Source organism: Hemitrygon akajei, chromosome 12, assembly GCF_048418815.1.
Source record: "Hemitrygon akajei chromosome 12, sHemAka1.3, whole genome shotgun sequence".
NCBI lineage: Eukaryota > Metazoa > Chordata > Chondrichthyes > Myliobatiformes > Dasyatidae > Hemitrygon > Hemitrygon akajei.
The window spans coordinates 105070682-105199537 of record NC_133135.1 but is presented as its reverse complement, the minus strand read 5'-3'; the positions used below and the strand labels follow the sequence as shown (position 1 = coordinate 105199537).

Sequence of the window (128856 nt, the reverse complement as noted above, 5' to 3'; positions counted from 1 at the left end):
GTCTCTCTCCCCCCGTGTGTGTCTCTCCCCCCCGTGTGTGGTCTCTCTCCCCCCCCGGGGTTGTGTGGTCTCTCTCCCCCCCCCGTGTGTGTCTCTCTCCCCCCCCCCGTGTGTGTCTCTCTCCCCCCCGTGTGTGGGTCTCCCCCCCCCGTGTGTGTGTCTCTCCCCCCCCGTGTGTGTGTCTCTCCCACCCCCGTGTGTGTGTCTCTCCCCCCCCCGTTGGTGTGTCTCTCTCCCCCCCGGTGTGTGTGTCTCTCCCCCCCGTGTGTGTCTCTCCCCCCCGTGTGTGTGTCTCTCCCCCCCCGTGTGTGTGTCTCTCCCCCCCCGTGTGTGTGTCTCTCCCCCCCCCGTGTGTGTGTCTCTCTCTCCCCCTTGTGTGTGTCTCTCTCCCCCCCGTGTGTGTGTCTCTCTCCCCCCCGTGTGTGTGTGTGTCTCTCTCCCCCCCCCGTGTGTGTGTGTGTCTCTCTCCCCCCCCGTGTGTGTGTGTGTCTCTCTCCCCCCCCCGTGTGTGTGTGTGTCTCTCCCCCCCGTGTGTGTGTGTGTCTCTCCCCCCCGTGTGTGTGTGTGCCTCTCTCCCCCCCCGTGTGTGTGTGTCTCTCTCTCTCCTCCCCGTGTGTGTGTCTCTCTCTCTCCCCCCGTGTGTGTCTCTCTCCTCTCCCCGTGTGTGTCTCTCTCTCTCCCCCGTGTGTGTGTCTCTCTCTCCCCGTGTGTGTCTCTCTCTCCCCCGTGTGTGTCTCTCTCTCTCCCCGTGTGTGTCTCTCTCTCTCCCCGTGTGTGTGTGTCTCTCTCCCCCCGTGTGTGTGTCTCTCTCCCCCCGTGTGTGTCTCTCTCTCTCTCCCCCGTGTGTGTCTCTCTCTCTCCCGTGTGTGTGTCTCTCTCTCCCCCGTGTGTGTCTCTCTCTCTCCCCGTGTGTGTCTCTCTCTCTCCCCGTGTGTGTGTCTCTCTCTCCCCGTGTGTGTCTCTCTCTCCCCCGTGTGTGTCTCTCTCTCCCCCGTGTGTGTCTCTCTCTCCCCCGTGTGTGTCTCTTCTCTCTCCCCGTGTGTGTCTCTCTCTCTCCCCCGTGTGTGTCTCTCTCTCTCCCCCGTGTGTGTCTCTCTCTCTCCCCGTGTGTGTGCTCTCTCTACCCCCCGTGTGTGTCTCTCTCTCTCCCCGTGTGTGTCTCTCTCCCTCCCCGTGTGTGTCTCTCTCCCTCCCCGTGTGTGTCTCTCTCCCTCCCCGTGTGTGTGTCTCTCTCTCCCCCGTGTGTGTCTCTCTCTCCCCCGTGTGTGTGTCTCTCTCCCCCCCGTGTGTGTGTCTCTCTCCCCCCCGTGTGTGTGTGTCTCTCTCCCCCCCGTGTGTGTGTCTCTCTCCCCCCCGTGTGTGTGTCTCTCTCCCCCCCGTGTGTGTCTCTCCCCCCCCCGTGTGTGTGTCTCTCCCCCCCCGGTTGGTGTGTGTCTCTCCCCCCCCGTGTGTGTGTCTCTCCCCCCCGTGTGTGTGTCTCTCCCCCCCGTGTGTGTGTCTCTCCCCCCCGTGTGTGTGTCTCTCTCCCCCCCGTGTGTGTCTCTCTCCCCCCCGTGTGTGTGTCTCTCTCCCCCCCGTGTGTGTGTCTCTCTCCCCCCCGTGTGTGTGTGTCTCTCTCCCCCCCCCGTGTGTGTGTCTCTTCTCCCCCCCCGTGTGTGTGTCTCTCTCCCCCCCCGTGTGTGTGTGTCGTCCTCTCCCCCCCGTGTGTGTGTCTCTCTCCCCCCCCGTGTGTGTGTCTCTCTCCCCTCCCGGTGTGTGTGTCTCTCTCCCCCCCCGTGTGTGTGTCTCTCTCTCCCCCCCCCGTGTGTGTGTCTCTCTCCCCCCCCGTGTGTGTGTCTCTCCCCCCCGTGTGTGTGTCTCTCCCCCCCCGTGTGTGTGTCTCTCCCCCCCCCCGTGTGTGTGTCTCTCCCCGCCCCCCGTGTGTGTGTCTCTCCCCCCCGTGTGTGTGTCTCTCCCCCCCGTGTGTGTGTCTCTCCCCCCCCGTGTGTGTGTCTCTCTCTCCCCCCCGTGTGTGTGTCTCTCCCCCCCGTGGTGTGTGTCCTCTCCCCCCCGTGTGTGTGTCTCTCTCTCCCCCCCGTGTGTGTGTCTCTCCCCCCCGTGTGTGTGTCTCTCCCCCCCGTGTGTGTGTCTCTCCCCCCCCGTGTGTGTGTCTCTCCCCCCCGTGTGTGTGTCTCTCCCCCCCGTGTGTGTGTCTCTCCCCCCCGTGTGTGTGTCTCTCCCCCCCCGTGGTGTGTGTCTCTCTCTCCCCGTGTGTGTGTCTCTCTCCCCCCCCCGTGTGTGTGTCTCTCCCCCCCGTGTGTGTGTCTCTCTCCCCCCCCCGTGTGTGTGTCTCTCCCCCCCGTGTGTGTGTCTCTCCCCCCCGTGTGTGTCTCTCCCCCCCCGTGTGTGTGTCTCTCCCCCCCCGTGTGTGTGTCTCTCCCCCCCGTGTGTGTGTCTCTCCCCCCGTGTGTGTCTCTCTCCCCCGTGTGTGTGTCTCTCTCCCCCCCCGTGTGTGTGTCTCTCCCCCCCCGTGTGTGTGTCTCTCTCCCCCCCGTGTGTGTGTCTCTCTCCCCCCCGTGTGTGTGTCTCTCCCCCCCCGTGTGTGTGTCTCTCCCCCCCCGTGTGTGTGTCTCTCCCCCCCGTGTGTGTGTCTCTCTCTCCCCGTGTGTGTGTGTCTCTTCCCCCCCCGTGTGTGTGTCTCTCCCCCCCCGTGTGTGTGTCTCTCTCCCCCCCCGTGTGTGTGTCTCTCCCCCCCCGTGTGTGTGTCTCTCCCCCCCCCGTGTGTGTGTCTCTCTCCCCCCGTGTGTGTGTCTCTCTCCCCCCCCGTGTGTGTGTCTCTCCCCCCCGTGTGTGTGTCTCTCCCCCCCGTGTGTGTGTCTCTCCCCCCCCGTGTGTGTGTCTCTCCCCCCCGTGTGTGTGTCTCTCCCCCCCGTGTGTGTGTCTCTCCCCCCCGTGTGTGTGTCTCTCTCCTCCCCGTGTGTGTGTCTCTCTCTCCCCCGTGTGTGTGTCTCTCTCTCTCCCCGTGTGTGTGTCTCTCTCTCTCCCCCGTGTGTGTGTCTCTCTCTCCCCCGTGTGTGTGTCTCTCCCCCCCCGTGTGTGTGTCTCTCTCTCTCCCCCGTGTGTGTGTCTCTCTCCCCCCCGTGTGTGTGTCTCTCTCCCCCCGTGTGTGTCTCTCCTCCCCCCCGTGTGTGTCTCTCTCCCCCCCGTGTGTGTGTCTCTCTCCCCCCGTGTGTGTGTCTCTCTCCCCCCCGTGTGTGTGTGTCTCTCTCCCCCCCGTGTGTGTGTGTCTCTCTCCCCCCCCGTGTGTGTCTCTCTCCTCCCCGTGTGTGTGTCTCTCCCCCCCCGTGTGTGTGTCTCTCTCTCCCCCGTGTGTGTGTCTCTCTCCCCCCGTGTGTGTGTCTCTCCCCCCCGTGTGTGTGTCTCTCCCCCCCGTGTGTGTGTCTCTCTCTCCTCCCCCGTGTGTGTGTCTCTCTCCCCCCCCGTGTGTGTCTCTCTCCCCCCCCGTGTGTGTGTGTCTCTCTCCCCCCGTGTGTGTCTCTCTCTCCCCCGTGTGTGTGTGTGTCTCTCTCTCCTCCCCGTGTGTGTGTCTCTCCCCCCCCGTGTGTGTGTCTTCCTCCCCCCTTCCCTCTCCCCTCCCCTCTCCCCTCTCCCTCCCCTCTCTCCCCCTCTCCTCCCTCTCCCCCTCCCCTCTCCCCCTCCCCTCTCCCCCTCCCCTCTCCCCCTCCCTCTCCCCCCTCCCCTCTCCCCCTCCCCTCTCCCCCTCCCCTCTCCCCCTCCCCTCTCCCCCTTCCCCTGCCCTCTCTCTTTCCCCTCTGTGTGTGTCTCTCCCCTGTGTGTGTGTCTCTCTCTCCCCCCGTGTGTGTGTCTCTCTCTCCCCCCGTGTGTGTGTCTCTCTCTCCCCCCGTGTGTGTGTCTCTCTCTCCCCCCCGTGTGTGTGTCTCTCTCTCCCCCCCGTGTGTGTGTCTCTCTCTCCCCCCCCGTGTGTGTGTCTCTCTCTCCCCCCCCGTGTGTGTGTCTCTCCCCCCTCCCGTGTGTGTGTCTCTCCCCCCTCCCGTGTGTGTGTCTCTCTCTCCCCCCCGTGTGTGTGTCTCTCTCTCCCCCCCCGTGTGTGTGTCTCTCTCCCCCCCGTGTGTGTGTCTCTCTCCCCCCCGTGTGTGTGTCTCTCTCCCCCCCGTGTGTGTGTCTCTCTCCCCCCCCGTGTGTGTGTGTCTCTCCCCCCCCGTGTGTGTGTCTCTCTCCCCCCCCCGTGTGTGTGTCTCTCTCCCCCCCCGTGTGTGTGTCTCTCTCCCCTCCCGTGTGTGTGTCTCTCTCCCCTCCCGTGTGTGTGTCTCTCTCCCCCCCCGTGTGTGTGTCTCTCTCTCCCCCCCCGTGTGTGTGTCTCTCTCTCCCCGTGTGTGTGTGTCTCTCTCCCCCCCGTGTGTGTGTGTCTCTCTCCCCCCGTGTGTGTGTCTCTCTCCCCCCCGTGTGTGTGTCTCTCTCCCCCCCCGTGTGTGTGTCTCTCTCTCTCCCCCCGTGTGTGTGTCTCTCCCCCCCCGTGTGTGTCTCTCCCCCCCCGTGTGTGTGTCTCTCCCCCCCCGTGTGTGTGTCTCTCCCCCCCGTGTGTGTGTCTCTCTCCCCCCCGTGTGTGTCTCTCTCCCCCCCGTGTGTGTCTCTCTCCCCCCCGTGTGTGTGTCTCTCTCCCCCCCGTGTGTGTGTCTCTCTCCCCCCCCGTGTGTGTGTCCTCTCTCCCCCCCCGTGTGTGTGTCTCTCTCCCCCCCCGTGTGTGTGTCTCTCTCCCCCCCCGTGTGTGTGTGTCTGTCTCTCCCCCCCGTGTGTGTGTCTCTCCCCCCCCGTGTGTGTGTCTCTCTCCCCTCCCGTGTGTGTGTCTCTCTCCCCCCCCGTGTGTGTGTCTCTCTCTCCCCCCCCCGTGTGTGTGTCTCTCTCCCCCCCCGTGTGTGTGTCTCTCCCCCCCGTGTGTGTGTCTCTCCCCCCCCGTGTGTGTGTCTCTCCCCCCCCGTGTGTGTGTCTCTCCCCCCCCCCCGTGTGTGTGTCTCTCCCCCCCCGTGTGTGTGTCTCTCCCCCCCCGTGTGTGTGTCTCTCCCCCCCCGTGTGTGTGTCTCTCCCCCCCCGTGTGTGTGTCTCTCTCTCCCCCGTGTGTGTGTCTCTCTCTCCCCGTGTGTGTGTCTCTCTCTCCCCCCGTGTGTGTGTCTCTCCCCCCCCGTGTGTGTGTCTCTCTCTCCCCCCCCGTGTGTGTGTCTCTCTCCCCCCCGTGTGTGTCTCTCTCCCCCCCGTGTGTGTCTCTCTCCCCCCCCGTGTGTGTGTCTCTCTCCCCCCCCGTGTGTGTGTCTCTCTCCCCCCCGTGTGTGTGTGTCTCTCTCCCCCCCGTGTGTGTGTGTCTCTCTCCCCCCCCGTGTGTGTCTCTCTCCTCCCCCGTGTGTGTGTCTCTCTCCCCCCGTGTGTGTGTCCTCTCTCTCTCCCCGTGTGTGTGTCTCTCTCCCCCCCGTGTGTGTGTCTCTCCCCCCCGTGTGTGTGTCTCTCCCCCCCGTGTGTGTGTCTCTCTCTCTCCCCCCGTGTGTGTGTCTCTCTCTCTCCCCCCGTGTGTGTGTCTCTCTCTCCCCCGTGTGTGTGTGTCCTCTCTCCCCCCAGTGTGTGTCTCTCTCTCCCCCGTGTGTGTGTGTGTCTCTCTCTCCTCCCGTGTGTGTGTCTCTCCCCCCCCGTGTGTGTGTCTTCCTCCCCCTTCCCTCTCCCTCCCCTCTCCCTTCCCCTCTCTCCCCTCTCCCCCTCCCCTCTCCCCCTCCCCCTCTCCCCTCCCCTCTCCCCCTCCCCTCTCCCCCTCCCTCTCCCCCTTCCCCCTCTCTCTTTTCCCCTCTGTGTGTGTCTCTCCCCCCCCCCGTGTGTGTGTCTCTCCCTCCCCCCGTGTGTGTGTCTCTCCCTCCCCCCGTGTGGTGTGTCTCTCTCTCCCCCCGTGTGTGTGTCTCTCTCTCCCCCCGTGTGTGTGTCTCTCTCTCCCCCCCCGTGTGTGTGTCTCTCTCTCCCCCCCCGTGTGTGTGTCTCTCCCCCCTCCCGTGTGTGTGTCTCTCCCCCCTCCCGTGTGTGTGTCTCTCTCTCCCCCCCGTGTGTGTGTCTCTCTCTCCCCCCCCCGTGTGTGTGTCTCTCTCCCCCCCGTGTGTGTGTCTCTCTCCCCCCCGTGTGTGTTGTCTCTCTCCCCCCCGTGTGTGTGTCTCTCTCCCCCCCGTGTGTGTGTCTCTCTCCCCCCCCGTGTGTGTGTCTCTCCCCCCCCGTGTGTGTGTCTCTCTCCCCCCCCCCGTGTGTGTGTCTCTCTCCCTCCCGTGTGTGTGTCTCTCTCCCCTCCCGTGTGTGTGTCTCTCTCTCCCCTCCGTGTGTGTGTCTCTCTCTCCCCCCCCGTGTGTGTGTCTCTCTCTCCCCCCCCGTGTGTGTGTCTCTCTCTCCCCCCCCGTGTGTGTGTCTCTCTCCCCCCCGTGTGTGTGTGTCTCTCTCCCCCCCGTGTGTGTGTGTCTCTCTCCCCCCGTGTGTGTGTCTCTCTCCCCTCCCGTGTGTGTGTGTCTCTCTCTCCCCCCGTGTGTGTGTGTGTGTCTCTCTCCCCCCCGTGTGTGTGTGTGTCTCTCCCCCTCCCGTGTGTGTGTCTCTCCTCCCCTCCCGTGTGTGTGTCTCTCTCCCCTCCCCGCGTGTGTGTCTCTCTCTCCCCGTGTGTGTGTCTCTCTCCCCTCCCGTGTGTGTGTCTCTCTCCCCTCCGTGTGTGTGTCTCTCTCTCCCCACCCGTGTGTATGTCTCTCTCTCCCCCCCGTGTGTGTGTCTCTCTCCCCCCCGTGTGTGTGTCTCTCTCTCCCCGCGTGTGTGTCTCTCTCCCCTCCCGTGTGTGTGTCTCTCTCCCCTCCCGTGTGTGTGTCTCTCTCTCCCCACCCGTGTGTGTGTGTCTCTCTCCCCCCGTGTGTGTGTCTCTCTCCCCCCCTTGTGTGTGTGTCTCTCCCCCCCCCGTGTGTGTGTGTGTCTCTCCCCCCCGTGTGTGTGTGTGTCTCTCCCCCCCCCCGTGTGTGTGTGTCTCTCCCCCCCGTGTGTGTGTGTGTGTCTCTCCCCCCCCGTGTGTGTGTGTGTGTCTCTCTCCCCCCCGTGTGTGTGTGTGTCTCTCTCCCCCCCCCGTGTGTGTGTGTGTCTCTCTCTCCCCCCCCGTGTGTGTGTGGGTCTCTCTCCCCCCCCCCGTGTGTTGTGTGTGTCTCTCCCCCCCGTGTGTGTGTGTGTCTCTCCCCCCCGTGTGTGTGTGTGCCTCTCTCCCCCCGTGTGTGTGTGTCTCTCTCTCTCCCCCCGTGTGTGTGTGCCTCTCTCTCCACCCCGTGTGTGTGTGTGTCTCTCTCTCTCCACCCCGTGTGTGTGTGTCTCTCTCCCCCCCCGTGTGTGTGTGTGTCTCTCTCTCCCCCCCGTGTGTGTGTCTCTCTCTCTCCACCCCGTGTGTGTGTCTCTCTCTCTCCCCCGTGTGTGTGTGTGTCTGTCTCTCCCCCCCCGTGTGTGTGTCTCTCTCCCCCCCGTGTGTGTGTCTCTCTCCCCCCCCCCGTGTGTGTGTCTCTCTCCCCCCCGTGTGTGTGCCTCTCTCCCCCCGTGTGTGTGTCTCTCTCCCCCGTGTGTGTGTGTGTCTGTCTCTCCCCCCCCCCCCCCCCCAGTGTGTGTGTGTCTTCCTCTCTCTCTGTTCAGCATTGTGCCATGAAATGGGAATACAGAGGGGGGACCAGTTCCAAGTACAGACCCCCACCCCCTTTGTCTTAAGATGCCCTGCTTGTCAAACAGTGGGGGCACATTTTTGCCCCCCTCCCCTCCGTGTGCCCTCCTCCCCTTTTTTTTGAATCTTTTCCTTCTCTGCCAACTTGCCTTGGCTGTTTGTTAACCTTGGACCCCTTCCCCCTCCCCCCGAAAATTCCCTCGCACATCCAACACAATCTGTTGGATTGTGCCTTCAATGCGATCGGTGTACCCTGGCTGAGTTTCTCACAATGGCTCACCAGCCCCAAGCAGGGACTTCTCCCTCTGTATGCAGCCCCTCGGTGCTTCTGAATCGGTTCAGCTTCTCAGTGGAGGAGTACCTTCCACCTGTATACAGTGCTGTGTGGGTGATGGTAACCAGCCTTGGCCGGCTGGTTTGGAAGGCAGCTGAGCCAGTCTCCTCCCTTCTGTCGCTGACGGTCTGTCACTCTGTCATACAGTGCCAGCGGAGAGTGGTTTGGCCGTGCACTTGAATGCCTTTTGCCTCCGAGCCCTCGATGGCTTCTTCATGGTGCTGACGGAAGAAGGCGACATCGTGTACCTGTCGGAGAACGTGAACAGATATCTCGGGCTGACCCAAGGTGATCAAAGGGTTAATGTGTGGCAGGGGCCCAAGTTATGTAATTTAGATTCAGATTTGTTTGTTTATCACATGTATAATCGAAGCATACGGTGGAGTATGTCCGTTGCATCAACAATGGACGTGCAAATGTTGCCACACATTCTGGCGCCATCAGACCTACTGCCCGTTACGCTGTTTCTGACAGCTCACTTCCATGCTGAATGCTAGTTGCTTGCTTTTATTGTTTGCACAATTCGGTTTTTTTCTCTCTCTCACTCTCTGGGTGTTTGTAATTTTTTATGGGTTTGTTTGGGTTTCTTGTTTTATGGCTGGTTGTAAAGAGACGAATCTCAAGGTTGGATAAAGTATACATACTTTGATAATAAATAAACTTTGAACTTCAAACTATTCAGCCCATTGATCCTGCTCTGTCGTTCCATCACGGCTGATTTATTATCCCCCTCAACCCCATTCTCCTGCCTTTCTCCTTTGATGCCCTCACTAATCAAGAACCAGTCAACCTCCACTTTAAATATACCGAATGACTTTTGTTACGCACCCCATAATTGGGTCATATTTACAGAGTCTAATATGGTAAAATATGATCCCTAGGGGTACATAACACTTGGCTTCCACAGCCGTCTGCAGCACTGAATTCCATAGACCATTTTTTCAACTTCTAAACAGGGGTTCCCAACCTGAGCTCCACGGGCCCCTCAGTTATCAGTATTGGCCCACGGCGTAAAAACTGTTGGGGCTCCTGTTCCAGACAAAATCAAATGGATGTCCATAAATACAGAACTTGTCTGTTACCCAGTTTTGGTCTGTACGAGAGCTGGATGTCTTTTATTGGTTAAGCAGTTTGAGACTTACGGTTTCCCACCCTGTACTCCCACAGCTTGCTCTGATCGGCCACAGCATCTTTGAGTTCATCCACCCGTGCGATGAGGAGGAAGTGAAGGACCTACTGATGACACGCCAAGGTGAGGGTCCCTCCATTGACGCGGGGAGGGTGCATGGGGGGGAGTAGAGGGTTCAGAGGGGAGTAGGGTACCAGAACGATGTAGAGAACAAAATGCACAACGTGGTTCTGCAGGGGAGATCCTTTTATTCTCTGTTGCTATTTTGGGTGATTTTGAATCAAGGCGGCCTGCAGATAACGAAATCTGAGCTGAACGGAATATGCCTGGACTCTTTTGACTTTGTGTTTTATATCATGTCTTTTTCACTGGTGGATATCTTTGTTGCTGTTGGCAATGATTTGTACGTGGGGGAGGGGTTTGATGGTTTTCTTTGTTCGGTGGCTGAGTGTGGAAGATGGATCCCAGGGTTGTATACTGTGTGTAATAGTAAATGTACGTCAAATCTTTGAGCAAAATTGGTGGTGGGGTGGCAGTTTGTAGTTAGGCAGCGCAGCAGTTAGCGTAATGCTGTTGCAACACCAACGAACTGAGTTCAAATCCCACTGCTGCCTGTGAGGAGTTTGTACGTTTTCCCTGTGACCACGTGGGTTTCCTCCGGCTTCCTCCCACATCCCTAAGACATACAGGTTAGTTATGGGCACGCTATGCTGGGGCTGACACTTGCGGGCTGCCCCCAGCACATCCTCGGACTGTGATGGTGGTTGATGCAAATGACGCATTTCACTGTGTGTTTTGATGCGCACCTGATTACTTCCTTAATGGTTCTGTCAAGGGTTGAGGTGCTCTGCTCCTGAACCGGGGAGAAGACTTCATGGAGTGTGTTGTCCGTTGGGAATGTGGGGGGGATCAGCCACGCATGTGAATATTTAGGGGCTGATCACTGTAATCAGGGTGGAAATATGCCATGGTTCCTTTAAGGTTATAGTCAGGAGGAGGTAGCTCCCACTACCTATCAAATGCCAATGCCGTGCGTCTCAAATAGCCTCTGACAACCAAGTCCAGCTCCTGGCCTTCACGTGTGGCTTAGCTACTAAGCCCGGTGGAAACCGTTTCTACTGACAGGGGAAGGAGTAAAAGTGGGTTATTGGTGCCTTAAAACCAGTTGCTTTGTGCAGATGGGGCTTGTCTGTCAGCCGTGGTCAGCAGTTCATCTATGAGAAGGAAAACTCTGATCTCCACACCTCCACTACCCACTCGTGGGGCGGGCTTTGGCAGTAAACCCCGAGGGGAAAATCCAGAGCTGGAGTCCCTAAGACTCACTGGCAGCTCCTGCGATGCCGCTGTTGACGTACTGTATCGGTGTCAGCTGTTCTTTCAGATTCATCAGCCCTACGGAGAGGGGGAGGCTGCGGCATGGGCAACAGCCCCGGCAGTGTCACTTAGACAGCTGGGAGGCAACGTCTGTGGTCGGCCCAGAACAATGGAGGACCTCAGTATTGCCACCCAGAGTTGTGATGGTGGGAACTGTAATGTCGATGGGGAGCTCGTGCGCTGGAGTATTGAAGGGCCTTTGAGTACTAATCTCGGAGGGGAGTATTAATACTAGTGTAACATGGAGGTCTCAGGATATCAAGGTGGTGATACTGGGGGAGTGATTAAGTTAGTCAGTTTAATCAAAGCGGACTAATTGACTCATTGACAAAATCAGCTGTCCAACCCCCATCTATTGTTTAATAAACTGTTTCACCGATTTATCACCTAACTCGCTGATTTGTTCCTTCCTGTGGATTCGTCAATGCAAGGCCTCACGGCGAAGCAGGAGGCCCAGGCCCAGAGGGACTTCTTCATGAGGATGAAATCTACGCTGGTGAACGGGAAACGGACCGTCGCCATCAAATCGGCAACGTGGAGAGTGAGTAACACGCCCGTGCAGTCTGAATCTTGTGGTTGCACCAAGCAGCGCCACTAAACCAGCCGTAGCTGCCATGGGACTCAGCAGGTCAGGCAGCATCTATGGAAGTGAATAAACTGGGCTGAGACCCTTCATCAGGACTGGAAAGGAAGGGGAAAGATACCAGAATAAAGAGGTGGGGAGAGGAGAAGGAGGTCAAGATAATAGGTGATAGGTAAAGCTGGGTGGGTGGGAAAGATAAAGGACAGGAGAGTAAGGAATCTGATAGGAGAGGAGAGTGTTCCATAGGAGGAGGGGAACCAGGGAGGGGTGATAGGCAGGTGAGGAGTGGCTAGAGTGGGGAATAGAAGAGGAAGAAGGAATTTCTTTTTACCGGAAAGAGAATTTGATATTCGTGCCATCAGGTAGAATATGAGGTTCTGCTCCCCTATCCTGAGGGTGGCCTCATCTTGGCACAAGCTGCCTTCCCAGCTCTCAACACTGACTTGTGCAGGGATAGCTGACCTTGAACTTCCTGCTCCCTGGTGAAGTCGCTCCCGCAGTCGAGGAGGAGATGAGGAGAAACTGCTTTTCCCAGAGCAGTGAATCTGCGGAATTCACTGCCCAGGGAAGCAGTAGAGGCTACCTCATTAAATCCATTTAAAACAGATTTTTTTTATATGTAGCAGGGAAATTATGGCTGTCGGGGAAAAGACAGGTAGTCAGCGCTGAGTCCACAGCCAGATCAGATGGCCGACTCCTGCTCCTAGTTCTTATCTTCTTACAGTGATGTTCCTTGGACCCTGTTGTCTTTCTCCTTCCTGGGTGAAGTGGCAGGTTCGGGACAAGGTCTTGGGAGCTTCTTGGCAATTAACGACAGAGCAGTTGTAGGTGGTCCAGGATATAGACACGGTTCATGGAACACCAACCCCACAATGGGATACAAGTGACCGGCTTTCTGTTCTCTCATCCTGGGTGGAGATGCCCAGTGAATGGAGGGTCCCAGGGGTTGAATGAACTGATCCCCTTCATAGCATCATACAAGCCCTAAGACTCATCGAGTGGTGCTGAACTGTTATTCTGCCTGGTCCCATTGACCTACACGTAGACCGTAGCCCTCCATAACTCTCTCATCCAAACTTGCATGCACCACTAGCGCTGGCAGCTCACCCCACACTCACCACCCTCTAAGTGAAGAAGTTTCCCCTCAGGTTCCCCTTAAACATTTCACCTTTCACCTTTCACCTTACACCTGTGACCCCTAGTCCCACAACTTGAGGGGAACGTCTCTGCATTCACCCGATCTAAACTCCTCATAACTTTGTATACGTCTGTCAGATCTTCCCTCATTCTCCTAGACTCCAGGGAATAACGTACTAGCCTATTCAGCCTTTCCCTATAACCCAGCTCCTCAAGACCTGACAACGGCCTTTGTAAATTTTCTCTGCAAACTTTCAATCTCACGTGGCCAGAATGGTAGAGTTCATTGGCAGTGTGTCTGAGCAGCAATTTCGGGGTGGCGACTACCGAGAGAAGTGGAGTCAGGCAGGGCAGCGGTTCCCAGCACCTCATAGCAGTTCTCTATCTCCCCCCCCCCGGTCAGTCATCATTCCCGCCTCATCCAGTGCCTCCATCTACCCGCTGCCACAACCCTCACTGGTGCCTCTGTAACCCCAGGCTTATCGATCTCACCCCCCGCCCAATCAGCCCGACAGGTTGGTGTTTGCCCCCATTTACCCTTCACCCCCACGCTCTCTGACCCACTGAGTGCCGTGATTCTGACCACGCTTTCTCTGCCTAGGTGCTGCACTGCACGGGACACGTACAACGGTGCGAGGTGGAGCCCAAATCTCCTTCAGGCCAGGCCGCCCAGGAGTCTCCGATGGCCTACCTGCTGATGATCTGTGAGCCCGTCCCTGACCCCACCAGCGTTGAGGTTCTGCTGGACAGCAAGTCCTTCCTGAGCCGGCACGGCATGGACATGAAGTTCACCTACTGCGATGCACGGTAGGCAGGCAGGGTGAGGCTTGAGAGACTCTCACCACTCGCTGAGCTGATTTTTGTGGTGTAGGCAGTGGGAGTGAGAGTGCTGTCCCGGTGAATGGGTTATTTAGGAAGTGAATGCCGGTTGCTTTGCCTCTGGCTAACAGTGGTGAGGTTTCACAGCTGCAGTGACCCCGCTCCAATCTTGACCTTTCTTTGTCTGCCGTCTGCACGAGCAGACGTCCCCGGGTATAAATGCCACGTGGGTTCCCCCTGCACCTGGGGTTACAGTTTCTTCCCACATCCCATCAAAGCCACAGCTTTTTTGGGATGTCTGGACTGACTACTGTAAGTGGTGGAATCTGGAGGAAGTTGGTAGGAACACTGAGGCAATGGTTTACTGGAACCGCTGACGACCAACACTGGCGTACCTCAGGGATGTGTGCTTAGTCCACTGCTCTACTCTCTCTATACCCATGACTGTGTGACTAGGCATAGCTCAAGTACCGTCTATAAATTTGTGGACGATACAACCATTGTTGGTAGAATCTCAGGTGGTGACGAGAGGGCGTACAGGAGTGAGATATGCCAACTAGTGGAGTGGTGCCACAGCAACAACCTGGCACTCAACGTCAGTAAGACGAAAGAGCTGATTGTGGACTTAAGGAAGGGTAAGACGAAGGAACACATACCAATCCTCATAGAGGGATCAGAAGTGAGCAGCTTCAAGTTCCTGGATGTCAAGATCTCTGCGGATCTAACCTGGTCCCAACATATCGATGCAGTTATAAAGAAGGCAAGACAGTGGCTATACTTCATTAGGAGTTTGAAGAGATTTGGCATGTCAACAGATACACTCACAAACTTCTATAGTTGTACCGTGGAGAGCATTCTGACAGGCTGCATCACTGTCTGGTATGGAGGGGCTACTGCACAGGACCAAAAGAAGCTGCAGAAGGTTGTAAATCTAGTCAGCTCCATCTTGGGCACTAGTCTGCAAAGTACTCAGGACATCTTCAAGGAATGGTGTCTCAGAAAGGCAGCGTCCTTTTTTAAGGGCCTCCACCCAGGGCATGCCCTTTCCTCACTGTTACCATCAGGTAGGAGGTACAGAAGCCTGAAGGCACCCACTCAGCGATTCAGGAACAGCTTCTTCCCCTCTGCCATCCGATTCGTAAATGGACATTGAATCTTTGGACACTACCTCACTTTTTTCTAAATATACTGTATTTCTGTTTTTGCGCGTTTTTTAAAATCTGTTCAATATATGCATTGAACTGCTGCTGCTAAGTTAACAAATTTCACATCACATGCTGGTGATAATGAAATTGTGAGTGAGAATGGGATTTCTCTCTGAGCTAGTATTGGCCGATGGGCCAAAACCACCTCCTCAAAATGAATGGTGGAAAGATGAGAAATTCCAAAAGCTTTATCTCCAATGCAGATCCTCCCCGTCGTGCTACAGGCTATGTGGTGGTCTGTTGGTGAACACGATCCCACAAACAGGAATGAACTAATGACAAGGAAGCAACACGGAAGAGCTGGGGGGGGGGGGGGGGGGGGGGGGAGTGCTCAGCAGGTCAGGCAGAATCTATGGAGATGAATAAACAGTTGACGTTTCATGCCGAGATCCTGCTGCTAGACTGACAAAGGAAGGGGGAAGATGCCAGAATAAAAAGGTCGGAGGAGAGGAACGAGGATAGCTAGAAGGAATCTGATAGGAGAGGTGAGTGGACCAGAGGAGAAAGGGCAGGGAGAGATGAGAAGAGGCCAGAGTGGGGATTAGAAGAAGATGGAAGGACTTTTTTTTTTCAGCTGGGACGAAGTCAATATTCATGCCATCGGGTTGGAGGCTACCCAGGCGGAATATATATCCTCCACCTTGAGTGTGGCCTCATCTTGGCACAAGAGGAGCCCATGGACTCCAATATTGGAATGGGAATTGGAATTTGAATTAAAATGTTTGGCCTCCGGGAAATTCTGCCTTTTTCAGATGGTGCGGAGGCGCTCGATCTGATTTATGACGGGCCTTACCAATGTAGAGGAGGCCACATCAGGAGCACCGGACATAGTAGACAACCCCAGCAGATTCGCAGGTGAAGTGTTGCCTCACCTGGAAGGATTGTTTGGGTCCCCAAATGACAAGGAAGTATTTTTTTTTAATGATTTGAAGCCCCCAAGATACCACTCCCAGAGATGAAAGCAAGCCTCTGTATGAAGCCCTGGGAGGGGTTGGGTGTGGTCACAGAGGCTGAGGGGGTAGGAAAGGGGCTGCAGTGATCGTATCGGTTTTCCTTCAGCTGAACGTGTCTAGGATACATGAAGAAAAGCAGGGAATGAGCCTGAGAGGTTAAATTCCTGACCGCTGCTGTTTTTGTACATCGGAATGTTTTGTACACTGGCAGGCTGCCAGCGTCAGGCTGAAAATAGAGCAACAGTGGGTTTGCTGTTTTTTATGGCTGCGCACTTTTGAAGAGCACTTGGTACTATGATGCTAGAGTGTGTTTTCAAGCAGTCTTTGGGGGTCTGGGACTGCTGAATCAGTGAGGTGTGTTGTTTGCATTAACAGCAAGCACTCCTGAGGATGTGCTGGGGGCAGCCCACAGGTGTCACCGTGCTTCCGGCGACAACTTACTAACCCGGACTTGTCCCCACGCCTCTGGGCTGCGGGTGGAAATCCACGCAGTCACGGGGAGAACGTACAAACTCCTTACGGGCAGTGGCGAGAATTGAACCCAGGTCGCTGGTGCTGTAGTAGCGACACGCTCCCCTGGCCACAATGCCCAGCAAAGCAACAGCACAGACACACCTGCGTGTCCTTGGCAGGCCAGTCCCCAGCACCGGATTCTCACACTTGCAGGCATCAGGATTCAGAATCAGAAATCAGGTTTAATAATTACGTATGGAGATAAAGCACGGAGTAGGCCCTTCCCGCTCTTCGAGCCACGACGCCCAGCAATCCCCTGAATTAACCCTAGCCTAATCACAGGACAATTTACAATCACTAATTAACTTACTCCATTTCACCGGCATATGTCATGAAGGTCGTCGTCGTAGCAGTACATTGCAATACATAATAATTTTAAAAATCTAACATTACAATAAGAAATGTATGTAAAAAATTAAAAAGCAGTGCAAAAAGAGCAAAAAAAATAACGAGCTAGCGTTCATGCGGACTGTGGGAACTGCAGACTCCGTCAAAAATGGGATGTGTGCGAACAGATGGTGGGCAGTGTGCCTTCCACGGGTTTGTGTCTGCCCCCCAGGATATGACCTCTGGAAGGGAATGTCGCTCCTGCTCCTTCCCCTTGGGTTGTGAAGACCTGGGAGTTGGTGGGAACATCCGCATTTCTCAAAGAGAACATCCTCGGATCTCTGCTCTGTCCGTGAGCCAGCTCTCAGTGTGTTCTGGGGATCTGGTCAGGAGAGCAACGTGACCTTTCCAGTGCATTTCACACTGGGTAATCCGTGCCTCGCTGCAGGGGCCCGGGTTATTGAGCCGGTACTGGGGGCTGTTCCAGCACACGTTGTCTTGTAGATATTATCCTTGGCGTTGTTACAACATAGACTGTGTGTGGCACCACTCCACAAAGTTTCAGTTTCAAAAGAAAAACAAACCAAAGACAAGGAAGCAGCTGCCCTCAGTAGCCTCTTGTGTGGATCCCAGTGTGGTCTTCTGCTGCTGTACTCCATCCATTCCAAAGTTTGACGTGTTGTGCATTCAGAGATGCTCTTCTGCACACCACTGCTGTAACGTATGGTTATTTGAGTTACTGTCACCTTCCTGTCCGCTTGAACTAATCTGTCCATTCTCCTCTGACCTCTCTCATTAACAGAGTGTTTTCACCCACACAGAACTACCACTCACTGGATGCTTTTTTGTACTTGGCACCACTCTCTGGTTCTGCATAAAGATCTCAGCAGGAGATCAGCAATTTCTGAGATACTCAAACCACCCCATCTGGCACCAGCAATCATTCCACAGTCATTTATTCCCCATTCTGACATTTGGTCTGAACAACAGCTGAACTTCTTGACCACGTCTACATGCTTTTATGCATTGAGTTGCTGTCACACGATTGGCTGATTAGATATTTGCATTCATGAGCAGGTGTCTCTAATAAAGTGGCCACACAGTGTATTTGCAACACTCTCAAAATACTGGAGGAACTCAGCAAGGTAGGAAGCATCTATGGAAGGGAATAAATAGTTGACATTTTGGGCTAAGACACTTCATCAGGACTGGAAAGGAAGAGCCAAGATAAAGTCTGAGGTGAGGGGAGGAGTTCAGGCTGGCGGGTGATAGGTGGGTAGGGTGGGAGGTGATAGGTGGAAGAGATAAAGGATTGAAGGAGGAGGAATTTGATAGAGGAGAGGAGGGTGAACTATGGGTGAAAGGGAAGGAAGAGAGGCACTAGAGGGAGGTGATAGCCAGGTGAGGAGAAGAGAAGGGGTGAAAGGGAAGCTAGACACAGGAGATTCTGTAGATGCTGGAAATCCAGAGCAACACACAGAATACTGAAGGAGCTCAGAGGTCAGGCAGCATCTATGGAGAGGAGTGAACAGTGTACTTTTCAGGTCGACCCTTCAGGACTGGAAAGGAAAGGGGAAGAAGCCAGAATAAGTTAGCTGGAGGGAGAGAACAGCTGGCAGGTGATAGCTGATGCCAGGTGAGAGGGAAGGTGGGTGGGTGGGAGAGGGGTAAAATACCTCATATTCCATTTGTGTGGCATCTAACCTGATGACATGAACACCAATTCCTCTAACCTACGATAATTTTCCACCCCTTCACTTTCTCTCTTTCATTCCACATTCTGGTTCTTTTCTCGCCCCTGTCTTCTCAGCTGCCATCTCTTCCCCTGGATCACCTCTTCCTTCCCTTTCTCCCATGGTCCACTTTCCCCTACTTTCTAATTCCTTCTTCTCCAGCCCGTTACCTTTTCCACCTGTCGCCTCCCAGCTTCTTACTTCATCCACACCTCCCCCAACAATCATTCCACAGTCCAAGTCACTTAGATCACATTTCTTCCCCATTCTGATGTTTGAGCTGAACCTCTTGACCGTGTCTGCATGCTTTTATGTGTTGACTGCTGCCATGTGATGGGCTGATTAGATGCTTGCGTTAGTGAGCAGATGTACCTAATAAAGTATCTACTGAGAGTGTGTGGCAAATAAGTGAAAACTGAGTGGGAATTGGCGGGAGTCCAGCTGACGAGGGGATTGGAATGGGCAAGCTTGGCATTAAGTGTTGTAGCGGCAGGTAGTTGAGGTGGGCTGGAGTTTGGGGTTGGAGGCAGCAGCGATCATTGACGGACTAGAGGGTGATCACTGACGGGGGAGAGAACGACGGCTGACGAGGTTGGGGGGGGGGGAGGAATGACTGCTGATGAGGTAGCGCCCAGCCTGATTCTGATTCTCTCTCTACAGAATCACCGAGCTCTGTGGTCACCGCCCGGACTTGCTGCTCGGACACACCGCCTATGAATTCTACCACTCGCTGGACTCTGACCACATGACCAAGACACACCAAATCTGTAGGTAGTTTCTGGTGGGACGTTAGCAATTGGGATGTTATATTGAAATTGTATATAACATTGATGAAACCTAATTTGGAGTATGGTGTGCAGTTCTGGGCACCTACCTACAGGAAAGGTGTCAAAATCATTGAAAGAGTGCAGAAGAAATTTACAAGAATGTTGTTGGATCTTGAGGGGCTGAGTTATAGGGAAGGGTTGAATACAGTGGAGAATGAGGGGAAAATTGAAGAGATAGTGAGTTTATGAGGGATTTAGATAGGGTGAATGCAGACGTTTCCCCCTCAGGTTGGGTGAGATGTCAACTAGAGGTCATGGGTTAGGGTGAAATGTTTAAGGGAAACATGAGGGTGAACAACTTCACCCAGAGGGTGGTGAGAGTGTGGAACGAGCTGTCAGTGGAAGTTGTGGATGTGGGTTCAACTGCAACATTTAAGAGTAGTTTGGATAAGCACGTGAATGGGAGGGGTATGGAGGGCTATGGTCCAGACACGGGTTGCTGGGACTTGGCAAAATACCAGTTCAGCATAGGGTAGATGGGCTGAAGGGCTTGTTTCTGTGCGGCGCTGTTCCATAGACACGAGCTACTGCAGACGCTAGAAATCCAGAGCAATACAGAGCGTGCTCAGCAGGTCGGACGGCATCTATGGATGGGAATAAATGAACAACGTTTCGAGCTGAGACCCTTCGTCTGCACTGTATCACTCTGGTTTCTGCTCTGTCACGGTCCACCAGAGAGAGCAGAGGAAGCTGAGCTGTGTCCCTGGCTGGCTGTGTGTGGGGAGCGCAGCTCGGTGTCTGTGTGCACTGATAGATAGTGCAAGAATCCCACCACCGGCCATCCCGTGTCTCACCAGAACGACAAGTTGTCACCTGATCCAGGATTAGACACTACTGGAAGTGACTGGGAGAGAAACTGGTCAAAGCAACTGGTTGGGGGTCAAGGTTAAAGAGCTTGACCACTAGACCCAGGTCAGCTCTTCACCGCACAACCTTATCACTTTGGAAACTTCAGTCAGTAGAGTCTTGTCTTCTCCTCCATGCCCACCCCACCCCGGGATATAATTCTGAAGTTAATTTGCCGGTTGAGTCAGTGGTAAGCAATTCACAAGCAATGTTAGCATTCATTTCCAGAGGACTAGAGTATAATAGACCATAAAATATAGGAACAGATTTAGGCCACTTGGCCCATCGAGTCTGCTCCACCATGGCTGATCCATTACCCTCTCCACCCCATTCTCCTGCCCTCTCCATGTATCCCTGACTAATCAAGAATCTATCAACCTCCATCTTAAATATACCCAATGGCCTGGCCTCCACCTGTGGCAACAAATTCCACAGATCCACTACCCCCTGGGTAAAGAAATTCTTCCTCATCTTTGTTCCAAGTGGACATCCTTCTGGTCTGAGGCTGTGTCCTCTGGTCCTAGACTCTTTCCCCACTATTGGAAACATCCACTCCACATCAGTCGAGACCTTTCAACATTTGATAGGTTTCAATGAGATCACCCCTTGTTCTTCTGAATTCCAGTGAGTATCCGGCCCAGAGAAATCAAACACTTCTCATACATTAACCCTTTCAATCCTGGAGTCATTTTCGTGAACCTCCTGAACTCTGCAGTATCAGCACACCCTTTCTCAGATGATTGTGATCAGTTTTGGGCCCCTTATCTGAGTGAGGCCTCAACAACGCCTTGTAAAGCCCCAGCATTACACCCTTGCTTTTATATTCTAGTCCTCGTGAAATGAATGCTAACCTCACATTTGCCTTCCTCACCAATGACTCAATCTGCAAGTTGACCTGCACAAGGACTCCCAAGTCTGTTTGCACCTCAGATTTTTGAATTTTCTCTCCATTTAGAAAATAGTCTACCCTTTTATTTCTTCTACCAAAGTGCATGACAGTACTCTTCCCAACACTGTATTCCATCTTTATCCATTCTCCTAATCTGTCCAAGTCCTTCTGCAGCCTCTCTACTTCCTCAACATTACCTATCTTCATATCGTATGCAAACTAGGCCACAAAACAGGATGTAATTAATGCTGAAGCTTTATAGGGCATTAGTCAGACCGCACTTGAAGTATTGTGAACAGTTTTGGGCCCCTTATCTAAGAAACGATACGTTAGAGAGGCTCCAGTGGAGGTTTATAAGAACGATCCTGGGATTGAACAGGATCGTGTATAAGGAACGTTTGATAGAAGAATAAGGGAAGGGGGGAATCTCATTGAAACCTATCGAATGTTGAAAGGCCTATATAGAGTGGATGTGGAGAGGATGTTTCCTATTGTGGGGGAGTCTAGGAGCAGAGAGCACAGCCTCAGTATGCAAGGACGTCCCTTTAGAACAGAGATGAGGAGGAATCTCTTTAGCCAGAGGGTGGTGAATCGGTGGAATTTGTTGCCTCAAAAACTGTGGAGGCCAAGCTGTTGAGTATATTTGAAGCAGAGATTGATAGGTCCGTGATTAGTAAAGTTGTCAAAGATTGCGGGGAGAAGACAGGAGAATGAAGTTGAAGGGGAAAATAAGTCAGCCATGATGGAACGGTGGAGCAGACTTGATGGGCCAAATGGCCCGATTCTACTCCTATGTCTTATTGGTCTACCTCTCCTCCTCCCTCCTACCTTTGCCCTTTCCCTCTCATTCAATGCTGTTCTCACTCCTGAGCTTGTTTTTTTTCATGTGGCAGACCAGATTATGATCTCCTCCTCTCTGTCCCAGGCTGTGGATGTTGGGAGGGGCTCCCCAGAACGTCTTGTTTTCCCTCTCACTAACCAAAGTGCATGTCAGCCACTGACTGCTGTGAAAACAAGTTTACTTTGGATGGTGTCCAGGGGCTGTATTCTGGGTACATTTCTTTAAAGGTATTCAGAGCTGTTGTTTATCGAGCACAGTGTTGAATGTCACCCCGTCCAAAGGTTGTCAGCACTCGGTGCCTGGTACAGTTCTGCAGGCAGCAGCACTGAATTTTCATTGGTATGGTGCCTTTTGAGCTGAGCTGCCTTACGGGAGTGTTATTGAACAAAATAAAAACATGGTACGCCAGTGCAGTAGTTCCCTTGACGATTTAGAGAGCCTGATCGGTGTTCAATTCCCACCGCTGTCTGAAGGAGTTCGTACATTCTTCCCGTGACTGCCCGGATTCCTCTGGGTGCTCCAGTTTCCTCCCACAGTCCAAATATATATGGGTTAGTGTTAGTTGTGGGTGTGCTGTGTTGGTGCCAGGAGTGTGCCAACGCTTGCGGGTTGTCCCCAGCACATCCTCTGACAGTTTTGTGGGAGAAGCCAGAGAGTGGTAGTAGAGGGTTGCCTCTCCGACTGGAGGTCTGTGACTAGTGGGGTGCCACAGGGATCGGTGCTGGGTCCGTTGTTTGTCATCTAGACCAACGATCTAGATGATGATGCGGTTAACTGTATCAGTAAATTTGTAGATGTCACCAAGATTGATGGTGTAGTGGATGGTAAGGAAGGCCACCATGGCTTGCAGCGGGATCTGGACCAGCTGGAAAAATGGGCTGAACAATGGCAGATGGAATTTAATGCAGACAAGTGTGAGTTGTAAGACCAAACAGGGTAGGTCTTACACGGTGAGTGGTAGGGCGCTGAGGAATGCGGTAGAACAAAGGGATCTGGGAACTCAGATCCATAATTCATTGAAGTGGTGGCAGAGGTGGATAGAGGCCTAAAGAAAGTTTTCGGCCCATTGGTCTTCATAGATCAAAGTATTGAGTACAGGAGATGGGATGTTATGCTGAAGTTGTAGAAGATGTTGGTGAGGCCTAATTTGGAGTATTGTTTCAGTTTTGGTCACCTACCTACAGGAAAGATGTAAATAAGGTTGAAAGAGTACAGAGAAAATTCACAAGGATGTTGCTGGGTCTGAAGGACCTGAGTTATAAGATCGAATAGGTTAGGACTTTATTCCTTGGCGCGTAGAAAAGGAGATTTAATAGAGGTATACAAAATTATGAAGGGTATAGACAGGGTAAATGCAAGCAGGCTTTTTTTTCCCATTGAGTTTGGGTGGTTCTACAACCAGAGTTCATGGTTAAGGGTGAAAGGTGAAAAGTTTAAGGGGAACATGAGGGGGATCTTTTTCATTCAGAGGGTGGTGAGAGTGTGGAACGAGCTGCCTACGTAAGTGGTGCATGCAAGCTTGATTTCAATGTTTAAAATTAGTTTGGATAGGTACATGGATGGTAGGGGTATGGAGGGTTATGGTCCCGGTGTGGGTCAGTGGGAGTGGGCAGTTTATATGGTTTGGCACAGACTAGATGGGCCAAAGAGCCTGTTTCTGTGCTGTACTTTTCTATAACTCAATGTCTATGACACTTGCAGGCTCCCCCAGTACATCCTCGGACTGTGTCGGTCACTGACGCGAGCAGCATCAAACTGTGTGTTTCAATGGTCATGTGACAAATAAAGCTAATCTTCAAACCGATGCCTAGCCACGTATTGAGGCATACAGGCAAGGAGGGATGAATTGAGCTGCCTGTTAAATGGAGGAGAAAGAGATGAGGAGGGTTCGGGAGTTCGAGGTGTGGACAGCTGAACACTTTCCATTGGTGCACTGATTAAAATTGGGAAAAGCTCGAGTGAGAATTGGAGGGTTTGGGGGAGGGGTGCAGTCATGAGGTTGGCAGAAGGGAGGCACTTGAAGGGATTTGAATTCAGCTAACCCATAAGGTCATGATGAGGTAGATTGAGATCAAGACTGCATCCCATTATTCTGGAGAACTATTGATCCTGATGGTAGATGCTTTCTGGCTTTTTTTTTTCTTCTGCCCGATGGGAGAGGGGGAAGAGAGAATGGATGGGGTCTTTTGATGATGCTGGTTGCTTTCCTAAGGCAGTCAGAGGTACAGACAGAGTCCTCGAAGGGGAGGCTTGTTTCTGTGCAGAGCTGTGTCCGCCAATAGCTAGACTGGACTGCCAACACAGATGCCTTGTGCAGGAAGGCACAGAGTCGACTGTACTTCCTAAGAAGGTTGGCGTCATTCAATGTCTGTAGTGAGATGCTGAAGATGTTCTATAGGTCAGTTGTGGAGAGCGCCCTCTTCTTTGTGGTGGCGTGTTGGGGAGGAAGCATTAAGAAGAGGGACACCTCACGTCTTAATAAGCTGGTAAGGAAGGCGGGCTCTGTCGTGGGCAAAGGACTGGAGAGTTTAACATCGGTAGCTGAGCGAAGGGCGCTGAGTAGGCTACGGTCAATTATGGATAACTCTGAACATCCTCTACATAGCACCATCCAGAGACAGAGAAGCAGTTTCAGCGACAGGTTACTATCGATGCAATGCTCCTCAGACAGGATGAAGAGGTCAATACTCCCCAATGCCATTAGGCTTTACAATTCTACCGCCAGGACTTAAGAACTTTTTAAAAGCTATTATTAATGCTTTTTGAGATAGTGATTTAGATGCATATCTTATTTTTTACTGAGTTAAGTATTGTATGTAATTAGTTTTGCTACAACAAGTGTATGGGACATTGGAAAAAAGTTGAATTTCCCCATGGGGATGAATAAAGTATCTATCTATCTATCTATCTATCTAACTCTCTGCAGTTTCTTGCAGTTAGGTGCAGAGCAGTTGGAGGTGGAGGTTCTAGTTGTGGCCTTCATGTGGTTGAGTGACATGTCTGCATGAGACTCTTCCTCAGCTATGACAGCTCGATGGGCTAACATTGCTTCAACGTGTGACCAGTTCTGCACAGGCCACTGCCTCCAGTATTGGAGTTGCCATATCTTGTGTTAAACAGTCTAAGAGTCACGTGGCATGGAAACTGTCCGTTCAGCCTAACCATTCCATCCTGACCAAAGTTCAGAGTAAATTTGTTACCAAAGTACATACATGTCACCATATACAACCCTGAGATTCATTTCCTTGCAGGCATACGCAGTAAACCCGAGAAGCACAATAGAATCGATGAAAGACCGCACCCAACAGGACAAACAATCAGTGTGCAAACGACGACAAACTATGCAAATACAAAGTGAGAATAAAAGCAATAAATTTTGAGAACATGAGATAAACACTCCTTGAAAGCGAGTCCTTAGGTTGTGGGAACAGTTCAGTGATGGGTTAGTGAAACTGAGTGGCTATCCTCTCTGATAGCTGAGGTGCAATAACTCTTCCTGAACCTGGTGGTGCAAGTCCAGAGGCTCTTGTACCTTCTGCCCGATGGCAGCAGTGAGAAGAGAGCATGGCCTGAGTGGTACTGAACTGTTGATTGTGGGAAGATTTCAATGATGGGATAACTTCAGTCAGCGTCACTTGCCCCGTCATTGAAATGTTCTCATAACCAACAGAGTCACTTTCTGGGACTCTTCATCTCATGTTCCCAATACTTATTACTATTTATTTATTATTATTTCTTTTTGTTGTCTCTGCACTCAGGTTGAACGCCCAAGTTGGGTGGTCTTTCATTGATTCTGTTATGGTTATTATTCTATAGATCTGTTGAGTATGCCCACAAGAAAATGAATTTACAGATTGTTTATGGTGACATATATGTAATTTGATAATAATTTACTTTGAACTTTGAAGTGAAGTTGAGTGAAGTCATCCCCTTTGGTTCAAGAGCTTAATGGTTGAGGGATAGATAGTAACTGTTTCTGAACCTGATGGTGAGAGACCTGAGGCTGCTGCACCTTCTTCCTGACGGCAGCAGCGAGAAGAGAGCATGTCCTGGATGGTGGGGGTCCCTGATGATGGATGCTGCTTTATGCAACTGTGCTCCTTTTAGATGTGCTCAGTGGTGGGGAGGGTTTTACCCACTGAAACTATAACTTAGTCCCTTAAAACTTGGCAATATTCTGCCTAGCCCCCGAGTTCCTCCAGTACTTTCTGTGCGTTGCTCCGGATTTCCAGAATCTCTTGTGTTGGTCAATTTTTTTATGCACTTTTGCTATACCATGGCTGAGTGGCGATCCGATAATTTTATGACAAACGGATCTGTAAGGTCACACCCTAAACCTCTGGGTTTTGCCATTTGTGGTGCAAGACATGCCGACAGGTGACTGGGTGTAACTGTCCTTTGTGTTTGCTTCCACAGTGCTGAGTAAGGGGCAGGTCAGCTCCGGTCAGTACCGCTTTCTGGCCAAGAGTGGAGGGTACGTTTGGTTGGAGACACAAGCCACTGTGATCTACAGTGGGGACAACTTGAAGCCTGAAAGCATCGTCTGCATTAACTACGTCCTCAGGTAAGTTCTCAGCAGAAACTGGAGATGTCTTGGAGAAAGGAGGTCCTGACATCGTGGGCAGTTTGAAGACTTGTAGGGTCAGGGCAAACTTTTAAAATTCCTCAGCCTAAAGTTTGTATCTCACCACTGTCTCATTTTACAAACATAAGATTCTGCAGATGCCAGAAATCCAGAGTGACACGCACAAAGTGCTCAAATCATCAGCTGTTATTCCTCTCCGTAGATGCTGCCTGACCTGCTGAGTTCCAACAACATTGTCTCTGCAAAACATGCCCACACTTACATGCACACCCCCACACCCCCCCACACCCCCCCACACCCCCCCACACCCCCCCACACCCCCACACACCCCCCACACCCCCACACACCCCCACACACACACACACACACACACACACACACACACACACACACACACACACACTCACCTCCAAACCCAAGACAGGCTGTGTCCGGTGTCCCTACCCCAGATGTCTGGTCACACCAGCCCATGAGCTTTGACCAGCCGATCATCAATGTTTGTGTCCGGTATCGACCCCAGGACTTTGAATTGGGTGCCTCACACTTGTACCGTAGCCTGTGTCCCTCCAACATTGGCCTGGCATCACCCTGAACTTCACCAGCACTGGCAGCAACCAAGTCTGTCCCTAATCTCTCTCTTTGCCTCCACATCTCAAACCTTTCTTCACCTTAAATCTACTCCTTGCTTACCTATCTTCAAAGTTTAATTTCTCCCAGAGATCCCCCGGAGAAGCACCGTGGAATATTTGGTTGCTCTTAAACTCCATGCTAATGTTAGTTAGTTTTCCGAACATCCTTTAAAATTTCAGACTACAGGGCAGGATTCGGAGTAGTGTGGAGGATCAGAGGGATCTTGAGGTCCATGTCCATTGGTCCCTCAAAGTTGCCACACAAGTTGATAGGGTAGTCAAGAAGGTGCAAGGTGTGTTGGTCTTCATTAGCTGGAGGATAGAGTCCAAGAGCCATGAGGTAATGTTGCAGCTCTATGAAACCCTGGTTAGACCGCACTTGGAATATTGTGTTCAGTTCTGGTCGTCTCATTACAGGAAGGATGTGGGAGCTTTAGAGAGCGTGTAGAGGAGATTTACCAGGATGCTGCCTGGGTTCAAGAGCGTGTCTTCTGAGGATAGGTTGAGTGAACTAGGGCTTTTCTCTCTGGAGTGAAGAAGGAGGAGGGGTGATATTTAATGACTGTCTTCCCCTGTCTCCCTACAGTGAGGTAGTAGATGACACACTCATCCTCTCCCTGGACCAGAACACAAGTCACCAGGAGCCCGCAGTCGATCCCGGGAAAACCCAGGAGCTGCTCGCCCAGAGGAAGGACAATCCCACTGGCGTGGATGAGCTGGCACAGAGCTGTGTCGATATCATCGTCTCCCTGGATTTAACAGGTACCGTGGGGCTTGGGGACCCTCCCAGTGAGACGCATCCATCAACACCCACGGGGTTCATGAGCCTCCTGCAACGCGAAGGGTGTCGCTGAGGTATTCAGAGACTTGCACCTGGAGAACTTGTAGACAGAGGCAGAAACTGTAAAGTTATTATTGGAAAGGTTTATTAGGCCACTCATCATCACTTTGTGCTGTGTCATATGACCTGGGCGGTCAAGGTCTCCTTGGCCAAGATTGTTCTTGGCAAATTTTTCTGCAGAAGTGGTTCCTTCTGGGCAGTGTCTTAACAAGACGGGTGGCCCCGGTCCCAATCAACACCCTTCAGAGATTGTTTGCCTGGTGTCAGTGGTCACAGAACCGCCAGCACCATTCTTAAGGAGTTCCTACATTCACCCCGTGACTGTGTAGATTTCCTCCAGGTGCCGCATTTTCCTCCCGTGGTCCGAAGGTGTACTGCGTAGGTTAATTGGTCATTGTAAATGGTTCCGTGGTCAGGTTAGGGTTAATTGAGTTTGTTGGTGATGCTGGGGTGGCATGGCTCAAAGGGCTGGAAGACCCTGCTCTGTGCAGTATTGCCAAATAAACATTTAAAAGTCTGGATGATATGTGAACCAAGATGAGCTTGAACTGAGTGTTGGTCAATGGGAGCGGGCTAGACAGGTATTTATGGGCTGAAGGGCCTGTTCCTGTGTTGAATTACGGATGAACTTGGACTAAAGGTGACCCCTGTCCCCCTTACCTACACCTTCCCTTTGTGTGTCCAGACCGGCTGGATTCAAGCGCGTTCCACTTTACCAGGAAGCTCTCAGAATGCGGCGAGGAGCCTTTGATGCCCGAGGAGTTCTGCAGCCCCGCACTCTGCAAATTACTCTCACCCATTTTCAACCACCGGCTGGAGCCGATACCCAGCAGTGGCCAAAGTACGGAGCCAGGGCCACGGGACGGATCCGCCCAGGCGGAGAGACAGGAGACTGTGGTCACCAGGTCAGGTGACACCACCAACTCGGTAAGTATCAGATTGGGGGGGGGGGGGGGAGTGGGTGGTTAGGTCATTACAGAGGATTAATTCCCAGGAGAGAGTTCTAGAGACTACAGCACAAAAACAGACCCTTCTGCCCATCTACCTTCACCTGGACCATAACCCTCCATACCCCTCCCATCCATGTATCTATACAACCTTCTCTTAAATGTTTCATTTGAACCTGCATCCATCACTTCACTGGCAGCTCGTTCCACACTCTCACTACCCTCTGAGTGAAGGAGTGGCCCCTCAGGTTCTCCTTAAATATTTCACCTTTCACCCTTAACCCATGATCCACCCAACCTCAGTGGTAAAGGTCTGTTTATGTTTACCCTAATCTATACCCTTCATAATTTTGTATACCCCTATCAAATCTCCTCTCAATCTTCTATTTTCTAAGGCAGGGGTTCCCAACCTTTTTTATGCCACTATTAACTGCAACCTGGACCCCCAGGTTGGAATGCCCTGTTCTAGGGAATAAAGTCCTAACCTATAACTCGGGTCCTCAAGTCCAGCAACATGCTTGTGAGCTCTTATGGCTGTTGAGATGGGATTATATTGACCATGGAAGGGCCTAAGACGATGATTACTGTTGAACACAGGGGTTCTCAATCTGGGGCCCACAGACCCTTCGCTTAACGGAATTGGTCCATGACCAATTGCGGCCAATACTGAGCCACTGTTAGACTTTTCCAAACCTTCTCTGGTCCTCTGGTCAGATACTGGCTCTCCACTAGGCCACAGCGCCAACGTGCATCTCACTCAAAATCCAGGATAGGACGGTGAGCAGAACCTTTCCAGGAAAAGGGTCAGTTGCAGTATTTTGGGTGGAAGGCTGCACTCTGGTTGAACGTCCAAGTTGGTGCGATTCTTTTATGGTGGTTATTCTATAGTTTTATTGATATGCCTGCGAGAAAATGAATCTCAGGGTTGTATATGGTAACATATGTGTACTTTAACAAAACATTTACTTTGAACTTTTATTTTTATTTGAAGATTCAGCACGGTAACAGGGCCTACTGACCAATGAGCCCAATTACACCCATTTGACCATTAAGTTTACTGACCTGTTATGTCTTATGGGAGAAAACCAGAGCACCTTGTGGAAGTCTACACTGACACGGGGAGAACATACAAACTGGTGGGAATCGAACCCGGGTTACTGACGCTATTATAGCATTGCACTAACTGCTGTACAACCGAACAACACAGCACAGGCACCCCCTACACCTCCCTTCTGGCCCATAAAGCCATGCCAACCCTCCAACTTTCCCCAAAATAAACCCAACTGTTTCCTTCCACACTGCCCGCCACTCCTTTCCCGTCCGTGTGCCCATCCAAGAATCGCCAGTGAATCCGCCGCTACCACCACCCCCGGCAGTAGACTCTATGCAGCCGCTACTCTCCATGGGAAAAAAAACACTATTGCTTGTAGGGTTCTTCGCCGAGCGTGGAGGTGAGGCTGCAAAAGTTTTGTCACCAGTTGTCGTCAGTGCACGATGGAGTGTTGTTTCTGGCGAGTGGTCACGTTCGTGTTGGTCCAATTCATTGTTCTGATTGGTCGACTGTCAAGCTGGCCACAAGTCTCCACTGGGTCCCGGCTGACCAGGACAGCTGGGTGATGTCTGCTGGCCGGTATCCCTGGTCGTTGGTCGTTCAGAGAGTTGGTTCCTTGAGTGTCCGCGGTTCACCGTCAGTCCTGGTCCTACAGGTTCGTCTCTCAGCCAGCAGAGACCAGAGGCCAGCCTGACAGCACCCAATCGATATTGGACCGATATAGACATGAGGCCTCGGCAGAAACAACACTCGGTATCACCTCGACTGATGATGAAACCTAGCCACCGGGCTCGGTGAACAACCCCACAAACGTGCAGCCAACCCGAGCTACCAGTGGAGAGGGGAGGGGACACAGGACAGCCCTTGCGTAGAAGATGACGCAGGGTCACACACTTGAGCTAGTATTCAACCGAAGATCGGCTTGCGTACGAGATCCAAGCAATGATAGATAGATACTTTATTCATCCCCATGGGGAAATTCAACTTTTTTTCCAATGTCCCATACACTTGTTGTAGCAAAGCTAATTACATACAATACTTAACTCAGTAAAAAATATGATATGCATCTAAATCACTATCTCAAAAAGAATTGATAATAGCTTTTAAAAAGTTCTTAAGTCCTGGCAGTAGAATTGTAAAGCCTAATGGCATTGGGGAGTATTGACGTCTTCATCCTGTCTGAGGAGCATTGCATTGATAGTAACCTGTCGCTGAAACTGCTTCTCTGTCTCTGGATGGTGCTATGTAGAGGATGTTCAGAGTTATCCATAATTGACCGTAGCCTACTCAGCGCCCTTCGCTCAGCTACCGATGTTAAACTCTCCAGTACTTTGCCCACGACAGAGCCCGCCTTCCTTACCAGCTTATTAAGACATGAGGCGTCCCTCTTCTTAATGCTTCCTCCCCAACACGCCACCACAAAGAAGAGGGCGCTCCCCACAACTGACCTATAGAACATCTTCAGCATCTCACTACAGACATTGAATGACGCCAACCTTCTTAGGAAGTACAGTCGACTCTGTGCCTTCCTGCACAAGGCATCTGTGTTGGCAGATAAATGGGATAAAGATTAGTTTTATTCATCATATAAACCAAGATTAGACCCCATGCTATTACAGGAAAAATATTGGGGTGGATAGAAGATTGGCTGATTGAATATCAAGAGGCAGAGTGAATATCAAAGCTGCCTGGAATACAACAGCAAGAATGTGATGCTAAGACTTTATACGATATTGGACAGACTGCACTTGGATGGTTTTGGGCCCCTTATCTAAGAAAGATTGTGCTGGCATTAGAGAAAGCCCAGAGGAGGCACGTGAGAGTGAAAGGGTTAACCTATGGGGAGCGTTTTATGGAGTTCAAGTAAGAGGGGGAATCTCATTGAAACCTATCCAATATTGAAAGGCCTGGAAAGAGTGGGTGCGGAAAGGATGTTTCCTATACTGGGGGAGTCGAGGACCAGAGGGCACCGACTCAAGAGTAGAAAGATGTCCCTTTAGAACAGAGATGAGGAATTTCTTTAGCCAGAGGATGGCTCTATTTTTTTTTAATAATCTGGTGTTTGGTGTTTGCAGAAGTTGCAGGACATGGACCTGGAGATGTTGGCACCATACATCTCCATGGAAGAAGACTTCCAGCTGAACAGCTTTGAGTCTTTGACAGAAGGAACAGAGGGTCTGGTCTGCCCTAATGATCACCCAGAGACAGAGTCCAACAAGAGTGCCAACAAACGGCAGGACAGTCGAGGTCTGGCCAAACTGCTGACCGACTGCAAGAGCACGCAACCTAAAGTGTTGAGCAGCTCGCAACCAGCGCAGCCTGAAGTCCTTGGTGCGGCAGGAGACCCCGTCGTCTCACAGCAGTGCAGCGTCAGCCCTAGTCAGGGCAAGATCCAGGCGTACGGCCCCAGCAACCAACCCCTTGTGTTCGGAGGGCCGGGATTTACTCCGACGGTGGAGAAAGCCCTCCGTGCGATATTCCAGCCCCAGGACACTGCCAGTCCTGTGGAGACGGGAGCCTCTGAGTCGCTCGGTACTGGGCAGGATGCAGCAACACCAAAGGCTGGAGTGGGGTTCGAGACCACTAACCAATTGGATGCTGGAGGCACAGAGAGTGAGAGCAGCCAGCGCTCGCCATCCAAGGACAGGTATGAGGCTTACTGGTAAATTGTCTTATTACTGTAACAGTTATGAGGATAGTTTCTGCTGAAAGGTCTGTTTGACACTAAAACCTTGCTGCTGGGACCTCAAAGGAGCTCTCCAGAAGATGGCCTTCGTCATTCAGGGGATTGAGTTCAAGAGCTGCAGGATAACGATGCAGCTCTATAAAACCCTGGTTAGACCACACCTGGAATATTGTATTCAGTTCTGGTCACCTTGTTACAGGAAGGATGTGGAAGCTTTAAAGAGGGTGCAGAGAGGATTTACTAGAATGCTGCCTGGATTAGAGAGCATGTCTTATGACAATGGTTGAATAAATTAGGGCTTTTCTCTTTGGAGTGAAGGAGGATGAGAGGTGACTTGATAGAGGTGTAGATCGACTAGACAGCCAGAGACTTTCTCCCAGTGTGAAAATGGCTAATACAAGGTTTGTTCATTCATTCTGTGCCGTGTCGTATGACGTGGGTGATCCTGGTCTTTCCATGACCATAATAGTTTTTAGCAAAATTTTCTACAGAAGTGGTTTTTAATTGCCTTCTTCTGGGCAGTGTCTTTACAAGACGGGTGACCCCCAGCCATTATCAATACTCTTCAGCGATTGTCTGCCTGGTGTCAGTGGTCACATAACCAGGACTTATGATGTGAACCAGCTGCTCATACGACCATCCACCACCTGCCCCCATGGCTTCACGTGGCCCTGCTCGGGGTGGGAGGGGCTTAGCAGGTGCTTCACCTCGCCCAAGGGTGACCTGCAGGCTAGCGGAGGGGTGGAGTGCTTTGATGTCTCTCCACCCCACCACCCATACAAGGGGGCACAATTTTAAGGTGATTGGAGGAATGTCTAGAGAGGATGCAAGATGTAAATGTTTTTACACAGAGAGTGATGGGTGTGTGGAATGCACTACTGGGGTGGTGCTAGCAGATGCATTAGGAACATTTAAGAAACTCCTAGATAGGCACATGGATAATAGAAAAATGGAGGGTTATGGAGGAGGAAAGGGTTAGATCGTTCCTGGTGTACATTAAAGAGTCAGCACGATATTGTGGGCCAAAGGGCCTGCACTGTTCTGTTGTAACTTATAGTAATATTTTTATCAGTTAATTTCTTAATTTTTGAATTGTACTACTGCTGCAAAACAACAAATTTCATTATGTATGCCAGTGATAATACAGGTGGTGGGGTGGAGATATGTCCCTACCAAAGGAGGTGTAAGGCACTCCTACCCTCTGCTGGCATGCAGGTCACCCTTGGGCAAGGAGTAGCACCTGCTTAGCCCCCGCTCAGGGTCACGTGAAGCCATGGGAGCAGGTGGTGGACGATTGTACGAACAGCCGGTGCAGATCACAAGTCCTGGTTATGTGACCACTGACACCAGGCAGACAATCTCTCTGACAATCTCATTGATAATGGATGGGGTCTTGTAAAGACACTGGCAAACCAATTCTGTAGAAAATTTTGCCAAGAACAGTCATGGTCATGGAAAGACCATGATTGCCCATTTCATATTCAAGGTACATAATGAATTATACCTCTCATAATTTTGTATACCTCTATCAAATCTCCCCTCTTTCTCCTACATTCCAGGGAATAGTCTTAACCTACTCAACCGTTCCCAATAACACAGGTCCTGGCAATATCCTTGTGCATTTTTTCTGCACTCTTTCAGTCTTATTGATATCCTTCCTGTAGGTAGGTGACCAAAACCGCACACCATACTCCAAATTAGCCCTCACCAATGTCTTACACAACTTCAAAATAATATCACAACTCCTAAAGTCCCTACAGAAACTTGATCTTGTGATCAACTTCAACATAACATCCCAACTTTGGTATTCATTACTTTCCTGTTAGTTAAATCTAGTTCCATCTGACCCGGCAGGGAACAGGTCACTTTATTGCTGATCAAGTCCAAGGGTATTTGCTGTTTGTGCAGGGGGAGTGAGTGCCCTTGAGGTTGTAAATGTGTCGATTGTTTCTCCACACAGCAGATCATTCAGTGAGAAGAGTTTCACAGGAGACCAGAAGCAGCAAGAACTCCAGAACTTCAGGTTCTGCAGCCTGAAACGCAAGCACAAGAATTCGCTGGTAGGGACTGCATTGGACTCTGAAGTTCCACGTTTTTGTTGCTACTTTGGGTGACTTTGAATCGGGGCAGCCTGCTGAACTGAAATACACCTGGACTCTTTCAATTTTGTGTTTTGAGCTAATTTTTTTTTTGCTGTTTTATGCAATTTGTGCTTGGTGTGGGGGGGGGGGTTGATGGTTTTTATTTGAATGGGTTCCATGGTGTTTCTTTGTTTTGAGGTTGTCTGTGGGAAGACAGATCTCAGGGTTGTAGACTGCATACGTACTTTGATAATAAATGTAGTTTGAATTATCAACACATCCCAGATCAGCTGGGTACCAAGCTACTTGGTTAGTTCGTTAGTGACTACGTGAGCAGTACATAATCGTGTGAATACCTGCAAGAAAATGAATCCCAGGGTAGTAAATGGTGACATATACAATAGGCACTTCGATAATAAATTTCCTTCGACTTTGACTGATTTTAATTGGCTAGTGAGGTGCCCAGTAGATTAACACACACGCAAACTGCCGGAGGAACTCAGCAGGTCAGGCAGCATCTATGGAAATGAATAAACAGTCGACATTTCGGGCCGGGACCCTACGTCAGCTGATGCGGGGAAAAACTCAGCAAGTGTCTGGAACAAGGAACAGCCTTGTTCAGGTCTCTGGTTCTACTTGGGATCCATCCGGTCAGCTCTGCAGGAGCGTCACAGACCAGAAACGTCGACCGTTTCTCTTTCCGCAGATGCTGCCGGCTTCTGCCACTTTGGCTGATGGTCTCCCGACGTAGCCGGTTGGAATGTCAGTTGATGGTGTTGCTCAGCTGCTTGTGGGTGGAACAGCACAGAATCAGGCCTTTTGGCCCATCTAGTCCATGCTGAACTGCTACTCTGCCTATCCCATCGACCTGCACCCTGACCATAGCCCTCCATACCCCTCCCATCCATGATCCTACTATTAAACGTTGGAATCTAACCTGCATCCACCACCTCTGCTGACAGCTCGTTCCACACCCTCACCACCATCTCAGTGCAACATATTTGGATCTGAAGCTCTACACGCACACACAATGCTGGAGGAACTCAGCAGGTCAGACAGTGTCTATGGACAGAGTAACACACACAATGCTGGAGGAACTCAGCAGGTCAGACAGTGTCTACGGACAGAGTAACACACACAAAATGCTGGAGGAACTCAGCAGGTCAGACAGTGTCTATGGACAGAGTAACACACACAAAATGCTGGAGGAACTCAGCAGGTCAGACAGTGTCTATGGTCAGAGTAACACACACAAAATGCTGGAGGAACTCAGCAGGTCAGACAGTGTCTATGGTCAGAGTAACACACACAAAATGCTGGAGGAACTCAGCAGGTCAGACAGTGTCTATGGACAGAGTAACACACACAACGCTGGAGGAACTCAGCAGGTCAGACAGTGTCTATGGACAGAGTAACACACACACAACGCTGGAGGAACTCAGCAGGTCAGACAGTGTCTATGGACAGAGTAACACACACAAAATGCTGGAGGAACTCAGCAGGTCAGACAGTGTCTATGGACAGAGTAACACACACAAAATGCTGGAGGAACTCAGCGGGTCGGGCAGCGTCTATGGACAGAGTAACACACACAAAATGCTGGAGGAACTCAGCGGGTCGGGCAGCGTCTATGGAAAGAGTAAACAGTTGACATTTCAGACGGAGACACTTCCTCAGGACTGGAAAGGAAGGGGGAGGATGCCAGAATAAAAAGGCGGGGGGAGGGAGAACGAGGATAGCTAGAAGGTGAGGCCAGCTGGGTGGGTAAGGTAAAGGGCTGGAGAGGAAGGAATCTGATAGGAGAGGAGAGTGGACCACTGGAGCTGGGGAAGGAGGAGGGGATCCAGGGAGGTGATAGGCAGATGAGAAGAGGTGAAAGGCCAGAGTGGGGAATAGAGGAAGAGGGAAGGAGAAATCGATATTCATGCCATCAGTTTGGAGGCTACCCAAACAGAATGTGACTCCTCCACCCTTGGGGTGGCCTCTTCATGGAGCAAGAGGAGGCCATGGACCAACATGTCAGATCAGGAATGAGAATTGGATTTAAAATGTTTGCTGACCAGGAAGTTTCACTTTTTGTTTCCTGACCTGCTGAGTTCCTCCAGCAATTTGTGCGGTGCTCTGGATTTCCAACATCTACAGAATCTCTTTCATTTACGCTTGGAGCCGATGTGTTTTGATTATAGCTTCCTCGCGTGATTGGTAGCTGGTTGGTAAATGGACGAATGGCTAAGTAGACTTAATTGTGATGTACTCGCATACATTGAAACATACATCATCTGTGCCAATGACCAACACAGTCTGAGGACGTCCTGGGGGCAGCCCATGGGTGTCGCCACACTTCTTGCGCCAACATAGCATGCCCACAACTTACTAACCGTAACCTGTAGCCTTTGGGAGGAAATTGGAGCCCCTGGAGGAAAGCTTTGCGGTCACAGAGGAGAATGTACAAACTTCTTACAGGCAGTGGGGAGCTGAATGCCGGATGCTGGTTCCCCCCGCTATCCGAAGGTAGAGCGTTCCTATGAAGCCGTTTGTAATCCGGAATGTCGTAAAGCGAAGAAGCAATTACCATTAATTTATATGGGAAAAACTTTTGAGCGTTCCCAGACCCAAAAAAATGACCTACCAAATCAAACCAAGTAACACATAAAACCTAAAATAACACGAACATATAGTGAAAGCAGGAATGATATGATAAATGTACAGCCTATATAAAGTAGAAATATTGTATGTACAGTGTAGTTTCACTTATCAAAATCAGGAAGACAGCGAGCCAAAATCGATTTGGAGAAAAAAAATCGGCACGTGCACCACACAACTGCCCGCACAAGTCTTTGTGGTCATGGTACTCTTTCTCAGGGTAAAGACACGTATAAAGCTGGCGTCTTTTTTCATAAAAGTGAAAATCCTCTTTGGTTAGCAAAAACAGGTAGTAATGCAGGTCTTTCGTAACAGCGAGCTGTCGTAAAGCAAACATTGGAGAAACGGGGGCCACATGTAGTGTTACATTGATCGCTACGTTAGCTTGCTGCCCTTAATGTAAATGTTTTTCTCTGCAGGTGATGGATATTTCAGGAGTTACAGATCGTCACAGTGTTGGAACAAAGCGAATGAGGAACATTGTAACCAGCGAGTCTGCCAACCCTTTCACTCCAACCCCACCAATGAGTAAGGCCACTCTCTAATTTTTGGATTCCTGTGTTTATTTTCTCCCTTAGTCAGAGCGAAGTGAGGCATTGTGATTACAGAGTACTGGCTGCATGGGCTAGAGATCTCTGTCCAAAATCAGAGTCAACTTTGTCCCATAGTCTTGTGTCAATGGATGCACAGGCCAAAGCTTTGTGTCCAGGCTCCAGAAGCTGTGTGTCCAACTTCATGATCACACGTGTAGGGATCTACGTCGACACTCGGGAGCCGAGTCCCGGTCACTGTACCGGATGCAGAGTACAGGGATCTACGGTCACAGTACAGGATGCACAGTGCGGTGATCTATGTCCACACTCGGGAGCCGAGTCCTGGTCACTGTACCGGATGCAGAGTACAGGCAGTCCCCGAGTTACGAACGTCCGACTTACGGACAACTCGTACTTACGAACCGAGGAAGGAGACGCCGTCCACCATTTTAAGTCTTTGCCGTTGACACTGTGTTGAGTGTTTAACTTTGTATCTGGCTTAAATTTTTCTTGGTAAGATTCACCCTGACTCCGTTCCGGTTGGATGGTAGCGCAGTGAGATCAGCGCCGGGCTCGAGAACGGAGGTTTGATCCAGTGACAGTCCGCTCCCGTGCCGGGTTGATGTCGATCCAGGGACTCCTGTACCATCCGTGCCAGGTTAATATCGAGCTCGCAACTCGACCTCATAAAAAAAAAACCACTGCTCCTCCAGTTTAAATACCCACGTGGAATATTGTGGAGGATCAAATACCCAAACCCAGCACAGCCCCCATTTGGCCTGTCTTAGTGCGGTGGTCCTTAGGACCCAGCGGACCTCGGGAGCCGGTGCAGCTTGGGACCCGCCACCCGTAGTGTTTCTGTTCCATTGACGGGAAGCGATCGTGATTGAAAATAAAGTGGAAATAATAAAGCGTTTGGAAAGAGGTGAAACACCATGGGGCATTGGAAAAGCGTTAGGCTACAGTCGGTCAACGATCGGAACAATTTTAAAGGATAACGGGTAAAGTGAGAATAATGGAGCATGTGAAATGCCCTGCCCCGATGAAAGCTACAATTAGTACTAAGCAACGCAGTGGTTTAATTCTTGGAATACATACGTTTCTTAAGTGTTTTATATGCATAGAAAGGTAAAATATGTACTATATACTAAGACAAACGTTTGACGAACTGACGCTAAATGATACTGGATGGACTTGTTCCGAATCCGACTTAAAGACGGACTCAGGAACGGAACTCGTACGTAACCCAGGGACTGCCTGTACAGGGATCTACGTCCGTACTCGGGAGCCGAGTTCCGGTCACAGTACAGGGTGCACACTGGTGATCTATGTTCACACTCCCGAGCCAAGTCATGAAACCAGTTTTAGCAAGGCTGTTTTGTGAAGAGGGAGACGTGGCCCAAAGTAAGGAACTAAACACCCCACAGCTGACTTAACTTTCTTCAGGATAATGACTGAAGGACAGCAAACTGCTGCCTGTGCCAGTCAACTTCCAAAGGAGCCCGAGCTGCCTTCGGTCAGCGAAGGAGGGTGAGAGGCGTACAAAGATGATAAGAGGGATAGATAGAGTGGGCAGCCAGAGGCTTCTCCCCAGGGCAGAAATGATCGATTCCATTTCTTGCCGATCTAATGCTGAGGAAGATTTGAAATCATTAAGGCGAGGGGATATTTACCAGCCTCTCACTCGCTGCTGCTGGAGGAAGTTTCCTGTGTGTGACAGTCTCTCACCCACGGCGGCCGGAGGATTGCGCCAGGGTTCTGGGTCCTGGGCGAGGTTTAATTGACACTCTTTGTGGATTGGACCCTTTAGTTCAATTTATGTGGTGTGTCTGGTTTCTGAGCTGAACAGATACGCCTGGAACTCTTTCAGTTTTGTACTTTATATTGTGTTGTTTGCTCCTCTTTGTTGGCATTTGCATGATATTTTTGCGCACGTGGGGGAGGGGGATTGATATTTTCTGTGGGTTCCAGGGTCTGTCTTTGTTTCGTGGCTTTCCGTAGGGAAGACGAACCTCAGGGTTGTATACTGCATACGTACTTTGATAATAAATGTTCTTTGAATCTTTGAAAAGGCAATAGAAGGGGAGGGGAGGAAAGTACGGGGGGAATGTCAGAGGTAGTGTTTTTTTTTTACACACCGCTGTAAGACCAGATACTTTACAGACATTCGACCTCATTGAAAGCTATCAAATGTTGAAAAGCCTCAATAGAGTGGACATGGAGAGGATGTTTCCTCTAGTGGGGGAGTCTAGGACTGGAGGGTGCAACCTCAGAATAGAGGGCTGTTCTTTTAGAAAGGAGACAAGTTCTTTCTTCAGCCAGAGAGTGGTGACTCTGTGGAGTTCGTTGCCACAGGCGGCTGTGGAGGCCAAGGTTCTTGAAAGCAGAGGGTTTTTTAGATTCTTGATTAATTAGTGTATGAAGGGATATGGGGAGAAGGCAAGAGATTGGGGCTGAGGGAAAATGGATCAGTCGTGTTGAAAAGGTGGAGCAGACTTGATGGGCCAAATGGCCTGATTCTGCTTCTATTTAAGAGTTACTTACACAGGTTCATGGATGATAGAAAAATGGAGGGCTATGTGGGAACGAAGGGTCAGATTGATCTTGGAGTAGGTTAAAAGGTCGGCATAATACTGTGGGCCGAAGGGCCTGGACTGCGTTGTACTGCATGATCCGATGTCCTTTTAGCAATGGTAGTCATGGTGAGGTGGAGGGGGGGGCAAAAAGCTGATATTCTGGCATCCGTGGAGCCAGGAAATGTTTTTGAGGGCTTGGTTTAACATCTCGCCCAATGTGTCTAACTGTTCTTTCAGAGCTGCACGGAGGTTTAAAACCAGAACGTTCTGGCATAGAGGCAACTATTTGGTTAAAGTGCTATTAGGGTGAGGGTTCAGCACTGTCTAACCTTGTGCTCTCGTTCCACAGAACTGACCATGCACCTGCTCCAGACAGAGACTCCTGAGCCCCCCCGAGCTGGCTGCTAACAGAACACCCCAGGGAGCAGAGTCATGAAATCTCCTTGGACCATGTCTCTCGAGGCCCTCGCTCCAACCACACAGAACCCCTTCTCTGGCAGACATCCCCACAGACTTCCGAGGCCGAGGCTTGGCTTGGCTCCTACGTCTAGCTCAGAGCCGAAGTTTCTCTCGGTACCACTACCCAGTCTTCGGATGGATTTAACGTGAAAACTGTGACCCATCGATGGGGGAACGCACAAGGCTCGTGTACCTTCACTGAAGGCAGTACACACCGTTCAATTTCAAGTTCGTTATCCTGTACAACCAAACGAAACAACTTTTCATTCCCTTGCCAGTTCGCTCCACAGCACTGTTCCTATATGTTCTCATTCATCCAGGATTTACCACACAGCTACCTCAGTCTAAGGACAAACCTGAAATAAAACCATAATCTACAGACAATACACAGCAGGCCAGTCAGCATCAGTGGAGAGAGAAATGTTTAACACTCGAAGCCAATGACTTTTGCTGGTAGCTCATATAAGACCATCAGACACAGGAGAAGGATTAGACCAGTCGGCCCATTGAGTCTGCTTTCCCATTCCATCATGGCTGATTTATGTTTCCCCTTCTCAGCCCCGTTCTCTTGCCTCCACAGCCGACTGTGGAAATGAATTCCACAGATTCACAAAGAAATTCCTCCTCGTAAAGACACAGAGTCTGGTGAAGTGAGGCAAAGCAGCATCATCTTCATGGACAGTGTACAGAGTACACAGGAGGAGATGCTTGCTATCCTGAGGCAAATTAGGGTGGATAAATCCCCTGACAGGGTGTTCCCTTAGACCCTGCGGGAGGCGAGTGCAGAAACTGCCGGGGCCCTAAATCATTCTTAGCAACAGGAAAGGCCACAGCAGACTGGAGGATAGCTAATGTTGTTCCACTGTGCGAGAAAGGTTCTAAACCAAGAAATTATAGTCCTGAGGTTGGGTGGGACTGCAACCAGAGGTCGTGGGTTACAGGTGAGATGCTTAAAGAGAACATAAGGGGAAACTTCTTCACTCAGTGGGTAGTGAGGGTGTGGAATGAGCTGCCAGTGGAAGTGGTGCATGTGAGTTCTATTTCAACATTTAAGAGAAGTTTGAATAGCTATATGGAGGGCTAGGTTCCCAGTGCAGGTCGATGGGTGTAGGCAGATCAAATGTATTTCCTATGATTATCTCTCTTCTAAAGGGAGGTCCTGGTATTCAGAGGCTGTGTCCTCTAGTCCTATTGGACACATCCACTGTATGGCCTTTCAATAGTCACTTAGCTCTTTTATTGTAGAGCTTAAATCTGTCCTTAACAGCAGTAGCTTGCATTTTGTCATTAATACAGTAAATATCCCAAAACAAGCTTAAGCACAGACAGCAGGGGTAATAAATATAGAAAGCTGATGAGCAAATCTGTGCTGCAGGTACTTTGCTGATTTGGCAGTGTCAATGGAGATGGAAGCAGGGGTTAATGTTTTCTGTCACTGACACAGACCTGGGAAAGTAAGAAAGCAAGTTCTAGAGTGGGAAGGGTTGAGGGAGAACAAGGTAAGTATCTGATACGCCAATGTTTGGCATGGGTGACCCTACCAAGAGCCAAAGCATAAAGCCCAGACTCCAGCCAACATAGCTGTGGGTCACTGGGGCACCCAAGCCTTCCGTCCCAACAACAAGGTTGTGATCCTCTTGGAGGACTGGGACTTGAGGTCATGAGTCATGAGGAAAGATTGAATCGATTGGAGCAAGGGGAACGAGGGGAGGCCTGCAACTGATGAGGGGTATAGATAGGTAAATGCAACCAGGCTTTCTTCACCGAGGTGGGGTGAGACTAGAACTAGAGGTTATGGGTTAATGGTTCAATGTCGTATAAAGCCTTAGCATTATATCCTTGGTTTTATATTCTGGTCCTCTCAAAGTGAATGCTAACACCACATTTGCCGCCTTCACCACAGACTCCAGCTGCAAGTTAACTTCAGAATTGCATCCCAGAGGGAGGGACCGGGAGGTCAAGGTCTCCATGGTGATGGAGAAGGAGCTTGGTGAAGGGTCAGCCAGCCCTCAGCTCCTTGACTTTAACCCCCACCAGATGCTTTGATGAGTTTCTCCCCATCCCCACCTGTCAATTCCTGGATCAGGTGACCACTCTAGAACTAGCGGTCATGGGTTAAGGGCGTAAAAGGCGAAATGTTTAAAGAGGAACTTCTTCACTCAGAGGGTGGTTAGAGTATGGAATGAGCTGCCCGTGAAAGTGGCGGAGCAAGTTCGATCTCGTCTCAAGAGAAGTTTGGATACGGACATGGATGGGAGGGGTATGGATTGCTGTGGTCCAGTTACAGATCGATGGGACTAGGCATTTGGATGCAGAGAAACGTTTACGAGGATGTTGTCGGGGCTTGAGGACCTCAGTTGTAGCAAACGTTTGAATAGGTCAGTGGACTAGGCCAGGGGTTACCAACCTTTTGTTCTCTGCTGTGGACCCAAAGTTGGGAAGCCCTAGACTGGACGGACTGGAGAGGTTGTCTCTGTGCTGTTGTGCCCTGTAACCCGAGCATGTACTTGAAGAAGTTAAAACGGGCAATGATACGTTATTAGAAATGAAATGCAAATGCATGTTACTGTAATGTGAATGGTCTGCAAGCTATTCAAAGGAAGGTAGAGCAGCAAGAGGCTAGAAACCAGGCCTTGTGAGAGCAGAGGAGACTTGTGAACCCTTTCCATCCCTCACTGAGACAGCTCCGAGCCAGTGCACAAGTGGACAGGCACAATGGGAGCAGAAGTTGGCATCAGACCCACTCAAATCTTTGTCACCCTGACTGTTTTTCAAATTCTACAGTGGTAGCCGCAACCCTGATAACAGAAACGTCTTCATATTTCCTGTAGAAGGTCTAACTGTTAACCACGTGTACCCAAGCTGCACATACAACACTGAGAAGAATTCAGCACAGAAAAAAGACCCATCTGCTATTCCTGTAGAAATATCCTTACTATGTCTCATGTAATGTAATATCCCATGGTGCTACAGATCTGGGTACCAACATTGCAGGAACGCCTCGACATTTCAAAGCGTTACACGTCAATCCCCAGAGAACAAAAACCAGGAGAAAATACCTTGAGGGCATTAAAACAAGTAATTTTTAATTTACTTTTGATTTTTTTTTTGTTTCCTGGATTTACATGTATTAGAGTTTTGAAAGTAGTGAAGAATTGTTCATTAGTTATTGAGGAGTTTTCACAATCTGATTGGTGCAGGTGACAGGCTGAGGCTTGATGGACATAAGAACCGTCCAATGTAAGGTGGCATGGCACAGGAAGGGGGTGGGATGAAAATGAAACCTCCAAAACGACCAATAGTGACGCACACAAAATGCTGGAGACGGATGAAGTGTCGATGTGTTGGGCCAAGGCCAAACTTGTTATCACAGGTTCTAAGTAAATAGAAAAGAATAAACGGTCGACGTTTCGGGCCGATGAAGGGTCTCGGCACAAAATGTCGATCGTTTATTCCTTTCTATTTACCCGCTGAGTTCTTCCAGTATTTTGTGTGTTGCTCTGGATTTCCAGCATCTGCAGAATCTCGCGACTATGCATTAATGAATGTCATGGACTGGAATAACTGTTACAATCTGCTGTGAACAGTAATTCCCTCTCACCATTCACCAGAACGAGAATGGAACTCCCTTACCCCACCAGCTGTCCTGTACAGGACAGGAGCTTCCTTTGCCTGGCCTACAGATTTCCAATTCAGTCTTGTTGAGTACAACAGCATAATTTCTCATCGTAGGGCTGTGTCCGGAATAATAACCTGTGGTGTCAAATGTTTTAAAGTATGTAATCTCAGTACTAAAGGAAATAAAATAAATGTAAATATTTTACAGAATCGTTCCTTTAATAACTTAGCAAAATTCACAAGGATGTTGCCGGGTCTGGAGGACCTGAGTTATAAGGAAAGATTAAACAGGTTAGGACTTTTCCTTGGAATGTAGAAAATTGAGAAGGGATCTGATAGAGGTATACAGAATTATGAGGGGCATAGGGAGGGTAAATGCAAGCCGGCTTTTCCCACTGAGGTTATGTGGGACTACAACCAGAGGTCATGGGTTAAGGGTGAAAGGTGAGAAGTTTGAGGGGAAGCTTCTTCACTCAGCCGATGGTGAGAGTGTGGAATGAGCTGCCAGCGCAAGTGATGCAGGCGAGGTTGATTTTGATATTTGAGAGACTTTCAGATAGATACATGGATGGTAGGGGTATGGTCCCGGTGAAGGTCAATGGGAGTAGGTGGTTTGAATGGCTCAGGCCAGACTAGATGGGCTGAAGGACCTACTTCTGGGCTGTACTTGTCTATGACACATCCCGCAATTCTTCCACTCACCCCGTGCAGTCGTTGCAGAAATACTAAACGTGCTGTCCTAAAGTTTCCTGATGGCAGTCCATGTGCTCTGCAAGGCCCCACCAACCTGACGCTGAGCTTGGATCAAGGATAAGGCAGCGAACACAGGACTACAAGCAGTCACCTAGCTTTTTGGACCTTTACACGTCCCCATTTGGGAGTGTCCAAATGCCCTTTCAAAGGAAAGTCATTCTAAGAGAAGTGCACAGAGCAACTGGGGGGACTTTGGGGTGGGGTGGGGGGGGACGCAGTCAGGCAGCATCTGGGGGATCAGGTCGAAACCCTTCATCTGGGGGTTCAGGTCGAAACCCTTCATCTGGGCTAGAATGACAGAACATCAACAGTGCTTTGACTTTGAGGAAAGAACGCCGTCTCTTACAGAGCCACAGTAATACCCTGGATTATCTAGAGCCTTAGAAAATCCTGTTTATTTATTGAGATAGAGTAAACCATTCCGACCCTTTGAGCAACGTTGCACAGCAATCCCTGATTAATTATCAGACAATTTACAATGACACGTTAACCTAACAACCTTTGGACTGTGGGAGGAGAGCGGAGCACCCAAAGGAAACACTCTACCGTGCAGCACAGAAACAGGCGTTCAACCATCCAGTCCACGCCAAACTGTTGTTCTGCGGAGTCCCATCGACCTGCATCCGGACCATGGCCCTCCATGCCTCTCCATCCACGTACCTATCCAGTGTCATAATCAAACTCACATTCACCACTTGAGCTGGCAGCTTGCTCCACACTCACACCACCCTCCGTTTCTCCTCAAGTCCCCTTAAATGTTTCACCTCTCACCCTTAACCTATGACCCTTGGTTCTTGTCTCAACCAACCTCAATGGAAAGGGCCTGCTTGCATTTACACTGTCATTCATTTGTTATTTACCGTGTCGTATGATGTGGGTGATCATGGTCTTTCAGTGACCATAATTGTCCTTGGCAATTTTTTCTACAGAAGTGGTTTGCCTTTGCCTTCTTCTGGGCAGTGTCTTTACAAGACGGGTGACCCCAGTCATTATCAATACTCTTCAGAGATTGTCTGCCTGGTGTCAGTGGTTGCATAATCTAGATTTGAGATACACACCAGCTGCTCATATAACCATCCACTGCCTACTCCACACTATCTATACCCTCATAATTTTGTATGTCTCCATCAAATCTCATCTCAGTCTCCTACATTCCAAGGAATGAAGTCCTAACCTCTTCAATCATTCCTTATAGCTCAGGTCCTCCAGACCCGGCAACATCCTTCTAAATGTTCTGTGTGCTCTTTCAACATTGTTTACATCTTTCCTGTAGGTAGGTGATGAAAACCAACAATACTCCAAATTAGGCCTCACCAATGTCTTGCACAGCTTCAGCTTAACGTCCCATCTCCTGCACATAAATCAAAGCATTGAGAAGGGCAATGTGTCGGAAGTTGTAACTACGCATCGGCTTATGGAGCAGTAACACAGGCTTGCTGGCTGCTCCCCTCCAAACCAGGAGTCACTGCGTCTGATTGGGAGTAACAGCCCTTCCTGATTTAACGGGCCTCACGCCTCTGGTCACTGGTGCTGTAAAGCATTATGCTAAACTACTGTGTTGCTAGAGGAACAAGCTCTACACACACAAAATGCTGGAGGGACTCAGCAGGTCAGGTAGCATCTATAGCAAAGAATAAAGAGTCAACGTTTCTGTCATATATAGATGTATATCTTTTAGAACAATGACCTTTTTAATGTTATGTATTGGTATGTTGTCTGCGTAATGTGAATACACTTGCTAAAGTCACCTCCTGCATACTGCTTTTATTTAATCAACATGTAGCTGTGCAGAGTCACAACAAACCGGTGACAAGTACGAACCTGAATGTCAGAAAATAGCACCGACAGTTATGGGATGTAATAGCGAGAGTTAGACAGCAGCACGCGAAAGCCGAAAGACCTATGAGTAACACTGAATTTAAAGTGAAAGTAGTGGCTTCAGTCAGGGAAGCTGGTGAATCTGATAGCACTGATGAAAGCTGGGAGATGTATATCAAGAGGGTTGAACTGTATTGTAACACAAATTTTGGAGGAGCAAAGAAAAGACCCTACACTTAACAGGTGCAAGGATGGACAGTCTCCCACGTAACCGGAGAAGCCGGCAAGCAAGATGGCCGACGAGATTGTTACAATTTTACAAAATCACTTGCACCCTAAACCACAGGTCACAGCTCAGAAATTTAGATTTTACAAAGGGAACCAGTCAAAGGATGAAAGCATTTCTAAATACATTGCAGAACTGCACAAACTTTCCCAGTACTGTGACTTCAGAGATGGACTTTCTGATGCATTAAGGGGCAGGCTTGTATGTGGCATGCACAGTCAAAGCACTCAGAAGAGGCTACTGTCCAAACGAGACCTAATCTTAGAACGGGCACTGACCATTACAATGTCGTTAGAGACTGCAGTAAAGGGTGCTGCAGAACTACAGAAAAGGAGGCTAGAATGTGATATGCACAAAATGTCCTGGAATGATGCAAAAAGCCAAAGATGTTATCAATGTGACAAATCCTCCCACGGTGCAAATGACTTAGTTCAAAGACGAAGTCTGCAGAAAGCGTAGAGAGAATGTGCAAGGCAGACGAAAAGCACAACCGAGTGAAAAGCAAATGCATGAAGTTACAAATGTAAGACAGAATCAGACAACATAGAGTCTGACAAAGATGAATTGTGAATTGCGTAGTATTACTGATCCAGATCACAATAGAGGTGTCTGGTGTAAAACTGAAAATGGAGCTGGATGCAGGGTCAGCTTTGTCCATAATTCCAGAGGCTGACTACAACAAACTGTTTTCTAAGATACCATTAGAGAAGACCTCAGTGATGCTAAAGACTTACACAGGCAAAATAGTGTCTCCCAAAGGCAAACTGGAAGCGAAGGTGACGTATGGAGGCCAAACACAACTTAGAAATTTATGTATTGAAAAGTGAGGACCAGCATTTTTTAGATGTGAATGATTTGAGAAAAATCCAACTAAACTGGCACACAATCAAAGCTCTCAGTGTGGCATCAACAGATCAAAGCTAACGAGAAGGTGTTTGAGAAGAGCATTGGAAGCAGCAACTCCAAAATTCCATAAAGTGCGTCCAGTGCCTTACGCACTACGTCCAAAGTGGCTGCTGAACCTCAGTGCGTGGAGAAGTCTGGAGTTCTCTCCAAGGCTGAGTGGAGTGATTGGGTCACGCCCTTTGTCCCAGTGATCAAGAACGGGAGGGCCAGAGCCGTTGGCATTTACTGGGACTTCAAAGTGAGCATCAACCCTGTGCAGTATCCTCTGCCACGAATAGATTTTTGCATCTGTGGCGTGTGGGAAGAGGTTTTCAAAGTTTGATTTGTTACAAGCTTATCTGCAAATGGAGATGGAGGAGTCATGTTCCTCACAGACAACACTCACAAGGGATTGTTCCAGTATAATCATCTCATCTTTGGCATCACATCAGCTCCAGCAATTTGGCAAAGAGTAATGGCCCAAGTGCTCCAAGGTTTCCTGGAACATAGTGTTACTTTGATAACATCATCATGACTGGCAAAAATGATGACGAGCACCTCCAGAACCTTGGTAAAGTGCTTACCAGGCTGAGTGAGTACGGTCTGTGCACAAAGAGAGAGAAATGTGAGTTCTTCAAGAATGAAATCTCTCATTGTGGATGTCCAAAGTAAATGGCAGGATACTTGGTAGTGTGGAGGAGCAGAGGGACCTGGGGATACATGTCCACAGATCCCTGAAAGTTGCCTCACAGGTAGATAGGGTAGTTAAGAAAGCTTATGGGGTGTTAGCTTTCATAAGTCGAGGGATAGAGTTTAAGAGACGCGATGTAATGATGCAGCTCTATAAAACTCTGGTTAGGCCACACTTGGAGTACTGTGCCCAGTTCTGGTCGCCTCACTATAGGAAGGATGTGGAAGCATTGGAAAGGGTACAGAGGAGATTTACCAGGATGCTGCCTGGTTTAGAGAGTATGCATTATGATCAGAGATTAAGGGAGCTCTTTGGAGAGAAGGAGGATGAGAGGAGACATGATAGAGGTGTATGAGATATTAAGAGGAATAGACAGAGTGGACAGCCAGCACCTCTTCCCCAGGGCACCACTGCTCAGTACTAGAGGACATGGCTTTAAGTTAAGGGAAGGGAAGGGAAGTTCAAGGGGGATATTAGAGGAAGGTTTTTCACTCAGAGAGTGGTTGGTGCGTGGAATGCACTGCCTGAGTCAGTGGTGGAGGCAAATACACTAGTGAAGTTTAAGAGACTACTAGACAAGTATATGGAGGAATTTAAGGTGGGGGGTTATATGGGAGGCAGGGTTTGAGGGTCAGCACAACATTGTGGGCCGAAGGGCCTGTAATGTGCTGTACTATTCTATGTTCTATGTTCATTGACAAGCATAGCTTACATAAATGGCAAGACGAGACTGGAGCAGTGCTACAGGCACCCAAACCCAGAAATGCGTCACAACTCAGGTCATACTTGGGCCTTGTAAACTACCAGCAGCTTCTCCCAAACGTTGCTACAGTGCTGCACCCATTGAACGCACCGTTACAGACAGGAGCAAAGTGGGAACGGTCAGAAAGATGTGAAAGAGCATTCAAGGAAACAAAGAGACTAATAACACCAGATGAATTGTTCACCCATTATGACCCATTTCTGCCCATCAGACTGGCGTGCGATGTATGCCCTCATGGCATTAGAGCCATTTTGGCAGTCATTATGAAAGATGGATCTGAACGCTCAATTATGTTTGCTTCAAGATCACTGCCAAGTGCAGAACACAACTACACATAGATTGACAGAGTCCAGTTCCACCAATAACCTCTACAGACAAAAGTTTACTCCAGTGACTGACCACCAGCCTCTTGTGTCCACGTTCAGTCCCAGGAAGGGAATTCCAGTGATGACTGCTACCCTGTTACAATGTCGGGCACTGTTCCTAGGACCCCACTCCTAGGTATGACATAGAGTCCAAGGGTACCAAACAACACAACGATGCTGACGGCTTGTCATGTCTTCCACTGTTGGCAATTGAAGAAGAAAAGTCTTCATACTGTGACCCAGCAGAAGTGTTCCACACTGCATTTGATCTCAGCCCGAAACTAATCCCTCCTACCTACACCATATTCCTTACATCTGTGTGCCTATCCAAATGTCTCTTAAAAGCCTCTAATGTATTTGCCTCTACCACCATACCAGGCAGCACATTCCAGGCACCCACCACTCTCTGAGTAAAAAACTTAACCCCTCACATCCTCCTTGAACCTACCCCCCTCTCACTTTCAATGCATGCCCTCTGGTATTAGACATTTCAACCCTGGGAAACAGATACTCCCTGTCTACTCTCTCTATGCCTCTCATAATCTTGTAAACCTCTGTCAGATCTCCCCTCAGCCTCTGCCGCTCCAGAGAAAACAACCCAAGTTTGTCCAACCTCTCATGACAGCACATACCCTCTAAACCAGGCAGCATCCTGTTAAACCTCTCCAAAGTCTCAACATCCTTCATAAAGTGGGGTGACCAGACCTGTATGCAATACTCCACATGGGGCCTAGCCAGAATTTTATAAATTGCAACATAACCTCTTGGCTTTTGAACTCAATGCCTCGACTAATAAAAAGCAAGCATTCCATAAGCCTTCTTACACCTCATCAACCTGTGTAGCCACTTTCAAGGAGCTATGAACTTGGATCCCAGGATCTCTCTACTTATCAACACTGTTAAGGACCATGACCTTAATAATGTACTGTCTCCTTGAATTTGCCCTACTAAGGTGCAACACCTCACATTTATCTGGGTTAAACTACACCTGTCATTTCTCTGCCCATATCTCCAACTGGTCTATATCGAGCTGTATTCTTTGCCAGTCTTCTACACTATCCACAATTCCACCAGTCTTGGTATCATCTGCAAATTTACTAACCCACCCATCTATATTTCCATCCAGATCATTTACATAGATCACAAACAGCAAAGGTCCCAGCTCAGATCCCTGTAGAACTCCACTAATTACAAATCTCCAGCTCAGATAAGTCCTTTCAACCAGTACCCTCTGACTTCTATGCAGCCATTTATGAATCCAAACAGCCAATTCACTGCAGATTCCATGCATTTTCATCTTCTGGATTAACCTCCCATGAGGGACTTTATCAAATGCCTTACTAAAATCCATGTAGACAACATCCACTACCCTACCCTCATCAATCTCTCTCATCACCTTGTCAAAAAACTCAATCAAGTTGGTAAGATACGACCCGCCCCACACAAAGCTATTCTGCCTCTCCTTAATTAGGCCATGGGTTTCCAAATGCTTGTATATCCTATCCCTAAGAATTTTCTCCAGCAATTTCCCTACAACTAACATGAGACTCAACGGTCTATAGTTCCCAGGATTTTCCCTTGTTCCCTTCTTAAATAGAGGTACAACGTTAGCCACTCGCCAATCTTCTGGGACTTTGCCTACGGCTAGAGAGGACACAAAGATACTGGTCAAGACATAGGAGCAGAATTAGGCCATTCAGCCCATCGAGTCTCCTCCGCCATTCCATCATGACTGATCCTGGATCCCACTCAACCCCATACACGTGCCTTCTTGCCATATCCTTTGATGACCTGACCGAACAGGAAATGATCAACCTCTGCCTTAAATATATCCACGGACTTGGCCTCCACCACAGTCTCTAGCAGGGCATTCCACAGATTCACTACTCTCTGACTAAAAAAACTCCTCCTTACCTCAATGAGATCTTCTAGATACTAGTGAGTACAGAGCCAAAGCTGCCAAATGCTCCTCATTTGTTACCCCCCTCCCCCATTCCCAGAATCATACTCATGAACCTCCTCTGGACCCTCTCCAATGACAACACATCCTTTCTGAGATGTGGGCCCCAGAAATCTCGTTTCTTGCCTCCTTCAATAAGCTAGGGTAAACCCCATCAGGCCCTGGAGAATTAACCACCTTACTACTCATTAGGAGACCCAACATTTCCTCCTCCTTGACCTCCAAACAGCCTAACATGTTTATACCTATTTATATCCATCTTCTCCTTCTCTCTAACAGGAACACCCAGGACATGCCCCCTTCTCATTGTTACCATCGGGGAGAAGGTACAGAAGCCAGAAGACACAGACTCAGTGATTCAAGAACAGCTTCTTTCCCTCCACCATCCGATTTCTGAATGGACATTGAACCCATGAACACCGCTTCCACTTTTTTCATGTTGTTGCACTAACTGTTTAACTTACGTATACTCACAGGAATCAGTTTATTGATTGATCCATTCATTCTACATTTATCATCTACTACATTGTACGGTTGCATTAAGTTAAGAAATTTCACAACATTTTCCAGTGACATTAAACCTGATCCTGAACGTGCCTTTCCTGTATGCTGTGTAATTGATCGTTAGATGTCTGATGTGGACCTGCCGGAAAAAATAGGTGTTCCCAATGAACTCTCCTTAGTTCCTGCCTCGTGCCCTTCTAATTAGCCCTACCCAATTTAAAACTCCCTCAAGGACCGTACCTATTCTTATCGATAGCTATCCTGAAAGTTAAAGATAAGGGGTTGTGGTCGCTGTTCCCTAACTGCCTACCCACTGAAAGGTCAGTTCCCTGGCCAGGCTCATTACCCAGCACCAGTCCAGTACAGTCCCTCCTCTCATTGGACTGACCACATATTGAATTAAGAAACCCTCCTGGATACACTTAACTTCGGTCTCGCTTAAACCTCTTATACCAAGAAGATCCCAGTTTATATTGGGGAAGTTGAAATCCCCCATGACAACAACCCTATTATTTTTGCATGTTCCCTTAATTTGATGACATATCTGTTCTTCACTGTTCAGCTGGGGTTCTGCAGTACAATCCTATCAGTGTCTTTGCACCCTTAAATGCATTCCCTGGGAAAAGATGCAGTCTGTCTCCTCTATCTCTGTCTCTTTTAGATCTCCCCTTGGCCTCCGTTGCTCCAGAGAAAACAGCCCAAGTTTGTCCAGCCTCTTGTTATAGCACATGCCCTCCAATCCAGACAATGTCCAGGGAAACCTCCTCCTTGCTCTCTAAAGTCTCGAAATGCTGCCTATATTGGGGCAATCAAACCTGTTTTCCAGACGCGGCCTAACTAGGAGTTTATAAAGCTGCAATGTAACCTGGTTTGGAGGCCCGTGTGCCTCAATGACCCGGAGAGCTGTGTTGGCTGGAGTCAGGACTTTGTGCTTTGGCTCCTGGTAGTATCACCCATGGCCAAACCGGTCAAAGGATAGTGGCCAGACTAAGAGTGGCCCAGGTTCAGGAGTTCAGCTCAGGGCTAACAACCCCGACCGGTCAAACAAAAGTGTTATGGAAACTGCAGTGAAGAATCCTTCTACACCTGAATGTGACGGTATTCCTGAGTCTCCACTCGGGACTCGCATGAAAACTGAGAGGAAGCTACTGACACAACGATGGAAGCCATGAACTCCGCCAGAAATAGAGGGCCTTCATTGTTGCCCTAAATGCCAGCGGCCCGTGGCAGACAGCAAGTAAGTAGCAACGTAACTTCCTGACTTTTGAGCTCAACGTCTTATAAAGGCAAGCATGCCGTATGCCCTCCTAAACGCCCCATCAACCTGTGTAACCACAGCCACATGCTCACAGTGACTGGGCGTGAATCCCAGAAATCCCCCCCCCCCCCATTGGCACAGTGGGAGCACTTTTACTGCCCCTTTCAACTAAGGATGGACAGTAACTAACTCCTCTGTGGTTCCTGTAGTGCAGGAATCAGAAAACGCACACAGTACTCTGGCTGGGCCAGCTAGTGCTTCACACAGTTCTAACATCACCCGCCTGCTCTTAAATTCCAAGTGTCAGCCACTAAGTATTGCCAATGATAACAGCCTCCTGTCACACTAATATTGAGGGTCAGAATCAGCTTTAATATTACTGCACATGGCCCTGTGCTGAAGAGCAAGGCACGTATCTATAGCTAAGGCGCCTAAGACTTTTGCACAGTATTGTGTTTGTCAATGTGAAGCAGAGAGCAAGTTTGTCTATCTGGTGGGAGCGAAGGATATTGGGAATGGTGAGGGTGGAGGGATGAACACAGGAGGGGTGTGGGACAGGTGGCAGAGAAGGAGTTCTGGGGGCGGGAGGGGAGGGGCTACAGACACACCCAGCCCTGAGACACCAGGCAAGGTCATTTCATTCCAAACGATTGGTTTATTTATCATTACAGAAGGTCTTTCTGGTGCTTCCTGATCCCTCCCCTCTCCCTTACCTTTCCTAACCATGATTCCCCTCTCCCTGCCCCCTTCCCACTCTCAGTCCACGATAGAGACCCATATCAGAATCAGGTTTATCATCCCTCACATCTATCATGAAATTTGGTTTTTTTTTTGCAGCAATGAAGTGGAATACACACAATGACTACAGTACTGTGCAAAAGCCTTAGCTATTTATATAAGACCAGGAGCAGAAGTAGGCCATTTGGCCCATCGAGTCTGCTTCATCATTTCATCATGTCTGATCCATTTCCCTCTCAGCCCCATTTGCCTGCCTTCTCCGCGTATCCCTTCATGCCCTGACCAATCAAGAATTTATCAACCTCTGCCTTAAATGTACCCAGTGACTCGGCCTCCACAGCCGCCTGTGGCAACGAATTCCACAGATTCACCACCCTCTGGCTAAAGAAATTCTTCCTAACCATTCTAAATGGGCGTCCCTCTATTCTGAGATTGTCTACTCTGATCTTAGACTCCTCACACCACAGGAAGCATCCTCTCTGTCAAGGCCTTGCAACATTCGATAGGTTTCAATGAGATCCCTCACTCCTCTGAATTCCAGTGAGCACAGGCCCAGAGCCGCCAGGCACGCCTCAGATGACAAGTCTTTCAATGCTGGAATCATTTTTGTGAACCTCCTTTGAATCCTTTCCAATGTCAGCACGTCCTTTCTAAGGTAGGGGGCCCAAAACTGCTCACAGTACTCCAAGTGGGGCCTCACCAGTGCCTCATCCTTGCTATGAGATTGAAACCTTTGCACAGTAATACACCAGGAAATCTGTTGTTTTGTGACAGCTGTACAGTGCAATATGTAATAAACAAACTAAATTACAGTGAGAAATATATAAAAATTAGGTACATAGTGCAAGGTGAGAGCAAAGAAACAACAGTGAGTTCACTGCCCATTCAGAAATCTGAAGGCAGAGGGGAGGAAAATGTTCCAACACCAGTGTGCAGACAGCACAAGGTCCCCATACTCTCAGTCTATGACCCGTGGATTACACTGTGCCTTGTTCTGAGTTCTGGAGATAAGGGTTCTTTCCCAGGGCTTGGGTGTTCGCGGAGGGACTGCGAGCAGGAGGACAGCGCCACCTGGTGGAGAAGGCAATGTCCCAGCGCGTTAACCCATCCTGCAGCAGCCTATAGATGCAAACCACTTCACATCAACATCCAATACCAATGCAATTCCAAGCCACACAGGGACACATTAAGGCAGAGGTTAAAAACCCGGTCAGCAGCAGATATAAGGAAGTTTTAAAAGTGCGAGAAATAGAGTCCTATAGACTCGCTTTTGTGGGCTCTACAGCTCAGTATCACTTATTTACCTCATTTATTACTTGGTTCTTTCAGGTTGTTACAGCCCAGGGTGGTAACGGGGACGAGCTCCCACTAACTATTGAATGCTCCCAATGTTGTGCACCTCAAGAGGTCTCTGACACCCATGCCCACATGTGGCTTAGCTACGAAGCCCACCGAAGTCGCTTCTACTGACAGGAGAAGGGGCAAGGGTGGGTTATTGACACCTTAAAACCAGTCGCTTCAGGCAGATGAGGCTCACCAAAGTTAAGTAAAACTTATCAGAGTACATGCACGTCACCACATACAACCCTAAGATTCTTTTTCCCACGGGCATACTCAGCAAATCTATGGAATAGTAACTGTAAACAAGATCAAAGAAAGAGCAAGAGCATAGAAGACAACTATCTGCAAATCCACATATAAATAGCAAGAGCATGAAATAACAAGACAGGGTCTTAAAGTGGTATCATTGGGTCTGGAAGATCAGAAATAGAATGAGTGTAGTTACGCTCTTCTTTAAGAGCATGATCATCGAGGGGCCATAACTGTTCCTGGACCTGGTGGTGTGAATCCTGAGGCTCTTGTACCTTCTGCTTGATGCAACAGCGAGGTAAGAGCATGGCCTGGGTGGTGGGGATCTCTGATGATGGATGCTGCTTTTCTACGATGACGTTTCATGTAGGTGATTGGGAGGGCTTTACCCGCAATATACTGGGCCGAATCCACTACCTTTTGTAGGATTTTCTGCTCAAAGGCATATTTTGTGCCGTGCCCCCTGATGTGTTATCCGTGTTTGGCAGCTCATCTAAGAGAAGGGAAACTCTGATCTCAAATCTCCCTTGCAGCTAAGCCCACTCATGGAGGGAAGGCTTTGGGACTGAACGGAGGGAAAAATCCAGAGCTGGAGTCCCTAAGGCCATCATACATTGAGTTCAATGCTGACTGGCAACTCCTGCCATGCAGCTGGTGCCAAACTGTATCCGGTCTCTGCCATTCCTTTGGGTTCATCAGCTGTGTAAAGAGGGGAGCTTGCTCACCGTATTGTACCACCCAGGCTTGTGTACTTAGAGAGCTATGACACAACATCCACGGTCAACCTTGACCAACTGAGGCCTGTTTGTTCATAATGTGCATGATTTATTTGTCTTCTGTTCATTGAACTGTCAGTCAAGATTCAATATTGTTTAATGTCACTTCCAGTATTCTAGTTATGTTATTTAGTTTTACACAAATCAGACCCAAGATACAGGAGCAGAATTAGGCCATTTGGCCCATCGAGGCTGTTCTGCCATTTCGTCATGACTGATCCACTTTCCCTCTCAGCTCCAATCTCCTGCCCCATATCCCTTCATGCCCTGACTAATCAAGAACGTACAAACCTCTGCCTTAAAACTTGGCCTCACCAGTACCTTATACAGCCTCAGCATTACATTCTAGTCCTCTTGAAATTAATGTATTTGGCTTCCTCACCACCGACTCACCCTGCAAATTAACCTTCAGGGAATCCTGCATGAGGATTCCAAAGTCCCTTCGCACCTCAGATTTTCAAATTTTATCTCCATTTAAAAACTGCATTTGCTTTTTCTTTCTTCTACCAAAGTATGTCACCATACACTTCTCGACTCTGTATTCCATCTGCCACTTCTTAGCCCATTCTCCAAATCTATCTGTCCTTCTGTAGACTCTTTGCTTCCTCAACACTACCTGCCCCTCCATCCATCTTCATATTGTCTGGCCACAAAATCCTATTTTATTTCTTTATTTTCCTGTAAAGGCTTGCAAGAAATTGTATTCAAGGCAGTATATGGTGACATACAGTATATACAAATTTACTTTGAACTTTGAATGTTCCATGATGGAATTCCAGACCAGTTTAGGACTCAAGCAGCTGAAGGCGTGGTGGAGTGGGGGGTTATAATTAAATTCTGTGCTGATTATGAGGCTTGAACAGTAGAGCTGATATCAGAGTCACTGGGCTAGGGATGACAGATAAAGGGTGGGATAAGACCATGAAAGTATTAGTTCAAGAATTTTAAGCAACACACACACAGAATGCTGGAGGAGCTCAGCAAGTCAGGCAGCATCTACGGAGGGGAATAAATTGAAAACGTTTCAAGCCAAGACCCTTCATCATGACTGGGAAGGAAGGAGGCAGAAACCAGAGTAAAGTGCAAGGGAGTGGGAGTACAAGCCGGCAGATAATACATGGGGAGGACAGGGAGGGTGAAGTGAGAAGCTGGGGGTGGTAGAGGTAAAGGGCTGAAGAAGAAATTTAAGAGACGACAGTGGGACATTAAAGGAAGGGAAGGAGGAAGGGCACCACAGGGAGGTGATAGGCAGATAAGAGGCAAGGACACCTGGAATGGAAAAAATGAGGGGAGCGAAAAATTACGAGAAGTTGAAGAAATTAATGTCTGTGCCATCAGGTTCAAGGCTAGCAAGACAGAACACGAGGTGTTGCTCCTCCAACCTGAGTGTGGCTTCATTAGTAGACATGTTGGCATGTGAATGGAAAGTCGATTTGAAATGATTGGCCAATGGGAGATCCTGCCTTTTGCGGTGGAACAGAATGAATGTTTACAGCAAAGATACAAGGCAGGCTTCAGAAAGGCTTAAGAGAATCGAAAGTGGGCAGTGTTACATTGGGCCGAGTATTTAGCCTTGGTGGGATAGCTGATATGGGATCCAAAGACCTCAACCCCCAGCGTCCTGGAGGCCAGATTCCTCCTCGGAGTTCTCTGCTCATTAGCACAGTGCTGGTTCTGGGAAGCTGCAGGACTGCTATGTTTCCTCTATCACAAACCTTATCAAGTACTTCACTGGTTGTAAAGAATGAAAAAGTAATCCAGAAGTCACCGTCGTTCTGTGGCGTGCCATACAACATAGGCGATCATGGTTTATCCAAACCATGATTGTTCTTGACAACATTTTCTACAGAAGTGGTGTGCCATTGCCACCTTCTGGGCAGTGTCTTTGTGAGATGGGTGACCCCGGCCATTAACAATCCTCTTCAGATTGTCTGTCTGGCGTCACATAACCAGGATGTGATGTGCACTACCTGCTCATACGACCATCCACCATCTGCCGCCGTGGCTTCACCTGACCCTGATTTTCCGGGGGTGGGGGAGGCTACACCTTGCTCAACGATGACCTAAAGGCTAGCAGAGGGTAGAAGCACCTTACACCCCCTTTGGTGGAGACGTATCTCCACCCCACTGCCCCAAGGTAGGCGAACAGCAGAACTTTCTGTTGGGAAGCAGCAGTTGGCTTGTGTCCTCAGGGGCTTGAGGGAGATGGAAACCAGACAGGACTTCATTACCAGCTGTGCAAAGATGGGTAGCGAGGACACCCTGCCAACGGATGAACACCCACAAGTAAATGGCCTGGCTGGAAGACCGAAGGTTGATCATAAGTCCACAAGGCTGATGACTGGAGTCTGCAAATGCCTGCGAATCCACTAGTCCGCTGGGGGTTGGGGTGAGGCTCCGTGTGTGTGCATGGGTGGGAGAGAGAGGGAGGAATGGGGACTGCTCTGCATATTGGATTTGTTGTGTTCTGCGTTGTTCCGTCAATACTGCGGGTGCTCTGTGCTGGCACCAGAATGCGTGATGACACCCCCCCGCCCCCCCGGCCATCCCTGGGGTGTGGTTTGTTAATGTAAATGACACGTTCAAAAATAAATCTGTTTCTGAATCTAACTGGTCTTTGCCTGAACTCTCACGTGTTCAAACTGCAAGGATATCAGAGGGGGAGAAGTGTCAGTGAAAGGTTGAACCCCTGCCAGGGCTGCACTTCCACAGCAGAGCTGGTCAGGTCTGTGAACTCCAGACTGGAGAGCTCCCATCATCAGGGTTCAGACTTCCACAGCACAGCTGGTCAGGTCTGTGAACTCCAGACTGGAGAGCTCCCATCGTCAGGGTTCAGACTTCCACAGCAGAGCTGGTCAGGTCTGTGAACTCCGCACTGGACAGCTCCCATCGTCAGGGTTCAGACTTCCACAGCAGAGCTGGTCAGGTCTGTGAACTCCAGACTGGAGAGCTCCCACCGTCAGGGTTCAGACTTCCACAGCAGAGCTGGTCAGGTCTGTGAACTCCGCACTGGACAGCTCCCACCGTCAGGGTTCAGACTTCCACAGCAGAGCTGGTCAGGTCTGTGAACTCCAGACTGGAGAGCTCCCACCATCAGGGTTCAGTCTTCCACAGCAGAGCTGGTCAGGTCTGTGAACTCCAGACTGGACAGCTCCCACCGTCAGGGTTCAGACTTCCACAGCAGAGCTGGTCAGGTCTGTGAACTCCGCACTGGAGAGCTCCCACCGTCAGGGTTCAGACTTCCACAGCAGAGCTGGTCAGGTCTGTGAACTCCAGACTGGAGAGCTCCCATCGTCAGGGTTCAGACTTCCACAGCAGAGCTGGTCAGGTCTGTGAACTCCGCACTGGAGAGCTCCCATCGTCAGGGTTCAGACTTCCACAGCAGAGCTGGTCAGGTCTGTGAACTCCAGACTGGACAGCTCCCATCGTCAGGGTTCAGACTTCCACAGCAGAGCTGGTCAGGTCTGTGAACTCCAGACTGGAGAGCTCCCATCGTCAGGGTTCAGACTTCCACAGCAGAGCTGGTCAGGTCTGTGAACTCCGCACTGGAGAGCTCCCATCGTCAGGGTTCAGACTTCCACAGCAGAGCTGGTCAGGTCTGTGAACTCCAGACTGGAGAGCTCCCATCGTCAGGGTTCAGACTTCCACAGCAGAGCTGGTCAGGTCTGTGAACTCCAGACTGGAGAGCTCCCATCGTCAGGGTTCAGACTTCCACAGCAGAGCTGGTCAGGTCTGTGAACTCCAGACTGGACAGCTCCCATCGTCAGGGTCCAGACTTCCACAGCAGAGCTGGTCAGGTCTGTGAACTCCAGACTGGAGAGCTCCCATCGTCAGGGTTCAGACTTCCACAGCAGAGCTGGTCAGGTCTGTGAACTCCACACTGGAGAGCTCCCATCGTCAGGGTTCAGACTTCCACAGCAGAGCTGGTCAGGTCTGTGAACTCCACACTGGAGAGCTCCCATCGTCAGGGTTCAGACTTCCACAGCAGAGCTGGTCAGGTCTGTGAACTCCTGGAGAGCTCACATCGTCAGGGTTCAGACTTCCACAGCAGAGCTGGTCAGGTCTGTGAACTCTACACTGGAGAGCTCCCATCGTCAGGGTTCAGACTTCCACAGCAGAGCTGGTCAGGTCTGTGAACTCCTGGAGAGCTCCCATCGTCAGGGTTCAGACTTCCACAGCAGAGCTGGTCAGGTCTGTGAACTCCAGACTGGAGAGCTCCCATCGTCAGGGTTCAGACTTCCACAGCAGAGCTGGTCAGGTCTGTGAACTCCGCACTGGAGAGCTCCCATCGTCAGGGTTCAGACTTCCACAGCAGAGCTGGTCAGGTCTGTGAACTCCAGACTGGACAGCTCCCACCGTCAGGGTTCAGACTTCCACAGCAGAGCTGGTCAGGTCTGTGAACTCCGCACTGGAGAGCTCCCACCGTCAGGGTTCAGACTTCCACAGCAGAGCTGGTCAGGTCTGTGAACTCCAGACTGGAGAGCTCCCATCGTCAGGGTTCAGACTTCCACAGCAGAGCTGGTCAGGTCTGTGAACTCCGCACTGGAGAGCTCCCATCGTCAGGGTTCAGACTTCCACAGCAGAGCTGGTCAGGTCTGTGAACTCCAGACTGGACAGCTCCCATCGTCAGGGTTCAGACTTCCACAGCAGAGCTGGTCAGGTCTGTGAACTCCAGACTGGAGAGCTCCCATCGTCAGGGTTCAGACTTCCACAGCAGAGCTGGTCAGGTCTGTGAACTCCAGACTGGAGAGCTCCCATCGTCAGGGTTCAGACTTCCACAGCAGAGCTGGTCAGGTCTGTGAACTCCAGACTGGACAGCTCCCATCGTCAGGGTCCAGACTTCCACAGCAGAGCTGGTCAGGTCTGTGAACTCCAGACTGGACAGCTCCCATCGTCAGGGTTCAGACTTCCACAGCAGAGCTGGTCAGGTCTGTGAACTCCAGACTGGAGAGCTCCCCATCCGTAAGGGTTTGGCTTATACTCTCTATCAGCAACACATGACACAGTGAACCAAACAATAGTGCAGAGGAAACAGCTAGCCATCAAAATGGGTTCATAATAAGTCTTTGACATTTTATTTGGCAGCCAATAAAAATAAAAATTACTGTCAGGTCCAGCCGCAGGATTCTCTTCTCCAATTCCAGTGGTTACAATCTGAAAAATAAAAAAAAATTAAAACGTATCATCAAGGTGAAGCACAGAAATCATCCTAGGAATCACTGAACAACACACACAAAATAACGGAGTAACTCAGGAAGAGGGAGGAGGGAGGGCGGGGTGGAGAGAGGAGCAGGGGGTGAGTGGGGAGGAGAGGGGAGCGGGTGGGTGAGAGGAGATAAGAAAGGAGCAGTGGGGCAGGAGGATGGGGGGAGGTGGTAGGAGAGGGGAGTATGGTGAGGACAAGAGGGTAGCACTGGGGAGGGGGAGCTGTGAACGTAAAGGCCACAAGAATTTACTGTGTAGAGAAAGACTGCCATTTCCAGGCTGATTGTAAAACGATCCTAACTTGTTGCAGATGTCCCGACCGCCACAAGGGAATGGATTTGGCTCACTGTGCTGATCCAGAGGTATTAAAAATATGAGAGAGAGTGAGAGAGAGAGAATGCAACATACTCACGCAAAAGCAACCCTAGGCAGTTGGGCAGAAACTAGAGGCCAGATTTACCGTTAGATAAAGGCAAAATAAAAATTGACATTAACATTCAAGGTCTGAAAAACTGACCTGACTCGCCGTAACAAACTCTCAGAGCTCAGGTTTTAAAGGAGCAACTCCAAATCTCAGCTCAACAACTGGGCAAGCGGCACGTTTTCTGTTATAAATTACCTCACACGGATATTGCGCTCCTTGCAAATTTATGGCGAAGTTTAATGCTATACAAGCAGCCCGAGGGGCCTGGGTAGGGTGGACTTGGAGAGACTATCTCCTCCTGCTACCTGGCACTGGGATCTGTGTTTGAAAGTAAGGGGCTCATTTAACATAGAATAGTACAGCACAGTGCAGGCAGTTCTGCCCAAGATGTTACCCCGACCTTTGAACCCATTCTAAGATCAATCTAGCCCTTCGCTCCCACATAGCCCTCCATTTTTCTATCAGAAATGTCCCTAATGTATCTGCCTCTACCACCTCCCTGACAGCACTTTCCTCGCACCCACCATCCTCTGTGTAAAAATATTACCTGACATTCCCCTCCTATACTATCCTCCAATCAGCTTAAAATTAAGCCCCCTGGTATTAGCCCACCTCTGCCCTGGGAAAAGGTCTCTGGCTGCCCACTCAGTCTATGCCTCTTAGGTCTCTATTTATTGGAGCATAGAAGGTTGAGGGGGGATTTGATCGAGGTATTTAAAATGTTGAGAGGGATAGATAGAGTTGACGTGAATAGGCTGTTTCCATTGAGAGTAGGGGAGATTCAAACGAGAGGACATGATTTGAGAGTTAGGGGGCAAAAGTTTAAGGGAAACACGAGGGGGTATTTCTTTACTCAGAGAGTGATTGCTGTGTGGAATGAGCTTCCAGTAGAAGTAGTAGAGGCCAGTTCAGTTGTGTCATTTAAGGTAAAATTGGATAGGTATATGGACAGGAAAGGAGTGGAGGGTTATGGGCTGAGTGCGGGTAGGTGGGACTAGGTGAGATTAAGAGTTCGGCACGGACTAGGAGGGCCGGAATGGCCTGTTTCCGTGCTGTGAAGGCTTACTTCTAGCATCTCACTACAGACATTGAATGACGCCAACCTTCTAAGGAAGTACAGTTGACTCTGTGCCTTCCTGCACAAGGCATCTGTGTTGGCAGTCCAGTCTAGCTTCTCGTCTAACTGTACTCCCAGATACTTGTAGGTCTTAACCTGCTCCACACATTCTCCATTAATGATCACTGGCTCCATATGAGGCCTAGATCTCCTAAAGTCCACCACCATTTCCTTGGTCTTGGTGATATTGAGACGCAGGTAGTTTGAGTTGCACCATATCACAAAGTCCTGTATCAGTTTCCTATACTCCTCCTCCTGTCCATTCCTGACACACCCCACTATGGCCGTGTCATCAGCGAACTTCTGCACATGGCAGGACTCCGAGTTATATTGGAAGTCTGATGTGTACAGGGTGAACAGGACCGGAGAGAGTACGGTTCCCTGCGGCGCTCCTGTGCTGCTGACCACCGTGTCAGACCTACAGTCTCCCAACCGCACATACTGAGGTCTATCTGTCAAGTAGTCCACTATCCAATCCACCATGTGAGAGTCTACTCCCATCTCCGTTAGTTTGTGCCTTAAGATCTTGGGCTGGATGGTGTTAAAGGCACTAGAGAAGTCAAGGAATGTAATCCTCACAGCACAACTGACCCCATCTAGGTGAGAGAGTCAGTTGTGGAGAGCGCCCTCTTCTTTGTGGGGGCGTGTTGGGGAGGAAGCATTAAGAAGAGGGACGCCTCACGTCTTAATAAGCTGGTAAGGAAGGCGGGCTCTGTCGTGGGCAAAGTACTGGAGAGTTTAACATCGGTAGCTGAGCGAAGGGCGCTGAGTAGGCTACGGTCAATTATGGAAAACTCTGAACATCCTCTACATAGCACCATCCAGAGACAGAGAAGCAGTTTCAGCGACAGGTTACTATCGATGCAATGCTCCTCAGACAGGATGAAGAGGTCAATACTCCCCAATGCCATTAGGCTTTACAATTCTACCGCCAGGACTTAAGAACTTTTTAAAAGCTATTATTAATGCTTTTTGAGATAGTGATTTAGATGCATATCATATTTTTTTACTGAGTTAAGTATTGTATGTAATTAGTTTTGCTACAACAAGTGTATGGGACATTGGAAAAAAGTTGAATTTCCCCATGGGGATGAATAAAGTATCTATCTATCTATCTATATGGTTATCATTTTGTACACTCTATCAAGTCACTTTTCATCCTCCTTCGCTTCAAAGGGAAAAGCCCCAGCTCACTCAACCTATCCTCATAAGGCATGCTCTCTAACCCAGGCAGCACCCTGGTCTTTGTAAATTGTCCTGCGATTGGGTTTGTCGGGGGTTGCTGGGGCAGCAGAGCCTGAAATAAATAAATCTCCTCTGTACCGTCTCTGAAGTTTCCACATCCTTCCTATAATGAGGCAACCAGAACCAAACACAACATCCCAAGTGTGGTCCCACCAGTTTTACAGAGCTACAATATTACCTTAATGCCCTTGAACTCAATCCTCCAATTAATGACAGCCAACTCATTAAAAGAGATTTCCTCTCTCGGGGGTGGGGGGGACTTTGCAATTCTTCCTCAAAGGGTATTGGAAGCAGTTGAATATTTTTAAAGAAAGGTAGGTCGAGGAAAGATGAATGTTCTTGAGGGATGGAGTGGCCTACTCCGACAGTCACAGAAACTCACCTAGCCTGTGCTGAACTGACCTGCATCGGGGCCATCGCCACCCTTGCCATCCACGTACTTATCCAAACTTTGCTTAAACATTGAAACTGAGCTTGCTTGCAGCACTCGTGCACAGAAACAGGAGCGTGGGACGTGTGAGTGGAACTCTTTGTAAGTTCCCTCAAGGTGTGAAATGGAAGGGGGTGGGGGTGTGGGAAGGTTTGGGAAGACCAGTAGAGTTGTAGTGCGTAGTTTCTTCCTTGTGGTGCAGCAGGCAGCAACCTTGCCCTTTCTTTAAGTATTTTTGTCCAGTTGCTAGCTCGACGCTCAACACAGCACAGGAAGTGTGCAAGGAGCCGACCGGACTCAAATCCAGGGCCACTCGCCTTGAAGTCCAGTGCAGATACCACTATACCACTGGCCTGCTAAAGGGGGGGGGGGGTGCAATGTGCGGCTGGAGGCAGCAATTGCAGGGTGTGTTTATTGTTTCTTTTGTGTTGCCTCGGATCCAGAATGTTCTCCTGTACTCTTGTCATCATCATTACGTGCCGTGTCATATGACATCATCATTATGTGCCATGTCATATGAGGGCAATTGTGGTCTTTCTATGACCTTGATTGTTCTTGGCAAATTTTTCTACCAAAGTGTTCTGCCATTGCCTTCTTCTGGGCAGTGTCTTTACAAGACAGGTGGCCCCAGCCATTATCAATACTCTTCAGAGATTGTCTGCCTGACGACAGTGGTCGCATAACCAGGGCTTGTGATATGCACTGGCTGCTCATACGACCATCCACCCCCTGCTCCCATGTCTTCATGTGACCCTGATCGGGGGGGGCTGAGCAAGTGCTACACATTGCTCAAGGGTGACCTGCAGGCTAGTGAAGCACCTTACATCTCCACCTCACCACCATTTACACTTATGTATTGAAAAATGACAAGAAACAACCTTGAGTTCCAAATCACTTCAACCCCTGTCCATCTCAGAAACATCATACCACATCATCTCTCCCTGACATCCCACCATCGTTCTTCAAAAATACATACCTTTGAACTAGCCCCAATAATTGGCCAAACTACACTCCCTGGGATGAGGGACTACCAAATGCTCATTCTGAAAAAAAAAGATGGCTGCAGAGGTTTTTGTAGATCCAGGGGACTTCTTCCAGTTCGTCTGCGAAACAGCTTATTCTTCCTTTCTCATGTCTCTCTTTTCTTTTCAAGACGGCTGAGGTCCTGTTCGGAGACCTTGTTTTACAGCTACAGCTCAAACTGTGGTTCTCCGCAAGTGGTGGGTTTTCACACCAGCCGTGCAGCCTGGTGTTTCGATATCCGTAGGCGCAGCCTGTAAAACCTGTGTCTTTAGGGTAGACAGCCAGTTCCTCGCTGATGTCGCTGACTGAAGCGTCATGGGAGACTAAAACATCAAGACAGCAGGCAGTGTGCACTGCTGTCAGAAGGACCCTCTACTCGAGTGATCCTCTCTCTCGCTCTCTTTCTGATGGTGAGTGAGATCCTGTCGGTCCTCAAGTTGTGTGTGTGTGGGGGGACCTCCAGAAGCAATGTGAAAGATGTAACATCAGAACAGAGAACTGCTGGTCTCCCGCTCTTGTTGTTGCAGGAGCTATCTCACTCCCTCGCCAGTGAGAGAAAACCTATCCAGGATACAGCCAAGGTCTTCCGGGGGAGGTGCTGTTGATAGTGCAAGTAGGGGGAGGACACAGGGAGGGGGAGAGTTGATAGTTTTGCTGCTGCTTATGTGTGTGTGTGTGTGGGGGGGGGGCTCTGATGTTTCTATCATTCATTCTTTGGGGCTCTTTGTTTTGTGGATGTTAGTGAAGAGTAAGAATGTATACTGTATACATTCTCTGATATCAAACTGAACCATTTGAGCTGTGGACAGACTGGACACTTACGTAACTTCTCGGAATGCCCTCTTCTCAGCATATTTTAGCCTGTACTTCCTCTTGAACCTAACGAAGAAAAATAATGAACAGGTAAACAATTAAAACATGCAACAACAAAAAACCAGGTACTGATCAAACCCCTCTCGGGCGGATATAAAATATCCAAGTGTGGAACAAGCACCCTCTTCACCCATGACTGTGTCCCTGCCTACACCACCAACTCAATCATCAATCACCACAATGATTCGATTAATTATAAATAACTACAAAACAGCAGAGAGGAGGTACAGAAACTGTTGGACTGGTGCAATAACCATAACTTTCACTCAACATATCAACATTTTGTTGAGCATCATAGTAGCGTAGCGGTTAGCACAATGCTCTACAGTATAGCTCCAGTTCCAATCACAAGTACGTTCTCCCCGTTACCACTTGGGTTTCCTCCCACAGTCCAAAGACGTATCAGTTAGTAGGTTAATTGTAAATTGTCCTGTGATTAGGCCGGGGTTAAATCTGGGGATTGCTGGGTGGTACGGCTCAAAGGGCCAGAAGAGCCTATTCTGTGCAATACCTCAATAAATAAAAAATAAGCCAAAGAAATGAGTAACAATTTCAGGAAACCAAGAAGGTATGAACAAGCTCCACGGCTCATAAACAGCAAAGCAGTGGAAAGTTCTTGAGAGTGAACATGCTCTCTTGGACCACCAAAACTTCCTTGATCTTAGAGAAGGCTCAGCAGCTGTACTATCTCACAAGTTTATAAAGAGCAAAAGCTGATGGTGAACCTTTATCGCTGTGTAACTGTAAGCATACTGACCAACTGTATGACATTATGGTGCACTACTGCAACAAAATCAATCAGAAAGCACTTCAGCGAGTGATCAGGACAGCACAGAACATCACTGTGTTTCAACTACCAGGCATGGAAACCATCTAGGTTAACTGGTTATTGTAAGTTGTCCTGCGATTAGACCAGCATTAAATACGTGAGCTGCTGGGTGGTGCGGCTTGTTGGGCCAGAAGGGCCTCTTTCCTACTGTATCTCCAAATAAATATAAATTTACTTGAGAAGTTTGGATGGGAGGGGGTTTGGAGGGATATTCTCCAGGTATAGTTGATGGGACTAGTCAGTTTGGTACAGATTAGATAAGCCAGAGGTCCTCAGTACTCTAACTCTGAATCACCGTCGGGATAATGACATGGTTCAGCTGGAGGGGAGGGGCTGGCAGTATTCTGCCATACCTGACTCAGCTATGAAAGCCTTGTTAGAGGGCATGCTCCTGCCCTGTGTAACAGCATATTCACAGAAATCCACACCGTTCACATCCACTTACTTCGCTCTCAATCTGGGTTCAATCAGATTCCTCTTCTGCAAGCTCTTAAAGCGATCGCCAAGGATGCTTCCCTCTGGCTGTTGGAAACAAAATTCATGTTACAGATTAAAGATTCAGTCACTGCTTCCCTTCAGTGTCGACACAACACAGGCAAGCTGAGAAATTAAAATCCTGACGAAGGGTCTAAGCCCAAAACATCATCTGGTTATTCGTCTCCATAGATGCTGCCGGACCGGCGGAGTTCCTCCAGAATTTTGTGTGTTGCTCTGGATTTCCAGCATCTGCAGAATCATTTGTCTTCATCAACTTTCAACACCATTAAAATTCAAAGTTTAAAATATAATTTATTATCAAAGTACATGTATTTCATCATATACAACCCTGATTAATAGCTTTACACAAAGGACTTGACCCACCATCACCAACTTCCCCCCTTGTACCCCCACCCCTGTGCAGGGAGGGGAGTCAAGAATGGAAAGGGGAAGATATCCAGTGGGAGAGAAACGCTGAAGGAGGCAGGTAAGAGGGTGGGGAGCATTAGAAAGTAAAAGGAGAGAGGATACAGGTGGTAAGATTAATGCAGGAACAGAGGGAGAGAGCTAGGGGTGGAGAGAAAGGGGGGCAGATGGGGAGGGTGGGAAGGTGGAGGAAGGAGGGGGAAGGGGGAGGGAAGGAGGGGGAAGTGGGAGGGAGAGGGAAGAGGGAGGGGAGGGGGAAAGGAGGAGGGGAAAGGGGAGAGGAGGAGGGGGAAGGGGAGAGGAGGAGGGGGAAGGGGAGAGGAGGAGGGGGAAGGGGAGAGGAGGAGGGGGAAGGGGAGAGGAGGAGGGGGAAGGGGAGAGGAGGAGGGGGAAGGGGAGAGGAGGAGGGGGAAGGGGAGAGGAGGAGGGGGAAGGGGAGAGGAGGAGGGGAAGGGGAGAGGAGGAGGGGAAGGGGAGAGGAGGAGGGGAAGGGGAGAGAAGGAGGGGAAGGGGAGAGAAGGAGGGGAAGGGGAGAGAAGGAGGGGAAGGGGAGAGAAGGGGGAGAGGAGGAGGGGGGTGGGGAGGGAAGGGGGAAGTGGGGAGGGAAGGAGGGGAAGTGGGGAGGGAAGGAGGGGAAGTGGGGAGAGAAGGAAGGGGAAGGAAGGAGGGGAATTGGAGGAGGAAGGAGGGAGAAGTGGAGGAGGACAGAGGGAAGGGAGGGTGGAGGGAAGGTGAGGTGGAAGGGGGTAGAGAAGGTGAGGCTGGGAAGGAGGGGAGGGAAGGTGAGGGGGAAGGAGGGGGAGGGAAGGTGACGTGATGGTAGGTGGGGGAAGACAGCAGGGCATGAAGGAAATACACATTGAAAAGGAGGAAATAGCACAGGAAGGGGAAAGGTGTGACAAGCTCAATACATAAGCTCTCAGTCCTGTTCTGAACAATGCTGTAATACTAACCTTCAAAGCCCGGAGTGAACCGGCAAGCTCATCACTGAGTTTCACTTCAAGGTCAGGTTCCTCATATCTAGAAGTAAAGAAAGTACATTCAGTAAGCTAAATACTACAACTAGAGTCTAGAGCAGGGTCCATTACATAGAAAGGTTGGGAACCCCTGCTATAAAGGTTTCAATAGGGCAAATACAAGTAGGGTTTTTTCCTGAGGTTGAGCGAGACTAGAATGAGAGGTCATAGGCTAAGGGTGAAAGGTGAAATGCTTAAGGGGAACATGAAGCTGAACTTCTTCACTCAGAGGGTGGTGAGAGTGTGGAAAGAGCTGCTAGTGGAAGCTGTGCGATTGCAACGTTTAAGAGTAGTTTGGATAGGTACGTGGATGGGAGGGGTATGGAGGGCTGCAGGTCAATAGGAATAGGTAGAATAATAGTTCAACATGGACTAGATGGGCTGAAGGGCCTGTGACTGTGTTGTAGTAGTGCCCTACATACTAAAAACCAGAATTTAAAAAAATACAAGATCCTAATCCAATTAGTAGATCCCACACAGATAGCACTGACAGAATGGTCAGAACCAGAATTCACATCACCGGCGTATGTCATGAAATAAGTTGTTTTGTGACAGCAGTACAATGCAGTACATAATGATAAACACTAAGAAATATATACAATATTAGTAATGCAAAAAGAGAGCGGAAAACAATAGTGAGTGAGTGTACGAGTTCACAGTCCAGTCAGAAAATGAATGTTGGAGGGAAAGAATATTCCTTCAGACTCCTTACCGCCTCCCTGATGTAACAATGAGAAGAGGGCACATCCCGGGTCATTAATGAAGAATGCTACTTTTTTGTGGCATTGCCTTTTGAAGATGCTTGGAGGTCAATACTCCCTTAAAACACCCGGTTTAATATTCCTTCATGTATTCCACTGCAGAACTACCTGTGGTCTCTCCCCCTTGCAGGAAAGCACCATCCATCACCAGGTCATCCTCCCTTCTCGCTGATGCCATCAGGAAAAAGGTACGGGAGCCTCAGGACTCACACCACCAGGTTCAGGAACAGTTATTACCCCACAACCATCAGGCTCCTGAACCAGTGTGGATAACGTCACTCACCACAGTGAGCCACAGGTCCCACACCACCAGGTTCAGGAACAGTTATTACCCCTCAACCATCAGGCTCCTGAACCAGTGTGGATAACTTCACTCACCACAATGAGCCTCAGGTCCCACACCACCAGGTTCAGGAACAGTTATTACCCCACAACCATCAGGCTCCTGAACCAGTGTGGATAACTTCACTCATCACAATGAGCCTCAGGTCCCACACCACCAGGTTCAGGAACAGTTATTACCCCTCAACCATCAGGCTCCTGAACCAGTGGGGATAACTTCACTCACCACAATGAGCCTCAGGTCCCACACCACCAGGTTCAGGAACAGTTATTACCCCACAACCATCAGGCTCCTGAACCAGTGTGGGTAACTTCACTCACCACAGTGAGCCTCAGGTCCCATACCACCAGCTTCAGGAACAGTTATTACCCCACAACCATCAGGCTCCTGAACCGGTGTGGATAACTTCACTCACCACAATGAGCCTCAGGTCCCACACCACCAGGTTCAGGAACAGTTATTACCCCACAATCATCAGGCTTCTGAACCAGTGTGGATAACTTCACTCACCACAATGAGCCTCAGGTCCCACACCACCAGGTTCAGGAACAGTTATTACCCCTCAACCATCAGGCTCCTGAACCAAAGGGAATAACTTAACTCAACTTCATTTAACTCATCACTGAAATGTTCCCACAACCAATGGCCATTTCATCTCATGTTGTCGATATTTATTGCATTGCCTCAAATAGGTGGGGTTCATCACCCAGAACATGTCCTCCTTTCACTGCTATCATCAGGGAGGAGATACAGAAGTGTGAAGACGCACACTCAATGATTCAGGAACAGCTTCTTCCCCCATGCCACCATGTTTTTTTCTCTATTATTATACATTGCATTGTACTGCTGACCTAAAGATAACAAATTTTACGATATATGCCTGGGATATTTAGCCTAATTCTGATTGTTCTTCTACGTTCTGGTCGGATGCCCTAGTTGGGTGGTCTCTCATTGATTCTGTTACAGTTACTATTCTATAGATTTGCTGAGTATACCCGCAGAAAAATGAATCTCAGGGTTGTATGTGGTGACATACACGTACATGTACTTTGATAATAAATTTACTTCACTGAACAGCAGTGATGCCATTTTATGACCTCCCAAGCAATGAGAAGTGAGCTCGGTCTCAAAGCTCTCTCGCTTCCTCTGAACATGTGCTACTCGCTTCATCAAAAGGATTAGTTCCGATTATTGTCTTGACAAGCATTTCCCACATTAGTTGCCAGGAACCTTGTTTGTTCATTCTCAGTGTGTAAGCTGTTCTGTCAGTTTCCGGTCTTCAGCTCTTGACAAGACTGCACACAGCAGTAGAACAGCACAGCACAGGAAGGGGCCCTTCAGCCCACAATGCTGTGTCTAAACAAATAGTAAACAATCTCTTCTGAATACACAATGTCCATATCCCTCCATTTTCCTCACACCCATGTGCCTATCTAAAAGTCTCTTAGAATTCTCTAATGTATCTGCCTTTACGACTACTTCAGGTAGCACATTCCAGGCACCCATCACTCTCTGTTTAACAAACTTGCCCCTCATATCTCCTTTGAAATTACCCTCTCTCACCTTAAACCAAGGGTTCCCAATCTGAGGTCCACAGACCCCTTGGTTAAAGGTAGGGTTCCATGGCACAAAAACGGCTTGGAACGCCTACCTTAAACACATTCCCTCAGGTATTATACATTTCAGACAGAAAATCCCTATCTACTCTATCTATGCCTCTCTCAACCTTATAAACCTCTAACAGATCTCCTCTCAGCCTCCATGGCTCCAGAGAAAACAATCCAAATTTATCCAGCCTCCTGTCCTCGAATCCAGGCAGGACCCTGGTAAACCTCTTCAGTACCCTCTCCAAAGCCTCAACATCCTTCCTATAGTGGGGAGACCAGAACACATAAAGGGGCAATCAGTTTAATGGGGTAGCAACTCCACCCCTCCCTCAGCACATACAATCACAGACTGGAATGCCACTCACTACATTTTTCATAAAGCTACCAAAAATGAGGTTAAGCTTTACATTCAGATTTTTCCCCCCTCAGGTACAACATGGTAACAAGCTGTGTAGATACCATTATCTCCCTGGATTGTGGGGCTTCCCTCCCAGCGAAACACATCCTTGACCGTCCTCAGACGGAGTCTCTGAGATCTTTTTTACTTAGAACATGGAATACAACAGCATTTGCCCCACAACATTGTGCAAAGCCAGCTAAAAAGCAAATCAAACCCCCAAACAGTATTCCCTCCTACCTACACAATGTCCGTATCTCACCAAAACCTATGCTTCCTATTAGGGCGACACAGACCCTAACCCTAACACAGAGACTAACTTACACCTAGAGAGACATGCATATAGAGTGACAAACTATAAGCAGTTAAGAAAATTATTAATGAATGGGTGTCTTAATCAGGGTTAAATTAAAGGTTACTACTTCTAGTTGGATCCAGATAAAGTAGCTGTATTTTTTAAAAATACTGTTTAGTTATTTAGAGATAGAGCATGGTAACATGACCCTCTGGCCCAGCAAGCCCAAGCCACGTAATTGCACCAATCTAACCATTAACCTACCAACCGGTACACGTTTGGAATGTGGGAGGAAACCAGAGTACACAGAGGAAACCCACACGGTTGTTAGGGTGTATTCTGGAGACATGGATTATAGCAAATATCAATTTCAACAGCAACCAGACTGCAGATTGAATTTAAAAAGCTGCTCTGAACAATGGTGTTCCTGGAGCTGCAGACCAGGGTTGATTGCAAACCAAGAAGTACCCCATTGACTTAAGATGTCTGAATATGCATGAACAGAGCTTAGATACAGCAGTGACCAACATTCATTTTGGGTATCTGGAGTGTTGGTGTGAAGATCTAAGTGGTTGAAAGCTATATGTAGTTCAAAGGAAGTATTGTAGATTCATTGTAACTATAATATTATCCTGCTGTTACCGTTTATCTTCAGCATATAAATATGTTGTGTAATATTGGGTCAGGAAGCCTCTATCCAAGAGTGTCTCCAACATGATGCCTGCTTCTTGTGCTGAATAAAGACTTCTATATCCACCATCTTTAGTGTCTCTCCGGCGACTTCATTCACAGTCACAGCGAGAACTTACAAACTGCTTGAATCAGGGTCGCTGGCGTTATAAAGCATTACGCTAACCACTATGCTTTCAACAATGACTATAACGCATCAAGTGACTTATCAATCACCAAAATCACAGAGCACCGATTGTGCTCAAAGCCGAGAGGAGTGGATATCTGGTCACGAACGATTTGTAACCGGGGGAGCAGATTCAAGGGGCCTTTTCGTGTTACTTTAAATATTTTCAAAGTACAGGTGCCCTCCCCCCCCTGTTTTTCGAATGTTCGCTTTACGACAGCTCGCTGTTACAAAAGACCTACATTAGTACCTGTTTTCGCTAACCAAAGAGGATTTTCGCTTTTACGAAGAAGACATCCGCTTTATACGCGCGTTTACCCCGAGAAAGACTACCATGATCGTGAAGCCTTGTGCAGGCGGTTGTGTGCGCATGCATGTACGTGCTGATTTTTGGCTCGCTTTCTTCCCGATTCTGATAAGTGAAACTACACCGTACATACAATATTTCTACTTTATATAGGCTGTATATTTCTCATATCATTCCTGCTTTTACTACATGTCCGTGTTATTTTAGGTTTTATGTGTTATTTGGTAGGATTTGGTAGGTTATTTTTTTGGGTCTGGGAACGCTCAAAAATTTTTCCCATATAAATTAATGGTAATTGCTTTCTCACTTTACGACATTTCAGCTTACGAACGGTTTCATAGGAACGCTCTACCTTCAGATAGCGGGGGAAACCTGTAAAGAGTTCAGACCGAACAGCAGAGTCACCCTGAGCACTAGAGGACAGACACCGCCCAGCACTCTGACGATCATACTCCTAGCAGACAGACCATACACAGAGGAAATGCGAGAATGCTTACTTCAACCGGCCCAGTCTTCGGGGCTTGCTGGCTTCTGCCCTCCGTTTCTCCGCACGCTTGGCTTTCCTCTCTGCCAGCTCAACCTCCAGCTGCTTCACCTCGCCCTTGATGGAGCGGATGCGGAAGAGCTGCTGCTGCCTCTCCCGTGCCTGCTTCAACTCCTTCAGCTTCTGCTCCTGAAAACAACAAGCAGAGTACACCGATTTGCAGTCAAACTGGTTGAGCAGGGGCATGACATTCCCAAGTTAAGTTTGAAAGTCATGATCGTTCAGTAAGAATAACCTCTCTGTTCTCCCATCTCAGGGACAGTGATCTCCCTACAACATTATGAGCAATTTCTGGACCCCACATTTAACAAAGGGTGTTCTGGCATTGGAGAGGGTCCAGAGGGGATTCAAGAGAATGATTCTGGGAATGAAAGAGTTAACGTACACGGAACCTTTGTTGGTTCTGTACTCATTGGGGTGGGGGGGGGGGGGAGATCTCAGTGAAATCTATCGAATATTGGAAGGCCTAGATAGAGAGGATGCTTCCTATAGTGGGGGAGTTTAAGACCAAAGGGCAAGGTCAAAATACAAAGACATCCCTTTAGTAGAGATGAACAGGAATTTCTTCAGCCAGGGGGTGGTGAATCTGTGGAATTCGTTGCCAAAGCCAGCTTTGGAGGCAAAATCATTGGATATATTTAAAGCAGAAGTTGATAGGTTCTTGATTAGTCAGGGTGTCAAGGGTTACAGAGAGAAAGCAGGAAAATGGGTTTGAGAAGGATATTAAGTAAGTCATGATGGAATGGCGAAACCAACTCAATGGGCCAAATGGCGGAAATCTGTACCTACGTCTTAGGTCCTCTAGCACATTGCAAACAGAAGATGTAACTTGCAAGTAAAAGTCACTGAATTGTCACACCACGACATGAAGGAGGAAGGTGGGGAGGGCAGGGAAACAGTTGGAGCAAGAGTCCAACCCAAGCGGCACTCAGAGTTCAGAATGATTCTATCTAAATGCCAGGGTTTTAAAGCAGCGTCATACCTTCTGTAGAACCCAAACACATCACTGGTTGGGTTATAACATCCACCTGTGTGTGAAAACTTCCACGCTACACAACGCGGTTGCTGGAAATCGAGTGAACTGCTGCAGCTCTGAATGAGACGGTACTATTTACACTGCCTTCAGTTCCCAGGCTGCCCACTTGGTAAAGCCCAGGAATCCCTGTGCTGTCCTCACATTCCCAGCGGCAAGAGCCGCAGGAATTCTTTGTGCGCAAGGATGTCTCTCATCATCAGGCAGTGAAATAATTCCAGTTCTCTGTCAGGAGTTTAAACACAAAGCTCTCTATCAGGGGTTCCCAAACATTTTTTAGCTTTCTTTTATTGTTCAGTATAACTATATTCTACTGTGCTTGTCACGTCCTTTTCAGGTCCTCCTAAGGCATCCTGCAGCCTGGGAAGGAATTAAGATTTGGAAATGTTGCCGAAGTTGCAGGAACAGCCAGAGGGAGGTAAATCTGTGGGATTTGTCACCACAGTCGGCCATGGAGGTTGGGTCATTAGGTATATTTAAGGCAGAGGTCAACAGTTTCTTGGTAAGTTAGAGTGTCAAAGGTTATGGGGAGAAGGCTGAAGAATAGGGTTAAGAGGAGGGACAGACAGCAAGAAAGAGCGAGAAAGGAAAAGGAGACAAAGATAGAGAGAAATAAAATTAAATAAATAAAAAGATATACAAATATATTTATTAATTGATTAAGATAGGGTACAGAATAGGACCTTCCAGCCATGCCATCCAGTATTTCTCCAATTTAATCCTAGCCGAACCACAGGACAATTGACAATGACCAATTAACCTACCGACCGGAATGTCTTTGGACTGTGGAGGAAACCCACGCCTCCACAGAGCAAAGGTACAAACTCCTTACAGGCAGCAGCAGGAATTGAACCTGACAGTGCTGCTCTAAACACCATGCTATCGTGCCACTGTGGTGGAATGACGAAGCAGGTTCGAGAGACTGAATAGTCTAACTCTTCTCCTGGGGCTTATGGTCTTATGGAAACATGGCAGATAACAGGCACACAGCAAACTCACACAGGCAGTAATGCAATGACGGCCTGTTATAGTGATGCTGGGTTAAGTAGAACAGTACAGCATAGGAAGAAGCTTTTCAGTCTACGATGACTGTACTAACCATGATTCCAAATTGAACTACCGGTAATACCTTTTGCCTGCACATGATCCATATCCCTCCCATCCCTTGCATATTTCATTTGTCCATCTAACAGCCTCCTGAACACCACTATGGTATCCGTTTCCCCCGCTACCTAGTGGCAGCTCGTTCTAGTCACCCATCACTGCAAGACAAAAACTGCCCTACACACCACCTTTAAACATCCCCGTCAGCCCACTACTCCGTTAAAGCTTTACGTGGGGTGATTGATAAGTTTGTGGCCTAAGGTAGGAGTCAATTTTAGAAAACGTAGCACATTTATTTTTCAACACAGTCCCCTCCTACATTTACACACTTAGTCCAGCGGTCGTAGAGCATATGGATCTTGCACCTCCAGAAAGTGTCCACAGATGGGTGATTGATAAGGTTGTGACCTAAGGTAGAAGGAGATGAGTTATACAGCTCTCGTTACATGCACATGCAGGTCAACTCTTAGAGTGATTATGCAGAAAGTTTGAAGTTAATAACTCATCTCCTTCTATCTTAGGCCACAAACTTATCAATCACCCCGATGAGTTATTAACTGATGAGGACACTTTCTGGAGGTCCAAGATATATTCAACATATCTCCCACAGATTAAAAATTCTCGCCGTCTGCCCTCTCTGTCGCTTTCATAATTCTGCAAACTTCCCCTCAATTACTGTAGTAATGTATCAGCCCAGGGGGCTACACAAGTGGCCTATCAGTTTTAAGAAATTTAAGAGACTACGAATGCAAGAATGAAAAGGTATCGAACAGCTTATTCTTGTAAATACATTTTATTATGAAATTTATTTCAATTTTTAAAAAAACCTTGTTAGTTCACCCCTCAGCCTGCAACACTCCAGAGAAAATGGTCTTCGCTTGCCCAGCCTCTCCTTACAGCTAATACCCTCCAATCCAGGCAGAAGTCCAGAGAACCTCCTCTGTACCCTCTCCAAAGTCACACCCTTCCTATAATGGGCTTGCCAGAAAAGCACACAACAAAAGAGCACTCTAACCACACCTGCAACATGACTTCCTGGCTCTTGTATTCTGTGCTTCTAGCATGGGTTAGGGATAATGCTTCGAACTCCATAAGATTCAAAAACTCTCCTCCTCTCCAAAATAACACTAGCAAACTTTGGTTTAACATCTACTGAGTGATTAGATAGGACCTAGGTGTAACATCTCATACAGCAATCTTCCTTATCACTAGAAAGTCAGTCTGAATTTTGCTTTTATGGAGTTCAAAGTGAATTTATTACCAAAGTACATATATATCACCATATACAATCCTGAAATTCATTTTCTTGCAGACATATTCAATAAATCCAAAGTAGAATAATAACCATAATAAGATCAATGTAAGATTGTACCAACTTGGGCATTCAACCAGATTGCAAAAGATAACAAACTGTGGATATACAAAAATAAAGAAATAATAATAAATAATAAAGAAATAAGCAATAAATATCAAGAACATGAGATGATGGAGCTTAAAAGGATGATGGTGCCTAATGGCGACTCCTTTGGTTACATCTTCGGAAACAGTTCTATTTCTATCCTTGATATCTCTTCTTTTTCCCCTTTCAAGGTTCTTTTGAAGACCTGACCTGGAGTTACACGTTGACTTTGGTTCTTTGCGGAAATAGACCCGCTCTCGGGACCTCACAAGCAGCTGCTTTTCGAAATGCCAAGCACTAGGCCCGGAAGATTAGCGTGCCTTCAGGGTGCCACATTTCCACGGCTCTGGAGGTGGGCGGATTCGAGGCCGGTGCCGCCGCCTGATGTGTCGTGGGAGTACACGGAAGATCGAAAGCAGCGAGCTGGCTGCGGGCTCTGTGCCCAGAGACACGAGTTCTTTGAGCACAGAGCTCAGAAAAAGTGACGCAAACACCATAAATCAGTGAGTTGCCTCCCCTCTCGCTGTGAGACAGGGACACCTCTTTTTTCCTTATCAGGAATATGTCGAATTACCAGGTGAACGAGTAGTCTTTGGGGTACTGCAAGTCGGTGTCTTTATTGATGCTTTGCTGCACGCCTGAATGCTCGGTGGGGGGCACTGATGCTTTTTGCTGGTGGGGGGGGGGGGCCTTTGCTTTTCTGCAGCTTATGCTTGGGGGAGACTTTGGGGTTCTAACCGCTGTCATTCATTCTTCAGACACTCCTCTGTTTTTGTGGATGCTTGCGAAGAAAAAGAATTTCAGGATGTATACTGTATACATTTCTGTGACGTTAAATGTACCTATTGGAACCTATTGAAGAGACATTGCAAGTGAGTCCATAGGTTGTGGGAACATTTCAATGATGGGCAAGTAAAGTTATCCCCTTTGGTTCAATAGCCTGCTGGCTGAAGGGTAATAACTGTTCCTAAACCTGGTGGTGTGGGACCTGAGGCTCATTGTGGTGAGTGAAGTTATCCACACTGGTTCAGGAGCCTGATGGTTGTGGGGTAATAACTGTTCCTAAACCTGGTGGTGTGGGACCTGAGGCTCATTGTGGTGAGTGAAGTTATCCACACTGGTTCAGGAGCCTGATGGTTGTGGGGTAATAACTGTTCCTGAACCTGGTGCTGTGGGACCTGAGGCTCATTGTGGTGAGTGAAGTTACCCACACTGGTTCAGGAGCCTGATGGTTGTGGGGTAATAACTGTTCCTGAACCTGGTGGTGTGGGACCTGAGGCTCATTGTGGTGAGTGAAGTTATCCACATTGGTTCAGGAGCCTGATGGTTGTGGGGTAATAACTGTTCCTGAACCTGGTAATGTGGGACCTGAGGCTCATTGTGGTGAGTGAGGTTACCCACACTGGTTCAGGAGCCTGATGGTTGTGGGGTAATAACTGTTCCTGAACCTAGTGGCGAGATTCCTGAGGCGGCTGTACCTTCTCCTGGATGGCAGCAGCGAGACGAGAGCATGACCTGGGTGATGGGGTTTCTGGTGATGAATACTGCTTTCCTGCGATGCATCGTGTAGATGTACTCAATGGAGGGGAGGGCTTTATTGAGGAGAAAGTATTTTACACTAACCTGTATTTTGAGTTGTTTTTCCTTTTTCCGATCTCTTTCAGTTTTCTTCTCAGAAGAGGCAGCATTCCACACATGCCCATCTCCCGTTTCCGTGTGGTCACTGGCTGGCACAGCACCCTCGTGTTCCTCGCCTTCAGAATCTTCTAACAGACCCTGGCACAGTTCCTCGAGGACAGTTTCCTGCAGACACATTGAGCCAATTCTAGTTAGGTTTAGTACAAATTCCTCTAGCAGTTCTGAGCCAGGACCCAGAGCAGATTACATTTCGCCGTATGTTTTGACATTTCGATGTAGACACAAGAGATAAGGCTAATCCTTTTGGAGAATTAGGTGGGAAATATAGATCCATCTACATCTGGCAGACCAAACCTGTGAAACTTAAATCTCTTGGAATAAAAACAACTATCACTGGAGGCTGGAGGCCTGACATCTGAATTCAGATAGTCCGGGGGTGTGGAAGCCCAGATATCTGCCTATCAACTCCCCCTGATGCCCCTCCTCCTTCCCTTTCTCCCATGGTTCACCCTCCTCTCTTATTAGATTCCTTCCTCTCCAGCCCTTTACCTTTCCACACACTCATGACACTGAGTGAAGTTTTCCCTCATGTTCCCCTTAAACTTTCACCCTTAACCTATGACCTCTAGTTGTAGTCCCACCCAACCTCAGTGGAAAAACGTGCTTGCATTTACCCTAACTAAACCCCTCATAGTTTTGTACACCTCTACCAAATTTCCCCTCAATCTTCTATATTTCAAAGAATAAAGTCCTAACCTATTCAACCTTTCCTTATAACTGCAGGACACATCAGATCCTCCAGACCCTGCAACATCCTTGTAAATTTTCCCTGCACTCTTTCAATCTTATTTACATCTTTCCTGTAGGCTGGTGACCAAAACTGCACGCAACACTCCAAATTACGCCTCACCAACATCTTATACAACTTCACCATAACATAACAAGTACTTCAAAGGAATCAGAAAGTATAAAAATATAGTTTTTAAAAGTGCTTCAAATGATCACTTGCTACCCCCAGCACATCCTTAAGTGGTATTGGCCGTTAACATTTCACCGTATGCTTCAATGTACATGTGGTTAATAAACCTGAAACCACTCTCACCTTTGTTGCAAGTTCAGCCGAAGATGGTAAAGATAGCTGACGATCAATCTTCTCCTCAGCTCTCAGTTTCTTAACTTCCACTTCATGAGCAGTGAGTAGCAGAGCCTATAGGAATAAGAGGTCTTTTAGAACAGAATTAAACTGTTAACAAGAATGATATTAAGTAAACGTACTGTCCAACACTGAACTCTGTGCATTACTTATGCACAGAGCAAGAAAAACAATGGAGTAGTCCAAGTAAACATATTCTGTCTGCGTAGCTTCCAACCTGATGGCACGAATATCGATTCCTCCTTCTGGTAAAAGCAAATTACCCCCTCCCCTCTTCCGTTCCCCTCTCTGGTCCCTTACCTCTTCTCACCTTCCTATATCCTTCTCCTGGTGCTCTTCATCCTTCCCTTTCTCCTATGATCCACTCTCCTCTTTCTTCTTCTCCAGCCCTTGATCTTTCCCTCCCACCTGGCTTCTTCTCTCACCGTCCAGCTACCTCCTTCCCTTCCCTCCACCATTTTATTCTGGCATCTTCCCCCTTCCTTTCCAGTCCTGAAGGAGGGTCTCAGCCCGTAACACTGTTTATATGTTTCCACAGACGCTGCCTGACCTGCTGAGTTCCTCCAGCATTTTGTGTGTGTTGCTTTGGATTTTCAGCATTGGAAGAATTTCTGCTGTTTATAATTAAACATTTTTTTGTTCTGTTTTCACACTACTTATTTAATCAAAATTTTCATATACATACATTTCTGATTGTAATTTACCATTTGTTATTACACTCAGACTGCGCTTACGTTTCTCGGATGCGGAGTGGTGTGTAAATCAGTGCTACGTAGGGTCATTATAACATTACGTAAATGGATATGTGGACTGATAAAATAAAATCAAACCCAAGTATATGACATATTATTTTATGTATAGACACTTCACCTGGGAATCTGTTGGTGTCATTTACTATATCTGGTGCTCCTGGTGTGGCCTCCTGTATATTGGTGAGACCCAAAGAAGATTGGGAGACTGCTTCACCGAGCAGCTGTGCTCCATCCGCCAGAAAAAGCGGGATCTCCCAGTGGCCACCCATTTTAATTCCGCTTCCCATTCCGACATGGCCCCCTCTACTGTCGCCATGAGGCCACAGTCAAGTTGTGGAGAAGCAACACTTTATATTCCGCCTGGGCAGCCTCTAATCTGATGGCACAAACATCGATTTCTCAAACTTCCGGTAATGCCCCCACCTCTCCTTCACCATTTCCCATCCCCTTTTCCCTCCCTCGCCTATCCCTGCTTGCCCATCACCTCCCTCCGGTGCTCCTCCCCCTTTTCCATCTTCTAGAGCCTTCTGTCATCTCCTATTATATTCCCCCATCTCCAGCCCTGTACCAATCAGCTTCCCAACCCTTCACCCCTCACCTGGGTTCACCCATCACCTTGTGTTTCTCTCTCTCCTCACCCTACCTTCTAACTAACTCATCTTTTAGGTCAATGGGAGTGGGCAGCTTAAATAGTTTGGCACAGACTAGATTGGCCAAAGAGTCCGTAACCATGCTGTACTTTTCTACGACTCTTATATACTTGGATTAAAAAGCCTCGACCATTCAAGTAAATGAGAGGGCGACATTATAGAGGTCTTTAAAATTCTGTAAGGACCAGATAAGGTGGATTTTAACAGTCTTTTTCCCAGAGTGAAGAATCCAAAGCTACGGGTGGCATAGGTTTAGGGTGAAAGGGGAAAGATTTAAAAGGGAACTGAGGGGCAAATCTTTCCATGCAGAAAGTGAAGAGTGCATGGAACGTGCTGCCGGAGGAAGTGGTTGAGGCAGGTACAACGGTATCATTTAATTAGCATGCTGTCCTCAAGACGTGCGGGTTGGAAGGCTAATTGGTCACATGGATGCAACTTGCAGCATGGTCTCGTTGGGTTGGTAGGGTCTCCAAAATAAATAAATAATACCATAAAATAAAGGAGCAGAATTAGGCCATGTGGCCCATTGAGTCTGCTCTGTCATTCCATCATGGCTGATCCATTTTCCCTCTCAGCTCCAATCTTCTACTTTGCCCCCATATCCCTTCATGCTCTAAATGATCCAGAAACTATCAACGTCTGCCTTAAGTATACCCAATGACCTGGCCTCCACAGCCACCAGTGGCAACGAATTCCACAGATTCACCTCTCTCTGGTGGAAGAAATCCTTCATCCCCATTCTAAAAGGACACCCCTCGATTCTGAAGCTGTGTCCTCTGGTCCTAGACTCTCCCACCATGGGAAGCAACTTCTCCACATCCACTCTATTGAGGCCTTTCAACGTTCAATAGGTTTCAATGAGATCCCTCCTCGTTCTTCAAAATTCAAGTGTAGGCATACTTTTTTGTGTATACATTAATTGCCTATTATATGATAACTTTTTCATTCCTGGAATCATTCTTGTGAACCTCCTCGGAATCCGCTCCAAAGTCAGCAAATCTCTTCTTATATAAGGGGCCCAAAACTGCTCACAATACTCCAAGTGAAGCCTCACCAGGGCTTTATAAAGCCTCAAAATCACGTTCTTGCTTTTATATTCTACTCCTCTTGAAATGAATGTTAAAATCGCATTTGGCTCCTTCAACACCGACTCAACCTGCAAACTAATCTTTAGAGAAATGCACGAGGAATCCCAAGTCCCTTTGAACCTCTGATTTTTGACTTTTCTCCCCATTTAGAAAACAGGCCACACTTTTATTTTTTTTCTACCAAAGTGCATGCATACTCTTCCCAACACTGTATTCCATCCACCACTTCTTTGCCCTTTCTCCTAATCTGTCTAAGTCCTTCTGTCATAAATGCACGGAGGGGAGGGGTTACAGGCCAAATGTAGGAAATTGGGACGAGCTCACATGCAACACTTGTGCTGGCAGCTCATTCCACATTCTCACCGTCCTGAATGAAGAAGTTTCCCCTCATGTTCCCCTTAAACCTTTCCCTTTCACCCTTAACCTATGACCTCTGGTTGTAGTCCCACCTAACCTCAGTGAAATAAGCCTGCTTACATTGACCCTATCCATACCTCTCATAATTTTGTATATATCTATTAAATATCCCCTCAATCTTCTAAGTTCCCAGGAATAAAGTCCTAACTTATTCAATCTTTCCAATCCTTCCTTATAACTCAGGTCCTCCAGTCCCAGTAATATCCTTGTAAATTTTCTCTGTGCTCTTTCAATGTTGTTTACATCTTTCCTGTAATGACCAAAACTGCACACAATTCTCCAAATTAGGCCTCACCGTTGTCTTCCACAACTTCAACATAACATCCCATCTCCTGTACTCAATACTTTGATTTATGAAGGCCATTTATAAAGCTCTCTTTACAACCCTACCTGTGTTGCCATGTTCAACAAATTGTGGACCTGTATTCCCAGATGCCTTTGTTCTACCACACTCCTCAGTGCTCTAAGACCTACCCTGGTTGGCCTACCGAAGTGCAAAACCTCACAGTTGTCTGCATTAAATTCCATCTGCCATTTCTCAGTCCATTTTCCCAGCTGATGCGGATCCCTCTCCAAGCCACGATAGCCTCTGCCCCTATGCAGGAAGATTTATTTCAGCAACAGACATAGTCTTCCATGTCACTGTAAGCCGTGTTGCCAGGAGAGAACACAGCTTTTCATCAGCATACCTGATGAGATTCAAATGTTGGGTTGTACGAACCGCCTGGGGCAATCACTTCTATCGCAGACACTTGCGAGGGCCTCTGGTTTAGTTTCTCTGGGCGCTATATAAGAGAAAGAACAAAAATTAAAAGAGTTTGTATCCTGTGGTACGACAAATAAAATCATATTTATTCATATCCAGACTGAAAACATTTCAAGAAAATATGAAAACAAAAATGCTCTTTGCTCACTGCAGAAGGAACAACTGTGACTAGACAATTGTCCTACCTCATTCAGTGTAAAAGACAGTGCATAAAAGCAACGATGTAATGTTGAGGCTTTATAAAGCACTAGTGAGGCCTCACTTGGAGTACTGAGAGCAGTTTTGGGCCCCTTATCTAAGAAAGGATGTGCTGACATTGGAGAGGTTTCAGAGTAGGTTCGTGAGAATGATTCCAGGAATGAAAGGGTTACCGTATGAGGAGTGATTGACATCTCCTGTACACACTTGAATTTCAAAAAAAAAAAGAGGGGGGGGGATTTCATTGAAAACTATCAAATTTTGAAAGGCCCCAATGAATCGGGTGTAGAGAGGATGTCTCCTACGGTGGGGAAGTCCAAGACTGGAAGACACAGCCTCACAATAGAGGGACGTCCATTTAGAACGGAGATGAGCAGGGATTACTTTAGCTAGAGGGTGGTATATCTGTGGAATTTGTTAACACAGGCAGCTGCAGAGGCCAAATCTTTGGGTATATTTAAGGCAGAGGTTGATAGATTCTTGATTAGTCAGGGCATGAAAGGATACGGGGAGAAGGCAGGAGATTGGGGCAGAGAGGGAAAATGGATCAGCCCTGATGGAATGGCAGAGCAGACTTGCTAGGCCAAATGGTTTAATTCTGCTGCTACCTCTTATGGTATTGTTTCAAATTGTCTACTTAACCAATATACATTACTCCCAATGGCGATTTTATTAGGTACACCTGCTTGTTAATGCAAACATCTAATCAACCAACCAACAGGCAGCAACTCAATGCACAGAAGTATGCAAACATGGTCAAGAGGTTCACAAAGCCTTCCCCATGAGTGGGTATAGCCACAGGGTAGTGAAGGTTTGAGAGTCTTCCTTCTCCTAGTCGAGCTGCTAACCACGGCTGACAAGCCCCATCCACCCAAAGCAACTGGTTTTAAAGCGCCAGTAGCCCGCCTTTGTCCCTTCTCCTGTCAGTAGAAACGGTTCCACAGGGCTTAGTAGCTCAGCCACACATGAAGGCCAGGAGCTGGACTTGGTTGTTATAGCCAGGGGTGATAACGGGACAAGCTCCCACTACCTATTACGTGCTCCCAATGGCATGTGCTAGACTGACCTTAGGGTAAGTTAGTATCATGAGCCAAAGGGCCTGTACAGTGTTGTAATGTTCTAAGTTCTACAATTGATGAAAAGGGCTAAGTAGAAGAGATGGGTTAAAAGGTCCGCACAAATCGTGAGCTGAAGGGTCTATATGGTGCTGTTAAGTTCTGTGTTCTAATCCTGCCGACTGCACTGGGGGCAGGAAATAGGCTGGAAGGATATGACCTCCAACTGAATGACTGACTTCCTCGTGACAGGCACCAGGCACTCCTGTCACCATGGTAGGAACTTGGTCCATTAAAGCAGCTTTAGTGACTCTTTCACACACTTGCCTTTTGCCTTTTCTGCTTGGTCTGTTCCAGGAACCATTCTTCCTTGCCTTCAAGCTCTTTGTCAAGGGGACCTCAAAAGACACAGGTAAACACAGCCGAGTGAGGCTAAGACACAAACTACTTCCAATTATATAAAAAAAAGCACACAATCATGCCATAAAGAAACACAGTAAATGCTGGAAAAAGACCATAAGACATAGGAGCAGAATTAGGCCATCAAGTCTGCTCCGCCATTCTATCATGGCTGATTTATTATCCATGAATATGGAGATCAAACCTGTTCTCCTGCCTTCCCTCCTTAACCTTTGACACCCATCAATCTCTGCTTTAAATATACCCAATGAACTGGCCTCCAATACCATTTATGGCAATGAATTCCACAGATTTACCACCATCTTTGTTCTAATTGGACACCCCTCCAGTCTGAGGCCTTGCCCTCTGGTCCGAGACTCTCCTACTATAGGAAACATCCTCACCACATCCACTCTACCATGGCCTTTCAATATTCGATAGGTTTCAATGAGATCCCCCCCCCACCACCCCTCAAACGGAGCAGTCTACAAAGCACTCACCCGGTCTGTAACCTGCCGTTGCCGAACAGGCGGCAACGAGACTGAAGCCAGAAGAGTTAGAAATGTACTCACCAAATACTTTGACCCATAACTTACTGAATAAACAAGTATACCTACTTTGCCCTGTTTTCTGTCCTTGCCTATATGAAGGTGGTTTACCTATTCATGCAAGTACTTTTCTGACAATAGATGTGTAACAGCCTAATGTAACATTGTATGGAAATACAAAGTAACACTGATGCAGACAGGTTTTATACATTTAACAAGGTGCTTTATTAAAGCAACAGAATTAGTCAGTTTTTCAATGTTCGTCGTCAACCGGGTCATACTGTCTGTGAACTCCCTGTTGGTTGCCTCCATATGCTCCAGTATTTGTTTTTTTTAAGTTTTTAGTCCTCCTGTGTGAGAGCCAACAGCTGTCCATCATTTGGCAATTTCCTTTTAAGTTTTTCTAGTCTGTAACTGCACAAACGCGCACTTTCACTGCGAGATTCGACACTAAACATGTCGCTTGTTTTCTGTAGATGTGACCTGCGCATGCCCAGTAGGAGGAGATTCGCCCAAATACCCGTTTTAATGTGGATGGAGGTATTATCAAAATGCTCGGTGTGGACGCCTATTGTTGTTACATGAAACCGTCGTTTTCAAAATTATCCGGTCTAGTGTGGACGTAGCCTCAGTATAACATAGCACCTTGGCTTTGAGAGAGGATCTGCTGTAACATGAACAAAGTCATCGAAGAAACACAGTTGGATATGTTTCTTCATATAAAAGATATGAAATAGTCTTTTTATTCAAAAAACACAGGCTGGCAGCCCTTTGGAGTCACTCGAGAGACAGGGTAAGGGACAGAGACTCCCAGACCCAACATTATAGCACATTTTTATATGTTAAAGAACAATGGTAACAGGTTAATTTCTATAGTTACAATGCCCTCATAATGGTTCTTTTGAGTTACAGGTAACAGTTTCAAAAACCTGGATCTTCCCACCAGCACACCCAAATTGAGTGTTAATTATTGTCGCCTGAGTCCTATTCATGCAATGGGGTGTCGATTGCATTTACGTATATACAACGCAGACAATAAGTGGTTCCTGGTTCCGAGCTGCATTTAAAATTTAATCTGCAATCCATATTCAGATCTGCAAATTGGTTGCTAAAGTTAATGTTCGCTATATATCTACCAAAATACACTCCAACAGATCAAACCTTGCAAGGCACATGTAGCAGACAGACAATGAACACGCTCACACAAAACTGTGAAACTCTCTCTTACTTGTGTTTGACCAAAGGTCATAGAAGCCTCGGGTGGGGTCATTGTTGGCGTTGGGCTTTGTTATCACTGCAGGCCTCTTCAACCTGGCCAACAGCAGCCGTTCTTTTCGACGGACAATCCCAAAACGCTTCTCCTGGTCCGCTTTCTTCCTCAGCTTCCGACTGTTGGGAATCTGATGCGCTAAAATACTGGTGAGGATAAGAGATACAAAAAAATTACACCTCACTTGAAAAAGGAATGTTAGGCTGAAGATTACAATAAAACATCTGAGTTTTAAACAGAATAAAGCAGAAGAGAAGAGAATTCCAGCCCCTAGCTTGGGAACAAATTAGTGAAGGACTGGATCTGCACACAAAATCGCCACAATTCTGTTAATTCTACACCTCAACAAACATTCTACATTCTTATGAAGGCACAGTGGAAAGAATTACTTTGCATCACATCTCAGGCAAGCCGCTTATTCTACCTATACCGGGCGAAGTGCTTAAAGAGTAGAATCAGGTTTATTATCCTTGACATGCTACATGTAGTGAAATTAGATGTTCTGCAGCAGCAGTACACTGCAAAACATAACTGTAAATCACAGTACAAGTATACGTATATAAACATACACACATATATATTATTTTAAAAATTAAATTAAATAAACAGTGCAAAAAAGAAAACAGAAAGTAGTGCGGTAATGTTCATGGGTTCACTGTCCATTCAGAAATCTGATAGCAGAGGGGAAGAAGCTGTTCCTGAACTGTTGAATGTGTGTCTTCAGGCTTCTGTACCTCCTCCCTGATGGTAGCAATGAGAAGAGGACGTGTCCTGGGTGGTGGGGTCCTTAATGATGGGCGCCTTTTTGAGGCATCACCTCTTGAAGATGACCTTGATGGTGGCTAGTGCCCATGACGGAGCTGGCTGAGTTTACAACGCTCTACAGCTTTTCCTGATCCTGTGCATTGAAGCCTCCATACCAAGTAGTGAAAGCCAAAGTGATCAGCTACTCAAATATTTTATTAATTCTATATATTGTCAGGTCTCAAGGTATAATCACCATTACAAGAATATAACCCATGCATACCAATAAGTAACAGCAATAAGATCTTCAAGGGTTATACTTTGTCCAGCCTGTGCTGATCAGTACTGTAACACCACCACCACTCCTAAACCCAGTGTTCCTCCGCTACAGAATAGAGATAGAGAGATACTCGAGCAAATTTCTACAAACGTACCGTGGAGAGCATTCTAACCGGTTGCATCACCGTTGGGTATACAGGGGGTTGATGCATAGGATCAGAAAAAGCTGCAGAAAGTTGTAAACTCAGCCAGCTCCATCATGGGCACCAGCCTATCCAGCATCGACACCTTCAAAAGGCGATGCTGCAAAAAGGTGGCATCCATCATTAAGGACTCCAATCACACAGGACATGCCCTTTTCCCATTGTTACCATCAGGGAGGGGGTACAGGAGCCTTAAGACACACACTCAACATTTTAAGAACAGTTTTCTCCCCTCTGCCATCAGATTTCTGAATGGACAGTGAACCCATAAACATTAACTTTTTTTTGCACTTTTTTAATATACTTCTTATTGCATCTGATATATATATTTTAATTATGTATTGCTGCTGCAAAAACACGGTACATTCCAGTGATATTAAACTTGATTCTGATATATTAAGGAAACTGAAACATGAAGAAAAGTATGGGAACTGGGGGCTGTGGAGAACAGACTGGATGAGAGTCAAGGTTGTTTCCTTGGTGAAGCAGGTTCAATGGGACAAATGGCCTTCTCCTTACAGAAGTGACAGATCTGCCCCCTCTTGTGATGTACACCAGAGCTTCACAGGAATAGGCACAGTCCCACCCACAACCATCTCATTGTCATACAGGGAGATCTTTATCCACTAGAACTGTAACTCACTGATACAGAATGATGGGAGTGTACCCCTAGTGTTCTACACAAGCCCGCAGCCACGGGGAAACTGGGAGCAAAACTTGGGTTGGAGGCCAATGCCTCTTATTTCATCTGGGTAGCCTCTAACTTGAACATTCAATTCTCTAACCTCTGGCAATTTCTCTCCCTACACTCCCCCATCCTCTTCTCTTCTCCTCATCCGCCCATCACCTCCCTCTGGTCCTCCTCCTCCTTCCCTTTCTCCCATGATTCACTCTCCTCTCATATCAGATTTCTTCTTATTCAAGCCTTTACCTCTTCCACCTATCACTTCCCAGCTTCTTACTTCATCCCCCTCCCCCACCCACCAACCTTCCCTCTCACCTATCTGCTGCCATCTTGTACTCCTCTCCCTCTCCCTGCCTTCTGCCCCCTTCCTTTCCAGTCCTGATGAAGGGTTTCAGCCCAAAATGTTTACGGTTTGTTTGTCTTGTTTATTGAGCTACAGCGCAGAATAGGCCCTTCAAGACGCACTGCCCAGCAATCCCTTGATTTAATCCCAGCCTTATTACACGACAATTTACAATGACCAAATAACCTACCAACCGGTACATCTTTGGACTGTGGGAAGAAACCTGAACACCCGGAGGAAACCCATGCAGTCACGGGAAGAATGTACAAACTTCTTACAAGAGTGGAAGGAATTGAACCTGGGTCGCCTGCACTTCTAAAGCATCGTGCTAAACACTACGATACCCAGGCGCACTGTTCCTCTCCGCAGGCGCTACCTGACCTGCTGAGATCCTCAGCATTTTCTGGATTTCCATCATCTGCAGAATTTCTTGGGTCTAGAATGCCTCATGACTCTGCATGGATTTTTTTCTGTTTCACTTCCAGTAGAGAACTGCATTTGTGGAAATTGAATTGCGGAACGTGTCACAAACTCACTTTTTCGGAGGTGCTACTTTGGAGTCTGATTGCAGAACGAGATCAACCCACAGGGGTTTCAGTTTTCCTTTATTGTGGACAAGATCTATTAAACAAAAATAAAGCATTATTGTCCACGCATAAAGAAAGTTACAAAAAAATCCTTCCCCCATCTTATACTTATCCCTCTTCCTTCCCAGTCCCAATGAAGAATCTTGGCCCGAAATATCAACTGTTTATTCCTCTCCACAGACGCTGTCTGACCTGCTGAGTTCCTACAGCACTTTGTGTGTGTTGCTCTAGACTTCCAGCATCTGCAGAATCTCTTGTATTTATTATGTGCCTATCTCCAGTCTCGTGACTGGCTCCCTTCCCTTCTCCTTATCTGTCCATCACTTCCCTCCCTCTGGTTCCCATCCTCCTTCCCTTTCTCCCATGGTGAACTCTCCTATCAGATTCCTCTTTCAGCCCTTTACCTCTTCCACCCATCACCTCTCAGCTTCCTCCTTCACCACCTTCCTCCTCACCTGGCATCACCCATCACCTGCTGGCTTGTACTCCTTCCCTTCCACTTCATCATCTTATTCTGACATCTTCCCCCTTCCTTTCCATTCCTGATGAAGAGCCTTATCCCAAAACATCGTATGTTTATTCTCCTCCACGGACACTGCCTGACCTGCTGAGTTCCTCCAGCACTTTGTGTGTGTGTTATCCCTGACTTCCAGCACCCACAGAATCACGTTTATATATAAAAAAACTTGCCAAGAATATCAACCCATTTTTCCCAAGAGTCAACCTAATTCCTCTCTCAAGCCTGGATCTTTTTCTCTCCCAAACACGCTTCCTTTGAGGAAGAAAAGCCAGGATTTAATGTGCCACCACCATCAGACATGGGAGAAATAGGCCCTTTGGCCCATCATTGCCTTGGTGCTGTCCTTCATGCACATCAGCACTTCATCGGGCCACGAGTTTAGAATCCGGGGGTCCTAGACAGGGGGTGGGTGTGGGGGCGGGAGGCAAGCCAATTGGGGTCTGAAGCCATGTTCTCTGCAAGTCCATAGCTCCCTGAAAGAGTCAACTGCTTTGGGTGGTAAAGAGGGCACACAGCCTTTATCCTTTATGAGTCAGGGCAGTGAATATAGAAGTTGGGAAGTCAAGTTTCAGCTGTATGAAACTTTGACACTAACTGGCTGCATCACCGTCTGGTACAGGGTGGGACTACTGCACAGGATCGAAGCTGCAGAAAGCTCTAAACTCAGTCAGCTCCATCATGGGCACTTGTATCGAGGACATCCTCAAGAAGCGATGCCTCAAAAAGGTGGCACTTATCATCAAGGACCCCATCACCCAGAACATGCCCTCTTCGCATTGCTACCATCAGGAAGGAGGTACAGAAGCCTGAATGCATACACTCAATGATTCATGAGCAGCTCCTTCCCCTCTGCCATCCGGTTTCTGAATAGACACGGAACCCGTGAACATGACCTCACTTCTGTTTTACTTAATTTAAACATTGGGGGTTTTGGACGGGGTACCACGATGCTGCCAGGATTAGAGTGGACAAGGTCTGAGGCAATGTAGCTCAGGGGCAACATGATAGGTTAGATAACCAGACTTTTTCCAAAGCCAAAAATGGCTAATATGTTAATTTGTTACATACCATGTCATATGACTTGGGCGATCATGGTCTTTCCAAGACCATGATTGTTCTTGGCAAATTTTTCTTCTGGACAGTGTCTTTACAAGACAGGTGACCCCCTACCCCCACCAACACCTCAGCCATTATCAATACTCTTCAGAGATTGTCTGCCTGGCATCGGGGCGGGGGGGGGGGGTAGAGAAGGGAGGGTGCAAGCAGGTGCTACACCTTACTCAAGGGTGACTTGCAGGTTAGTGGAGGGAAGGAGCACCTTACACCTCCTTTGGTAGCGATGTATCTCCACCATGTATTTCTAATACATATATGTAAGTCAGTCATTCAGTCAGTCAGTCAGTAAGTAAATATATAAATAAAAGTATAATTTTAAGGTGATTCAAGGAAAGTATAAGGGGGATATCAGAGATTGGTAAAGCCCTGCCAGAGGTGGAGATGGAGGTAGATACATTAGGGGCATTTAAGATATGCCAAGCAGAGGAAAGGAGCGCCTTACACCTCCTTTGGTAGATACACATCTCCACCCCATTACCCATGTAGCTCTTAAATAAAATAGAATAAATTCAGAAACACAAGAGACTCTGCAGATGCTGGAAATCCAGAGTAATACACACAAAATGCTGGAGGAGCTCAGCAGGTCAGGCAGCATCAATGGGAAAAATTCAACATTTCAGGCAGAGACCCTTCATCAGGACTGGAAAGAAAGAGGAGAAGTCAGATTAAGAAGGTGGGGGGAGGGGAGGAAGAAGTACAAAATGGTAGGTGACAGATCAAACCGGTGTACAATGTACTGTGTACGTTAATCAAAATGGCTTCCTTGGTTTGCTAGAGTAGGAATGCTTTTATGTTTGATAAGTGTTTTCTCTCGCAGTTGTTTAGCTTTGGACTTGCTGATATGGGGATTGTATTAATTTTTTAACCAATGGGGAATGTTATTTTGTCTTGTGAGGCTGGGAGCTTGGGGGTTTCACGGTCTTTTCAGGGGAGGGAGAAGGAGACACCGAGGAAGGTGGACGTGCGCTGCACTGCTCGGTCGACCACCGGGGGTGGTCCCAGGTGCAAGGACGTGAAAGACAGAGTAAAGTGACGAGGGGTCGAATGGTTCGATGGTTGAGCTCCAACGATGTGCACTAAACTGACAAAACTTTGATAAGTTGGTGCCTTTTACTTTATTTTCTTTTCCTTCATATATACTGTATTGCATAGTACTCTTTTAGTTTTAGTAAAATCTTTAAAGTCTATTCCATAATGGTATTTGGTGTGAGTTTGATATTGTGTGTGTACGCACGGCATAAACTTGACTCTCACAGCACCTGCGTGTACGGGAGGTGGGGTTGGTGAGTGGCTGGATCTCCTTTTCCCCTAGACATATACCAGCCTGTTGGGTAAGTGTTACACTGGGACAGGGTGGAAAGGGTGAAGTAAAGAGCTGGGAAGTTGATTGGTGAGAGAGATGAAGGGCTGAAGAAGGATAAATTCAGTATTGGCTTCAGGCAGTGAAGATTCAGTCTGATGTCCAGGGCATTTCTCTCTCTGACAGAAGACAGTTCTCACCTTTCTTTTCATTTCCTGTGTCAACGAAGTACAGGCTGTCATCTGTCTTTTCAGACACAAGACCTCTGGAAATAAGCAGAGTTCCTTCCGTTAGACAATCCAAAACCAGAGTACAAGAAAACTATTTCACTCAATGCAACACAAAGGTTGAACAGTAGATTACACATCTACGTCATTATTTACAATTTGTTGAGGGCTGAAATCACAACTGCAGGCTTCACAATGGGTCTCCCAGTTCAAAGTTCGAAGTATAATTTACTATCAGAGTACTATATGTCACCAGATTCTTTTTCAGCAAGCATACTTAGCAAATCTATAGACCAGTAAATGTAAACTGGATCAAGGGACAACAAACTGTTCAAATACTGATATAAGTAAATAGCAATAAATAACAAGCAGGAATTAACAGGATAGAGATCCCTTAAAGTGAAACCATCGGTTGTGGGAACACCAGAAATAGAATGAGTGTAGTTATCGCCTTTAGTTCAAGAGCCTTATGGTTGAGGGGTAGTAACTGTTACCGAACCTGATGATGCAAGTCCCGAGGCACTTGTACCTTCTACCTGATGGCAGCAGTGAGAAGAGAGCAAGGCCTTTGTGGTGAGGATCTTTGATGATGGATGCTGCTCTTCTACAACATTTCAGTAGGTGCGCTCAATGGTTCAGTGGGTTTTACCCGTGATATACTGGGCCAAATCCACTCAAAGGTATTGGTGTTCCCATAACACACCATGATGCAGTCAGTCGGCACACTTTCCAGGATACATCTATAGAAAATTGCCAGCATTTCTGAGGACGTGCCAAATCTCCATAGATTCCTAAGTAGAGACACTATTGTGCTTTCTTCACAATTGTATTTAATGACGGGTCCAGGACAGGTCTTCTGAGATAGTGACACCCAGAAATACAAAATTGCTGACCCTCTCCACTTCTGATCTTCTGATGATTACTGGTCCATGGACTTCTGGTTTCCCTCTCCTGAGGTTTACAATCAGTTCCTTGGTCTCGCTGACATTGAGTGAGAGGTTGTTGTTATTACACCACTCAACCAAGTTTTCAATCTCCCTCCTGTATGCTGATTCATCACCACCTTTGATACAGCCCATAACAGTGGTCATCAGCAAACTTGTATCTGGTGTTGGAGCTGTACTTAGCCACACAGTCAAAGGTGTAAAGCAAGTAGAGCAGGGGGTAGGTACACATCCCTGTGGTTCTCGTGTGCTAATGGAGGTTGTGGAGATGTTTTTGCCAATCCAAACTGTCTGGGGCACTGAGACCCCGGTATAGCTTACCGATTAAGTTTTGAGGGGACGATGATATTAAATGCTGAGCCGTAGTCAATAAACAGCTTCACTTCCACATCTGGACATCTTTGCTGTCAAGATGTTCCAGGGTTGTGTGAAGAGCCAATGAGATAGCATCTGCACCAGTATAAATGAAGCCTGCTTTAAGCAGGTGGGTACAACACATTGCTGGAGCGAGAGGTTGAAGATATCTGTCAAAACACCAGCCAGTTGGTCAGCACAGGTCTTCAGTACTTGGCTAGGAACTCCATACGGACTGGATTCTTTCCTCGGATTTGCTCTCTTGAAGGCAGCCCACACGCCATCCACAGATATTGAGACCAAAGGATCATCAGGAGACATAAGTATACGCAATGACTCCCCACTGTTCTGGGGGTCAAAGTGAGTATAGAAGGCATTAAGCTCATCTGGAAGTGAAGCTCTGCTGTTCCCTATGTCGCAAGAGATTTAACTTTGTAGGAGGCTATGGCATTCAAATCCTGCCACAGCTCATTGATTCCAGTCGTCTGGAATCTCTACTTCACCTGTGAGATGGCTTTCCACAGATCATACCTGCACCTCTTGTACATTCCTGATCTCCAGCCTTGAATGCCTCTGATCTGGCTCTCAGCAAATTCTACATTTCAATGTTCATCCAGCACTTCTGATTGGGGTAAATCCTGAACGATTTCGAGGGGACACACTCATTCACAGCTGTTTTAATAAAGTCTGTTATTGGTAGTTGTTGTAGTCATTCAGGTCCTCAGATGAGTTCTTGAACACGGCCTAGTCCACTGACTGAAGGCAATCCTGTAACCATTCCTCTGCCTCCCACAAACACCTTTTTGTTGTCTTGATCTCTGGAGCCTTGTCCTTTAGGCTGTCTGAATGCAGGAGGTAGGAGTACAGTCAAATGATCCAACTTGTCAAAATGCGGTCTTGGGAAGGAACAGCAGGCATTCCTTATCATGGTGTAGCAAAGAGTTGGGACCTCTGGTGCAACAGGTTACGTGCTGGTGATAATTGGGCAGGGTTTCCTTCAAACAGGTCTGGTTTGAAGTCACTGACTATAATTTGAAATGCACTGAGATGGGCTGTTTCTTGCCAGCAGGCAACATTGTGCAGTTTCACGGATGTTTGCTTATAATTGGCCACTGGTGGTACATACATTCGAACTCCAATACAATGACAGAAATGACCTGTGCATACATATGTAGAGGGAGAGTTTGTAGCTGGCTAGGACCATCACAGGTGAATGCTTGGGTTAAACCTGTCTCAATTAATACTACACTTTCTGAAGAAATGATATAACATTAGCAGTCAGATGCAAGTAGTTAGGAAGGCCAGAGGCATGTTTCTCTTCAGTACAAGAGGGTTGGAGTTTAGGAGCAGGCAGATTTTGTTACAATTGAGCGACAGACCTCTCTGTCTCTCCCCCTCTCACTTGCTGTCCAAGGAAGGTGCTGGAGTCGTGTGTCTTGGACAAGGTTTAATTGACATGGTTTGTGGATTAGACTCTGTATTTTACGCTTTGATGTGTTTCTGGTTGTTCCTCCTTTGTTGCTATTTTGTGCGTTTGATCGGGGTGGACAGGCTCTGTGGCCTGCAGTCAACAGACAACACAGCGTTAGATTGAACTGAACATTCCTGAATTGTCTGACCTTTTATGTTCTGTGTTTTTTATTTTGTCATTTACGCAATTTGTTCTTTATTTTGCGTGTTAGGGGTTCGATTTTAAAAAATAAGTTCCATGGTTTTCTTTGTTTCACAGCAGTCTGTGAGGGAGGCGAATCTCAGGGTTGTATACTGCATAGACTTTGATAATAAATGTACTGTGAATCTCTTTGACCCACTAACATAAGGAAGAAGGTACAAGTGGATCAGGACTAGGACCGCCAGACTGGGTAACAGCTTCTTCCCTCAGGCTGTGAGACTAACAAATACCCTGCCACCACCGAGGTCTCGTCACTGGGACAGCAAGTTGCTTACAGTTTGCCTGTGCTGCGCACCACTTACATTTTGTTAGATTATTTGTGGTAATATATTGTTTCATGTGCTGCTGTGTGTAATGCATGTTCTGTAGATACTTCGTGGCCCGGAGAAACATTGTTTTGTGTGTACAGTATAGAGTGTCCAGGGACGGGAAGCGCCTCGGGTGAAGGGGCTTGTCATGTCCATTCCAGGGCAGCTCACTCACCTTTGGTCTCCACTGGATACTCAGTTCTCACCTGTGGCTCCAAGTAGCTGTCTGCATGTGACAGCGGCCACACTTTGACAGGTGGGCTAAACTAGGTGAAGGTAACTGGCAGGCCTCATACCCCCAGTGAGATAGAAACATGCCTGTCTCAGCATGCAAAGTCAGCTCCAGCAGAGATCTACAGTGAGATCCAAGGGTGACCTGCAGGCTTGAACAGGGAAGGAGCAGGTAGAGCTGTATCTCCACCCCATCACATATTACCAGCAGTACTATAACCACATTAAGAGACCTACAGGAAGCAGACCTCCACTCAGTCCCATACCTATGTGGTACATTGACAAATCTGTACAAGTTCAGAATCATGTTACACAGTAATGATCTGGCATCTGGCACCCCAGTGTTACATAGGCACAAACTGCTGGAGGAACTCGGCAAGTCAGACATCAGAAGACAGGAGCAGAATTAGGCCATTCAGTCCGCTTCACCATTCCATCATGGCTGATTTATTATCCCTCTCAATCTCATTCCTCTGTTTTCTCCTCGCAACTTTGACACCCCGACTAGTCAAGAACCTATCATCCTTCACTTTAAACATGCCCAATGACTTGGCCTTCACAGCTGTCCGTGGCAATGAATTCCAACACATTCACAACCCTCTGGCTAAAGAAATTCCTCCTCATCTTTTTTCTAAATTGATGTATTTTGAGGCTATGCACTCTTGGTAGGAACCTTTATCAGAACACGGCCCAAAACGTCAACTGTTTCTTCCAAGCTGCCTGACCTGCTGAGATCTTCCAGTATGTTGCGTGTGTTCCTCTGGATTTCCAGCCCTGATTCAGAGTTTCAACCTGACACGTCAACATGATGAAATGACTGAATAGACTCAATGGGCCAAATTGCCTAATTCTGCTCCTATACCTTACGGTCAATTCCTCTCAAATTCAAGTTTATTGTCATCCAACTGTACACATGTATACCACCAAATGAAACAATGTTCCTCCTAACCACGGTGCACAACATGGTACATAATTCACAGACAACTCATAAAGAAAAATTAACACAAATAAATTAACAAATAATGAGTATTAAAGTCACAATTTATAAAATAAACAGCATAGTGCTACTGGTGCTTCATATGTGATGAGACCTGGGTGGTGGAAGGGAGTTCAGTAGTCTCAAAGCCTGGGGGAAGAAGCTGTTTCTCATCCTGACCGTCCTTGTCCTACAGTGCCTCCTGCCTGATGGTAAGGTGTCAAAGAGATTGCAGGACAGATGGGAGGGTTCTCAAACAATGCTTCTCCTCCCACTGAGTTCCTCCAGAAGATTCTTTGTTGTTCAAGATTCCAGTAGCTACTCTAAGACTCCGAGGAAAGCCACCACTACAACCTGCAAACTGGTCATCTCTGAGGCTGAGGTACGCAGATGTTTCCAACGAGTGGACAGTCGCAAGGCTGTGGAACGGACGACATCCCAGGGCGAGTACTCAGGATGTGCACAGCACAACGGGCAGGTGTGCTTACTGACATTTTTAATCTCTCCCTCTCCCAGTGTAGAGTGCTCTCTTGCTTCAAATCATCCACCATTGTCCCTGTACCAAAAAAGACCCTGGTAACATGCCTGAACAACTGGTGTTCTGTCACACTCACCTCAATAATAAGCAAGTGCTTTGAGATGCTGGTCCAGGACTACATCTGCAGCACGCCGCCACCCAATCTGACCCCCTACAATTCGCCTACTGACACAACCAATCGATAGATGACGCAATAGCCACAGCTCTACATACCGTCCTTACACATCTGGAGAAGAAGGATGTTCATGTGAGAATGCTGTTCTGGGAATACAGTTCAGCATTCAACATCATAATTCCATCCAGGCTCGACAGATAGCTCAGAGACCTCGGCCTTCACCCTGCCTTGTGCAGTTGGATCCTGGACTTCCTGTCAGATCGCCAGCAGATGGTAAGAGTGGGCTCCCTCACCTCCACCCCTCTGACTCACAACAAAGGAGCCCCTCAGGGCTGTGTACTAAGTCCCCTCCTTTACTCCCTGTATACCCATGACTGTGTTGCCACTCACAGCTCTGATCTGCTAATTAAATTTGCCGACGACACTACGTTGATTAGCCTAATCTCAAACTATAACAGGGAAGAAGTCATCTCTCTGACACAGCGGTGTCAAGAAAACCACCTTTCCCTCAATGTCACAAAAACCAAGGAGCTGGTTGTGGATTACAGGAGGAATGGAGACGGGCTAACCCTATTGACATCAATGTATCTGGGGTTGAGAGGCTAAACAGCTTTAAGTTCCTCAGCATCCACATCACCGAGGACCTCACATAGTCTGGGCACTCCAGCTGTGTGGTGAAAAAGGTACAACAGAATCTCTTTCACCTCAGACAGTTGAGGAAGTTTGGTGTGGGCCTTCAAATCCTAAAAACTTTCTACAGGGGCACAATTGAGAGCATCCTGACTGGCTGCATCACTGCCTGGTATGGGAACTGTACCTCCCTTAATCGCAAGATTCTGCGGCGAGTGGTGCGGACAGCCCTGTAATTATGAACTTCCCATGATTCAGGACATTTACAAAGACAGCTGTGAAAAAAAGGGCCCGATGGATTATTGGGGACCTGAGTCACCCCAACCACAGTCTATTCCAGCTGCTACCATGCGGGAACAGCACCACAGCATAAAAGCCAGGACCAACAGGCTCTGGGACAGCTTCTTCCACCAGGCCATCAGACTCATTAATTCACACTGATTTGAGTGTATTTCTATGTTACATTTACTGTCCTATTTATCATAAGTTAGTATAAATTACTATGGTTGAACATTGCACATTTAGACAGAGATGCAATGGAAAGATTTCTACTCACAAATGTGAAGGGTGTAAGAAATAAAGTCAATTCAATTATACGTGTAAGTGTGGAGTTAAGGCTGAGGCAAAGAGGAACAGAGAAATACAGGAGAGGGAAAGGGGAGAGCAGAAGATATGGAGGGTGGACAGGGTACCTGGGATTGTAGATGCTGAGGGAGGTGGAGGACAGGATATAGTAGTTAAGCCAGTAGAAAGGGAGGGAGAGGATGGATAATGGGGGACGAGAGAGGGTGAAGTGGAGGACAAGGATTGGTGAGGAGGACAGGGAACGGTAGGGTGAAGGGAGGTCAGGGACCAACACAGGGCGACAAAAGGCCACTAACTGGGGGAAAGACCAAGCTCTGACCCCTGACCACTGGTTACCAACTTCCAGGCAGAATATTCTCCATCTACAACCACTGCCTCCTATTTATTTATATTTGCATATGCACAGTTTGTTGTCTTCTGCACTCTGGTTAATATCTCACTGATCCTGCTATAGTTACTATTCTACAGATTTGTTGAGTATGCCCGCAGGAAAATGAATGTCAGGGTTGTATGTGGTGACATACATGTGCTTTGATAATAAAAGTTACTTTTGACTCTGGGCAGATTCAATGGGGACATTTAATAAACTCTTAAGATAGGCACATGAATGGTGGGTTATGTAGCAGGGATGGATTAGAATGCATTTAAAGGATCAACACAACAATGTGGGCCGAAGAGCCTGCACTGTTCACGCTCCCACCATTACCTTCGCCACCCCCTCCCCGTGCACTCACCCCACCGTCCTCTCCTGGAGCCGCACGTCCTCCAAGAACTCCTCCACTTCCTTCACATCGCTGTGCTTGGTCCAGTTCTTCTTCTTGTTCTTGTTGAGGCGCCGGCGACGGTGTGGCGAGGCGGCAGGACCGAGAGACTCGGAACGGAGTGAGACGAAGCCAGGCGGCAGCTGGTTGATGGCCGCCATGTTCGAGAGAGAAAAAAAGAAAGGGAGAACGGCGTCAGCACATTCGACACGTTCTCCCTCAGCATAGCCAATCCACGCCAGCCTCCAGAAAATATTAAATATATATTTTTATCATCAGAGTATCATTTTGAATATTTATATTTAGGTTTAAATCTTGAGTTTTATATTTATACTCCGCACTTTCGATTGGAGGACCCGAGACGCCGCCAAACCTCCCAAACTTCCGCCCCCTGCCGACTGCCTCCACGGCGTCAGCACATTCGCCACCATCCTCCTCCGGTATCGGCGCAGCCACTCCGTGGTAGCGTCCGAGGCGAACTTAACTATATGTTCTTTTCTCATCAGGTTCTCACTTTTATATTTTACTTTTAGATTTAAACTCGCCACAAACCTCCCAAATGTCCGCCCGCTCCGTCGGCAACGTTCAGGAAAAACGCCAACCCATTCGAACTGGCTCCCACATAACTTCTGTTAACACGGGCCTTTCGGCCCACGATTTTGTGCTATCTTTTAACCTACTCCGAGATCAATTTAACCCCTTCCTCCATACTATCTTCTAAGAATTTCTCAAATGTCACCAGTCTGCCCCTACCGCCATTCCTGGCTGTTCCAGGTACTCGCCACTCTTTGTGTAAAATACTTACCTCCAATAGCCCCCCTATACTATTCTCCAATCACCTTAACATTAAACCCCCTTGTATTAGCCATTTCTGCCCCGAAAAAAAAGTCTCTGGCTGACCAATAGCTCTCATCATCTTGTACACCACTACAAAGTCACCTCTCATCCTCCTTTGCTCCAAAGGGAAAAGCCCGAGTTCACTCAACCTATTCTCAGGAGGCAAACTCTCCAGATCATAACAAAAAGGACTTCAGTTGCTGCAATGTAAGACAGGCCGGGTGACTTGATGGAATGTGTATAAGGCGATAAGAGGCATCGAGTGGGCAGCCAGCACCTTCCTATGGCGGCTCTTATGGTGTCTTTGGGAAAGTTTTCGGAAGATGTCGGGTCAGTTTATTTTTACACGGGGGTAGTGGATGGCTGGAATACACTGCCTAGGAGATACATCAGGGGTTTAGATACGCACGTGGGTGAAAGAAAAATAATAAGACCATAAGATAAAGGAGCAGAATTAGGCCATTTGGCCCACCATTTCATCATGGCTGATCTATTTTCCCTCTCAGCTCCAATCTTCTGCCTTCCACCCGTGTCCCTTCATGCCCTGATCAATCAAGAATCTTATCAACTTCTGCCAATGACTTGGCCTCCACAGCCACCTGTGGGAATGAATTCCACAGATTCACCAGCCTCTGGTTAAAGAAATTCCTCCTCGTCTCCTTTCTAAAAGGACACTCTTCTATTTGAGACTGTGACCTCTGGCCTTAGACTCTACCACCATTGAAGACAGCCTCTCCACTTCCGCTCTATTGAGGCCATTCAACATTTGAAAGGTTTCAATGAGATCCCCCCCCCATTCAGAATTCCAGTGAGTATGGCCCAGAGCCACCCAGCATATGATGAGCCTTTCAGTTCCAGAATCATTTTCATGAACCTCCTTTGAACCCTTGCCAATGTCAGCACATCCTTTCTTAGATAAGGAGCCCAAAACTGCTCACGGTACTCCATGTGAGGCCCCACCAGGGCTTTATAAAGCCTCAACATTACATCCTTGCTTTTATATTCTAGACCTCTCAAAATGCTAACATTGCATTTGCCTTCCTCACCAAAGACTCAACCTGCAAATTAACCTTTAGGGTTAATTTCCAACTGCAAGATTAACCTTAAAATATTTCTCTTCATCCAAGCTTTGATCCATCTACATAACATGACCTTATGGGCTTGTCAATATTGGGTGGCGGGGTGGAGATACGTCTCCACCACAGGAGGTGTAAGGCGCTCCTTTCCTCCGCTAGCGTGCAGATCACCCTTGGGCGAGGTGTAGCACCTGCTTAGACCCCCTCACCCCTTCCACCCCACCCCGCCTCGATCAGGGTCACGTGAAGCCATGGGACCAGGTGGTGGGTGGTCATACGAGCAGCCGGTGCAGATCACAAGTCCTGGTTATGTGACCACTGACACCAGGCAGACAATCTCTGAAGGGTATTGATAATGCTGGGGTCACCTGCTTTCTGAAGTCACTGCCCGGAAGAAGGCAATGACCAAGAACAATCGTTAGACCATAAGCATGAGGGAGTCTGCAGATGCTGGAAATCCAGAGCAACACGCACAAAGTGCCGGAGGAACATCAGGTCAGACAGTAAGTTTCTCCTATGGTCCACTCTCTTCTCCTATCAGATTCTTTCCTCTCCTGCCCTTCATCTTCCCACCCACCTATCACCTGCCAGCTATCCTCCTTCCCCTCCCCACAACTTTCTATGCTGGCATCTTCCCCCTTCCTATCCAGTCCTGATGAAGGGTCTTGGCCAGATTGTCCATTTCCACGCATGCTGCCTGACCTGCAGCATTTTGTGACAGGCACGAAACAAAAAAAAACATGGAACCCTTTCAAAGAAAAACATCAAACTCCCAACACACAAAAAATACAAGCAAAAAACACGGAATTTAAAACACCAAACCACAAAGTCATCGAGAGAGTCCAGGCATATTCAGTTGAGCTCAATGTTTGTTTTCAGCAGGCGCCTCGATTGAAATCACCTAAAATAGTAATAGAGACAACCAGAAAGTAGAAACACGTCGTGACGTAAACTACAGAGTTCAACTTACAAACTCCATTGATTAAACCTTGCACAAGGCCCAGGACTGCCCCAGCATCCAATAAGAGTGAGAGAGAGAGAGACCATTCGTACACAGACACCGTCCACCAGCAGGTTCGAGCGAGAATGAGAGATCGTTCGTACACAGACGCTGTCCTCCGGCAGGTTTGAGTGAGAATGAGAGACCGTTCATAGAAACATAGAAAACCTACAGCACAACACAGGCCCTTCGGCCCACAAAGTTGTGCTGAACATGTCCCTACCTCAGAAATTACAAGGCTTACCTTTTGCCCTCTATTTTTCTAAGGTCCATGTAAAGTCTTTTAAAAGACCCTATCGTATCCGCCTCCACCACTGTTGCCGCCAGCCCATACCACGCACTCACCACTCTCTGAGTAAAAAAAACTTACCCCTGACATCTCCTCTGTACCTCCACCCCAGCACCTTAAACCTGTGCCATCTTGTGGTAACCATTTCAGTCCTGGGAAAAAGCCTCTGACTATCCACACGATCAATGCCTCTCATCGTCTTGTACACCTCTATGTATGCAGATGCTGTCCTCTGGCAGCAGCGAGCGAGAGGCTGGTCAATGTATTTTACCAAAAAGAGCTCTTATCTCTCATTTCTCAGGAGCAGGCTGGCCCTCTGCAGATGGACATTGGAATAATTAACCTAAACGTCTTCACAGCAAGATATCACTGAGTGGAAACATTGGTCACGGAAAGACCATGATCACCCGTGTCATCTGACATGACACGTAACAAATAAACTGAACTGCTGCCACAAAACAACAAATCTCATGACATACAGTATGTCTGATAATAAACCCTATTCTAATTCGGATTCTCTCTGGTGTTACACTGAAGAGTGTGGGGTATAACATGGAGCCACAGTGAGAGAAGTTCCTTATGGTTGTTAGGGCTGGGAGTGGTAACGGGGATAACCTCCCACTACCTATTAAATGCTCCCAGTGATGTGCACCTCAACTAGCCTCTGACAATCAGGTCCAGCTCCTGCCCTTCTCATATGGCTTAGCTACTAAGCCCAGAGGAACCAATTCTATTGACAGGAGAAGGGGCAAAGGTGGGTTACTGGCACCTTAAAACCAGTCACTTTGGGCAGATGGGGCTCATCGGCCGTGGTTGGCAGCTCATCTAGGAGAAGGAAAACTCTGATCTCAGACCTCAGCTCCCTTACGGCTGTACCCACTCATGGGGAAGGCTTCAGGAGTAAACCCCAAGGGAAAAGTCCTTAAGGCAGTTCTATGTTGAGTTCAACACTGACTGACAACTCCTGTGATGCTACTGGTACCAAACTGTATCAGTCTCTGCCACTCCTTTGGGTTCATCAGATGCATGGAGAGGAGGAGCCTGCTGCACGGGCAACAGCTTGCTCTCCGTATCGTACTGTCCAAGCTTGTCTATCTAGACAGATAAAATGCGATCACTATGGTAAACCTTGACCAAAGAGGCCTCAGAATCTGACAGTGAACGAGCATAAAAGATGTACAGTGGAGAGCATTCTGACTGGCTGCATCAATGTCTTGTATGGGGCAGGGGATACTGCACAGGATCAAAATAAGCTGCAGACAGTCGTGAACTCTGTCAGCTCCACCAGTATCTAGGACACCTTCAAGGAGCAAAAAGGCAGCATCCATCATTAAGGACCCACATCACCCAGGGTAACACTCACTGTTACCATCGGGGAGGAGGTACAGAAGCCTGAAGGTACACACTCAGCAATTCAGGAACAGCTTCTTCCTCTCTGCCATCGGAATTCTGAATGGACTTTGAACCCATGAACAATACCTCAATACAGTTATATTTCTATTTTTGCATTACTTATTTATTTAACTAGTTCATATATATATATTCTAACTGTAATTTATATTTTTCTATTATCATGTATTGCAATGTACTGCTGATGCCAAGGCAACAAATTTCATGACATATGCCAGTGATATTAAACCTGATTCTGATTTCATGTCATATAGGTAGGAGATAATAAACTTTACAGTGGAATGCTCTCTCTTGGGCTGTACCAAACCGGATGCAATATTCAGACAGACAGACAGACATACTTCATTGATCCCGAGGGAAATTGGGTTTCGTTACAGTTGCACCAACCAAGAATAGAGTAGAAATATAGCAAAATAAAACCAGAAATAATTAAATAATAATAAGTAAATTATTCCAAGTGGAGATAAGTCCAGGACCAGCCTATTGGCTCAGGGTGTCTGACACTCCAAGGGAGGAGTTGTGAAGTTTGATGGCCACAGGCAGGAATGACTTCCTATGACGCTCAGTGTTACATCTCGATGGAATGAGTCTCTGGCTGAATGTACTCCTGTGCCTAACCAGTACATTATGGAGTGGATGGGAGACATTGTCCAAGATGGCATGCAACTTGGACAGCATCCTCTTTTCAGACACCACCGTCAGAGAGTCCAGTTCCACCCCCACAACATCACTGGCCTTACGAATGAGTTTGTTGATTCTGTTGGTGTCTGCTACCCTCAGCCTGCTGACCCAGCACACAACAGCAAACATGATAGCACTGGCCACCACAGACTCGTAGAACATCCTCAGCATCATCCGGCAGATATTAAAGGACCTCAGTCTCCTCAGGAAATAGAGACGGCTCTGACCCTTCTTGTAGACAGCCTCAGTGTTCTTTGACCAGTCCAGTTTATTGTCCATTCGTATCCCCTGGTATTTGTAATCTGCCACCATGTCCACACTGACCTCTTGGATGGAAACAGGGGTCACCGGTGCCTTGGCCCTCCTTAGGTCCACCACCAGCTCCTTAGACTTTTTTACATTAAGCTGCAGATGATTCTGCTCGCACCATGTGACAAAGTTTCCCACCGTAGCCCTGTACTCAGCCTCATCTTCCTTGATGATGCATCCAACTATGGCAGAGTCATCAGAAAACTTCTGAAGATGGCAAGACTCTGTGCAGTAGTTGAAGCCTGAGGTGTAGATGGTGAAGAAAAAGGGAGACAGGACAGTCACCTGTGGAGCCCCAGAGCTGCTGAGCACTCTGTCTGACACACAGTGTTGCAAGCGCACATACTATGGTCTGTTGGTCATGATTCATGATTCCTGACAAAGGGTCTCAGCCTGAAATGTCGTCTGTTTATTCCTCTCAATCGATGCTGCCAACCAGCTGATTTCCTGGATTTCCAAAATGTGCAGATCTCGTGTCAGCGGTAATTATTCCCATGTTCAGCAGAGGGCAGCACGAGCCTCAGTTTCCTTCTCAAGGGGACTGTCTCTGTTTGCAACGTGTACAGTAACTGCCTGGTGGTTATTCAACCCTGGAAGGTTCCAAGTGTGGATGGATTCACCCCCTAACGTCACAGCTGAAGCTGACAGACTTTGGCAGGGAGCAACTGGACCTTCTCGTGGTTGGCTGTTCTGAGTCAGTGCGTGACTCAGTTCGCCCACCAGAACTTTCCAAATTCCTGTCACTTCAAGACCAGCAACGTTATTAGGAAAATGTGTGCAATGGCTGGGAGTGCAGAAAGCTGTTCTTTATCTCTTTGTCTTTCAACTGGAACTATGGGAGTTTAACAAAAATATTTATAGGAAAGACTTCAACCCTGCAGAATTCCCAGCTGCAGCCAGTCATCATCTCATCTCTAAACCCTTTCCTTACTCCCTGGATTTTTAGAACATAGAACGTGACAGCAGAGTACAGGCCTTTCAGCCCACAATGTTGTGCTGACATTTTAACCTCCTCTAAGATCAACCTTACCCTTCCCTTACACATCGTTTTCTATCATCCATGTGCCTATCTTAAGAGTTTCTTAAATGCCCCTTATGTATCTGCCTCTACCACCACCCCAGGCAGAATGTTCCACACAAGCACCACAGCTCAGATTCCCCTTAAATATTTCACCTTTCACCCTTGACCTCACCCATCCTCAGTGGAAAAAGTCTGCTTGCGTTTACACCGCCCATATGACTCATGGGAGATTGTGTATGGCAACCTCCCGTGAACAACAATGGGATTTTCATTCACCCAGGAGAGCTAGGAGAGTGAAACTCCTTACCTGAGGAGGATGGAGGCTCTCACTGCAGTGTGACATCATCCTCGGGGCAATGATTAGGGAGTACTCCTCATTCCCGTGTATGCTGATGGTACGAAACTTAGTTAGTTTAGTAAATCTTCCAGTTTAAGATGGTGCTGGTGAAACACAGCGACGGCTTACCAGCGGCAAACACAACTACTCTATTAATTTCACGTTTTCTGGAGGACAATCAGTGCAGTCAAGCGCCTGTAACTCCCCTTTCAGAGACGTGCTTTTGAACCGCCTGTAGGACTTGGCATTTTTGTGGTGTACAATTAAGTCTGGAAGGCACAGGATGGTTGTGGCATGGTGTGTACAGGTTGAATCTAGGCAGCAGGGTTAGAATTCTATTATGGATTTGTTAAGTATGCCTATAAGAAAATGAATCACAGGGTTGTATTCGGCATCTTTGAACTTGATCACATTGAGCCATGCAGTGAAATATACTGTTTGCACTAACAGCTAGCACAGCCTACGGATGTGCTAGGGTAGCCTGTTGCCACACATTCCAGCGCCAACATGGCGTACCCACAGCGTTCGGTAGAACAACACAAGCAGCCACAGTTCTTCCCTCGCATCCATGCACACATACAGTCCTCCAATCCCAGGACAGTCTGTCTACAGACTCCAGCCTCCAGTGGACTTGGACTTGCAGACATTATGCCTTCAACGTCTGTCTGCAGTGGACTCGGAGATACTGGGCTCTTGTCATTAGGCCTTGACTTCTAGACTGCCAATTGACCTTTGATCTTTAGAATTGACTTTGAACTCACCGATGTCGACAAATGACAACCTTGGACGAGGACGCCAACACTAGGTCTCAAACTCTCGACTCATCGATGATAAGACACCAAGTACTCGGCCTCAAACTCCAGACTCGCCAATGAGGAAACTCTAAACACTGGACCTCAAACTCCGGACTCGTTGATGACAGGACCCGAAGCACTAAGCCTCAAACTCCAGACTCACCAATAAGGGAACCTTGAATACTAGGCCTCGAACTCTGGACTCGTCGATGATAGGACCCCAAGCACTAGTCCTCAAATTCCCGAATCGCTGATGATGGGACTCTCACCACTAGGTGTTGAATACTAGAATCACTGATGATGGGACACCAAACACTATACTTCAAAATCCAGACTTGCCATTGATGAGACCCTGAACACTAGGCCTCGCACTCTGAACTCACAGAAGATGGGACCCTGAAAACTAGACCTCAAAATCCAGACTTGTTGATGATGAGACCCTGAACACCAGGCCTCAAAATCTGGACTTGCTGATGATGGGACTCCAAATACTAGGCTTCGAATTTCAATCACATCGACTTGCATTAGCAAGGGGGTCACCATGCCTGCTGCCTGCATGGAACTCATATACCAGAACACTGACAAGGACTCGCTAACCTTGGTCGGTAGTGGGGGTCCAGCCCTTGGCAGATGGCAGGATTTATCAACGTGAGACAGTATCAGAGAACCTTCGACGATTTGGTTGAACAGTAAGTACAGTGACAATGCCCTTTTAAATCTGGAATCTTTATCCCAGGGAATGTTGTGACTGGAAAGGAATGCAAGGCACAATAGCAGGAAATAGGACTGAGGGTTTAACCAGGGTGATATAATCTGTGTACGGCGTTAATCGTTTGTACAGACCTCGGCAAAGGTTCAAAAGACAGATCTGCATTTCTCCGGCACTTTTCCTCATCTCTGGAAGGCACAGAATTCCTCACAGCTTGTGAAATGCAAATGAAGTCACTACCTCAAAGCTGCAGTGAGCCAAGATCACGGAGTACAAAACAGGGAAGCGCAGGAACAGGCCCTTCGGCCCACCACCGCTGTGCTGAACATGATGCCAAATTAAACATCCCTTCTGCCTGCGCATAATTCACATCACTCTATCTAACAGCCTCTTGAACACCACTGATTAATTCCATCTCCACCATCAGCCCAGCGCATTCCATGCACCCAACATTCTCTGTGCAACAAAACATAGGCCACTTTTAACCTTCCTCCCACTCACCTTAAAGCTGTGCTCTCTCATATTTGACATTTCTACCCGGGGGTAGCATGGTGGCGGGGTGGAGAAGCAAGTCATAAACACGGTTCTCCGTAAGGCCAAGCGTTTCAATATCTCTAGGAACAGCCTGGAAGACAAGCTCCTTTGGGGAGCAGCCCTGTGGATGACCTGGTTCCTCGCTGACTTCACCTACTGAAGCGTCGTGGGAGACTGAAACGTCGGGGCAGCAGGCGGCGTGTGTTGCTCTCGGGAGAAGGCCCCTCGAGCGATCCCTCTCTTTCTTTTGATGGAGAGTAAGAGCCTGTCGGTTCTCAAGTCAGGGAGCTTGAAGAAACTGTGGGGAAGATTGTAACACTGGTCTCTGTTCTCGTTTTTGCAGAGCCTGTCTGAGATACCAAAGTGCTTGGATGGACTGTGGTTTTCGATGGAGGTTTCTTTGGGGGCTTTGCCATTCCTTCCATGGGGGTGAGTGCTTCTGCTACCACAAGTGGGGGGCTTTGGGGCTCTCATGTTTCTATCATTCCTTCCATGGGGGTGAGTGCTTCTGCTACCGCAAGTGGGGGGCTTTGGGGCTCTCATGTTTCTATCATTCCTTCCATGGGGGTGAGTGCTTCTGCTACCGCAAGTGGGGGGCTTCGGGGCTCTCATGTTTCTATCATTCCTTCCATGGGGGTGAGTGCTTCTGCTACCGCAAGTGGGGGGCTTCGGGGCTCTCATGTTTCTATCATTCATTCCATGGGGGTGAGTGCTTCTGCTACCGCAAGTGGGGGGCTTTGGGGCTCTCATGTTTCTATCATTCCTTCCATGGGGGTGAGTGCTTCTGCTACCGCAAGTGGGGGGCTTCGGGGCTCTCATGTTTCTATCATTCCTTCCATGGGGGTGAGTGCTTCTGCTACCGCAAGTGGGGGGCTTCGGGGCTCTCATGTTTCTATCATTCCTTCCATGGGGTTTCTGGTTTCGTGGATGTCTGTGAAGAGCAAGAATTCCAGGTTTTATACTGCATATATTCTCTGATATTAAATTGAACTGGGTCATGTGATAGTCTGGAAATCCAGAGCAACACACACACAGACAGACTAAGCAGGTCAGGCAACATCTTAAAAAATGCACAATATGCTGGAGAAACTCAAGAGATACGTCTCTACTAAAGAAGGTGTAAGGTGCTCCTTCCCCCTGCTAGCCTCCAGGTCACCCTTAGCACCCTCCCCACCCCGATCAGGATCACGGAGCAGGACTTGCATATCACAAGTCCTGGTTATGTGGCCACTGATGCCAGGAGACAATATTAATAATGTCTGGGGTCACCTGACTTCTAAAGACACAGTTCAGAAGGAGGCAATGGCAGACCACTTCTTCAGTTCCATTGAAGGGCATTGGTGTTTCCATACCAGGCCATGAGGCAACCAGTCAATATACTCTCCACTACACAGGTATAGAAGTTTGCCAAAGTTTTAGGCATCATGCTGAATCTCTGTAAACTCCGAGAGAAGGGAGGAGAATGGGGCTGAGGGGAATGATAAATCATTCATGATAGAATGGTGGAACAGTCTTGATGGGCTAGATGGCCTCATTATGCTCCGATGTGTGTGTTCTTATGAACCCAGATCGATGGCGACGTAAAGCATTGCGCTAACTACCACGCTACCGTGAGCACCAAGTAACCCACCAACCCACGGTTTGGGATCTGGGAGGAAACCAGAACATCCAGAGGAAAATGAGGGAGCGTGCCAACTCCACATAGACAGTGGGCACTGACGCTGCTGTGGCTCTTCATTGGATCGGACATCCAAGAGACTCTACAGTGGAATCCAGCTTCCCAGATTCCACCGGGGCAGAAGCCAGCTGGTGTGTCTGCCTTTCTGATGGCCCTGGCCCCCCCAGTCCTCCTCCCGGATGGACATACAGATCCCAGATGAGGAGACCCTCGTCCATGATGTTTTTACAGTCAATAACCCACCTTCACCCAGTGTCCTGAGATTCACAGCATGCCAAAGACCCCCAGCGTTTGGGACAAAGTCACTCATCATTGGCAGGGGTTTAAAGCAGGGAAGTCCAGACTTGGGAACCGACAAGTTCCATAATTTGAAGGTGATTGGAGGGAAGCACAGGAGGATGTCAGTGGTAGATGTTTGACACAGAGATTGGTGAGTGTGTGTGTGGAATACACTGCTGGGGTTGTGAGAGAGGCAGGTCCATTACGGGCATTTAATAAACTTTTAGGTAGGTACGTGGAATTTAGTTGATGAAGGCAAAGCAGTGGATGTTGTCTACATGGAGGCATTTGACAAGTTCCCACATGGATGTTGGGCAAGAAGGTTCAGTCGTTTGGTATTCAAGATGAAGTCGTAAATTGCATTAGACATTGGCTTTGTGGGAGAAGCCAGAGAGTGGTCGTAGATGGTTGCCCCTCTGACTGAGACCTGTGACTAGTGGGGTGCCGCCTGGATTGGTGCTGGGTTCATTGTTGTTCATTATCTATATGAACAATCTGGATGATCTAGACTAGAATAAAAGAGCAAGGATGATAAAACACGGGTGAGGCCTCACAGAGTGTTGTGAGCAGTTTTGGGCCCCTTATCTTAGAAAAGATGTGCTGAAACTGCAGATGGTTCATTGAAGGTTCACGAAAAATTATTCCAGAATTGAATGGCTTATCATATGAAGAGCGTTTGATGGCTCTGGGTCTGTATTTATTAGAATTCAGAAGAATGAGGAGTGACCTCGTTGAAAACTACAAATGGTGAAAGGCCTTGATAGAGTGGAAGTGGAGAGGATGTTTCCTGTGGTGGGAGAGTCTGAGATCAGAGGACACAGCCTCAGAATAGAGGGGTGCCCTTTTAAAACAGAGATGAGAAGGAATTTCTTTAGCCAAAGTGTGGTGTATCTGTGGAATTCTTTGCCACAGGCAGCTGTGGAGGCCAAGTCTTTTTGTATATTTAAGGCTGAGGTTGATAGATTCTTGATTGGTCAGGGCATGAAGGGATACAGGGAGAAGACAGGAAATTGGGCTGAGAGGAGAAATGGATCAGCCATGATGAAATGGCAGGGCAGAGTCAATGGGCCAAATCGCCTAACTGTGCTCCTATCTTTTATGGTCATATAATGTGGTTAATTGGATCAGCAAATTTGTGGATGACACCAAGATTGGGGATGTAGTGGACAGTGAGGAAATCTGTCAGAGCTTGCAACGGGACCTTTACCAGCTGGAAAAGTGGCAGGTGAAATTTAATGCAGACAAGTGCGAGGTTTTACACGTCAGTAGGACCAATCAGGGTAGCTCTTCACACACTTAATGGTAGGGCAGTGAGGAGTGTGGTGGAACACAGATTTGTAATTTATTGAAAGTGGTGTCATTGGTAGATAGGGTCCTAAGGAAAGCTTTTGGCCTATTAGCCTTCATAAATCAAAGCACTGAATACAGGAGATGGGATGTTATGTTGAAGTTATATAAGATGTTGGTGAAGCCTAATTTGGAGTATTGTGTGTAGTTTTGGTCACCTATCTACAGGAAAGATGTAAATAAGTTTGAAAGAGTGCAGAGAAAATCTACAAAGATGTTGCTGGGTCTGGAGGACCTGATTTATAAGGAAAGATTGAACAGATTAGGACTTTATTCCTTGGAACATAGAAGATTGAGAGGAGATTTGATAGAGGTATACAAAATTAAGAGGGGTATAGACAGGGTAACTGCATGCAGGCTTTTTCCACTGAGGTTGGGTGGGGCTACAACTGGAGGTCATGGGTTAAGGGTGAAAGGAAAAAGTTTAAGGGAAACATGAGGGAAAACTTCTTCATTCAGAGGGTGGTGAGAGTGTGGAATGAGCTGCCAGTACAAGTGGTGCATATGAGCTTGATTTCAAAGTTTAAGTGAAGTTTGGATAGATTCATGGATGGTAGGGGTATGGAGGGCTATGGTCCTGGTGTGGGTCGATGGGAGTAAGCAGTTTAAATGGTTCAGCATGGACTAGATGGGCCAAAAGGCCTGTTCCTGTGTTTTACTTCTCTATGGCTCTGTGACATGGATGAAAGAAAAATGGAGGGCTATGTGGTAAATTATTAACACAATTCTGATGGAGGGGCTCGGCCCGAAATGTCGACTGTTGACAGCTAGTTGAGTTGTGTTGTAGCAACAACCTTGAACTCAACGTTACTAAGTCCATAGAGCTAATTGTGGACTTCAGAAAGGATAAGACGAGGGAACACACAACAGTTCCTCACAGAGGGATCAGAAATGGAAAGAGTGAACAATTACAAGTTCCTCAGTGTCAATAACTTGGACTCAACACTTCGATACAGCTGCAAAAACGGCAAGACAGCAGCTACATTTCCCTTGAGTTTGAGGCGATTTGGTTTGTCACCTAAATCACTAGAAAACTTCTACAGATGTACCGTGGTGAGCATTCTGACTGGCTGCATCACCGTCTGTTATGGGAGGGTGGGGCTACTGCACAGGATCAAAGTAAGCTGCAGAGAGTTGTGAACTCAGTCAGCTCCATCATGGGCACTAGCCTCTGTAGTATCCAAGACATCTTCAAGGAGCGATGTCTCGGGAAGGTGACGTCCATATTTAAGGACCCCTCTTTTCATTGCTACCACCAGGGAGGAACCTGAGGCCACACACTCAACAATCCAGGAACAGCTTCTTCCCCACTCACGTCCAATTTCTGAATGGATATTGAACCAATGAACACTACCTCACTACTCTTAATTTCTATTTTTGCACTGCTTATTTTAACTTAGCTATTACATATATATAATTACTTAATTCTGTTTTTGAAATATTTATCATGTATGACACCACAGCTGTGGCATAACAACAAATTCATGACAAATGCCGGTGATATTAAACCTGATTCTGATTCTGTTTATTCGTTTCCATAGATGTTGCCTGATCTGCTGAGTTCCTCCAGCATTTTGTGGCATGTTGCTCCGGAGAGTTACGCGGCTGGAGAAGGGTTAGATTGATCTTAGAGAAGATTAAAAGGTCGTCACAACATCATGACACTCTGTCATAGATGGTCCCAAGCCTGCTGTGAACGTAGGAGGGTTGGGCATGGGGCTAGCAACCCCGTCCTGTAAAAACCCAGAGCTACAGAAACACCAAGAGAAGCTCCAAAGATCTCATCCCTGGGTGAGGAGGGGTCTACAAGAAGATGGTCTACACCTGGGGATAACATGAAAGACCAAGGCCCAGGACACAGGTCTCTGGTGAGCTGTTATCAGAAGCCCATTGCCCGGTAAGTGTGTTGGGCTTACGAAGAAGACACCATCATGCCCATAGCCCCTGTTTTGTGCTACAAAATTCAAAATACATTTTGTTATCATAGTTCATATATGTCACCATAAACAACAGTGAGATTCATTTTCCTGTGGGCATACTCAATAAATCTATAGAATAGTAACTATAACAGGATCAATGAAAGATCAACCAGAGTTCAGAAGACAGAAACTGTGCAAATGCAAATATAAATAAATAGCAATAAATAACGAGAACATGAGATAATGAGATAAAGAGTCCTTAAAGTGAGACCATTGGTTGTGCGAATGTCTCAATGGATGGACAAGTGAGTCTTTGTTCAGGAACCTGATGGTTGAGGGGTAGTAATGTTCCTGAACCTGGTGGTGTGAGTCCTGAGACTTTTGTAACTTGTGCCTGATGGCAGCAGTGAGAAGAGAGCGCGGCCTGGGTGGTGGGAATCTCTGATGATGGACGCCACTTTCCTGCGACAGCGTTTCATGTAGATGTGCTCAGTGGTTCGGAGGGCTTTACCCACGATGGACTGGGCTGAATCCACCTACCTTCCCCCCCCCCCCATTCAAAAATAAATAAACAAGCAATAAGCATCATGAACAGGAGATGAAGCGTCCTCAAAAGTGAGTCCATAGGTTGTTGTTTCAATGTTGGGGGTAAGTGGAGTGAAGTTATCCCCACTGGTTCAAGAGCCTGATGGCTGAGGGGTAGTAATTGTTTTCTAAACCTGGCGATGTGACCCTGAGGCTCCTGTACCTTCTTCCTGATGGCAGCAGTGAGAAGAGAGCATGTCCTGGGTGGTGGGGATCTCTGATGATGGGTGCTGCTTTCCTGCAACATTGTTGTCGTTACTCTTGATGTACTTGACCACATCCACTACTTTTTGGAGGATTTTCCGTTCAAAGGCATTGTGTTTCAATACCCAGACTACGATGCAACTAGACAGTACACTCTCCACTACACATCTATAGAAGTTTGTCAAAGTTTCAGATCTCATGCCGAATCTACACAGACTCCTAAGGAAGTAGGGGCACTGCCGTGCTTTCTTCGCGATTGCACTTATGTGCTGGGTCCCGGACAGGTCCCTCTGAAATAGTGACACTGGGGAAGTTAAAGCTGCTGACCCTCTCTGCCTCTGATCCTGCTGTACTGTTCTATGTGAAACAAAAGTGAAGTGAGCGCAGAGCTGTTGAACAAGGCTTGTTTTATTTCAGAATCCAATTACATAAGATACATCGTAATAAAACTATAAATCAGATCAGGCAGAATAAACAACGAATAAAAAATCTTATAAAACAAAGACAGAGCTAGTGTTCATCATCCTGTGCACAGAGGGTGAAATATTGCTGTTGCTCGGTGAAATATACTTTACTGACTATAAGATAAACTGGGCTGTTAAACATTAGCGCTCCCTAACAGTGGGACTACAGAACTGCCAACAGAAGCTCCAAAGACCTCATCTCCTGGGAGGGGAAGGATCTTCGGCTGGAAGACAGATAAAGTCATGTGGTAAAAGCTGAAGCCCAGCACAGAGGACTCTGGTGAGCTGCTGTCGGCAGCCTACGTCCCAGTAGGGCTGATGGGCCAGAGAAGAGGAAAGATAGTCGGACTGCTTGGCGCAACGTTTACTATTTACATTTTATTCATCATTCTCCTTAAATCCTTTGGTTGGCGGCCGGTGGGGGTTCGGAGAAGCGATGCGGAAGATTGTAACATTGGAACAGCGGGCTGCTGGTCTCTGCTCTCGTTGTTGCAGGAGTGACTGCGCTCTCCTTCTCTGATGAGAGAGAGAGCCTGTCTGGGAGGCCGGTGTTGGCTTGTGGAGTGTAACTTTTGAGATCAAGGACTCTTTTGGGGGGCTTTTGCTATTGCTTGCATGGAGTGGGGGGGTCAGTGCTTTTGCTGGATTCAAGTGGGAGGAAGGGAAGGGGAGGTTCGATGCTTCTATTGGCTACCTGTGTGCGGGGAGGGGGCCTCTGGGGTTCTGATGTTTCTGTCATTCATTCATTCTTTGTTTTTTTTGTTTCGTCGATGTCTGAGAGGAGTAAGAATTTCAGGGTGCATACTATAAACATTCTCTGAGATTAAATTGAACCATCTGAAACTCCCCACTGCGCCGACCTGCTCTCTGGGAGTTCGCAACTCCTGTGCAGAGAGCAGAGATTTAATGTGACTGCTGGACAGATGAGGGGCAGGGGAATGGGTGTGTAAGGATTTCCTGTTACTCCAAGCAGATCTGGGGCCCACAGCCTGGGAAAGTGTTGGAGAAGCCCATCCAATACATTAAAGGAACTCAGACGGGAAGCTGCTGAGCCGTGAACTACAGGCCTCAGATTAAGAGTTAATTTTTTGGTTGACATTGATTTGATGGGCTGATTGGCCTTGATTGTTCTTCAACTTTAGTCAAGTCTAGCAGTAATCACAGTCAAGAGCCAAGACTGCAGGAAATTTACTGGGGGTTTTAAAATATTCATTTTAAAGTTTTAGTTTGAAAGTTACCAGTAAAATATATTTGGGGAAACAAATGGGAAACAGCAAAAAATGACAGCTGCCGTATAATTGGATAATAAGGAAGGAAGCTGGTTTTCCAATTGGCTCTGGAGGAGCCAATGGTAGAAGCCTGTGGGGTGGGGGGGGGGGGGGCTGGAGCCTCAGGCAACCAATGGTGGGCCACAAGGAAAAGGACAACGGGAGGCTGGTTGAAGTGGAGGTGGTAATCCTGATCCATAAGACATAGGAGCAGAATTAGGCCATTCAGCCCATTGAATCTGCTCTGCCGTTCCACCACGGCTGATTTATTATCCCTCTAAACCCCATTCTCCTACCTTCTCCACGTAACCTTTAACATCCTGACTAATGAAGAATCTATTAACATCTGCTTTAAATATACTCCATGATTTGGCTTCTACAGCCATCTGTGGCAATGAATTCCACAGATTCATCACCCTCTAGCTAAAGAAATTCCTCCTCATCTCTGTTCCAGAGGGAAGTTCTTGTACTCTCAGGCTGTGCCCTCCCACACTACGGCAAACATCCTCTCCACGTCCACACTATATTTGATAGGTTTCAATGAAATCCCACCGCATTCTTCTAAACTCCAGCAAGTGTTGGCCCAAACCCATCAAACGCTCTTCACGTGTTACCCCTTTCATCGCCAAGATTGCTCTTGTTGGGCGTGTCCATTTGCTGCTTATTAGAGCATCCATAACCGTGGTGAATTGTACGGCTCAGCTGGGAGACCAGGTGGTCCCAGAGATAATAAAAGGGTTTGGGAGAAAGTGGCAGGAGTCAGTAAATGGAAACCTCTTCCAATTAAAGACAGGAGGTCCAAAAGCTTAACACTCAAGGAAATGTACGATTAAGAAGGCATGTGGTGTGTTGGCCTTCATTGGTCTCAAACCTGTGTTGCGTTGTGGCTACACCCACTCATGGGGAAGGCTTCAGGAGTAAATCCCGAGGGAAAAATCCGGAGCTGGAGTCCCTAAGGCAGTCCTACATCAACTTCAACGCAGACTGGCAACTCCTGCGATGATGCTGGTATCAGACTATCGGTCTCTACCGTTCCTTTCGATTCATCAGCTCCGTGGAGAGGGGGAGCTTGCAGTGTGGGCAACGGCTTGCTGTTGTACAGCCATGGCTTGCATATTATGTAGACAGCTGGGACGCATTGACTTTGTTCATTGTGAACATCAGGACTCATGGGAGTAGGGTTTATGAAAAAAGGTCAGTGTTCCCTCACTGTTCACTACATATTACCCTTGAGGGTAAAGTCCTGATGGTCTCAACCAAAACCTGCAGTGGAAATTCTTAAAATCTCTACACCGACAGACAAGCATGCACATGGACAAGACATAAAAATAGGTTTAGCTGCATGAAATCTCCAACTTCGAACTTTGATATACACCAACATAACAAAGCACTTTAGGCTGGACTGACCTGGAGAGGTCCATTGGCTGGAGTCAGGGCTTTATGCCTTGGCTCTTGGTAGAGTCACCCATGCCAAACAGGTCAAAGGGTAGAGGCCAGACTGAGAGTGGCCCACCGGTCCTCCAGGTTCAGGGCTAACAACTCTGGCTGGTAAAACAAAACTGTTACGGAAACAGCAATGAAGAATCCTTCTACATCTGAGTGTGACGGTATTCCTGAGTCTCTACCCGGGACTTGTATGGCTGACAGTGGTGAAAACTGAGAGGAAGCTACTGACGTGATGAAGGAAACCCTGATCACTGCCAGACATGGAGGACTTTCGTTGCTGCCCTGAACGCCAGTGGCGTAATGGGCAGTAAATAAGTTAGCACTAGATGCTTGGGAAAGAATATACTCTGTTCTGTTTACACGGGGTGGGTGGGTGGAGAACGGACTGTGAGGACATCAGGGCAAAACCACAGCCAAGGGTCAAATAAGCCAGGTCTTCAGCTTGGAAAAAAGGAGAGATTGGAGAATTCGAGAACTAACAGCGAATATTGGAGAATACTGGAAACACTCATCAGCTTGGGCAGCATCTGTGAACAGAGAAGGAGTTGACATTTCGGGGTGATGGCCCTTCCTCAGAGAGTTCTGACAGAGAGGCAGGAACACCAGATGCCGGAACCTGGGACAACACGCAAATCCAAGGAAGAATTCAGTGGGTCAGGATGGTCGGCATTTCCGGTCAGTCCTGATGAAATATCTTGACCTTTGACCTGAGATGTCAACTGTCCATTTCCCCTCATGGATGCTGCCTGACCTGCAGGATTACTCCTGTGCTTTGTGTGTGTGTGCTACTCGGATAGAGCAGTCACTGGTCTGAAACGTCAACTCTCTTGGTGTTGGACACACACCAGGTCGGGAAATGCAGAGGAGGCTTGACCCAAGTGCAGAGCAGCGGTGAGCGATCGCTTTAATAATAAACTGCAAGACAACAAAGCCAAAACAAGAGAGAAGGGATACTTAAACACGACAAGGCAACAAGGTGACTGAAGGTTACGAGTAACTGGTTGAGGCTGGCTGGTTCGATGGGTGGACAAGGACCGTGGATGAGGGCTGTGTTTAAATAGGCTGCAGGTGATGTGTTGGAAACGAGCAGTAGGTGATTCCTGTTAGCTGGGTGGGGACTGGGAGGTGCCTGTGCAGGCCTGACTTGCTGCTTTCTCAATAGTTTACGCATCAGTTTCAGAATTTGCAGCAGAATTCTGAGTTTGTGTTAATGTTTAACCTTGGCGTCCACCTCGAGCTAAGCCATTGGGGCAGCACCAGGTGGGAATTGGTGAGAGCCAGTGTCACACACAACCTGGTTTGGTGTGGGAGGCCAAGACCCTCTCAGTTACCGGGACGACTGGAGGTAAACCAGTGGACACTTTGGTTTCTAAATTCCCTCAGGGCAAGAGTGGGGCAACTTCAGTGACTGATCTACACAGCAGAGTCAGGCTTGTGAAAGGCTCTCAGGAATCGTGCAAAAGGACTTTGAGGCCACAAGCATATCAACGATAAAGAGCAGAGGAGCAAAATGGGGGAGGGAGCTGTGGAAATGGTCTCTGGACTGTGGGGGGGGGGCACCCTTAACCCTTTACCCACCTTACACCAAAGTCTTCACTTGATGCACGAATGGGGTTTTAAACAACAGCGTGTAACTTTGCAAGGGGAAAGGTGAACATGATCCTGGAGGCAGTCTGGAATCGACACAGATCCAGAATAAGCCCGAGGATCTGTTTATCAGTCACCTGTTTCCACAAAGGCCAATCACCTCAGCCTGCAGCAACCAGTGACACACTCATCAAGCAGAAAGCCGCCGCCCGCTTCCCGCGCAGAAGTTACTCAGCCGATCCCACCTGCCGCCTCTTGGACGGGGGGACCAGGTAACCTGGCAACTCGTTGGGCAGCCCGTGGCCATCCAGCTTGACCTCAATGAGGTGGCTGGCCAGGGCAAACTCCTCGTCATCCAGCATCCCGTCCTTATCAACATCAGAGAGTTTCCAGATCTTGCCGAGGACGGAGTTTGGCAGCTTGGTGGTGATCATCCAGTTCTTGGCCTTGACTCCATTGATCTTCCCGTCGGTGGGCGACAAGTTGTAGAAGATCTCATCATACTTCGGCTTGTCCTTCGTGACGACCCACTCGTCTTCGTCCGTCAACTCATAGACCCCGTCACCGATCCCCTCGATGAAGGGTCCGTTGGAGGTCCCGTCAAATGCTCCACCGTGCACCATCTGTTCCGGCATCCCTAGCTCCTCCTGCCTCACCAGAGGCATCAGCTTGGCAATCTCATAGGTCATCATGTCATCTAGTGACTCCAGCATCTTGGGCTTGAGCGAGGGGAACTTGGTGAAATCATGGACCATCAGCTGTTCCTGTTGGGGAAGACATGTTGGGTCAGATCCAAACTCGACCAGCGCCCCAACCCATTACTACTGACGAGGAACTGTCATATCGAAAAAGATTTTTTACTGAGATACAGCGTGGAATAGGCCCTTCAGTCGACCCACGCTGGGCCCAGCAATCCCCCGATTTAACCCCAGCCTAATCACGGGGCAATTGACAATGACCGATTAACCTACCAACACGGGGAAAATGTACAAATTCTTTACAGGCCTCGGCAGGAATTGAACCTGGGTCGCTGGTACTGTAAAGCCGCCGTCTGGGACGGGAAGGGGTTCTGGTGGGTGAGACACTGAAGAAGCTGGGATTGTTCTTCTCAGAGGAGCGATGGGTATTTATTTATTTATTAATTAGAGATAAAGCACAAAACAGGCCCTTCCATCCCATTGAACTGCACCACCCAGCAATCCCCCGACTTAACCCCAGCCTAATCACGGGACAATTTACAACGGCCAGTTAACCTACCAACCGTAACATCTTTGGACTGGAGCACCCAGAGGAAACCCATGCGTTCTACAGTTTGTTCATTATGTGCCGTGCCATGTGACCGTGGGCGATCCTGGTCTTTCCATGACCATGATTGTCCTTGGCAAATATTTCTACAGAAGTGGTTTGCCAATGCCGCCTTCTGGGCAGTGTCTTTGCAAGATGGGTGAACCCAGCCATGATCAATACTCTTCAGAGATAGTCTGCCTGGCGTCAGTGGTCACATAACCAGGACTTGTGATATGCACTGGCTACTCGTACAACCATCCACCACCTGCTCCCATGTCTTCACATGACCCTGATCAGTGGGGGGGGGGGGGGGGCTGAGCAGGTGCTACACCTTGCCCCAGAGCGACCTGCAGGCTAGTGGAGGGAAGGAGCGTCTTACACCTCCTTGTGTAGAGACGCATCCCCACCCCACCATCCACTGCTCTACAGAGGCGGATAAAATCATAGAAGGCTTTGGTCAAGAAATTAAGAAGCTACTAGGATCAGTAATTAGAGGGCATGGACTGAGTTGGAGGATATTATTGGGTGATTGGGAAATTATTGAGTTGGGTGAATTTATTATGGGGAACTAGGAAATGGCAGACTAGTTGAACAGGTACTTTGGATCTGTCTTCACTAGGGAAGACACAGACAATCTCCCATATGTCATAGTGGCCAGAGGACTTAGGGTAACAGAGGAACTGAAGGAAATTCACATTAGGCAGAAAATGGTTTTCGGTAGACTAATGGGACTGAAGGCTGATAGATCCCCAGGCCCTGATGGTCTGCATCCTAGAGTACTTAAGGAGGTGGCTCTAGAAATCATGGACGCATTGGTAATCATTTTCCAATGTTCTATAGATTCAGGATCAGTTCCTGAGGATTGGAGGGTAGCTAATGTTATCCCACTTTTTAAGAAAGAAGGGAGAGAGAAAACAGGGAATTATAGACCAGTTAGCCTGACATCAGTGGTGGGGAAGATGCTGGAGTCAATTATAAAAGATGAAATAGCGGAACATTTGGTTAGCAGTAACAGGATCGGTCCAAGTCAGTATGGATTTACGAAGGGGAAATCATGCTTGACTAATCTTCTGGAATTTTTTGAGGATGTACCTATGAAAATGGACAAGGGAGAGCCAGTGGATGCAGTGTACCTGGACTTTCAGAAAGACTTTGATAAGGTCCCACATAGGAGATTAGTGGGAAAATTAGAGCACATGGTATTGGGGGTAGGGTATTAACATGGAGAGAAAATTAGTCAGCAGACAGGAAACAAAGAGTAGGGATTAACAGGTCCTTTTCAGAATGGCAGGCAGTGACTAGTGGAGTACCGCAAGGCTCGGTGCTGGGACCGCAGCTATTTACAATATACATTAATGATTTAGATGAAGGGATTAAAAGTAACATTAGCAAATTTTCAGATGACACGAAGCTGGGTGGCAGTGTGAAAAATGAGGAGAATGTTAGGAGAATGCAGGGTGACTTGGACAGGTTGGGTGAGTGGGCAGATGCAGTTTAATGTGGATAAATGTGAGTTTATCCAGTTTGGTGGCAAGAACAGGAAGGCAGATCACTATCTGAATGGTGTCAAGTTAGGAAAAGGGGAAGTACAACAAGATCTAGGTGTCCTTGTACATCAGTCACTGAAAGTAAGCATGTAGGTACAGCAGGCAGTGAAGAAAGCTAATGGCATGTTGGCCTTCATAACAAGGGGAGTTGAGTATAGAAGCAAAGAGATCCTTCTGCAGTTGTACAGGGCCCTGGTGAGACCACACCTGGAATATTGTGTTCAGTTTTGATCTCCAAATTTGAGGAAGGACATTCTTGCTATTGAAGGAGTGCAGCGTAGGTTCACGAGGTTGATTCCCGGGATGGCGGGACTGTCATATGTTGAAAGATTGGAGCAACTGGGCTTGTATACACTGGAATTTAGAAGGATGAGAGGGGATCTGATTGAAACGTATAAGATTATTAAGGGATTGGACACACTAGAGGCAGGAAACATGTTCCCGATGTTGGGAGAGTCCAGAACCAGAGGCCACAGTTTAAGAATAAGGGGTAGGCCATTTAGAACGGAGTTCAGGAAAAACTTTTTCACCCAGAGTGTTGTGGGGGTCTGGAATGCTCTGCCTCAGAAAGCAGTGGAAGCCAATTCTCTGGATGCTTTCAAGAAAGAGTTAGATAGAGCTGTTAAAGATAGCGGAGTCAAGGGATATGGGGAGAAGGCAGGAATGGGGTACTGATTGTGGATGATCAGCCATGATCACAGTGAATGGTGTGCTGGCTCAAAGGGCCGAATGGCCTACGCCTGCACCTATTGTCTGTTGAAAGAGTCTATCACATTCATCCTGTGGGTTGCTGGCATCTGGGGCAGACTGGAGTGGACAGTGGATGCAGAGTCAACAGGATCTTTCAGAGGCAAGGTGGGGATCACGGGGGGGGGGGAGAGATTGGAGACAAAAACAATCTGCTGGAAGAACTCGGGGGGGGGGAGGGGAGGGTCAAGCAGCAACTGTGGGAGAAAAGGAATTGTCAATGTTTTCAGTCAAAACCTTTGCCCAAAATGACAACATTTCCTGTCCTACGAAAGATGCTGCTCGACCTACTGAGATCTTCCAGCAAGTCGCTTGGTGCTGGGAGAAGGAGCAGGGAGAGGGCCAGGTGGATCTACTGGGATGAAATCATCTCCACCACCATTGAACCTTACACAGACCTCAGCAAGTGTTTGAATAGCGGAGCTGAGGCTATCTGTCACCCTTCCCCAGCACCAATGCCCCACTGCCGCTTGAAGGGAAGTTGGTGTGGAATGTACAGAAGCTGTTTTCGAAGCGGTTAGTGCATCGCTTCAGAGCGCCAGTAGTCCACCAATCAAGGTTCGATTCCTGCCGATGTCTATAAGGGGTTGGTACACTCTCCACGTGACCGTGTGGGATTTCCTCTGGGTGCTCCAGTTTCCTCTCGCGTTCCAAAGGCGTATGGGTTAGGGTTTGTTACGTGTGTGCGAAGCAAGAGCGAGAACAGAGTAGTACAGTTAAATGTTTTGACTGAGTGATGGTAGTAATGGTACACGCCGGGCAACTCACAGCGTGGGAGCAATGAACCGGGCCTGCCGACACTAGGAAACCTGCGCACAGAAGAGAGTGAGAGCCCTCCGCACGCACGAGGCCCAATCGATTCACTGCACGGACGATCGGCCGCACGCACTCTCACTACATTCTCACCATCGACCCGACACAGTTCAGCGTTAGCGAGGCGTGGGCTTGCCCCCCTGGTCAAACACACAAACTGCGCATTTCACTATATGTTTCGATGTACATGTGACGTAAAGCTGAGCTCTGGTGTGGTGCCTGCACAAGGACCAGAGGATCACAACCTTGTCGTAGGGTTTGGGGGCCATGTTGGCTGGAGTCAGGGCCTTGTGCTTTGGCTCTCGGTAGGGTCTCCCATGCCAAACAGGCCAGAGGGTAGAGGCCCACCGGTCCTCCAGGTTCGGGGGTTCACCTCAGGGCTAACAACCCTGACTGGTGTGGTGAACTAGATATACCTGTCTGACTGCTCCTGTGGCTCCTCCCAAGACCCTGCTGACTACCCCTGTGGCTCCTCCCACAGACCCCTGTATAAAGGCGACTGTGGCCTGCTGCTCTCCCTCATTTTCCCCAGGATGTAGTGTTGTCCTTCAGTCAATAAAAGCCGATATCTCACTTCCTAAGTCTCGGCGTGAGTTATTGATGGTGCATCAACTGGTTAAGCAAAACTGTTTCAGAAAAAGCAATGAAGAATCCTTCTACATCTGAGTGTGACAGTATTCGTGAGCCTGCTGCTCGGACTTGCGTGACTGACAGTAGCGAAAGCCGAGAGGAAGTTACTGACATAATGAAGGAAGCCCTGAACACCACCAGAGATGGGGGACCTTCACTGCTGCCCTAAACACCAGCGGCATAACGGGCAGTAGGTAGGTTTGGTGGGCCGAATTGCACTCACCTGCATTTTTGTGCAGTCTGGAAAATCTCCCGGAGAGATGTGATGCTCCAATTGGATCTTGGCAAATATAATTCCCAGTTTCGAAATCAACTGCTTCTTCTTGTTTTCCTTCCCAAACACAGATGGCATCTCCTTCTTCAGGTAGCTCATGATGTAGGCATGGACCTGGAGAGAGAGAGAAAGGCTAAACGTACTACTGTCCAACAGCTCTTGACACACATCACCCTGGTCAGTCGTACCTGAAAGGTTACCCCCACAAATATTAACAAACATAATATACCAGTCCGAAGTGGAGACTGCTTCATACACGATGTAGACAGATGGGGAGAAAACTACCCATGACTACATGAACATCAGCTGGCCATAAGAAGACACAATCCTCTGTCACTCATCTCAGCACACAAAGACCAAGAAGGAGACAAGTTCAACTGGAAAACTATTAAGATCCTGGCTGAAGCACAAAACAAGAAATCGAGAGAATTCTTAGAAGCTTGGTTCCCAGCGGAAGACTCTATCAACAAGCATATTGAACTGGACGCACCTGTGTGTCTACGGGATCGGGGGTGAGCTGCGGACACTCAATGAATCAACACTCAGTATGACCGATAACCAGGGATACAGGCCAGCGGAGAAAGACGTAGGGTCAATGGGGGTACGTGCAGACTTCACAAGGTCAGTGCTAGAACTGAGGATCAAACTTGTGCCCTGAGAGACGGCAGCTCTATGGCCTGCACAGCTGGAGGAGCTGGGTCTTTTCCAGAAGAGCAGAGAAAGTTAAGAAGATAATGTCCAAGATCACAAAGTTTCTGTTAGCGCAAAATGTGTTGTGAATCTTCAAGGATCAACTTTATTTGCCATATATATTCTTACACAAATTAGGTGGCGGGGAGGAGATACATCTCTGCCAAAGGAGGTATAAGGTGCTTCTTCCCTCCACTAGCCTGTGGGTCACTGTTGGACAAGATGTAGCACCTGCTTAGTCCCCTCCCGCAGCCACACCCTCCCGATCAGGGTCACGTGAAGCCAGGGGAGCAGGTGGTGGATGGTCACCTGTGCATATCACAAGTCCTGGTTATGTGACCACTGACACCAAGCAGACAATCTCTGAAGAGTATTGATAATGGCTGGGGTCACCCGTCTTGCAAAGACACTGCCCAAAAGGCGGCAATGGCAAACCACTTTTGTGGAAAAATTTGCCAAGAACAATCACGGTCATGGAAAGACCAGGATCGCCCACATCATACAACATGGCGCACAATGATGATGTCATATGACGACGCATAATAATGATGATGATGATTAGAAATTTGCTGTAGTGTGTTAGAACACAGAAAATCACAGCACAGTACAGGCCCTTCGGCCCACAATGTTGTGCTAACCTTTTAACCTGCTCTAAGATCAATTTAACCCTTCCCTCCCACATATCACTCCAGTCTCATTGGTGTGACATGCAACAAAAAACATTAAACAATTGTAAAGAATAAAGAATTAGATTAAAAAGATATAGTTAGAAGTGTAGATATGGAATAAACTCTGCATACATACATAATTACCAGCATGTATTTACAATGTAAACAACATTATAAAACGTGCTTTAAAGTATCTGCAGAGCAGTGACTAGAATGGTTGATCAGATTAACTGCTGGGGGTGGGGGGGGGAAGGAAATGTTTAAGATGGCTTGAAGTTTTTGTTTTAATAGCCCTATTGCATTTTCCAGAAGGGAGCTTTTGGACGAGGCAATTTGCTGGGCAGGTCAAGAGGCAAAGATGGTGTCTTTGGAGATATTCTTAGAATAGATGGCGGGCTGAGTGATCTCCTGGGTCATGAGGCTCTGTGGCCAAGAGCTATCATAGTCATGGATCGAGCATTCTAACTGGTTGCATCGCTGTCTGGTACAGGGGAGTGGGGCACGGCACAGGATCGGAAAAAGCTGCAGGACGTTGTAACCTCAGTCAGCTCCATCACGGGTCCCAGCATCGAGGACACCTTCAAAAGCTGATGCTTTAAAAAGGTGGCATCCATCATAAAGGGCCCCCACCACCCAGGACATACCCTCTTCTCATTGCTACCATCAGGGAGGAGGTACAGGAGCCTGAAGACTCACACTCAACAATTCAGAACAGCTCATTTCCCTCTGCCATCTGATCTCTGAATGGATATTGAACCCATTAACACTACCTTGTATTGTTTTCTTTTTACTCTCCTCTCTTTTTGCACTATTTAATTTTTTTATATACTTCTCACTGTAATTTATAGATTTTTCTATATATGGTGTGATGTACTGGTACTGCACAAGAAGATGTTTCGCAACGTATGCCAGTGATGCCTGTGAATCCCAGTCCCATGTAAACCCAGTGGGGATTTCAGAACTCCATTTCCCTGAGCGTCAGATGGATGTGGGCTCGTTCCCACTGGAAGGGGGCCGGGGGAGAGAGGAATCGAAAGGAGTGGTGACGTTGGGGGCAGCAGGTGGGGGGAACGGGAGCAGCCTTGTGCAGAAGGAGAATTACCAGCCCACGCCAAGCGATGAATCACCTTCGTCGCTGTAAAGACATCAAAAATGTAACAAAATCGAGGCATGGTGCAATCTCCTCCAGCTGGCAGCAGGAAGATCCACATGCACGCCCAGTTCTGGTGAGTTTCAGCAGCAAGGTAGCAAAAGCCAAGTGGCATCAATCAGCACAAGAGCTACGGTCTCAGGAGCTGCCAGAAGGCGTCCGCTCTCGACAACAGCAGAGGCAGAACATCATCAGCCTGAGCCAGGAGCCAGGGGTGGCTTCAAAGCACCTCAACCTATGACAAGGGAACTCCTATTTCCTGGCCATATTTTAAATTTCT

At 48.1% G+C, this 128856-nt stretch overlaps 3 protein-coding genes across 7 annotated transcripts in view; 1 reads left to right on the top strand and 2 right to left on the bottom strand.

The window, feature by feature from the left end:
- Window positions 1-7687: 7687 nt before the first annotated feature.
- On the top strand, window positions 7688-51963 carry LOC140737336 (hypoxia-inducible factor 1-alpha-like). 5 transcript variants are annotated; one of them, XR_012101108.1, is made up of 14 exons: window positions 7691-8307; window positions 9188-9273; window positions 10956-11065; window positions 12846-13051; window positions 18455-18561; window positions 25614-25761; window positions 26998-27173; window positions 27938-28179; window positions 31326-31897; window positions 33897-33996; window positions 37080-37188; window positions 40119-40622; window positions 45873-48159; window positions 51647-51963. XR_012101108.1 is itself a non-coding variant. In XM_073063777.1 (12 exons), the coding sequence occupies exons 1-12, from the start codon at window positions 8237-8239 to the stop codon at window positions 40175-40177; spliced, it is 1983 nt and encodes a 660-aa protein (XP_072919878.1). In that variant the 5' UTR covers window positions 7688-8236; the 3' UTR covers window positions 40178-44048. The 5 variants fall into 5 exon arrangements, 2 of the variants coding, with proteins under 2 accessions (XP_072919878.1, XP_072919877.1); XR_012101109.1 differs by having other exon boundaries at window positions 45873-48213; XR_012101110.1 differs by lacking the exon at window positions 45873-48159.
- A 9322-nt stretch (window positions 51964-61285) lies between these two features.
- On the bottom strand, window positions 61286-101192 carry nop53 (NOP53 ribosome biogenesis factor). The gene is made up of 13 exons (XM_073063775.1): window positions 100970-101192; window positions 93856-93920; window positions 90669-90753; window positions 87837-88024; window positions 85989-86059; window positions 84332-84427; window positions 80685-80789; window positions 79568-79747; window positions 74362-74537; window positions 69236-69302; window positions 67825-67901; window positions 66500-66556; window positions 61286-61387 (listed from the first exon to the last, which is right to left on the bottom strand). Exons 1-13 carry the CDS (start codon window positions 101155-101157, stop codon window positions 61381-61383), a joined length of 1362 nt encoding a protein of 453 aa, XP_072919876.1. The 5' UTR covers window positions 101158-101192; the 3' UTR covers window positions 61286-61380.
- Window positions 101193-116395: 15203 nt separating this feature from the next.
- LOC140737334 (EH domain-containing protein 2-like) overlaps window positions 116396-128856 on the bottom strand; it is a 78134-nt gene continuing 65673 nt past the window's right edge. The window contains exons 4-5 of the mRNA XM_073063774.1: window positions 126018-126182; window positions 116396-121534 (exon numbers count right to left, since the gene is read on the bottom strand). Coding sequence (XP_072919875.1) covers window positions 120998-121534; window positions 126018-126182 — 702 coding nt within the window. The 3' untranslated portion in view covers window positions 116396-120997. The remainder of the gene's footprint in view (window positions 121535-126017; window positions 126183-128856) is intronic.

What these genes read in the sequence shown, in the direction of transcription:
- nop53 (XM_073063775.1), bottom strand. Translation starts at nt 101,157, where the DNA reads ATGGCGGCCATCAACCAGCTGCCGCCTGGCTTCGTCTCACTCCGTTCC. An exon ending in CGGCTGAACTTGCAACAAAG is followed by an intron (nt 79,748 to 80,684) that starts GTGAGAGTGGTT and finishes ATGTGTCTGCAG; the next exon opens with GAAACTGTCCTCGAGGAACT. An exon ending in CGAAGACTGGGCCGGTTGAA is followed by an intron (nt 69,303 to 74,361) that starts GTAAGCATTCTC and finishes CTTTACTTCTAG; the next exon opens with ATATGAGGAACCTGACCTTG.
- LOC140737336 (XM_073063776.1), top strand. Translation starts at nt 8,237, where the DNA reads ATGGTGCTGACGGAAGAAGGCGACATCGTGTACCTGTCGGAGAACGTG. An exon ending in TGCATTAACTACGTCCTCAG is followed by an intron (nt 25,762 to 26,997) that starts GTAAGTTCTCAG and finishes GTCTCCCTACAG; the next exon opens with TGAGGTAGTAGATGACACAC. An exon ending in GCAAGCACAAGAATTCGCTG is followed by an intron (nt 33,997 to 37,079) that starts GTAGGGACTGCA and finishes TTTTCTCTGCAG; the next exon opens with GTGATGGATATTTCAGGAGT.